Source organism: Bacillus rossius, chromosome 1, assembly GCF_032445375.1.
Source record: "Bacillus rossius redtenbacheri isolate Brsri chromosome 1, Brsri_v3, whole genome shotgun sequence".
Lineage (NCBI taxonomy): Eukaryota > Metazoa > Arthropoda > Insecta > Phasmatodea > Bacillidae > Bacillus > Bacillus rossius.
The window spans coordinates 279,650,798-279,786,465 of NC_086330.1; the positions used below are offsets into that span (position 1 = coordinate 279,650,798).

Consider the following 135,668-nt stretch of genomic DNA (forward strand, 5'->3'; position numbering starts at 1 on the left):
CTAATAGTCTCTTAGACTCGAAGAATTCTAGCCAAATATATTTTGAGCCAAAAGACTTTTGGAACCAAAAGACTGTTGGTGTCAATGACTGATGGAGCCAATGAATATTGGAGCCTATGAATATTGGAGCCGATGAATATTGAAGTCAATGTAATATTGGAGCGAGCGAATTAATGGAGCCAATGAATATTCGAGCCAATGAATATTGGAGTCAATGACAAATGTGATGCATTTTCGTTGATGGTGCTGCCTTTTCGTTGTCGGTGCTTCCAAATGTGCTGCTTTTTCGTTGTCGGTGCTTCCAAATGTGCTGCCTTTTCGTTGTCGGTGCTTCCAAATGTGCTGCCTTTTCGTTGTCGGTGCTTCCACATGTGCTGCCTTTTGGTTGGCGGTGCTTCCAAATGTGCTGCCTTTTCGATGACGGTGCTTCCAAATGTGCTGCCTTTTCGTTGTCGGTGCTTCCAAATGTGCTGCCTTTTCGTTGTCGGTGCTTCCAAATGTGCTGCCTTTACGTTGTCGGTGCTTCCAAATGTGCTGCCTTTTCGTTGTCGGTGCTTCCACATGTGCTGCCTTTTCGTTGTCGGTGCTTCCACATGTGCTGCCTTTTCGTTGGCAGTGCTTCCAAATGTGCTGCCTTTTCGATGACGGTGCTTCCAAATGTGCTGCCTTTTCGTTGTCGGTGCTTCCAAATGTGCTGCCTTTTCGTATTCGGTGCTTCCAAATGTGCTGCCTTTTCGTTGTCGGTGCCGCCAAATGTGCTGCCTTTTCGTAGTCGGTGCTTCCACATGTGCTGCCTTTTCGTTGGCGGTGCTTCCTATTGTTTTTCCTTTTTTTGATGGTGCTTCCAAATGTGCTTCCTTTTTTGTTGATGGTGCTTCTATTTTTTAAATGTTGTTTTGACTCTAGTATTATTGTAAATGGTTCTTGATTTGACTAGCGTATTATTCCATACGGTGCATGTATATAAACGAGTCCTAGACAACAGGACGCTCAGTTTGTTACTGCCCTCGTCGGTGTAAGGATCACCTAGTTTGTTTCTTCTGGTGCATAAGTCGTGTAATTGCCTGTTCTTGAGACTTCGATGGCATCTTTACCGACTTTAACGACGAACTCGATGGAGGATGTACCATCGACTGCGGGAACCATGACGTCAGCGTTGACGATGGTGGAGCAGATCCCGTTGGCAACGTCGATGTCAACACTGGAGGAGACTTCAACAGACCTGGTACCGCCAGCAGAAGAGACTTTAATGCCGCTAGTGCTGGCTGCACAGGGAAACTCGGCGAACGCTGGTTCGCCATCAATGGAGACTTCAATGGATGCCGAATCGACAACAACTAACGAACATCGGTGCTGTTACTGCGACAAGATTTTCTCAAACAACAGCAATGCTCGACGACATGAGAATAGAGAATGTGCCAAGAACCTATATCGTAAAATGTTTGTTTGTGAGAAATGTCATAAGCAGTTTGCCAGAAAAGATAATATGAAAACGCACATGAAGGCATGCAAAGGTCCTGCTGTTCGACAGAAAGTAAAGGTTTCGGCGCAACAACGATGCATTGATGTTCATAAGAGTATGCCTGGAGATGGTGCAACTGCGGCAACGTCAGTATCTGGATCGGGTCTGAAAGGTTCGTCTTCATCACCACGGTATCCTTGCAGCTACTGTGATACGTCGTTCGCATTTGCGCATGATGCACGAAGACATGAGCGGAGCAAATGCACGAAGAATCCATCTCGCATGAAGTTTCGATGTGATGAGTGTCATGAATGGTTTACTCGAATTGATAATTTGCGACGACATGCGAAAAACTGTAAAGGTGAAGTCCGTGTGCCTACTGCTGAACTACCTGCAGAAATTTCGACTCCTCGGTTTAGGTTGAAGGCTCGTGAGCGTACAAGCAAGAAAACCGATGTGCAGCAACCGATTGGTATGACGTCTGAACAGGAAAATAAACCTAAGACTGTGTTCGGCGCATTACAAGTGAACGATAATGGCTTCTACTTGGCGCAGTCTGCATTTCGTGGAACATTGAAGGACTACTATTATTTAAATACGTTAGGTGAGTCGAAAGACATTTGTAATTTTCTTGATGATATCAGAGAGGACATAATCAATCAGCTTACTGATGATGTAGCAACAAACGGACCTTTGAAATATAACTTGTGGTTGGACTGTATATATGGAAAGCCATATCCGTTCGATGACAAAGTGAAGAAGTGTGCATTCAAGACATCGGCTGCAGTAATTTACAGTTCTAACGATGTGAAGCAAACTGTTAAAAACGGTATCCAGAAACTCTGTCAAGAAGAGGTGGACTATGTCTGTAAAGGTTCTGGTTGGACTCTGTCTAGTATAAACCGATTGGAGCTAAGAATTAGTCATTTCACACCGCTGCGGAACTAAATGATTATAAGATTGCTGGCTTTCGCAAATGATCCTGTAGTAGAATATAAATTATGTAATAAATATTATGTTTGTAAAAGAACTTGTGGTGTTTAATTCCTCGAACCTGTTACTATTATGTTAAATTGATGTTATATTTTTTTTGCATCGTCCTAGATCGTACCAAGGACCTTAGTCGACCTAATCAATCAGTATATAGATTATAAATTTATTTAATGAATTTTGGAATTTTTCCCGAATTTCTAGCTAAATAATTACGGTTTTTCAAGATGGCGGCCAAATGACAAGATGTCGGGTGTCACAGCAATAATAAATGATTACTGCACTCTAGCGGATAAGAATTAAACTAACATGGCGTCAGCGCACTCTCGTCGACGATACACTGATGATGGCTTCCAGCAGACGAGGACAAGATGGCGGACATGACGTCATACTACCTGACGATATATATGCTTTGAAAAAAACGTGGTGGGAGTCAGTATGCCTGCAGCCACCGCGGGGGAAGGATCGGTCGCCATTTTTATTTTTTTGCACTCGTCGGGTTTGAACCGAGGACTCCGAGCTCCGTGTCGTAAATGTTTGTTTTTTAAATATTTTATTAAAAATTTTATTATTTAATTTTTTATAATTTTAATTTTTTTTCATTAAAATCGGATAATAAATTTAAAGATGGCGGCCGTAACGGAAATTGCAACGATGACGTCATAATTCAAAAATGGCGGATAACACAATGCCGGAATGTTCGAGAAAACAAAATTACGTCATCCAAGATGACGGATCCAAAATGGCCGTCGGGTTCAAGGTCAAGGTCAAAGGTCACATCCTGATAGAGGCTTAACTGAGGCTTGAGTTAAGGATGCATAAGCCTCTATCAGGACATTTCTAGCCGCTGGGATTTTTGAGGAATAAAACGGGAAATTTTCCCTCGAAACGGGAATTTTTCCCTCGAAAACGGGAAATTTTTTCTTAAAACGGGAAATTTTGAGTCATTTTGAGTCATTTTTGAGGAATTTTGAGGAATTTTTGCCGCCGTGACGTCACAAATCCAAGATGGCGGTCGGCACCACAGGCACCACACCCAGGACCCAGTGCCAGTTCCGTCATTTACATACTACTTATCATCTTTACCGCCATCACCAAGTGTAGCTCTAGCTGTGTCGAACCGATGGCAAAGCATGAATAATTGGCCATGAAATGCGTAGATATATTTGGTATTTTGCAACCACTCTTATCTGACCGTTGTACCAGTGAATCTGATATAGATGGAAATAGCGGCAATTTATAGTACCAAATTTTAACAGTAAACAGTTTGATTTAATATGTTTTGGCATTAAATAAAATAATCAAGAAGGGACATGTTAAAACAAACACAATCAGTTTGAATCACCGATACATAGACTATAGCATATAGTTAAAACAAAAATGAATTTTTAATGTAAATCAAGCAGAAATACGTAGGCCTATAGCACCACTCTATTAACATCACGATGAATCATTTATAGAGCATAAATATTTACTTGATTTAAATTAGTTTTCTTTAATACAAATTATTTAACTGATTTTTTATATGACAAATATTAAACTTCTAAGCTAAAAATAAACTGCAAACATTAAAAATATGAAAATTTGGTTCTACCGATTTTACCTTACTCTATGCCATAAACCATAGATTGGTAGGTATTCAAATGAAAAAAAAAATTACATAGCAAAATCTACAATTATAATTAACACCTTTAAAAAGTTAATTATTTAATCTATGCTCACATTGAAGGAATAATTATTTGCTCGTCTTGCTGTCTACCCAGTTTTATTGCAAAACAAGTACGTTGTGAATTTATTTACAAGAAGAATTTTTCGGTCTTACGTAGACAAACATGTAAGTACACCTATTTGTGATAAAATGTTTTAAAGATACGAAAATGCCATTGGCGGTTAGGAGCCTACTGATTGAATGTAAATTCCAACAACCATGGCCAGTTTTTTTTTCTAAAACATGCAGTTATGCTTGTATACATGTTACTTAAGAATCTTTGCATGATTTAGATTATTGCACTTTCAGATGGGATGCCCGTAAGGACTTCATCGCCAACACATCTTGTTAATGTGCAGAGAGTCGCTTGTTGAATCCCAAAATGTTGCATTTTTAGTTGCCACTCGCAAACCAAGTGGTTCGTAGTCCACTTTACTCTTGGAAAAGCTCTACGTCCCGACATGAGCATCAGGGCACAGCCGTGTGACACAAACTTCTTCACAGTTCCAGATACAAATACGAAAGATGATGGGGAAGACTGAGGTGCAGGAAAAGTCAATAATTTGCCACCATATTGGATTTTAGTGTCAAATATTCCCAATTTTCCTCAAAAATTACTCTAAAAACACCGAAAAGAATAAATATTTCCCAATATTAATTTAAAAATGCATATTTTCAGGGAAATTTTTTCGTTTTGGTCCCCAAAAATGTCTGAGACTTTAAATGTGCCCAAAGTAGCTTAAATATCACCACCACCACCCCAAAAAAAATGTAGTTAAGCCGCTGAACCTGGTTCGTGACCTTTAAAACTTATGAGATTAAAATATGGTACCTAGAGTGAAAATCGATACATCATTCTCGTTTTTACATAAAAGCGAAAAAATATCATTAAAATTATAAATAAATTAATATATCTAAATAAAAACGAACTTACGCCATGCAGTTTGGAGTTCAACCACGAAAAATATCAATGTAATAAAATATAATCTTTTAAATTCAGAATTAGAAAATTATACATTAAAGAAATATGAAACATTTAAATAAAAATCGCACCTAAGTCATACATTACAGAGATACTGGGTTCGATTCACGGTGAATTTACTTGTAAAAAAAATAGCAACTTTACAAACAATTCCACTAAACAGACTGACAACTGCCTAGATATAATAATATTCTCAACCAATGGATCGTCGTCGCAACCATATTGGTCGTTATTTTGGATTCCATTCTTAGTCAGCTAGAGTGCAGAACTACCATACTACTTAAGTGGTTATCCACTAGATCGCAGTAGTTTCGATAGTCAGATCATCAACTATCGTAGCGTTCACCAACTGTTTTCCATCTAGGCTGCTATCATTAAATCATAAAAAAATTTAACAAAAATCTAAAAAATCTTTAAAAAATTAAAACAAATTGTATATTAATATATTAATTACTCGATCGATTGCATTCTTGGTTCGATTGCTAATTCAGTACAAATCATAAAAGTATAGGTTTCGGGCTCAAGAAATAAACTACACCTTTTTACAAATAATATTTATTATGTAAATTATACTCTACTACAAGTACAAACAAGTATGGGCCCTTTAGTTTCTCGATAACGTCAGACTCCGTGCAGTCTTAAGTGGGTCTCTTACATTTCATAGCATGTCTTTTGAGGGCAGTTCCACATAATAGTTGTTGACCACATCTCTCACACAACTATTGGTGTGCCCTTCTGCCTGTAAGAAACGGGTGACTCCACGCAGCTCGCATTTCGCCGTACAGTTTATCGTTGCAGTCATGTTGACATTCCCATAACCAAGCTTCAACTGAGGTGTGAGTTGGCCGCTCCTAGAGGTGGGTCGAAAAGTATCAACCCTATACTTTGGCACTGATACGCGCCTGTATCAGGAACGGCAAACGAGTACACTTGAAAAGTATCAGGTACTTTAGTATCAGTTCAGAATTCGCCTGGAACAACACCACGGCCAATGTGCGCAGAACCCGATCGCAGATGACGGTCACTTGGGCGGAGCTTGTGAAAGGGGAGGGAGCAGGAACGACGAATAAGGGATAAAGAAGGGAAATAATGTAGGGGAGGAAGCGCAGGGGAAGGCGTTGAAGGAGAGGCGCAAAGCGAAATTGTTATGAGTCGTTTGGTTATTGTCCCACATCAAAGTACGCTCAGAGCGCAGTGCGTGCACAGACTCGTTCAATAATAAAACTAATGAAATTTTAATATTTAAAAGTACATTAAAACAAGATATATTTATATTTGTGTACCTAACAGCTACGAAAATGCAAATAAATTCTCAGTTGACACTAATAACAGATGTAATCAACATTAGGACTTTTTTTTCCGAAAACAATTAGTAACTAGTGTTTTCATACATTAAAAGATTACGATTTTATAAAAAATTAAAAATTAAAAAAAAACAGATACGTACATTAGTGAGCATACTATATCAATGTTTACGTTTCAAATGTTTCTTCAGATTAGTCGATGATGATTTATAACTCAGTTTTTGTTTACACAAATTACAATTAGCAAACTCATTATTTTCCGTAAAAAAATTCCACACAAATGAAGTCTTTTTCGTGCACTTATCCATTCCTTATTTCACTATAAAGATACTAACTACAAAGCATGACAGCCCGCAACAATGTACATGGTGATACACGGCCAGGACGAACTGCAGTGAATGTTGAACTGATTGATACTGGCTGTATCAGGCGGGCATGAGAGTAACAGAGGTAGAGAATTACCGGGCGTGATAAATAATGTATCAGATTCTCCTTCCGGTCGCACGGTCTGCGTACGCGGAGCTTTGTTGCTTCCTGGGACCGTCTGATACAGAAGTATCAGAAACTTGTAACTAGGTACATTACTGTATCAGTATCAGGTTGGAACAGATACCGAAAATTGCTGTAACAACCCACCTCTAGCTAGGGATGCAAACGATACATCGATGTTTTGAAAACATCGATGTATCGTTCATGAAACATCGATGTTAGCATCGATGTTTTGAAGAGCGATACATCGCCGATGCATCGACGTAAAAGTCCAAAAATATCGACATCGTTCATCATTAAAATTGCCTTAGTTTTTTATAATATTTTGGCTCTCATTTCATGAATATTTATTGAATATATAAAAAAAACATTACGACACGACATTTAGTTTTTAAGATACAATTTTTTAAACTTTCTATACTTACTATAAAAACCTACATTTTTAAGTAGGTAGGTATCATAAATGTTGTAAATACTGAACTATTTGGTTGATTTCAGTATAAATTTTTCCCAGTACTTTAAGATGTGTAAAATCATTTGGAAAAAATGAATACGGTTAAAAAAATTTGTTTACATAAGAATTTTCTTTAAAAGTTTGAGAAATATAGGGAAAAAGCAGCGAGACTTTATGGACAATTTCATAGCTTGTTGTAAATACAAGCTATTGATTGGTACTGATCAGGGGCATAGCCAGGGGGGGGGGGGGGGGGGTTAGGGGTTCAAACCTCTCCCCCCCCCCCCTAGCAACAAATCTTTAATTAATTTCTTATCCATCACTCAAACAAATTTCATATTAAAATTAATAAAATTTTTACCATTACAATATTCAAATTTAAGAACCGAAAACTGTTAAAATAGCACTATTTTACACCTTAAATTCCAAATTTTCTCGGGGGAGGATCCCCGGACCACCCGTTTTAATACGGGGGGGGGGGGGGGGGGGGCGCATGCTTCTTAACACCCCCCATACACAAATCCTGGCTACGCCACTGGTACTGATACGGTCTCACTAGCTCTATCGAGAAAATTAATGTTACATTTTAAACCTGCACATACACTTCATGCTTTTTCCCTATTTTTTTTAATTAAAAATAAATTGTGTAGAAAAATATTTATTTTTAAAATGATTTTGGACTTCTTAAAATACTGGGAAAAAATGATAAGGATACCAACCAAAATGGTTTAGCATTTACCTACTTTTATTTATACTTAAAAATGTAAGTTTTATAAGTATCGAAAGTTAAAAAAAAAAGTTTCTTGAAAACTAAATGTCGTATTGCAATGGTTTTTGGATAAATAGATATCTCATGATCTGTACTATTTACAATATATTCAAGAAATGATAACTAAAAACATAAATAAACTAGGGTAATTTTATTTTAAGTAAGCCTGTGTCTTAAGGCTGCAGTCTGCCCGGGGACACACACGGTGAACAGAGCTTCAGGAAAAACCAACGTGATTTGAAAACTACTCAAGATATAGGAGTGGGGTCTGTTTACAAAAAGCATTTAAGTGTTCGCTGAATGCCGAAAGGTACTTTTGAATTCGGATTAAGTTTTTAAAATGTGTTTTTAGTAGAGTGAAAATGGCTAAAAGGCGTGTTTTCGGAGTAATTTTTAGGGATAAAACAACCGATACAGAATCTTGAAAGCACTTAAGGGCAGTGCAGTACACTTTTATCTTCATTTCTCGGCCATATAATGTCACGGTCACCGCTCAGTTCTCTCAGTTATCCTGTGACGACGAGAAGACTGCGCGCCAGTCCAGAGGAGACACCGCGCTAGAAGCACCAGCGAGCGTCGCGCTTATCATCCCGCCTCACTGACACACATAAACCCCGAACAGACGGCCAGCTTTACATACATTTACATTATGGACATGCCCTTTAATGTTTACCTTTACTTCTGCTAATGTTGTGAAGTTGTAGTCATTTAAATTTGTCCACAACTCTGAAGTTTACTGAGAGCTGGTCAAGTAGTTCATGCGGATTTTTAAGTTTTTGGTAGCAGAATTTGCTTTTAATACATGTTTTTGTTCTGCACGAGACTCGACTGTAATTAGGTTGTGGATATTGTGGTCATGAATCTGTAGTAGGTATGGTTTTTGGCTACATACTATAGTTTAAATCATTTTGGCATGTTTTTCCTGATATTTAAAAACATCGGTTAAAACATCGATGTATCGGTTGTCAGAACGATGTTTTTTGACATCGATGCTTTTTCGTTTGAACATCGATGTTCGTGATATCGATGTTTTTAAGAGCGATGTTGCATCCCTACCTCTAGCCGCTCCACATGTTTGGTGGAAGGGGGTAAACACTACGAGACGTGTCGATTCGTGTACGAGCGATTAGGGTATCGATTAATGGGCATGCCATGGAGAAATGAAACTGTAATCACACTGCAGGGCACTGTTAAAACGTGGCTGAATAGGCAGGAGGCATCATTTTATGCAGAGGGTATTGGAAAGCTGGTGCATCGGTACGACAAATGCCTCAATCTGCACGGTGATTATGTGGAAAAATAGAGTAAAGATGTACGTTTCTTTTGACATTAAAATAATTTCCCAATTCATTCCCGTTTTTTTATTACAGCCGATCGGAGGTTGAAAAAATAATAACCCTCGTATGCACACGCGTATATTATAATGCCTTACATTATTTATGTGTACAAATATTTTGACATATAATATATAGTTCGGCCCTGATACATGTGAATCCAGTCCTTCGCAAAATCTTTCGAGCCTTTTTAAGATTCTGTAGTGTATAAACTGGCTACAACATCTAGTGCAATAACATCTAACACATACAATCGTGTATTACAAACTCAATAAGAATCAAGTTTACAATGTATACACTGACATGAATTTTCAAGCCCTCTATTGTTTTTCTCCGCGTGCTCCTGATTTGTTGTTTTGGCATAACTTCTATTGGTTTTGTCTTCTGATCACTTCTGAGAAAACAATAGCTGCATGATTTTTTTTCTCGTAATGAGATATTCAATTGTATTCAGAGTTTCGTTTACTTGGTGAATTCCTGTTATCAAATCAGCTCTGAAAATATTGTTTATCACGTGTAATTCAAACAAAAAAAAATTCATTAATGAGTTTATTACGATAATTTAAAACAGCTGAGAAACATTACCATGCAAGACGACTTCACTTCCCCTTGAGATCTAGCGAAGCCATCCTTTTGCGACCACGAGTGAGCATCCTACTTCTCACATAAAAAAATAATAATATTTACCTTAACATAACATGTGGCAACATCTGTTGGCAAGAATAGGAACTACTTGCAAAACGTTTTTTGTATGAGATAAATTAACTCTCGCTGACAAAATATTAAAAATTATATTTAAGTAATTGATCCAACATAAAACTTCCAGTAAGCATCTGGTATTAGTCACATAAGCAAATATGTATTCCGGTTCGATGACTATAGCATTATCGAAAGGACACCGCTGTAGGAACTGAAGCAAGGAGCTTACCTAAAGAAAAAATGCCAAACATCATAAGAGGACCGAGTGTATCTTGCCAAAAAACATTTAGTTTTAATCAGTGTAAGAAATCCTTTGGTCGAAGATATTTCTTGAATAAACATCGTAAGATCTATACAACTAAATTGACTATAAATAGCATGGGCGGGTCTACAACATCAAGGAGGTGGAATGACGGCAACATATTATACGACTATAATGATCACGAAGAATGTGAGAATGCTAATTCTTACAATACCATCTCATACCTCACATATGATTTAAAATTTAAAACTAACGAAAAAAGTAGCTTCTTCATGGGAAATAAAATAAAAAAATACTTACACCAAATTCTAGTCACCTACATACATTTTTGAACATTAGAGAACGAACTGAAGCTGACACGATCGAAGACTGCGATGAAGTGCCTGAAGCTCAAAAGATCAAAGACTGTGATGAAGCACCAAGATCAAAACGATGTGGTGCACTTGGAGCAATTGAATTAATAGTATCATTTAGCTCTTGGGGAGTTGGGGCACTTGTAACCATTCGCGCCATACACCAGTCGCTGCGAGCATTTATGTAATGTCCAGACGATGGTGCCCTCAGTCCTTCTCTGACTGCAGTGCGGTTCGGATCGACTCTCTTCAGTAGGTTACCTGAAATTTAGTTGTGTTCCAATGTCGAGCTTGATGGCCAGTTTCCCATCAGCAGCAGAGAGCTCGATGGTAGCGATGATGACGGCGGCTCAGATCCCGGTGGCTTTGTCGAAGACAACCACGAAGACTGTGTCCGTAATTTTGAAATATTTGGCACAAATTTATTTTTCACCTAAATTCTCTAACATAAACTTTGTTAGACCAGTGTGCATCCTGATCAAATCTTTCCCCCTAGAGTCCCGAGACTCTTTCCCAATGCTTCGATCTATCTATACCATGATATAATTTCGACAAGCTAGTTTCAGCCATCATTTTTCTCCCTGCCTCGGGTCACGAAAGCGACCAGTAACTGTGTCCGACTTCGTGACAGGGAGTGCTTTTCTCAGCTGCCTCCCACAGCAGCCAACTTCCTAGAGCTCAGCTTAGGTTGGCAGCTCCAGTCATGCCCCAATCTAATGTACCAGTGCCGCCGGGTATGTATCGGCGTCCGGCATAAGAGATTTCTCACGAGCTAGCATACCCCACCCCTCCATCATCTCCAGGAACATTGCCCAGAGGACATTGCGCTCGCTGGTGAAAGGACTGCTTCCGTCATCTAGCGGTGAAAAAGACAACTACTTAACTTTAGTTCCCTGAACTCTATCGGCCATCACCTCTCCTCTTCCTAGTTTATTTTTAGCCCGACAGAGCGCTCACCAGTTGGTCTCATAAGGACCAGGGTTACACTAGATCCCCCGCGCGGGACTCCTGCGTACTAACACGGAGTCAGTTCCGCCTGTTCCCCGGCAGAGCGCACTGTTTTTAGAGCACGATTAACCTTCGTTTTTTATTTCTTTTTGTAGGCGGAGCGAGCCCTCCGCGCACTATGTCCAGCCAATCAGAGGCCAGTTTCCCCACTCCCTAAGCCCCCAGGCCTCTGGCCCAACTTTTATCTACATTCAGCCCTATAGATCGAGAGATTCGTCCTCCTGTCGCCCTGTCGCTACCATCGAGCTCTCCGCTGCTGATGGTAACCTGTCCATCAAGCTCAACATTGGAACACAACATCTCGCCGGAGCTTACCGCCCACGACTTTATTCGCAATCTATCTCGCCGCGACTAAATTAAGGTATGTGATTCCTTAAGTTCGGGAGTGTTCCCTAACTTTTTATTTTTTTTTATTATATTATAGTTGGCTAGATGACATTAGTTCAGACTAGTAACTAATCTCGTACCATGTCTTGCGCTGGGCTACCGCGAACACTCGTGCAGCCTCTTTCGAGGGAGTGATCCTTTTCATTCCAACCGCAGACTGGTAAGTGGAAAATTCAATGTCCTTTTGGCTATAGTTGCCTCCCCATTTAACCTTTTGCCATAACTTGTCTATTTATTTTCTATTCTTGACCAATGGATCTTTTTTTTTGGTTCCAGTGGGGTTCAAGATTTGATACAAGATTTGGCCCAGCATTTAATCCAAAATTTAATGCAAGAATTAATCGAAGAGTTGGTGCTAGAGCGCAGGCTTTTCTCCGGCTCAAGCCCATCTGTGAATTCTACTAAATTTACGCATGTCCTTCTGGAGTGAATGCTGCGAGTACCTCCCACTTCTAGTCACCGCCAGTGAACAGTCAACGATTAAATATTGTGAAATAAAATTATATATAGTCCCGCATTGTTTGGACTAATAAATGTTTCAACTTATTAATTAAATTTATTAATGTTATTTCTTTTTGTGAAAACATGATTGTTCAATTTGTAAAATTGATACTATACCTACTTGTAATTATATCCTCTAAACGGCCCGACCCGCCCCCCCCCCCCCCTTCCCAAATCATTAATTCTGACCATTGTAATTTTGTAATTTCTAAGAATATCAAAGAAAATAATGAAAATCTTTATTAACAATAAACAGGGTAAGCTTTAAGCAAAATTATTTTTTTTATTTATTAATTTCAAATACGATCCACTTTCCTATTTCCTATTGCGAGAACTAAATCTTTCTTTTAATGTTCTCCCATGTGTACCTCTGTGTGTACAGTTTTTACTGTTTCTCCCATTTAAAGCAGCTTCCAGAACTTTGATATCAAAATTTATATAAAGTTTTTCTTTAACCACACAAGAGTAGTAACAAGACCTTGATGTAAGTTGTACGATTAACAGCGGAAATCTCGACAGCGACGACGCAGATCCTGATGGAATTTGTATCATCGTCACCAACACTAGAGGAGATTTAAACAGGCGAGGTTCCACCAGCAGAATAGATTTTAATGCCTACAGTCCAGACTGCAGAGGAAACCTTAATGAATGACGTTTCGCCATCAAAGGAGACTTCAATGGTTGCAGTACCATTAGCATCAGCATCTTCCCAGCATCGTTACCGTGACAAGATTTTCTCGAATGGCAGTAATGCTCGTCTACACAAGAAGAGAGAATGTGCTGATAATCCTTATCGTTCAAAATTTAACTGTGAGAAATGTCGCAAGGAGGTTGTGAAAAACGATAATTTAAAATAGTCCATTGAAAAGTTACATTTGGGGTTGCGATTTTTAGAGGACGCAATTTTATTTTTTTGATGTGTAGGGGGGGTCAGTGTAAAGCTAAAACCAAGTTAGTGGGGTCGCCACCCTTGTCCCACGGCCTCCATCTTGAAAATAGGGGTTGAAATGGTTTTTACGATATATCTGTTAAACTATTTATTTGATAAAATATATTTGTTAACATTGTTTGTTGAAAATTAAATTCTCTACAACTTTGGTCCAGTAACTTTTTGTCGTAGAACTATAAATAAAAAAGTTATAAGAGAAAATCTTCAGACATTCGAGAAAAAATTTATATTTTTCGATATAACTTTTTTTTTTATCATTTTACGAAAAAATGATATCTGACCATTTTTGTAGATAGTTATTTGAGGAACAACCTTTATTCGCATCATTTTTTCAATAAGTCAATAGCTAAGGTTTTACAGCGCTTCGAAGTGAGTACTATTTTTCAGTACTCTTAAATATACCTATATTATACGTGTGTACTAATAATATGTCATCAGTTATTGTATTATTTTTTATTTTTTTTATTTTGTTATAATAACTTTTTTAATTACAAATTGTGCTATATTATTAATAATTAATTATTGACTCTTTTCCCCACCACCCACGAGGTAGAGTCTAGAGGCGCGTTTTTTTTACGTGGTATCCCCAATAGGCATAATCCACGGTGATTTTCTAAATTAGAACTACTCCGTCCTCAGTCGTTTCGATGGACCAGGCTGCGGCTCAGCATCTGATCGGCTTTCTGAATTAAATACCAGTGGGAGAACTGGAGAAGGAAGGGGTGTTAATGTCGGCGGTTCATCATCAAAGTCATTTTCATTTATTAATTCTGAGAGTTCCATTAAGTTGCTGCAAGTCTCTCCAGAACAATGGAAGCACACTGCAGAACATTTCAGCCCTGCTTTTCGACATCCACACATCGCTTCACAGTTTCCTTTGCATTTGCAAAAGATCAATTTTAGAAGCTCAGGGGGTGCTGGAGGTTTAGAGTTCTGCACTGGCATCAATAATTTTCCACATTTTTTCCAGCCCCAGTCTTCAGGATCATTATAATTACCAAGCCACGACTGGACCTGATGGTAGACTCGGAAAGTATGAAAGCGAGCTGTGTCTTGTGTTGGAGGAAGTGAAGATAAGTTAAATGTACTTTTTGTCACTGCCTTGGCGAATTGTTTGTATCTTAGCCTGTCAAGAGAATTATCATCTTTATTACCACCGTATAAAGAGATAAAAAAACGTTCACCAATTACAGTGAGCAAAGCAGGGTCAACTCTCTTGTTGAGAAACAAAGCCGTTCCACTTGCAAACTCTAAATGTTTTTCCAGGTTTTTCACAAATTTCATTTTACCGATATTGTAAGGAGCTGAAGTTGTGTCACATCCGGAAAAAGCATGAAGAAACAGCAAGTTATGCGCAATGACATTTCCGTACATAAAACCTGACGCACAATATAATTGTTCTGCTGTTCGTCCTTTTGATGGTTTTAAAAAAAAATACATTTGCTTGTTCTCTGCCAAGTGCTGTGAGCAATATCAGTATGTCAATATCTTCAGCTACAATAGTAACGGTATTAAATAATGGAGATGCAGCAAGAGCAGTGCGAACGATAAGAGCGTCTGCGTCTGATTCTGTTCGGTCAACAGTGAAACCCATTTCCGAGAATACAGTTTTAAGAAGTATAATAAAGTTAGATTTGTTCTTCTCATTACCAAGAAATTTCTCTTGTGATAATGTCGGTATGGTGTTCTTGTCAAATTTTACTTCTGTCGACTGGTGTTTTTTCGTGCGGCGCAAACGTTCCCAAGACTTTGTTCCTGCGACATCAGGGTCGTCTGAGTAACCGTCAAACACAATGCTTGCAGAAAGCCCGAAGTGTTCTTGTACATATTTGACGTATTCTGTAGTTATATCCTTGGTCACTTGGGTATTTTCTACCTGAACAGTATTCTCGGTAACGGCCATCAGATTTAAAATTATTTTAAAAATCAATAATTGTTAAATCCTGTTATGGAGTGAAAAAGAGTCAATAATTAATGATTAATAATATTGCAAAATTTGTAATTTAAAAAGTTATAATAACAAAATAAAAAAAACAATAACTGATGACATATTATCAGTACACACGTATAATATAGGTATAGTTAAGAGTACTGAAAAGTAGTACTCACTTCGGAGCGCTGTAAAACCTTAGCTATTGACTTAATGAAAAAATGATGCGAATAAAAGTTGTTCCTTAAAAAACCATCTACAAAAATGGTCAGGTATCATTTTTTCGTAAAATTATAAAAAAAAGTTATATCGAAAAATATAATTTTTTTTCTCGGATTTCTGAAGATTTTCGCTTATAACTTTTTATTTATAGTTCTACGACCAAAGGTTACTGGACCAAAGTGTTAGAGAATTTAATTTTAAACAAAAAATGTTAGCAAATTTTTTTTATCAAATTAATAGTTTAAGAGATATATCGTAAAAACCATTTCAACCCCTAATTTCAAGATGGCGGCCGTGGGACAAGGGTGGCGACCCCACTAACTTGGTTTTAGCTTTACACTGACCCCCCTACACATCAAAAAAATAAAATTGCGTCCTCTAAAAACCCCGCGAGGTAAGGCCTAAAAAATGTAACATTTCAATGACATGCCATAAGCTGTAAACAAAGAACTTCTCCCGTCAAATGGTTGAGACTGTCATTGCAAAAGACCTGTGTTGGCGCATTACTGAGTAAGGATACATCGAGGAATACAGTCAATAAATAGATATCCTTGTAACTTATGTGTAGAGACATTTTCATTATTTTAGGATGCACAAAGGCATGAAAAAAGAGAATTTGAGAAGAACCCATTTCTCTTGACATTTCGCTGTGATAAGTGTCATGTTTGGTTCACACGTATTGACAGTTTGAAACGACATGCGAAAAACTGTAAAGGTGAAGTCATTCACTTACTGCAGACCAGTGTTGCAGTCTGCTCCGCAAGTTAAGTTTGAGACTAGCACGCGCAATGCCTCTAACAGTAAAACCGATCCACAGCAAGAAGCTTTGATATCAACCCAACATGCAACACAACCTACGACTGTTAGCGGTGTGTTCAGACCTAATGAAAATGGATTCTACCTAGCAAATTCAGCATTCCTTGAAATGTGTAAATACTATTATTACCTTAACGGTTCCCTTGCGCCAAGATATGTTTGTACCTTTCTAACTGATGCCAAGGAGGATATTGTTAATCATCTTGAAGAAGTATTGGAACATGATCGGTCAATGAAGTATTATTTATGGCTGGAATGTACTTAGAGTAAACCTGAGCCATTTCAATACAAGACTAGCAAAAGAGCATCCAAGACTATGAATAATGTTCTTCACCTATCACACGATGTAGAAAAGTCTGTAAATGATGCTACTGATAAAATCTGTCGTGATGAACAAGGATACAAGGGAAAATGTAGCGGATGGATATTTTGTTATGTGGATCGATTGCAACTTGGAAAAAAACAGCCTATGCTCACTGAAACAAAATAAATTTATTATTTTCTCATATTTGTGTACTTGTACTAGAGTAGAATTTATGTAATCAATTTTTATTTGTGAAAATCGTGTCCCCAAACCTGATGAATTTTTAGCAAAGTGATGTTATATTTAATTAAATTACATTTTTGTATTGACCGAAGATCGATCGAGTCAATCATTAAATTAAAAGGCACATTTTTGTTGATTATTGGAATTTTCCCCAAATTTCTAGCTAAATAATTATAAAATCTCAAGATAGCGGCCAAGATGGCCGACAATATGGTGGATGTAAAGGACCATTTTGGATCCGTCATCTTGTTTTTGTCTGCTAGAGGGCGCTGTCACCATATTGGTTTAATTTTTACCCGGTAGAGCGCAGTATTATTTATTACCCGCCATAATGCCATACTGGCTGATGTTATATATTCCTTGACATTAGTGTTGCCGGTCAGTCTGCTGGTGGCTTCCGTTGAGGGAGGATCCGTCGCCATTATTTCCCCTCACCAGGTTCGAACCATAGACTCCAAAATATTATAGTAAACATTTTTATAAATGTTAAAATTGTTTCCGATTTTCTAGCTTAAAAATTTTGGCTTTTCAAGCTGGTAGAAGGTTCTAGAATCCAAGATGGCAGTAGTGTCATAAGCAAGATTTTTATTAAAATATTATTTAAATTATAATTAAGTATTTTTTAAAAAATGTTATTTAATTACATGTTTACTCTTGCCGGGAGTACAAAAGAGAACTGAAAAGTATTAAGTAACTAAACAGTTGAAACAAACAGTTTTTTTTTTGGAACATTTTGGTCAAAAATTAAAGTTTTTCAACTTTACAGGCAAGGCCAAGGTTATAACCTATGCTGGGGCTTTTGTGGGAAGATGGCCTCTCCAAATGTTTTGAGAAAAAATGGGAAAATTTCCCTAAAAACCTGATTATTTCCTCGAAATAGGGAAATTTCTAGGAATATTGAGGAAATTTGACACAAATATGGCCGCCACGAAGTCGCAATCCAAGATGGCGGTCGTCTTAACGGCTTCACACCCTGAACCCTGTCCAGGAGCCACATTCCTATACTACTTTGCTTTTAATACAAAAATTAAAAATTAATAATCGGCTGTAATGGTTTCATAATCAAAATATTTTTCGTGCTTGAATTATATTTGTGGGATTTTATCATTATTGAAATATTAACATATTTAAAATTATTGTTTTCTTTACAATAATCAAACGGATCAATATGTATGGATATGCGAAGGGTTACTTTCACTTGAATTAAAGTGGACATTTCATTCTATTGATTTAATTTATTCTAAATTTATTTTATTAAACAAGTCATATTTTATCTCTAAGCATGTATGTTTGCACGAATGCACCAAAGATATATCTTATATATATACACACACATGAATGGTGAATTTGCAAAACTATGTAAGTCCAAACTAAATAGTTTTGAGAATATCACAAAAAACTGTGTAATGTGATGTTGGCACGTATTGTGCCACTTTTTAATGGCGTAAAGCAAACAGATCAGTATTGCGAATATTTTTCAACTTCTGAAAGAAGGTTTAATGTTGATATGTTTTTAGAAGAAAAAAAAATTAAAAATGCTGGACTTAATACGTTTTGCAAATTCACAAATATTCAATACAAAATATAATATATTTTGTAATAATTATTATTAAAATTAAATTAATTTCTTAACGTTTTTATTAAGAAACGAGGTGAAGTTACGAAGTAATTATTGTTGTATGATAGGCAACATAATTTTTAGCAGATGGCACTGAGAAACTTCATATCCTATAAGATGAATGTCGATTTATTTCAACAATACATTCACATGTTACAAACAATTTGTAGAGATAAAAGGATTATTTTTCTCAATTTACAAGGATACTTCAAACAATGAGAATAACAGTTCAGTCAACATAATAAGATTGTGTCAACAAATCACTCTGCATCAGACACAACCTACATGTGGTAAATGTTCAATGGTCTATTACTGCCCATTGTACAATGCCAAGGCAGAATGCCTGCACGACTTCTTCTTCTGGAATGTATTTGAGCATCTTTCGTACATCTTGTAATTCGTCTGCATTAATTGGGATAAAACCATTGGGATAAGCTTTCTGAGTTGGAAGACCTGGGTTGTGGGGATATGTTGGGCCAAGGGCAAATGTGTGAGCAACTAGGCTAACAATAAATGGCTTGGCTACGACAATGCCGAAGTGGTCTGCAGAAAATTGGAACTCCATGAAGGAGGAAATGCTGAACGAGACTTTCTGACTTCGTGGTACATTGCAGGTTGATGATTCCAGGGAATTTACATTCTTTTTGTATATAGTTGGCCACCAACTATGAAAGTTGTACACATTTTCACTTTCGACAATGTACACTGTAAATTTTTTCTTTGCACTAGGGTGCACAATTAGCTCACACACATCCTTCAGTGTGTAGAATCTGTCCAAACGACGCAAACACCTTTTCGCCACAGCAAAATCTCTGTCCGAAGGTAAAAATGAATGGCCTCTGATGGTAAACAGAAGTCTGATCTTGAGGAACCGTTTTTGTGCAGTTAATGCCATTAAAAATCTTATGACAGTGTTGTTTTTGTTCTAGCTTGGACATCCGTCACAAAACAACCATATCTCAATTGCTGAGTCAGGAATAAAGTTGTTCATGCAGTCAAGTAGGAAACTACATACCTCGTTCGGCCCCGTTTTGGCCTGTCCTTCGTGGTATATGTAAAATACGGCATCACTGGTTTGAAGGTTGTGCACTGAAAATACAGGAACAGTCATCTGACGAAGATAATACATATCCTGCACTGGAATCTTTGGCAACGATATGTTTTGCATGTAGTCAAATGACAATGCAACAAAATAATTTCTTTCGATGCACAATTGAGATGCACGTTTCAATGTTAAATAGAATTTCTTGCTCCTGCGTTTATGCACAAGGAGTTCGGCCGATGCGACGCGTTTGGCGGTGTGATTTAGACAGCTTTTCAGTTTAATACTTTTTTCTTCACAAATTACACAAGTATCAACACTAGGTCTACCAAACTTCAAACTAAAATGGCTCTTGAAATACTTGTGGTAGTAATGATATGATACATTCCTGTCTGCATACTTGTCAACAAACATTTCATGCATTTTCTTGACTGTTAGTTCTCCACTTAAAAATAATAAATATCAACATCACCATAATGAGTTTGATGAACTGGATAAGAGGACATATGACTGTGAGTATCCGCAAGAATAGTAGCGTCTTTTGCACTTGATGGTTTGTGTTTTCCCCTCTCATCACTTGGCGATTTTCCAAGTAGTATCAGCTGGCACAAACGCTTGACACTAGATTCACTAACACAATAAATACTCAAAAATGCTTTCTTACACACAGCAACCAGTTTACCAGAGTCCCTTACATGGTACACAAACATAGCTTCTCGTCTGCCAGGTTCGTCTATCCTGCCCCTTCTTCTTTGAACATCTTTACGCATTATTAGTCCTTGCAAAAACACATCCTGCTCATTCTTGTTATTAAACCCATTCATTTGGTTTACTGCCTCAATGAAGGTATTATCTGAAACTAGCCTGAAGCAATTTTTCTTGCAACCGAAATCAAAGAACAGTACATACTTATTATTACCTCTTGTAATTTGTTTCGTCACTCTTCAATATCTGTTAATGTTAGTAATTGGTATCTAGTACAAAATGCAATAATAAACCAAACAGTCTACGCCCTACTATTTCTAAGCATTCGGAAATCTGGGAAACATACTGTGATTGAGTTCGAGGTACATAACTGAACACATCCATTTAATTTTATTGTTTAGCTTAATTATGTTATTTATTCGAAAATAAAATATGACAGTTTGTTTTGTAAAGCACTCTAAGATTTTTATATGCCATAGAAGTTACTAGTTTAGTAACCTGTAACCTGATTCGAACTACTTTATAGTAATAAGTTGTGCATTTTCTGCAACGTCTACATATAACAACTATGTATAGTAAATGCCGTAAAAGGGGAAGACTGGATAGCTCTATATAAATAACATTCATGAGAATGTGACAAATTACCTATTGGCTGGAGAACTTTTATTTTTTATTTTTGGAATAAATGTTAACTTATATTGTATTATTATCAAGTATCACCATTTTTTAACACATTTAACACACAAGGGGTTTGTGTTGTTAACTATATTTTCAGGACATCTATTAATAAATTATTCTGAAGGTAAAAAATTTATTTTCTCTTCATCTATATTCACAGAGAAACATTTTACTGATTTAAATGTAATGTTCTGCAGTTAGTTTTCCTAAGATAGCAACACCAGTAACATTTCTCACTAATTGTAAGACCGCGAGTGTTCTGGTATTCTTATTTTACTGTATTATTTAGTATCGTTCTTACAACTTATTAGCCCTATATACTTACCCACATTCTTGTCCAGTGCATCTAGCTGGCACAAGCTTGTTTACATGGTTTTTGTGTTCCAAACCTTTTACCTTAGCCTTTTTTTTATAATGTTTCTTTTGTATTCAGCAGCAGGGGCGCCCGCAGGTTTTTTTCCCAGGGGGGGGGGGGGGGGGCAAAGTCAGATGTTTCATAATTTTATACGCTAAATATAGGGATGGAAAAAATAATACATACAATTTTCAAGGAAATCTAACTGTCTGTTTATTACTATTCTTCACACAATCACACATTTTTCATTTTAACTGGAATTGAACGCGTCTGGAGTCAACGGCAAATGCGCCAACAACTTTTTCAAGGAAATTGTCCTTGTCTTCTTTAATTTGGCCTCTGTGGGCAGAGAGAAGACACAGTCCACTCAGGCGACTATTTGATATCGTGCTTCTTATCCACGTCTTTACTCGTTTGAGAGTAATCTAAGATTAGTTATTGCCAAGAGATAATAGAGCAATAAAAAGTAAACATATGAATTTAAAGTACATTCATAATGTGGGCATATGTAGGCCTATTTGCTTTTACTAGTTACTACCAAAAGTAAAAGTGCATAAAAATGTAAAAATTATAACTATATAATTATTTACTAGCTGCAGTACCCAGCGTTGCCCGGGATGAACACAGGGTGAAGGGGAGCTGTTTAGAGATCAGATGTAGTTAGTAATTGTCTTCTTAATTTGAATGTCAAGCGTGCAAAATAATTTATATCACTTTCAGATCCCGACAGACGTTGTTCTGCCAGTTTATAGTTATTTACCTGGTCTGTATGTAATCTAGAATCTATAAAGCAATATAGAAAAAAACTGAAAAATAAGGGATTACTAATATTGAAAAGATTCTATTATCTAGCTAATGCTCGGTATGCATTGCAATGCCTCATTCAGTTTTGTTTTGTGATATGTTTGAAGTAGTTACACATATACAAATAGTCTATCCATGTCTCTAAATATATATTTATCTCTATCTACATCTATAGTCCTATATATCTATGTATCTCTCTATCTGTATTTATCTCTTTATATCTACATATATACCTCACACTATCTCTATGTATTCTATATGAGGGTACTGATTGCTTCGTTGTTAATATCATACGAGTGTTTTTTTTTTTTACTTGTATGGGAAAATTAAGAATGATAAGGCATCTAGTGCGTGGCAACAATGTTAATAGGCAACAGGAAATAAACTTCTAGCGCCTGCGGCATTGTCAACACACACTTCGTACGTGTACTGCATGTTGTATCTAACCCCCTCCAACGCATTTGATTCTAAATTGGACTTTTAGTAAGGATCCCTAATGTTATTGATAATATAATATAGCATATAGCCTTCCTCGATAAATGTACTATCCAAAACTGAAAGAATTTTTCAAATCGGACCAGTGGTTCCTGAGATTAGCGCGTTCAAACAAACAAACAAACAAACTCTTCAGCTTTATAATATTAGTATAGATTTGTAGAACTAATTTTTAAGGGTACAAGCTGAACTGTTTAAAAGATGAGATGGTTTTTAGAATATTAAAAAAATTGTTTTATAACCTTAATAGTTCTGCCGCAACATTACTTGTTAACACTATTACTTCGACGCTTAATTTATATCTAAAGTTTTATTTTGATTAATTGTGTTTGAAATAGATCCATTTTAATTCACCTCAATGTTTAAATAGTTTCGTTCATTCATACATATATCTATTCTGCGTTCACTCTTAGCTGAGTTCTGAAATAAACAAACACCGCCGTATCACTGCGCCGCGTCAGCAAGTGATAGGCTGAATTAATCTGGCGCGCCAAGCACTAGTTGCAACACACACACTTCAGTACAGCCGGTGCTAATAAAATAACGGAGACGTAGGAAGCACCGTGTTCAGCGTAGGTGGTTCATTTGCGAAGAAAAAACTATGCACTTAACGCCTAATAACCGTCTTCACAAAATCATCACAAGTTTTTATAACAGGATATTCAAGTTTCCTTTTCTTCCCGGAAGATGTTAATGTCCCGGTGTCCTGTAATTCTTTCCTTGCACGAAGCACACTGCTCTTCGAAACACGCCTAAATTCCGCAGTTAAACTCGCGAAATCGTTCACACGACAATCCGGATATTTGTCTGAAAATGTTTTAAAAACATTCAACACAATAGTTTTCTGTACACTTTTCAAAGGATTTCCCGTTCTGTGTTTTACAAAACTCGGTCCGACGTCAGCCATAACAAACCGTGCGCGCGCGAATCCGAAATGCAACTGTTGCGCCGGGCATCAACTGTACACTGTACAGTACCTTTTGTCTATGCCACCGTACACACGGCGTCTGCTAACATAATTGTAAGTAAATACTTGCTGACACATTAAACTGTATTGGAAATTAATGATGAAACGCTATAATGCTATATATCAACAATTGTTATAAAAAAGGCAGTGTAAAAATACTTACAAATGGTACGTAACCAAGGGACTATTTCTTGCGCACGAATAATATGCGCGGCGGCCGGCAGCCAATGAAAATGTTTGTTTACAAGAGGCTTTGTTTATTCCAAAACTCAGGTAAGAGTGAACGAAGAATATTAAATATTATTTTGTTGACTTACCTGAACGACCTTTCGACCGTGCAGGTTGTTGGTGGTAGGCATAATGCAATCTGAAGACATTTTGCCACTGCAGGCAAAAAAATAGGTGTGCTCATGTTGTAGTATGTCTATAAAATGCATATTTTTCAAGTCTTCATCATTGGTTTGAGAATTTTTCGAGAGAGTGTACCATACAGTGACCTCGTTCTGGAAATTGTCCAATAGCTTGGAATATATTTTACCAACTTTTCCCATGGATATTTTATATTCTTCCTTTGATATTCTTTTTATTTCTCTTGGGTGCAACTTGAAAATTTCAAGTGCAGCCCGATGACGGATGGAGAATCTGTCTTTCAACGTTGTATCAAGCAGTCCAAGTAGGGAAGATATATTGATAATCTGTAGTACTCATTGATTGTTTCGGCAGGCTGATTTGCACGATGTGTTTGCTTTTGTACTACTCGAGGTTTTGAAAGACTAATGCTTAGATCTTCAGCATTTTTTTCAACTATCTTCATTATTTTGTCAAGCTGTTTGACACTTTCTTCTCAGTAAGTTTCGAAGGTGGAAATTAACTGTTATATATGGTTTGATACTCTCAACAAATCAACTGTCGGACTTTGAAGCAAATTACTCACAACCTCAAGTATGCCAGAATACTGGGCTATGATCTGCAAGCAGATTAGAGATGTTGATGCTGTAAATGCACAGTGAAGCTGGAAAGCCTTCTGCCTTGTATCTTTGTTTCCATCTGTGGACATGGTTTCAAGTGCTTGCATAATGTCCACAAACTTGTTATTGAACTTTCTAATAGACTTATATTTTTCTGTCCACCTGGTCTCACAGAGCGTCTGAAGTATGCCAACAATTTCTCTTCTCTGCCCATTTTCTCGAAAAAACCTAATTGTCTCTTTTATTGTCCCTACAGTATTCCTAATCTGTGGCAAGGTGTTTGAACCGTGGACAGCTAAATTGAGACTATGGCTTGAACAATGGCAAAATAAAGCCATAGGATACTCGTCATTTATTCTTTTTTGTACCCCTGTAACATGTCCTGCCATTGTACTGCATCCATCATATCCCTGGCCAACAGCATTATTCAAGTTTAAGCCCCATGTTTTTAAGGTAGAAGTAATCGCGTTTGCCACGTTTTCGGCATCTAAACCACCTTTTAAGGGTGTGAAACCCAGAAAATCTTCCTTAATACAATTTTCAGTCTTGTCTAAATAGCTTACTCCCAGTGACAACTGTTCTGTTCCTGAAGTGTCCGTAGTCTCATCAGCCAAAATTGAGAATATTTCATTTTTCTTTACTTTTTAAATAAGATCATGTCTTAAAAACTGTTGCGCTGATTTCAATTAGTTCATTTTGAACTCTGTGTGAGATGTAGATGGCATTTTTTGGTGCATTCTTCAAGTGGTCTGCCAAAATAACGCCACCTGACTCTTCCCGAAAACTCAGCAAGTCGTGAATCAGCATGCTTGTCTGTTTTTCCTCTTAACGGAAGATCATGGAGAGCACCAAAAAGGATAGATGACAGTATTGGTTTGATCTTTTTTCTCCGCCTCTAGGCCTGTCGCGCATGCGCAGAAAGATTCTGGCGCATAGTGCGAGCCTGTCTTTAGGCGCTAGTACTCTACGGCGGGCATCGGGGTGGGAGCGATGTCCGGCATGGTGTAGGGGTGGGAGCGGGCGGGAAGAGACCGTGGAGGTGGGAGAGTCTCAGACTAGAGTGGCAGCCGGCAGCTGAGTTGACACATCATCCAGCTATGATCGTCAATCATCCAATTATTTTTCACAATAATTAATTACCGTTGCAGTTGTTATTAAGTTATGTGTAATTTTCTTCAAATTATATGTTAAACGTATTTTTCACTCAAAATATCAGGGGGGGGGGGGGTAACTGCCCCTACTGACCCCCCCCCCCTCTTTGCGGGCGCCCCTGTTCAGCAGTCCTTTTGACACCCTTTTTTCGTATATCATTGTGGCCAATAGCTTCTTCAAGATAACTCTTCAAACTACTGCTAGAACACATCATTTTCCTGCAAACTTACTTTTGTTTTATTTCACAACACGCACGGTTGCAACAACATTTTCGTTCACACTGAGATGAACATATTTGTAAACAGATAGCATAAAAGTGTAATACCCCAAGTGTCTTAAAGAATAATTAAATAATAAGGTTAAAAGATTTGGAAGCTTTGATAACTGGGGCACTCAATTAATAACCATAAAAGTCAACAACAGAGGCGACACTAGGAGTAAACAAAGAAAATTTAGAGACTCCCTACGAATACTTGGGAGTAAAAGGATCGTTATTATATATTAAATAAATAAAAACAACTGTTACGTCTATAGACTTCCTTATTTTATTAATCATTGTTCTTTCTTTTTTTTATAGATTAAATTTTCCTTAGTAAAGTCTGTTTTTCATTGATAAGTGATCTTATTTACATAACTCACAATTACACTTATTATATGATATTCCTTAACGTTATATACGATAGGGCCGGCCCTGAATGTATAACATAAATTAAAATATTTAAAAACAAGAATGAAATTAACATTGGTAACTTTAAAGGTTGTACATATAGTCCTTCCAAAACATAATATAAATTTCTTCTCCTCGAACTGCTTTTTACTGTCCGCTGTCTTAACTGGGTTACACTATTTCTGAGTTCGTGAATAAAAAGATAGAATTATGCGGGTATCACCCGGGGCTGTAGGTAGACGGTGATCGAGGTAGTAGGCCTAATGATGTTGGATTCTGCGCAGGAACCGACTCCAGAGGTTCTGACAGAGGATTTTGGTTGCCCCAAACTTGGAACCCTGTCTGAAACAAAGGTCCAAATTCCAAAGAATTAGACCTGTTTCCAGACAGTATACTTAAATGGCGCAAAAGGCCAATAGAGGGAAATTAAAGGGGGGAATGACGTCAAGACTTACCAAAACAGGGTGTTGGTCCTGGCGCTCAGGATAGGGCGTCTCGTCTCCGCAAACTCGAACCACGATTCGCGGTAGCCACGGAAGTCATCACGAATAATGAGAAAATAATTTATATAAAAATACTAAGTTTCTCTACTTTCAAATAAATTACTGGCTGGTTAATAATTTTAGCTAGGGACTCCATCCCTCTAGTCTGAGAAGACTACATAATATACGATGTCGATGATTCGCCGAAGATCGCAGATACAAACGGTACCAGTCAGTCAGGAGGCGCGCACCGAAGTAAGTTCAGCGCGGGATATCACCAGAATATCATAAGCGCGGGGTCTCTAGAGAATGGGAGGGGGGGGTTAGGCTCTGAGCCGAAAATTACCGAGTCCACCCGAAGGTGTCCGGCATAAAAAAATTGGATCTTACTGGAGTGACTGCGCGACTGAGGCGCTATCTTTTGGTGGCGAGCAGAAGTACTAATAAATCGACTCGTGGCCGACGAGTGTGTCAAGCTAGGGGGTTAATGGAGTAACCAGTGGTGCCACCTAGCGGCCTGAGACTTAAGGAGGGGAGAGAGGTTGTCGTTACCTCCGCGCGAGCGCTGGTGTCGGCGCTGCCGACGCCTCACAAGTGGCATTAGTTACCACAGCCGTCGCTAGGTGTCGCTAAAGTCCAGAATCGTAACTGCGGCTGTCAAGCCTGAGATGGCCTTGACTTCGGTTAACGTACTCGTGCGGTCGTCGCCCCTAGCCACACTTCTGAGAAGAAAGTGGTGGGTGAGCAGGAGGAGGAGGATGGCTTCAAAAAATGCATGGTCTGTGGGACACAAGGCCCACGGGATCCTCCTGTCGTGTCTTGCTGCTAGTGAACCTTATACCGATTCGTGACAGAGTTAGCAGGGCTCAGCACTGCTTCACAAGCTGCTGTAGGCAAAAGGTAGTCACGCGAAGAAATAAAGTTACCGGCCCCGACGTGCCTGGAGGCGGGAGAAATATTAGCCAGAATGCTAGCCTAGCATGAGGCTGGGAAAGAGAATCAGCTCGCCTCTGAGAACATAGGCTGAGGGCCTGGCCGTAAAGAAAATAAGATGAGAGAAAAAGAAAAGAAAAAAAAATATATTTTCAAAAAATATTTAAGATTACAAAATTTTAAATAAAACGTGCCTAAATCCCTAATACACGGCACAAAAGTGTCAGCACATTTAGTTCCAGTTATTTAAGGTAGATGGCATACGTGTCTTCCCAACCACGCTTACTCTCACATCAAAAAAATTGTCACAATTAGAACGACTTAAGTCCGGGACTTAGGTTGTTTTTTCTATAAACATAAAAATGCAGAAGCAGATAAGAATGCAACAAAGACGTGGACTAAAGTCATTTTACTAGTAAACTGTAGCCCTTTGCAATTGCTTCACGATTAGGCAATAATCTCAAAACACCAAAAATGTGATTTAAGTTGTTTTGCAAATTCACCATTCACACACACACACACACACACATATATATATATATATATATATATATATATATATATATATAGGTGTGTGTGTGCAAATGTATGTATGCATGCATGTGATCATTAAAGTGGCTTTTGGTTTACACCTTAAAAATCCCTGACACACTGTCAAATTTGCTTCAGTAGCCAACAAATCTGGATCTCAAACCTATTTTAAAACCTTTCACACAATGTAAGAAATTTACTGGATTATTGTTCTGAGCTCGCTAAAACATTTACATATTGATTTTTTAAGATTAAAGTAATGCATTACAGTATGAAACATCAGTACTGGTTTTAAATGTTATACCTTTCTTAACTTTTAAGTATCTATAATTTTAAATAACATTAATAATAGTTGCGAAAAATAAATGAAAGTTCTGTGAACTTTAAAACTTATATACACATATATCAGTTTTTTTTTCAAATACATTTCTCTACATACGACCTTCATATTAGCACCATTTTATTTATTTTACCTTTCTGACCTCTATTATATTCGATTTGTACTCCGAAATAGCTGGCTGGTTCCATAAAAAATTCTAAATATTTTTGAAACTAGTCCCATCATATATATATATATATATATATATATATATATATATATATATATATATAAGATGGAAACTCAAATCATCAAACTTGTCAAACAAACACGGCTGCGCTAGTGATGTTTTTTGTTGTCGTGATATCCTTCCAACATTATTGGACCGACTTTGCTGGAAGGTGCAGAAGAGAATGCTTGGCAGTGGCAGTGGCAGAGGCCCTAGAGAAGCTGGCAACTCCACAGGGCCTGCGCGGAGCTGTCGTACGGGGAAGCACACACGGAGCAGCGGGGGGCGAGCCGCGGCGCCGCGGGCGACGATACGTCCTCCTCGTCGTCCGAGGGCTCGCAGGAGGAGGACTGGCTGCTGCCGCGCACCGTCGAGGCCGACCCCTCGCTCGAGTACTGGGACCTGCAGAAGATCATCCTCTTCATCAAGGTACAGTTACAACACCCCGGAGAGCAATGCCAGGTCAGAGCCGACAAGATTGTAGCTAGCGTGGAGGCTTTGAAACGATAAGTAGTCCATGACTTTATGTTATGGTCCATGACTTGGACCTGCAAAAAATAATTCTGTTCATCATGGTACAGTTATAACTGCGACCAGAAACCTTGAGAGAGCAACGCTGTGGCAACCTGATAAGCTTGCAGGAAGCGTAAATGTCTTGATACGATGGTCTATGACTTTACATTAATGTCCATGACTTTGACATGGAGAAAATAATCCTCTTCATCGATTTACAGTTACACCTGTGTTCAAAAACATCCCAGATAGTAGAGGATCCGCACTAGAAACGACCTTCACCCATCTATTTAATGGATGAAAAGTATTTTATATCAAATATCATATATTAGAAAATATATATCGAGTGGATTGTCTAAAAATTTCCAGGCCAGACCATGATTAATTAAAAATTGAAAAAGGACTTTTTATTAAATATTGCACTGATAAGTTTAACGAATAAATTTAATACCAACCGAAAGTATGAAGCCTATAGAAAATACAAACGTTGGGTTGTCTATTTTTTTCCTGGCCTAACTACTGGGTTGGCAGGTATAAACAGGTAAATCGATAATTGTAGTTATTTTCACCAATCTGTTAAATAAATAAATCTTATATCAAAATGAGCGCTATTTAATTGCGAATACAATGATATAGGGTTGTCTGTAAAAAGTCTGGCCTGAATGACGGTTGTCGATTTTTGAAAGGTGAAAATTGTATGCGTGTGGAAACTTGTGACAAAGAGGTCCGAGACAAATATCCCGTGCGATAGAAGAGGACACTACATTACAGCTGCGTGCTACGAGACCGCTGAATGAAAGAGAGCGCATATGCTATTTATTCGTGCAACAGAGAAGGATAACGATAAATTAGTAAATACTGAGCATTATTTTGGAGTAGTTAATAACCTAAAATATAACCTAAAATATTGTGAACAATTAATACAAAAATTTTATTATTGAAAAAAGTTACAATCAATAATTATTATTCCGTATAAGTATGATTTATCAGAAGTCAAAATCCGTAGAAGTGTGAGAAATGACATTGACATTAATTTCTTCACCCTTATCAATAACTGTTGTGCGGGAACGGATACTAGAATCTAGAAATTTTTTTCCTTCATCAGCGACAGAAGTTTTGACGTGCTCCTAGAAGTAATTTTTTATTATGAATTAAACATGCTTAAGACATAATTTTTATGAGATGTTTCATTTACATCGTTAAATGAAAATATTGGTGTTTAATACTGTTCCAGAAAGTAGCAAAAATTATAATTTCTTTGGCTTATTTGCTAACCAAAAATTCTTTGAAGAAATTATAAAAAAAAAAAATCTGGAAATTTAAACAAACCGAAGGTGCAAAACAAATTATTTTGGTAATAATTACTTTGATTGAAAGTAATTTAATCGGCGTAAGAATATTACATTATCCATTGTTCTATTATTTCATTATAAAGTAAATATAAAAGAAATTTTTAATATTATCTATATAATAATTTTGAAGAATCATATATACTTACTGTATTCTCCGTGCTAAAAATTCTAAATTCTTCATTACATTTATTTCCCAAAACAGTCACCTTCTTATAACACGTGGTAAGGTAACCAACAAAACATAACATAACATAAAAACAAGTCAGATAAAACTGTTTCCACAATGCAAACACTACACGTCAACCAATGTTTTGGTCGTCTAACCAACATGGCGCAACATTTGGCGCAATATTTGGAGAATAAAAACGGCATCACTCACTTACCGTGTAATCATGCAGAAGTGGCCACCCCCTGATTTTTTTAACAGTTATGGTGGCACATCGTCCACCAATGTGGAGTCGCGTGCAGAAGGCAAGCAGTGGTTGTCCTATAGCCTTCTTTGGACCCCAGGCCATTTACCTTTGCAGGGCCCTAATATTCTGAAGAGAGGCCTCCGCGTGTAGGGGAGTAGAAGAGAGACATAAGGGGCCTCCCTCGGTAAATTTGAAAAATATACCTTTTAATAAAAGTTTTTAGGTCAATTTGGATCTTGAATTTCGGCAATGGTTGTTATAATTTTGTCAGTAAATGACGTTCATACCAAATAACGAACAGGGGCCTACAGTTTAATGACAAACACTCGACACGGCAGGAGCGTCGGTAGTGAGAGGCAGGGGCGCAACAACAGGGGGGGAGGGTATTTTGCCCCCCCCCCCTTCTGAAACCTTGAAGTGGGGGCAAACGGGGGCAAAGAAAGAGCTGTGTAATCAATTTTTAGATAATAAAACTGCTTAAATAGCACCATTTTCCACCTTGAAATACAAATTTTCCCGAGGGAGGATCCCCGGGCCTCCCCGCTTCAATAGGGGGGGATCGATGATACTTTATAAAAAGGTATATTGCCCCCCCCCCTTTGGAAATATAGTAGTTGCGCCCCTGGTGAGAGGGCTGGCCATCGTGAACTCGCGGTCTGCCGGCAGGCGGGCGACCAAACAGCGACGCTGACGGGGCTGTGCTGCATGCTGGACCACGACCTCACCTCCGACTCCAGCCAGCTGGCCATGAAGGACACGTCCTGCCTGGAGACGCTCGTCAACCTGCTCAGCACCGACCACGAGGAGTGCATGGTCAGTCCGCGCGCCGCGCCTCGTGAACCACGCGAGCTGCGCCCTGTCACACTGTCGAATATCTGTCTCCAATAGGTATATTTGATAATGGAGTGGGCGGGGTTGTACTGGACGGGAAATATCTTCCATTTTTTCTCCATCAAATATATTTTAAATCATGTCACACTATCAAAGTTTGTTTTTTCGTCTGAGCGATCTCAAACTTTTCAGTTTTAATCTCAATTTTGAAATTTGATAATTCATCACAAAGCTGAATGTAATTTTTGAACATTTTAAAGTTTTTTGAACATGTAGTTATAAATTTTAATCACATAATAAAATAAAAAGTTCAGTGATTGTTTAAAGTCATAAAAACATAATTTAATATTTACACAAAAAAGTTTTAACTTTTATAACCTCTTTAAACGCCCATGTGCTCTTTGTCAATTTAAAGAATCCTTGTGACGGATTGTTCGCTTGACACGATTTTGATCGGCCGATTGCATTCAACATTCAACATATTTTAGAACCCGTCCTATATGTACAATTTTCGATAGCAACTCAAGTCATCCAACTTGTCAAACAAAAACGGCTGCTCTATTGATGATTTAGGTAACGTCATAACCCTCCAACTTTATTTGACACAACATGTTGGAAGGCGTTTGAAGCGGAAATTTGACAGTGTGACAGCTATTTTAAAGCACGAAAGTCTCAAGACCCCACCAACCCTACAATATGAAAAATGAAAACAGTAGAACACAATTTTTCCCTAGCGTCTTATGATAATTAATGTTTATATATATAATTATCAGACCTTTTCTTTAAAAGTTTAAACATAAAACATTATTTTCGACATACACCATGCTAATTTGCAGTGTATATCTTACAGAAACCCGGAAAACTGACAAAAATGAATACACAAAACACCAAAAACAAGCCGCATTCAGCCTATTTAAAATACAGCACAGAGGATTTCGTGGAAGGAATAAGAATAATATCACAGCACAGACAAACACAGTGTTCTGACAATGAGAATACACACAGAGGCAGATCCGGCCCATGAGGGGAGGGGGGGGGGTTGCGGGTACACGTAGCACCTCACCCCACAAATGGTATAATATGCACTAGATAATATAATTTTGGAATTAATAAACAGGTATTATAATAGGGCCAGACTACTGGTGCCCTCTTCCCCCTTCCGAGAAGTCAAACCTGGATCCGATGCTGAATACACACAAACAATTCAAATAACAAAGTTGTAACTTTCTCGTCGTTGTCAGCCTACTTTTTTCGTCTGTGCTGTGATATTGTTCTAACTAAGACCTTCCAAGGAATTCTCTAAGCTGTCATTGCCTTATAATATTTGAAATCGACTGTTTTTGGCTTGTTTTCTGAGTGTTTGAATACTTATTCATCTTTCTTTGTCCGTTCTTCGGGTTTTCTGTATGACATACAGTGTATTAAAGCACTGACGTATGTCTTAAATAATGTTTTTAATCAATCCTCCTAATTGCAAGAATCATTTGAAGAACAATACAAGGTTTTTATAAACTATAAAACTCACTAGTTCCATCCATAATGATTTCTGAAAGCGGAATTACAATAGCTCGTCGCCTCAGTCCGTCATTAGTCCGTCCGTCGCTTGCTCGTCCGTCAGCGTCACGCAGCAGACAACATGACCTCATTCGCCCGTCAAAATATTTTCCCAATAAAGTGCTACCAATCATCAGTGTTTTTCTCTCAGACACCTTTTTCGACTTTTTTTTATAACTATTTATGTTGTGTTTTTTTAATATTGTATTAGCATGTCCTCGGAAAAATTCAGATCCGTAATAGAATTTTTTTAGACATGCGTTTTTAAGAACCACTATGTTATTAAACAAAACGTCTGAACGACCTAATGCTATATAACTGCAAGCTTGTATTCTGTTCACAATTGACTGCCGCAGGTAAAACCATAGATAGAGACCGGAAAAATTCGCGAATTCATTTCGCGATAGGCTAAAATATAAACAGTTATACCTCAGTGCTGCCTCTGCTATTGGCTCACAACTCACCTGCATGACTCTGGGCCAATGAGAAACACCCGACCAAAGCTTTATACGAATCACAGGCTGCTACGTTGGGACGTCTCACAAGACAGCAGCCAATGAGTGCAGTAGCGGATCCAGAGGGGGGGTTAAGGGGCTCAAGCCCCCTCCAAAAGCATCTGGGTCCACTATTGTTTAAGTGTTTGCCTTGATAAAGCCTAGCCTCAGCTGGGTTAAGCCCCTCCCAAACCAAAATCCTGGATCCGCCACTGAATGAGTGGGTGACATTTGACCGGGTGTACGTAGAACTATGGAGATCATCCTAGAGGTCATTGAACCCGCGAATTTTTCCTGTCCCTAACCATAGATAAAGTCCACCCGTCCGCCCGCTAAAAGTATGAGTTCGATGGGCCGACGGATGCGATGTCGCGCGTGACCCGGCGGTGTTTGCCGCAGCTGGGGTCGCTGAAGGTGCTGAGCCGCATCTCGGCGCTGCCGCAGATCCAGATCAGCATCTCTGACATGGGCGGCGTGCAGCTGCTGGTGAAGCTGCTGCGCTGCCAGGAGGTGGGCATCCGCGCGCTGGCGGCCGACACGCTGGCCCACGTGGCGGACGTGCGCCAGGCCAGCAAGGACATCCGCCGCTTCGGCGGCATCCCCGTCCTGGTGAGCCCCGCCGCTGCTGCCGCACCACACTGACAGCTCCGAGCTGGCTTACATTGTAGTTTCCTAGTTTACATCGACGGTATTTGTACAGTTGGCGTGGTAATGCCCAGGCCAGTAAGCCAGTACCATCCACCGCTGTTAGAGTGCACACTGCGACGTCATGTCCAGACACCGCCAGTGTTGTTTTTTTTTAAAGATTATTTTTTTTAAACCTATAATCAGCAAGACGAATGGTATTATTAATTCGAATGTAATTATTTATCTGTCCTTTAGCAGCAACCCAGATACAGCCTGGCAGCGTCTCAGATGTAAATTAGCAACGTTGTTGATGCGGCCTCCGCTCTGCGGAGCAGAAATCGCGTCCTTGTAACCCTCACTCCAGTCCTGCGCGACCCGGTGGCGTTTCAAACATTTGCTTGCTTTAACTATTCAGTAAATGCCACATTTCTTTAAGTATTATTTTAACTTTTCTTTTTCCGCATTTCTGGAACTCCGTGTGCATCTCGCGATGTGACATTTTGAGCGGAGGGCCTAACCATAGAAAACAGAGGGAGATATAGAATGGCCACTCTCTGTATGGCTGCTGATACACAGTTAGCAGCGCCGGGAGGCCGACTGCAGAACTAGACACGGCGGGCGGGAATTTTAAATCCTTAGTAGTGTAAGAGTGACTCAAGTCACATTATATTTCATAATTACTATTCAGTTACATTTTAGATATTATATGTGCATATATACTTTTAATATATAAGAATAAATTAAATCTATATTTATATACTACAGCATATATGTATGTAAAGTTATAAAAATACATATTTGTGAAAAGTGCCAGGAAAGTGGACTAAGAATGTCATGGCATCATTAAAGCATTGAGATATATCAGGAGCCATGGCACCAGAGGGCTGTTGTATTTGCTGCTACCCATTCTGAATTTTTTTTTGAGAATAAGGATCTGCATTTAAATAATGGGAGTAAATACATTTAATTGTAACAATATACATCAAAATGTAATATATTTATTTTCATTACACACTTAAATATTTAACATATATAAATTTATAGTAACAACATTCCCATCATAAATTATCAACTTTGAAACAATTATTACAAAAAACTTAAAATATGTTCAGTACATAATAACCTCTCCAATAGTATTACATACTACACTACTACCCTAAATACATGCATCATAGACGAAAGCAAGCCCTCTGTTTTCAAGGCCAAATTAATCTCACACAATGTATGATGTTAAGATGTTACAAAAAAATGTATCCAAATCACTGGTTGGAAGCAAATAAACTTGTACTAAATGCATCTAAAACAAATTGTATAAATTTTAGGAACAGACATAATCTAGTAGAAGAAAAGTTTGAATTAAAGTTTAACAGTAATATAACTAGAACATCAAATGTTAAATTCCTTGGTGTGAAATTAGATGAACAGCTATAGTATAAAGACCATATTAACTCTGTCGCTAACAGGCTTAGTGTATCCTGCTATGTACTAAGACTGGCAGAAGTAGTTAATATTAAAACATTAAAAACTGTCTACTATGGTCACTTACACTCTATAATGACATATAATATATCAATCTGGGGAACATCAGTGGAAATTGAAACAATTCTAAAATGACAAAAAAGAGCTATTCGTATAATAACACATGACAAAATGTCAGCTCACTGTAAAAAAAATTCAGAAAACTTAAAATCTTAACAGTCATAAACAAATATATACTAAGAATACTCTTATTCATAAATAAGGAGAAACACTATTTAAAAAAAATCTAGATATTCATTTACATAACACAAGAAACTCCAAAACATTACGGATAACAATTCATAATACCAGTCAGTTTGAAAAGAGCACAAATTACATAGGCATAAAAATTTACAACTTATTGCCACAAAATGTCACAAATATAACCGATTTATCTATATTCAAAAGAACAATCAAACAAGTTATGTTAGAACATCCTTCCTAATCTCTGATAGAATTCTTTGACCTAATAACAGATAAGAAAACTAAACTCTGGTAAATCTTACTTAAATCCATCACATAACGAGGAGAAAAATATTGTTTTTGTATTCTAACACTTTGCTCTGAGCCTTAGACTTGAGTTTATACCATTTCTTATGTACCCATGTTTTTTTCTTCTTTTTTTTCTCTTCTCTCTATTCTTACTTTTGAAATGTAAAAGTGCCCTGTAATGTTTAGTGGAAATTGTGCTTGTACAGTATGAATTTATATATGTATATATTTGTATTAATTGACTTGTTCTATATCCCGGAGTTCTATAATTCCATATGGGATCTACAGAATCAAAACTGAATGAATAAATAAATACAGGGATTACACCATGAATAATCGAGAACACATTGGCCCGATTTGAAATTAAAGATGGATTTACAAAAGGAGTCCATCATGTTACACAAAATTTAAACACAAATAATTGATTAATTTTGTATATAATCTGCATGGCAATTAGTGTGTTATTAAATTATACATAAATTACAAACCTGGAACCCCCTCTAAGATATTGCCCCTGGGGGATCACATCTGCCACCCCACCTTAATTTCCTACACCACTGAAGTCATAATTATATGCATGAATAACACCTGCTACCACAAGAAAGCCTCACAATTAGGAGAGCTAATCAGCCATATCAGATGATGACTAGCTATCTCAGGGTTGGTGCATATGGTGAGCAGATGTACCTAATTTATGCCATAACTTATTATGAGGAGAAGGATTAATCAGGCAATATTATCGTGTCTTCGCAGATGTGCCTTCTGTACCAAAATAAGGCATCATAGCAAGATGATGTGAAGCTAACGCCTGCTATTCCAGAAATGTTTCACATGGTCAGCAAGAGTGCCTTCAAAGTTGGAGGAAAGTTCATCAGGCAGTAAATTATAGTTCATATGAGAACGAAGGTGCACCTGGTGTACCAAACTATAGCATCTCAAATATACAATGTGTGGCCAGCCCCTGCATGTTGTCAGCTGAATATGATGTGTGGTTAGCCTTGCTTTAACAGAGTGAATGGTTCTGGCAAGTGTTTCGATGTTGGGCCAGCATTAAAATAAAGGATATTCATCAGGCAGTGAATAAATATGTATTATTGCACAGAACGACCTACATTACCAAGAAATGGCATCACAACAAAATTATGTGGGGCTATCCCCTGCTATTTCGAGAAAAGTAAACATGATCAGCAACTTTGCTGAAGTAAGGCAAACCAATTACATAAAGGAAGAAGGATCATTGGGCAGTGATAATCTCTATATATGCATAGATGGACCAGCTGTTCCAACAACTTAAAGCATCACATGAATGCGGCCAGCCTCTAATATAACAGGAACAGTCCGTGCGATCAGCAAGTGTCCCAGGTTGGACCAGAGCCACAATAAAGATAGTCCACCGGGAAGTTGGTGTATGGGGATGGAACTGCTTCACCTATACACAAGTGTCACAAGAAGATGGCGTGCGAGCAGCCCCTTATATTCCAGGAACGGTGCATGAGGCCAGCAAGGGTCCCCAGGTTGGGCCTGGTTTACAATGGAGATGGTCCCCCAAGCAGTGTGTAACATGTTCTTGTGCTCGCAGATGGACCTGCTGGACGAGCACCTCATGGCAGAGGACGATGTGGGGCCGGCCATCTCCGTCGCGGGGGCGCTGCGTGCGGTCGGTCGGTCAGCACACAGCCGCTTGGCCATGCGGCGCGGAGGACTCATACGGCTGCTGGGCCGCGCCATTAAGACCAGCAACACTGAGGTCCTGCTGCCGCTGCTGGGGATCATCGACCAGTGCGCCTCGGAGGTCACTGCAAATTATGGTTTATTGTTATTTTTTTACACAGATGTACACTGGTCAAAATTTTGGGAAACAACATTATCAGGGTATTCGACACATATAATTATATGATCAGATAAAACGAAAAAATATTTTTCCATCAGAAATATGACCTTACAAGCAGCGTCCACTGACAACTCGTCAGAACAGGGGACAGATTTATTTCAGCACTTCTACAATGTAGCTAGCAAACAGCTACAGGACTCGGGGTGTCATCTCAAGCTGTCCGTAATCGTCTTCGATCAGGTGGCCTCTATGCATGTAAACCCAAGGTGTGCGTCCCATTAACAAGAGAGCACCGTGCATAATGTAGAAACTGGGCGGAGGAAAAACGTAGCTGGGGACACGCCTAATGGAGATCCGTTCTTTTATCTGATGAGTCACGATTGCGTGTGAAACCTGATATAATCAATGTGTTCGCACAAGGAGAGAACGTGTAATACGAAACAACCCAGAAAGGTCCTGGTATCAGTCCTCTTATTATTTTTGTCTGTTCCCCTCATAATCTTGACCAGTTTATTTTACATCTTATCTAATACTTATAAAACTCAATTATTATTATTAAATTTACTGTTTGACAATTTATGACATAGTCACTTACTAAATGTTAATCTTCTGCATTTTCACAATGGGAAAATCCACGCATATATATTTTTGTAGTCCGCATTGGTCGGGAGAGACGTTGAGAAACCATGTTAAACCTAAATCAGGATGGCTTTACGAGGATTCGAACCCGGGCCCAACGTTTTACTGACGTGATATCCAGCCTCTTCCTGATCAGCACAGCACTTATCATAGAGGTCATATCATCATGGATCATTGATAGAAATATGAATATTATTTATATATAACTGGCTTAACATATTTAAGTAAATGCATTTCAAAAAGTTTCATGTAAATAATAATAATAAATAATAGAATTATTGAGTTCAGAACCCTGAGTTTGGAAAACTATTCTCTTTTAGCAAGGAACTCGATTTTTTAAAAAACATTTTTGTAGTATTTTTTTATTTTGTTTGCAGAGCGATTTCCAGCTTGGTTTCCGAATAGAGGGCATCTTGCCCGACTTAGTACAATTTCTTTCTTCTGAAGATATTGAGCTGCAGAAACTTAGCGCCTCAGCATTAGCCAAGGTAAATCACTACATAAGTTCTTAGTTACCGTTTACTGTGTTACTTATCACCTTATAAAAAACTTTTTTTTGCTTTACTAAACATTTAAGTTCAATATGTAATTTTTAATGATAACTGGGGCAAAAGAAAATAATTTAAGAAATTCCTTAATTATGAATGTGACCGAAAATTGTTTTGGCAATTTTATTTCTTTGAAACATGACCAGTAGTAGGTTTTAGTCACTTCTGGGTCAGGGTTCAAGGTGTGGTTTGTGGTCAACGACTAACCGCCATCTTGGATGATGGTGACCTTAGACTTTCAAACGTTCCCAAAAAGACTCAAAATCCCCCATAATGACTCAAAAAACAAATATATATACATATACTCCCATTTTTGAAGGAAACAAATTCAATTTTTAGGAATCATAACACATTAAACCCCTCAAAATATCAGAGGCTTGAAATTTTCTAAAAGGACTTAACGCACTTCAACAACAGTAGTATTTTTTACATTCCGCGAAATTCAGATCTCGCTAAGTAGAATCCATTATTATTTTACCTGTACTGCAACGAGCACAGTTTTAGGTTTCGGTTCATGACCAGACGGCGATGTGATCGGTTGCTGCACATCTGCTTTACTACAAGAGCCTGTGCATTTGCTAGTCTTCAGCGTAAACTGAGGAGACGTCATGTTCACAGGATGTCCGATAGTAGGCACTCTTTTCATTTCTTCACATGTAATCTCGAACTTTTTTTTTAATTTCGAAACACATATAGTACTTATCACAGTGAAACTATATACTAGAGGGATTCTCCGCACATTTGCTCCGCTATAAACTTCAGGCATAATATACAAATGCAAATGTGTCAAATCGATGACAACGAACCTTCAAGGTTGAGACAGATGATGATGTTGTTGATATTGAACTAATTCTTTGTGTAATCGATGCAACGCTGCTGTGTTGAATTGCTTCACGAAGTTAAACATGTAACAGTCCACATATCATTTATTAACACTTGTAACTCACTTGTACTGCCATGGGGAGCATAAATAAAGGTTCCTGATGAAGGGAGAGCAATCAGTGTTACTGACGAAAGGAGAGAAGCAATCAGGTGTCTATTGCGCTATATTGAAACATAATTTTTTTTACATACGAAAGCATTGAGTGGATATAATGACCACCATATAGGAAAGAGAAATATATAGTTTGTTTAGCTTAATTTTAATTGCAATTTTTTTTTTGTACTCTTAAAATATCTTTGTTTGTACTTGACACGCCATGACACCAACTGACAAAATTAACAAAATGGAAACCATTAACTACGCTACATAAATTTCCCTTTTGTGTCTAAACTCTGCACTAAAGCATTTATGCCAAGAATGAAATATTCTTTGGTCAATTCCTTGGACTTTCATGGCCGCTGGTGTAGAATTTTCTATGGATGTTTCAGTATTTTTCTGACAGTTGTATTGCAAGATTGGACTTTTAGTTGTGCGAAATTATCTGTGCAAGTTTTCCTGCAATGTGCAATTTTTGGCCAATTAGATGACTATTTAGCAAAGAGGTAAAATGTCCCCTAATAATCTATTGCAAGTGTCAGATACTCACAACATATAATAAACCTTAGATAGCAGCAGGGTTTTGAGACTTAGGTGAGACAATATTTGTCTCCAAAACTACATAATTTATGATATTAAAATGAAAATATTGGCACATTTATAACGTCGTGAAATCTTTTTTTCACTTTGAATTCCATTATTAGTGAATTTAAATAATTTATATGGTTTATCAAATATAATACATAATTAACAAGGTTTAACAAAACTGTGTGTTACAGTATATGTTAAAACAAACGTACTTGTACTTGTTTACATCACATGTATTAGATAGTTATGTTAGTGAATGTTTGCTAGGTGGCTCTGCCAATATCGGTTTATCCATTATTAGTCTATAATATCTGACTTTAATCATCCTTATTCGATAGTCTGCACTCATATAGGTTTATAACTTTCATTAGTTTATGGCCTGTGCCAAAATTTGCCTATATTCATCATTAGTCTATGAACCGAGCGTCGAACCAAGGGTCCGCGAAGAATAGTTCCAGGCCGCGGAGTGCCGCCCACTAGCACTCATGTGTGGATGTCTGAGGTGTTGCTTGGCGGGAGGGACTGCTGAGGACTATGCTGAGTGGCTTGGGCAGTGCGCGGCGGACGAGAAGTGTCGGCGCGCGGTGCTCGCGGCGGGCGGGCTCGACGACCTGGCGGCGCTGCTGGCGGCCGAGGCCTCGCGCGCGGACCCGGGGCTGCTGGCCGCCGTGGCAGCGGCCGTGTGGGGCTGCGTGCCGGGCTGCGAGGAAGCCGCCCGCCTCGGCAGCCTGCGCGTCGTGCAGTCGCTGGTGGAGCTGGTGCAGCAGCTGGCCGCGGCCGAGCTCGTGCTGCAGACCGACGGCGACGAGCAGGTAGTCTCGACCTCTGGGCTTGGCTTCACGTCGGTAATAACAGGCGTCCGTCACTCTTGGAGGCGTGCCGAACGCGAGCACACCACAGTTTTCATGGATGTGGTCCGAACATCCATGCAAAGAAGTAGTTCGAGACTCTGTTCACAAAAGTCTACGATATAGCTTAACAATGTATTTTTTTAACTACTGTTGAATCCAAGATAAATTTTTTCGCCTTCCATCTAGCTCCCTTTGTCCAATTCTACTTGGATTTTTTTTTTTAGCTGATTTTTACTGTAACATAAATTTTAAGTACGCTATCCAAATTTTTGAATTGGAAAGGAAAAATATAATACTTATTTATTTTGGGCCAAGTTAGGTATAAATCCACACAATGTAAAGTGGGATCTCTGCTAAGAAGTTAGAAGTGTCCGCCCACTGCCGTGATGCGAAGAGGCGCGAGGGCTACAATTTGGTTAATTAACGACTTATACAGCAGGAATTGCAATCGTGCACGCTTTATTTTTTATTATTACATACATTTAAAAATTTGTACGCATTTCACCATTAGTACTGCAGTGGATATACAAAAAGTAGACTTACCACAATGCGACGTTTTACCCGCAACTTCGGGTAAAACGAGGCATTTATTCGGGCAATATGACGCACTACAAAAAGAATTGTGAGATAGCCTAATTAAGGAAACATTATGTTTAAAATGATCAAAAATATTTACCAGAATAAAGTATGCACGCATAACAGTTAAAATAAAAATAATTAGTAAAGTTACGATTATTTAATACTATATAAACTATTTAAATAGGTATAGGTATTGTAAAAGATTTCTGCCCTTTAAATAAATATATTATTTTTGGCATTGTTTTAATAATTTGTAATGCAGGCCAATTGTGATTAAAAATAATCAGGGTCATTAATGCAGGCCGTGCAGTTGAGGAACGTAAAAAATGGTATTTAAGAATAAAACGACATATCAAGTGCACTATTGCAAAATAATAACATAATGTAGTTGCGGAACGTGGTAGATTCAGAAGCATTAGTGGCGGACTACGATGCCCCTGGCGATGAGCGTGTCGTGATAGTCGCGCGTCGCGCAGTTGCGGAACGTGGTAGACTCAGAGGCATTAGTGCCCCTGGCGGTGAGCGTGTCGTGATTGTCGCGCGTCGCGCAGTTGCGGAACATGGTAGACTCAGAGGCATTAGTGCCCCTGGAGGTGAGCGTGTCGTGATTGTCGCGCGTCGCGCAGTTGCGGAACATGGTAGACTCAGAGGCATTAGAGCCCCTGGAGGCGAGCGTGTCGTGATTGTCGCGGGTCGCGCAGTTGCGGAACATGGTAGACTCAGAGGCATTAGTGCCCCTGGAGGTGAGCGTGTCGTGATTGTCGCGCGTCGCGCAGTTGCGGAACATGGTAGACTCAGAGGCATTAGAGCCCCTGGAGGTGAGCGTGTCGTGATTGTCGCGGGTCGCGCAGTTGCGGAACGTGGTAGACTCAGAGCAGTGGCGAAGGGCGAATTTAAAAGTGGGAGAACCAAGTTTGTTCACTGTCACCCCCTATTAAGGTGGGGGGGTGGGGGGGTCCTACCCCGGAAAAATTTGATTTTAAGGTGCAAATTGGTGCTATTTAAGCGGTTTAATGTATCTCTTTTGTAGGAAATTTTATGCTCTTTAATTTTGTATCAAAATGGTTTTTTTTTTGTTAAAACCCATAGTTTGGAAAATACTTAAGCAAAAGCTATGAATTGTACCTTTAAACAGCCCTCCCACCTCCCGTTCACCACCGACCAATGGGTCTATTAGTATGTTTTCATCTATTTTTCTTTTGTTGCCTCGACTAATAAGGCGGCTTCCGCAGCAAAACAATTTTAAGTGTCGATGAAAGCTAGGCCTAAGAGTTTCTCTTCAAAATGTTAAGTCAACATTTCCTACATTATAATAAAATTAAAAAGCTGGTATGACTAAAACTTGAGCAATCGTCGTTACACGAAGCAAGATATTTTAATCAGTGAAACAGTGAAAGATACGCTCGGAAACACATTACCAGCATACCTATATCAAAATTCACGAAATTATGATTTTGGTAGTCACTTTCAAGCATGAGCATGTATGGTCATTTTGTTAGGCTATTTCGCTTATTAGATTTGAAGTGTCTTTTGCAATGCACACCGCTTGATTTAGCATTTGTTACCATACACAATATGTCTGTGGGTCTACCTTGCAAAATTAAAACTCGTTTTTGTTCGAAACTTTTAGCACCAAAAGATGAAACAAGTAAATTTTCTAGAGCTGTAGCATACTGTATGTACTCGGTACTGAGTAACGGGTGCGCCATCTAGTACCGAGTAACGAAACATTACATACGACTGCATCTCGTTACTCGCAGTTTTCGTATGTTTTACGCATGCGCGCGCATATTCGATGAATTTACGTTACAAAGAACGATGTTTGTTTATTAAGTAAAGTTTAATTTGGAAATTCGTCGTTCAAGTTTTTTTTACTGTTTATTAAAGGTATTGTGTGTGTAGACAAATTTTGAGATTGGAACAAAAACCATCGTAAAAAAGTATTTTTTACAAATGAGAAATATGTACGTTTTTGTTTTTTAGTATCGCGTATTTTCACGTTTTTTTTTGTTCTTATCTTAAAAGAGATAATATAATAAAGCCGCTCTAATGAGATTTAATTGTTTCTTGGTTAACAAAAACTGTATATTATCAAATATTGTTAATTGTATATAATCTATTTATTATTATTTACGCGACGTCATACTGTACGTGTACGCAATATGACTCGATTCGTTGCTGCAACATAACATAGCATGTTATGCGGTATCAGAAGTAACGAGTAACGTAACGATACGATAGTAACGAGTACTAATTGCTATAGTAACGAATACATACGGATACGCTTTTTTCGTTACTTTTACACCTCTAAAATTTTCTACCACGCAGTCACAAGCGCGTCTGTTTCCTGCCGCTCCCTCCCCTCCTGCGACAGCCTCGTCCCTCCGCACTCCCCTTAAAATCCCCTCCATGGCCAGGGCTCGCAAAATAGACTAATGGTTCCCTTGGCCAAGCCTACCGCAATGAGCAAGTTCAACAATGCTGTAGCTATGTGGCCACTTTTGAATTTGACGAAACTCTTCACCAAAAACTTGGGACATAATTAAGTATTATAAAGTACGTATTCTTAATGTAGTAAATCTGCTTTCAGGCTGTCAGGCGAGTTGTTTTACGCAACGCGAAGCACACAATTTCTCTAGAGAATACGCCATGCGTCACGCGATGGAACCAGCCCTCTGGCTTGGTTCCCCAGGTCGGAAGCCGAAGCCGAGTGCTCACGGAAACACCCGAAGGCGAAGGCGGAGAGGAGTCGGCCACCAATGAAGGCGCAGAAAGAATTGTATCCCTGGGGGGGGGGGGGATGTGGGAGCAGGGAAAGCAGAGAGAGAAAGAGAGGCGTGAGAGAGATGAAGCGATAGCTGAAGGGGTTCAACGTGCGAACGCGCCTACACAAAATGTGAGGGCGAGCAGTTCAAAAAATACGAGTTGAATTATTTACGACAGTAGACAGCAAGTAATATATTTATTATATTTATTTGTCAGCAGTAGGGAACCAATGGTTCCCTTTGTTTCATGGAATATTCGCCCCTGACTCAGAGACATTAGTGCTCCTGGAGGCGAGCGTGTCGTGATTGTCGCGCGTAGAGCAGTTGCGGAACGTGGTAGACTCAGAGGCATTAGTGCCCCTGGAGGCGAGCGTGTCGTGATTGTCGCGCGTCGCGTAGTTGCGGAACGTGGTAGACTCAGAGGCATTAGTGCCCCTGGAGGCGAGCGTGTCGTGATTGTCGCGCGTAGCGCAGTTGCGGAACGTGGTAGACTCAGAGGCATTAGTGCCCCTGGAGGCGAGCGTGTCGTGATTGTCGCGCGTCGCGTAGTTGCGGAACGTGGTAGACTCAGAGACATTAGTGCCCCTGGAGGCGAGCGTGTCGTGATTGTCGCGCGTCGCGCAGTTGCGGAACGTGGTAGACTCAGAGGCATTAGTGCCACTGGAGGCGAGCGTGTCGTGATCGTCGCGGGTCCCGCAGCTGCGGAACGTGGTGGGCGCGCTGGCCGAGTGCTGCCGGTTGGAGGAGCTGCGGCCCGAGGTGCGGCAGCTGCGCGGCCTGGCGCCCCTGGTGCTGCTGCTCACGGCCATCGACGACTCCGTGCTGCGCGAGGTGGCGGCCGTGCTGGGGCGCTGCTCCAAGGAGCGCGAGACGGCGCTCGCCGTCGACGCCCTGGACGGAGTGCGGCTCTTGTGGTCCCTGGTGCGCAGCGTGCAGCCGGCCACCCAGAGGAACGCCGCGCAGGCGCTGTGCCCCTTCATCGTGCACGTCAAGGTGTGCACCTCGCGCCCTGGTTAGAGTTGTAGTGATCAGCTTTCCCATTACCAGGATGCATGTGCCATACCTTGGTTAACACACACACACACACACATATATATATATATATCTTCCCTTATTTTATGTGGGCTGTGTCACAAGTTTTTAGATACTTAATTGCACAGACTCGCCCTTGCTATACTCAGGGGCACAACAACTAAATTTCCAAAGGGGGGGCAAAATACATATTTATAAAGAATCATCGATCTCCCCTATTGAAGCGGGGGTCCAGGGGTTCTCCCCCGGGAAAATTTGTATTTCAAGGTGGAAAATGGTGCTATTTAAGCAGTTTTATTATCTTAAAATTGATTACACAGCACTTTCTTTGCCCCCGTTTGCCCCCACTTCAAGGTTTCAGAGGGGGGGAGGGGCATAATACCCTTGCCCCCCCCTGTTATTGCGCCCCTGGCTATACTTGTATATTCACTATTCTTGTATATTAGTTCAACCTGTAAGACCTAATGAGTGGTCATGTGCAGATATTTTTCAATAATTTTATTCGTGTCAATATTAGTTCTAATAAATTATGGCGATATTTTCAAGCATTTAATATTCATGCATGTTACATTCTATAATATGAAACCAATGGGAGTAAATGATTGAATATTAACAAGGGCAGCTAAAAACTGTAGTAATCATCGCCCCAGTCCACTGATGCTGCGATCAATTCCTGCAACAAATAATAAATTACCCATGAGAAATTATTGGGGCTTTACAATTGGATTCATAACGAAGAATAATAATAACAACTGTAGGAATTCCATTACTGGACAACTTTTTGTTTTTATAGTTTCAGAAAATCTTTCAATTTGCATTATCTGCATAATGTATATTATCTATAGTGAACAGTGTATGAGAATAATCAGTATACAGAAAACAGTAAAATAAGGAAAAAAATAAATTGTATTACAATTGTCATGATTTTAATCCTACAAATGTATAATTTTCTGAGTAAGATTGAATTATATGGTAAATACAGATATTCTCTGACATGATCAAATTTACTCATTGTCGTATATAAGTTGGGTTTCCTAGGTTGGCCACAGTGAACTAGCGCAATAATGGACTGGCAGAAAGGTATGTGCAGGAAGCAAAGAATCTTCTTGCAAAATGTGCTGAGGATGCATCAGACATATGGCTAGCATTGTTACATCATCGAAATACACCAAGAGGAAAACTCGGCTCCCCTGTGCAAAGACTTATGGGACGCAGGACAAAAACGACTTTACCATCCTCCGAAGAACTTTTGCAGCCGGAATTAGTGGAAAAAGTTCAAGAGCATCTGACGGCGATAAGAAAAGCCCAAACGGATCAATTCAATAAAAACAAACGCTTGCCGCACCAACTCAAGGCAACTGATGAGGTCCTTTACCGTGAGGCGCACAAACATTGGGTACCCGCAAAAGTATTGACACACGTACCCAACGCGAGATCGTATATAATTGACACGCCCAGGGGACAATATCGCAGGAATTCTTGGTTCCTCAAGCCCAAGAAGCCTCCGGTAACACAGCCCGAGCGACCCCACACCCCGCACCAGCCAGAGCCTGTCTCGCCAACAGCTAAGCACCAAGAGGACCTACAGTCAATACTTTCCACACCAGCGTCGGCGACCACCCATCAAAGCGACGGATCACCAGAGTTTCGGGGATTCGACAATGAGGACTTTCCAACAGTGACAGGAAAACACCCAACCACACCAGTGACAACCAAAACACGCAGTGGGAGAAGAGTACTTCCACCTGAGAAACTTAATTTGTGAATTAGTTAAGTCAGGTCAGGTTAAACTCCTGACCATTACATTTGAAACCTAGGCCCAAGAAGCAGAAAAAGGGAGATGTCGTGGATAAGTTGGGTTTCCTAGGTTGGCCACAGTGAACTAGCGCAATAATGGACGACAGACACGAGGCAGTAGTGTATAATGTTTTATCTGTAACTAAGCAGTGTTTCTAATTATCCGTCTATGTAGTCGTGTATTGTTGACAACTACCTTAGTAGTTATTAAAGGACTTTATGTGAAACTACACTCATTGTCAATGTTTGAATGGTTCTAATACACAAAGCGTTATTTTTTTTAAATTATTTTCTGTTACCTTCTATTTGTGTACCTACTTTGTGTTTTGAACTTTGAAAATGAACTATTTTAAAACTGAATTTCCATAAAATTTTATTTTTAACATTTAATTTAATCTCATCAAGCTTCTAGTTTGTGGAGTTTAAAGAATTCACCTCCAACATTGAAGGGTCTTCACGCCTTAAATTAACAATTTTGGTGAGAGCCAGGTATCATGCACCAATATATAGAGATAATAATCCTCAACGCCATTAGCAACTGGCGATGCTGGTGCAGTGCATGGTCGGGCATGGAATGCACAGAACTCGGACCACTTGGTGCGCAGCATCGTCGGCGGACTGGACTCCATCATGGAGCTGCTGGATTCGCCGCACACCGAAGTGGTGGAGGCCGCTTGCGAGGTCATAGCGCTCATCGCCATGAGCGCCACCAACCTGAACATCCTCACCGACTACGGCGTGATTCCCATGCTGGCGCGGTTTGTCGACACTGTGAGTGCCCCATTTCCTGACAGGAGTTCGCCCCGAACTGACATATCGTGGTTTTTTTTTTCAGTTTTAGTAATTATTTAAAATTTTTAATCCTAAACAAATAACTCATATTTGCAATGTAATCGACAACCTAACTAAATAATATGGAATTTAGTTGATTGTACAGATTTTTTAAAAATTAATGGAACGATTACATTCTTACCGTTCAGTTACATTTCATTTCTTGTTATTCTCTTTAGTTCACGTTTAGTTTATTTAGGCATTCAGGATCATGAACTCCAGGGACATTATCCTCTTTGTAATCCAAGCCGGAAAAATAATGTAATGCGACCGATTTTCCTTATGCATTAGCTTAAAAGTTCCATCGGCCATACCTACAAAATTTCATTAAATCCAATCAATGGTTCGATGGTTATCGTTGGAGAAATTCACATAAAACATACGTACAAACGCCAAAAGCTCTAGTTGTATGGAAGACTTCGCTTCGCTCGGTCAAATACCATTTTTGAAAATAGATGCTTAGTTTATTTCGTGTATTCTTCCTTAACCATATGTAAACCTAAATATGGCTGCTTTACTAGACGTATTTTTTTTATTGTTTTATGGCTATAATTGTAGCAATGCTAAGGGCAGAAGCTGATCGAGAACGAATGGCACTTGGCTTGACCTCGCTGCCACTAAATACTTTGATGGACATGCGCTTATGTAGAAGTTCGTTTACAAATTATATAATTTATGTGTTATTAGTTAATTTTTAATTATTAAAATTTGTATGAGAATAACATACTATTCATATACATGCCTACCCCTACGATATAAACATTGTCTCAACCTTATTCCTGCCTTTTCTCACAAATGGCTGGAACCACCATTGGCTGAGAGCAACAGTTTTATACATCAACAGTTACCTATTTTACACCATGGTAGGGTTTATAGAAGAAATGCCTTGGCAAGTCACTGATCAAACTGCAGTGATATAGTAACATGTGCATGTGCTGTTATGCTCTGTGTGTGTGTGTGTGTGTGGGTGGGTGTATGCTGTAGAGTGTATTCATAATATTCGGAATGGGTATGGGTATGGAGTGGGTTTTGGTGTTAATTATTCCGATGCCATGTGCGAGGAATTGTGTGCTCAGGGATGTAAGGCCGCTATTGAGCCGAACCCCGAGCAACTGCACTGAGATGGAGGAGGCTAGGAGGCTGGTGTCGTCTGCATACTGGACCAGGCATGTGCCAGGGGGAGGGGTGAGGTCGGCAATGTGGAGGGTGAAGAGGAGAGAGCTGAGGATGGCTCCTGGGGGACACCGACGAGGATGGGTTGTGGGTTGGATAGTTCATTCCACACTCGGACCTGGAAGGAATGATCCTCCAGGAATGAATAGAGGATGAGGATCAGGTGGGAAGGAATCTTGTGGTGGTGATGCATCGGATTAGTTGAGCATGGGGTACAGAGTTGAAAGCACAGGCTAGGTCCAGAAGCACCATGTCTGTGTGCTGCCATCTGGATAATCCCTGGATCACCATGAGCTCCACACGAGCAATGATATGGGAGATGGAGTGGTGGGGTCGGAAACAAAACTGGTGGTTTGGGAGGAGGTTGTGTGTGTTGATGATGGGAAGTAGTTGTTGGAGGATTGCCTTCTCCGCTACTTTGACCAGTATGGGTAGCAGGGAAATGGGGCGATAGGAGGAAGGGAGAGTTGGTGGTTTGGCAGGTTCGGGGATGGGGCAGATGATAACAGTTTTCTAGGATGAGGGGAACTGGTATTCGAGGAACATGGCATTGAGGATTTCGGTGAGAAAGATTTTGGTTTTATGGGGCAGGTGATGGAGGAGTGGTGTCGGGATGGAGTCCGAGCCAGGTGTGGCACTGAGGCAAAAGTGGGAGATAATGGTTTGGAGTTCTTTGGGCATGACCAGAGGAAAGGGTGTAGTCTCTGGGAGAATGGGGAGTGTAGTGTGATGATAGAAGTGGGAAGAGGGAGTCTCATCTTCCGAAGAGTCAGAGGACCGGGATGTGTTTGTGGCTGGGGTGAAGGTGGTTATAAGGTAGGCGGTCACTGCTTCGGATCTCTCTTTGGCAGTTTCCGCCACTCCTGTGGAAGTCGCTATGGGTGGAATTGTGGTGAGGGCAGCCTTCAGACATCGGAGGTATGTCCAGAGGCAGCCTGTGGTTTTGGAGAGGGATATGAGTCGCCGTGTTTCCTGCTGGGCTTTCCACTCCGCCATCACCCGGTGACACTAGCCTCGCAGCAGGAGGTAGACTCTTCTGCTGAATGTGGATCTGTTTGCTTGCCAGCGAGCACGGAAGTGGTTCTGCAGGGACAGGGCGTCACGTAGGGCTTGTGGGAAGGGGGTGATGAGGGTGCAGGGTGGGTTCAGGGAAATGTGGGAGTGAGCTGCTGCCGATATTGCTTGGGTGAGAGTGGTGGTGTGGGTGTCGCTGTCGGCGGGAGTTTTTAAGGAGATGGTGAGGTCGAGGGAGTCAGATAGGGTGGTCTGTAAGGCATGCCAGTCCACCTTGGGGAAGTTGAAGTGAGGGAGATGGGAGTTGGTGTGGGAAGGTAGTGGAGAGAGCCGATGACAGGGATGTGGTCTGAGGTGTCAGAGGTGATGGTTTGGAGGTCAGTGATGAGGAGAAGGTGCTAGGAGAGAGCAAAGTCGATGATACTGGGGTGATGGTTATGTTGGGTAGGGTAAAGGGTTGGTGTGGGGTGGAGCATGGAGGGAGAGGTGGGTGTTTTTGAGGAGTTGACGAAGGGAGCTGCCCCTCCGGTTGGTTGTCATGCAACCCCAGAAGGCATGCATGGCATTGAAGTCCTTGGCCAGTAGGACATGTGTGGGAAAGAGGGGTTTTGGAGGAAGGTAGAGGGATACCATTGTAAGGGCATACGGACCTCCGTGGAGCCTTGCTGCAACAGCTTCAGTCGCAGGGAAAGTTTGGAGGTGGTGGCGATGGTGGGCGATGTGGGCACAGAGCAGCAGTAATACTCCACCACCCGACTGCCACTGTCGGTGTGGTGGACAGCATAGCCAGGGATATGGAGCTGGTTTGTTGGTGTTAGCCAAGTCTCCGAGAGGAACACAGCATCGGGGTATGGTTTTTGAGCAGGTATAGGAGGTTAGGGAGTTTTGGGATGAGGAAGAAGTTCCAGATGAGAATTTTAAGGGAAAGGGGAATATCCATCAAAGAAGGACAGCATCACTTGGTGGAGGACTTCAAATTTTTCTGTATTGGAGCAGGCTTGAGATAGTGCTGTCATGATGCGGCGAATGACGAGTAGGTAGGTTTTGTAAGATTCATGATCTCATTAAGTATGTCAGTGAGGGAGGCATATTCCAGGTCGGAGGTGGGTGTGATTTGGGTCAGTGGGAGGATGGGTGGGGTGGCAATGGAGGGGGGCTTGGTCCAGGCATTGGTTGTCTTGAGTGCGGGGAATGTATGAGCTGAGGTGGTATCTAGAGGTGGTGGTTAATGGGTTGATGGAGTGTCTTCAGTCTGGCATGGGGGTGTTGTTTACTGTATGCCACGAGGTTTGGGCAGTTAGGTGATGTGGCAATGTGTGGGCCGCTACAGAGGCAGCACTTTCTGGTGTCGGGGCTGGTGGTGTAGTCATGGGACCAGTGCTGCCCAATGCACTTGAAGCACTGGAGGGCACGGTCACATCGTGTTGGGGTTGGGGATGGGGTGGCCATGTGTCTGGCAGCAGTAGCACTGCGGGACTCGGCCAGACCCATGGTACTGCTCCACCTTGACTTGAGGACCCAGTCGCCGAGGTTCTTCATTTTGAGGAGCTGAGGGCTTCCCCCTGGTGATTGGGGGAGACTAAGAATGGTTTGGTGTCAGCATCGGGTGCCATGCATAGGGGTATTACAGACGACACTGAGTAGCCTTTATTGAGAAGCTCTTCCTTCAGCTCATCGGGTGTGGTGGAGAGGGGAGGCATTTAATTACCACCCTGTGGACGGAGGGAGGTGAAGGGCTGGTACCCGGCTTTGGGCAGTTTTTGGTACAGGTATTCATGGCCTCTTATATTGTCTTTGAAGCTGGAAATAGAGAGAGGACCGGTGAGTTATTTCTGGAGTTTGGCGTCTGTCAGGAAAGGTTGGACATTTGTGGAGACTATGCAAGAGATGGGTGGCATTCGGGATGAGGTGGGATTGTTGGATGGAGCTGGAGTCTGTTTGGATGTGGTTGGCTGTTGGTAGTCGTGTGGTACAGTCTGTTTTCTGGTTTTTGGTTCTGACTGGAGGAGAGGGGGAGGCAGCATCATGATTGTGTGGTTATGTCCAATAAAGAGGGAGGTGAACTGGTAGTGCTAGTGATAGGCACACTGCTGGGAGATGAGGTGGTGGTCGTGGCTGTGGTGATAGTTGTCTTCGTGAAGATGAAAGCTGAGTGTGAAACAAAGTCTTTGAGCAGTCACGGGTTGGATATTTTTACACACGCAGTCTGAATTATAAGTCCCTGGAGCTCGCCGACCACGAGTGGTGACAAAGGTGGAGGTAAGCTATCCCCTATCGCCGCGTGAGGTGGGAACACTTGCAGGTGCACTGAGTTGTATTTTATAATCTGGAACAGTCACATTTCCGGTTTGCTACGGCTATATGTCCTTTTTGGCGGTGTAAAGGTTAGGTCGGGAAGTGATGGGAATTCTTCCCAGCTTGCATTGCCTTCTGCCATGTCTTTATCAAAGGAATTATGAAAACGCGATAGTGTATGTTGTGTCTAGGCGGCAACCCTGCTATTTAGTTGGTCGGTCCAAAACTACTTTAAAAATTTTGTGCGTGGAATCCACGCACGACAGAAGTGAAACTTCTTGCTTATTATATTATTATGTATAGGAAACATAATTCTATTTGGCCGAGGTCGCAGATAAAAACATATATATGAAAGTATGCAAGAGCTGAATTATGCTATTGCGCAAGTGAGCAAGTGAGCAAGTATGCAAGTGTATAAGTGTGCAAATATGCATGTCAACAAATGTACAAATATGTAAGTGTGCAAGTATGCAATTATGCAAGTGTACAACTGTGCAAGTATTCAAGTGTGAAAGTGTGCAAGCATGCAAGTGTGCAAGTATGCTGCGTCATTTCTACCTCTCCATTGCCATCTACTCCTCTACCTATTCCCTCACCACGTGCCTAACTATTACCCTCATTCGAGCAGAATTTTCGTAAAGCTCGAAAATTGTAGCACTCTCAGCAAAGAAGTTTCACGTCAAAACCTAGGTCTCAGTCCAGGCCAGGGGTAGGCAGACCGCGGCTCGTGAGCCTCACGCGACTTTTTTCATAGGATTTTACGGCTCTACTCAATGCACTGCCAAAGCACAAAAAAAAAAACTGAAAAAAAAAAACCAAACGGCACAATCACAGCGCATGTCCTAGACTTGCACTCTCGCAGGCTACCACCGCACTCGCCCAGGTGTTTTTATTTTATTTTAATAATTAATTAATATAATTATGTTTTCTTGTTTATCAGTAGACCTCTACTAATGACTACCACGTTTTTTTTATTTACGTGGTTTTATTTCCTTAAGTAGCTTTTATTTTAAAGACTTTATGTTGAGTTTGTGAATAAAACATTTTTATTTCATCTCGTCTTTTTTTTTATCGTCTTTAAACTCCACGTAGATACAGAGCAAATACACGTTGTATGATCTGTTGCCCTGGCATTCGGCCGACCCCTCGTCCAGGCAACCAGAGCTGTGTGGTGGGTCCGCAGGAAGACAGGGGCCTGCGCCGGCGGCTGGCGGACGCCATCGGCAGCTGCTGTCACTACAAGGACAACTGCCTGGAGCTGGGGCGGCTGGGGGTGATCCCGCCGCTCGTCGGCTACCTGCGCGAGGGCGACGTGGACACGAAGCGCGCCGCGGCCGGGGCGCTGCGCCACCTGTCCACCGACGCCTTCAACTGCATCACCATGCACCACCACGGCGTCGTGCCGGTCAGCGACACGCCTCGCCACGTATCCATGTTCTTACCCGGGCCTCCCAGTACCTCCAGGGGCGTAGGAACCGGGGGGGACAGGGGGGACGTGTCCCCCTGAACTTTTTGGTGGAGGGGACTGTCCCCCCCCCCCAACTTTCTAGACCGTGATATTTTTATTTTATAATATTATTCTGCCCAAATTTATTTGTAATTTCTTCACTCATCAAATTTTATCTTAAGGAAACAATAATAATTTTAACATCGATGTATCCAATGGTTAGATACAAAAACTGCTTAAAAAGTGCTATTTTGCACTTTTAAAATCAAAATTTTCCGGTGGAGGACCCCCGGACCCCCCGTCTTAGTAAGAGGGGAATGGGTTTACATGACATCAAAATCATTATTTGTCCCCCCCCCCCCCAACTTTATGAACACAGCTACGCCAATGAGTACCTCCAATAGTTAAAGTCATTTGTAAAACGTTCCCTGAATAGCTTTCCATTATTGAAAAAAACAAATATGATTGGATGAAACATCAATTATATTAAATTATGCGTCAATTTTTGTAAGGAATACTCAGTGTTTTCTCGAGAAAAAAAACGCATTTCATAATTGCAAAAATAACCATAGCCATGTTTTGCACGAAACGACAATATCTTTTTTGTATTAACCTTTCTGGTTTACAAAATCATATTTTGTAAAATTACAAATATTTTTTTCTCTGTAATGGTGGTAAACTGATTGTTGGATGCCGCGAGTATTTTACTGATAATCTTGGGATTCTCACAACCATTGTCTTTTGGCGTGTCCCATTGTAACGCTGGGTCAATGATTCAAGTTTTACAGATGTTTGTAAGGGCAGCGTGTTATTCAAGTTTACTGAGAAGTGGTGGATATGGATAGCATGAACCAACGAAACTGTTAAAAATTTTCGGCTCCACCACTAAACTGCCTGTTTGTCAATAGAAAGTTAAAAAAAAAAAAAAAGTTTCTGTGGTCTCAGCTAGTGCGTTGTGGATGTTCTAAAATCTCATAGCATTTTTGTATCTGAGTTTTTAAATGCGGTAAATGTTTGACATTTCATTGAGTGCTAGGGCATCAACATTTGCGCTCTGCCTCAAATTTATAAATTAATAACATTACATTTTATGACAAAAAAGATACTTCTGTGTTGGAGTTCCAATCGTAAGGAACTGCAGAAGGCATCTTTTTTTTTTACATAATTTTCAATTGGTCAGTTTGTTTGGCAAATCATAAGCTAATGGCGGTCCTTTGCGCAGAAGACAACAATAGGTCTATGTCCAGCATTTCTCTATGCACGAGATAGATGCCCAATAAATAATTGAGTGATGTATCTCCTGTGGCGGTAAATCCCGGGCCCCGCTACGTCAGTAGCAGTAGCAGCCCCCACTGGAAGAACGTATCCACTCGTAAACCAAATAAGCCACCAAATATTCCGGTGAACACGTAATTAAATCAATCTGAAACCAGTCTTGCCCACTATGGATTGTGCGACAAAGGACACGCGTGTTGGCCCCTTAAAGTGGGGTCTCACACACCATGTTGATTTTTTTTAAATGTGTAAACATACATCCTGTACACGAATGAACCTCGCGGGTCCGCCGTCTTTTCGAGGTTTCTGAAACTTCTGCGCAGGCGCAGCACCGTAGTTACTCTTTCCCGTTTCGTATTCACGAAATCACCCCTACCAAATGCCAAGATGTTTGCTGTACGCGCGCGGTGTGTTCTCTGCGCAGCTGCTGCTGCACACCATCGGCTCGCCGGACCGCCCGCTGCAGGAGGCCTCGGCCGGCTGCCTCAGGAACATCCGCAAGCTGGCGCTGTCCGCCGACAAGCGGAGGAGGGCGCGGAGGCACTGACGCCCTTCCGACCCTCGCGCTCTCGGCCGTTGCACGTGCAGTCATTTTCAAAAAAATATATTAAACAATTATTTGTTATATTATATTATTATATAGCTTATCTAATTATATAAAATAGGATGTTGGCATGAATGTATAACGTCGATAAACTCCGACACAGTTTAACCGATCACCATGAAAAATTGGCACATCGAAGTGTTTTTTTTTTTCATGGAGGTTTTTATGCTATCCTTTTTTTTTATGCAATTCACCACTAGATGGCGCTGCAGCGCATCAACACCCTTAAACCGATCGCCATGGGTAAAGAGAAAAACGTAGGTCACAGACATACAAACATGTCCACCACACTGTTACCGCGCTATCCATTTTCCTTTCAATCGTGGACAATAGATCACCCTGTGTTCAACCCGGGCAACGCAGGGTGCTGTAGCTAGTCTATTATATAGAACTAGCTGGAGTATCCGTGCGTCGCTACGGCAGTCTAAAGCCATAACAGAATCGCAATTTTTTTTTTACTATTAATCTGACCCACAAGTTAAGACTCAAGTATTTGTTCTCACGTTAGTCTATAATACAGAGCAGGGCTTTGGATAAATATTTAATAATTTATTTTAACAAAATTTAGGTTTCTATATTTGATAGTTTGTTGTAATTACCATCATTTCTGTAGTTGCCATCGTTGGTTTAATTAAATAAAAATTAATAATTTCCGCCTCGAGTGTCTATATCATTCAGCCGAGATTTTATTTCAAGCGCGTTCTACTGGTATTAATGTTTAATTCTTAGTATGTAATTTTTTTTTCAGTTGAGAAAGAGCTAAAACAATTTATTCTTATATGTTGTCAGTTGAAACAGGTAACTAAAGGATACGTTCGAGCATACATTCAAGCTGTTGTTGACAGCAATAACTGTCAGAAACCGATAAATGGAGTGTGGTATTTGCGAGCTCTCCTCGTGCCTACTAACATGCTCTCACGTCTGGCGTTCCCCTGACTTATCCAGGTCTCTTATAATATGTTGCTGAAATTATATGCAAATTAATATAAAAACATTAAATAAAAAATGTTTGCGCTACTTCCAAATGCATTGAGAGACAGCAAAGGCCGAGGAGCAAAAACTTTAATCGTGCCTCCGCCCTTTTATTTAATGTAGACTACAACTTTTCAATATAGAAAAATAAAAATATGTGCACATTGTCACGAGTGGGAAAACAGGTTCGGAAAGGACATCACATTTAATTAAATACAGTTTTATTTGCTGCTAATATTTACACTGTTGATTAATAAAAAAAACTTAAAATGTCTGTTGACAAATTAATCACTCCTTCGTCCAGTTCACAGTTCACTCTTCCCACTGTATCTCGGCTCTGCAGTCTACCTCGCTCCGCGCCGCGACACAGTCTCTACTCTCGGAGTCCATAGCTTGTCCGGTTATCGCTCGCCCGCTTCACTTCACTCTCCACTCCACTGTCTCGGAGGCTGACGTCACCGCTTCTGTAATGGTTCCGCACACCTCCCACGTGTCGCGTCACCAGCGGCGACCCGATGTGAACAGAACAGTGGAGTCCTATTCGCGCCACTCCACGCGGTGGCCTCCGGCAGCAACAATGGAAACCATACACGTTAGGCGATATGCACGTGTCATATAACTTGTAATGTTTCCTATGAATTCTATTAACAATCTCAACCCCTGGAGCCCAGCTCACCCCTCCCCTTGCCACTCCCTCTAGATAGCCCTGTTTACTTCCCAGCACTGCTCTGGTTACAACGTACTTACGGGTTCTTCAATGCCGTGGATATAAATGGCAGAAAGCCTGGAAACTTAAAGTCCCATCCCTCAAAAAAAAAAAAAAAGGAGTACGAAGTATTTTTTTTTTTTTTTTTTTTTTGTAATACAAACTCTTTCATATTGTAGTTACGTTTCCCTCTTCAGATCAATACTAATGCTTCCATAGGATGACGCAGTGTCTCTTTTTCGTAATTAGTTTCTTTGAATTTTTTTTTCAAACCATCAACAAACAAGTTTAATAATTCCAGAAATTTCTTGTATTTAGGTGTGTGTATGTGTGTGTGAGTGTATATATATATCCTGATACTTTTTTTTTTAATTTTTGAAAGGGGGTGGGGGCAGCTGCCAACTTACCTGGTTACGCCCTTGCAGAAAACTATGCACGAAATTATATTTCTTACGTCACGTCACAGATGGACTTCGACCTCAAGTGCCGAAAGATAATAGCTCTTGCCCAACGATTTAGTTTAAATTCCTTGAACATAGTTACATTTCTTCAACTATTCCCTGATATTTATATACAAGTAATTTCAAAATGTCATGATAATTCCATGAACTCGCTGCTTTTTCCGGACCTGGATACACTGTTTATGTCTTAGTATTATGCCTATGATAGATATTCAAAAACATTTGCTGAACTTAAGCTATGTATTTACTAGGCAACATGTTGCTCAACATGAAGCCCAAAATGTTAAGTGACGACATGGAACTATTGCTTTGCAACGTTGTCTGTCCACTCATGATCAGTCGCTGCCAACATGTCGCAGCGTGACATGACAACTTGACAAAGCGCACGTTAAACCACGCTACTGACATCGTCGCTGGAACATCTATACTTTCCAACATTTGATGAGAAACTGCAAGTGCACAGAGATAAACATGACGCGCGTCATGTTCTGCATCATCTGGCAACGTCGCGTGCTGTTGTGCAACGTTGACAAACAATTTGAGCGTTACGTGTTGTGCCTCAATTGTTACCTAGTGAATATATGCTTTTTAAGAACACAAATTCAATAAATTCTTCAAAACGTACTGAATATGTATCATGAAGTTAAGTCCAATATCAAATTGTTGAAAACATTAACAAAGTTATTGTGCAATACGAATTTGGAATCTCTCAACGACCTGGAGCTGATAAAAGAATGGAAGTAGGTGGCATCTTCAAGGTTTCTTTCTTAAATAAACTGAGGCCACCAGCTCACCGTATGGAACTCGTTAGACAGCAGTAGCAGCAAATCGAATCATGGGAAGGCTTTCTTTGGTAGCCTATCGATGTGAGTAGAGGCCTGTAAGATTAACGTGGTTTCCTGGTACTAGGCTAAAATCCATAAACCTGTACCGTCATCGTTTTTGAGTTGGTCATTAATTGGATGCTTACACATATTTATACTATGCTGTTTGCCCATAATTTGGTGATGTGGGTTTATTTTAAGTGTTTTATGTTTGCTTCGAATATTTCTGACCGTGTTGAACAAGCCACGAAACATTTTTTTTAAGTCAGTCGAATTAATAAGAGTTTGTAATCTAGCCAGTCGCTACATCATTGTATGATATTTTCACGTCTCTACAAATGACTTTTAATAGAGAAAGCTTCTTTCATATTTACAAGGAAGGTCGTCAGGTCACCAAGCCTTCTTGCGAACAAGTTCTTCCTCAGTGAAGTGCTTGAGGGGGTAGTTTCTTGTTAACTACAGTTAATTGTTTGTGAATGGTGTTGTCAGTTCAATATGTTTATTTAGTGGTTTCAAGAATTTTAAAAATGCCAATTTATTTTCAACCTTTGCGTTAACTAAAACATGTAGTTATGTTGTATATAGTTTTATATTACCAGTTTTTATTTAGTCTTTTCGTAAAACACTTAAGCTTTACCATGTCACTAATCAATTTGAAAAAAACTATTCTCACCGAAATCGTGAAAAGTGAAATTTTTAAGAGTTTAGGAAAAGTCAAATTTTGATATATCTACGACTGATACTACCTTAAAACGTTTTTTGACGAAGGTTGTGTACAAAATGGTTAGATCAAAAATTGTTATTATATGGTTGCACTTAAAACTAAAGCTAACTTATAAAAATATATTAATTGTTCCCAAAACCAATTGAATCAACAAACCAATTACTTCTCTATGATTACGATTGCCTGTCACTGTTACTGTTATATGACTATATTTAGCTGAGACTGTTACTGCTGTATGACTACGATTGCCTGAGACTACTATTGCTCTACGACTCCAAGGACCTGTGTCTTTATGAAGGCTAGCCTACAGTTCACAGGGATGAAAGCTACAAACACAATCCTAACAGATCCAAATTTTACCTAAATAAAAGGTTAGGCAAGGTTCGGTTTGGTCAGTGTGATAAACATTAGTTATTAATTATTTTTTTAGTTTTTAATTTTTTTTAGTTTATCGTATATAAAATGAAAGGTTGTTTAGGTTATGTAAGTGTTTTTTTTTAGTTACTTTATGACCGTCAAATATATAAATCCTTGCAATACGGTGTTTTTTCACGAGCCATTGGAAAACTTCGGAGAACTACGGAATTGTTCGGTTGTGTCTCTCATCACTGTGAATAGTAGGCTTCCCCTCTATGAATCAGATAGCCCGCGACTGTACCTTCTATATTAATAATATGATATGTGTCTAATACTGCTCTATGTCTATGATTGCCTGTGACTGCTACATTTCTCTGTGTCGGCTCTTGATGTCCAATTTCCGAGAAGTTTTATCATGATCCAAAACTACTGAATGGGCAGAATCTATTTTAAAAATTCGATGCACCAACTCTTGCTCTGTAATTGAGATATATTTTTAAAAGGAAACATATTCGATTATTACCTCTTCCCTATTATAAAATTAAATAATTTTATTCTTTATATTCACCAGCTACTTAAATTCGTTGCATTATTTAAAATGCCAAACCAAGCCCAAAGTACACGAAAAGAAGTCCCATGTGGAGCCATGCTCTCTTTAAAAGTTGGACTCACACCGAGAACTAACTTAGTTTGACTTGGATTTATATATATATTAAATTAAAAACAGTTTCTATACATTTTGGTAACAAAAATTTCAATTGCAGAACCGCAGAGTTGGGTGTTACAATGAGCTTAACGTATCGGCTGACACAAATGTGTTATTCATTAGTATCTGCCGAAATGAAATAAAAAATACTGTTTAGGTATTTCTAAACTCTCCGTTGACTAAGAAACAATAAAAAATCAATAATTCAAATTTATCTACCACGAAATTAATGATATTATATTGAATATATATATATATATAGATATATATATATAATTATTATTATTTATTATTATTTGAGTGCCTACCAACAGTCAAAGCCTTTAACAGGTAGGCACTTAACAAATATTACATAAAGAAACAACAATAACATACACAAAACACAATGATAAACACAACAATAAAAATGGGACAACACAAACATAAACACATGACAAAGGACCCTTATAAGATTAAGTAGATAAATTTGTCAAATTTAAATTAATTCTTATCAATGAAATAAAAATAAAACATTATTTACATCAGAAGTTATCTTAACTGCAAGAAAATTAAGAATTCAAAATATCTTTCATAGAGAATTTTTCCCTTTGGAAAGGGTCTGAATCTTTCAAAATATCATTACAATTATCAGTACACCGTTTTGATAGCTCATTTTTTATGTGATACGTTCGAAAGGGTCGTATTGTTCTATGATTGAATGAAGGAACTCGAAGACCAATTTTGTTTAATATTTCAGTGCTGTGGTAAACATTTATAAAACAATTAATTACAAAAACAGTATCAGAAACTTTCCTTCTAAACTGCAGTGTATGCGTGTTCAGGGTTTCAAGGGTTAGATCGTAGTTAAAATTCTCTGAATTATCATCTATTAAATGTTTGTATAAATGTATCTGAACAATTTCTTTTGTATATTTTCAAGTCTATTTGAGTCAGTGGTAGTTATAGAGTTCCAGATGACAGAGCCATACTCTAATCTCGATCTTACTAAGGTAAAATAAAGACTAATTACAGAATCAAGAGAGCTAGCCAAATAAGTTAAATATTTTATAAGCCCAATTATTTTGTTTGCACTTGCAATTAAATTATCCACGTGGTGATGAAAGTAAAATTTTGAATCTAAGAGAATACCTAGATCACGCATACAATAAGTTCTCTGTATCATGTTGTTGTTTATTACATAGTTAAAATTTTCTGTATATGTTTTCCTAGAATATGATATTATTTTAATCTTCTTAAGATTTAATTTCATTCCGTTAGTTTGACACCACTTAGTTACATTATTTATATCTTCTTGCAGCAATAAACAATCACTTGGTGTTCTAATGGTACTATATATTTTTAGATCATCCGCATAGAGCAAAGCTCTCGAATGCTGAATAACATTAACTATGTCGTTTATAAAAATTACAAATAAGTAAGGTGATAAGGTTCCACCCTGAGGAACACCAGACGGTGCATTAAAAGATGAAGATAAAGTGCTACAAATACGAACAGCAAAGGATCTTTCATTTAGATAGTTACAGAACAAATTAGTGTAGGAGGCATTCAAACCAAAACTAGTTAATTTATCTACAATTAGAGAGTGCTTGCATGTATCAAATGCTTTACTTAAATCGAAATATATAGCATCCACTTGTTTGCGGGATAAAATTTCGCCGTACGTATAATTAACAAACGCAAATAAATTTGTGATCGTAGTTTTACCAGGTACAAAACCGTGTTGACTATCCGCTATTAAATGGGATGTATGAAAAGAAATATGTTTATGTATAATTTTTTCAAAAACTTTAGAAAAGCCACATAAAAGTGATATCGGTCTATAATTAGTAACTAATTGTCTATCACCTTTTTTTAATACTGGGACAACAATAGCTTGTTTCCATAATTTTGGATAGATTCCAGAAGTCAGACTTTTATTGAAAATGTGAGCTAATATAGGTGCTAATATCTCCTTGCAGCCTTTAATAATAAAGTTGGGAATACCATCTACTCCTGCTGATTTGGTTGATTTTAGACATTTAATAGCCCAAAGAACGCGGCTGATTGTATATATATAAATATATATATATAACACGTTCTTTGAATACACGTGGTACGAACATGTATCATTTATTAATATGAACAGGCAATTATAAAATTCTGTTTAGTATCAGGATCTGTATCTGTATAAAAAAATTCAACGTAGCTGCCCAGTTCCTATAACGATCAGCTCATTTTAGTTTACGCAAGACGAAAATTAACTTTGAAAAAGTAAGTTTAATGATTCAGCTTGTGTGTAACACAAATGTATCACATATTCAGCCAGCAGCGGGCTGAATCAGTAGGGGGTGAGATAAGAGTGCAGACATCACAGTTGGAGCTGGAGGTGGAAAGTCTCACGAGGAGCACAGCACACAGCCGGCCGGCCGCTGGAATGTTGGCGCTGTGCTCTCCAGTGGGCAGACGAGTCTCTGCATGCAGAGTGCGGTGGTGCAGGGTTGACAATCCATCGACTCCGCGAACCTGCAAACACATCGACATCCCCGGTCATTAATATTGTTCTCTCGGAAACATCGTGCAATGTGTCTGCAACTGTTTACGCTTTCAATGCCATGAACTGTTGTGTGATCATTTAGTATTGGTCTTTTCCTATGCAAGGGCGCATCAAGAAAGGGGGGAAAATATTGTTCAACCGTTTGTTATTGTTAAAAAAAAACTGCAAAAATTCGCCAGTCCAGTGCTTACTCGGGCAAATGTCACCTGTTCATTGGCTACAGAATTGTAAGACTTCTGGACTGGGTAGCCTCGTGATTAGCTGTTTCTGAGTTCTCCAGATAAAACTGCGAGCCAATAGCAGATCAATCCAAACGTACAAGTATTTGAAATTTATCCTATCGTGATATGAATTCGCGAATTGTTTAGGTCTCTAATTATCGTGTATTAAAACATGTATAAGACGCTATAATGGTAAAGATATATTTTTTTTAAAATAAATTTTTGTATTTTTTTGTAATTATTTACAATTATATGGTCTCATAGACCCTCCTCTTCCATGAAAGAGGTTGGCTGGATAATTATTCATTCCTTATTCTGTTTCGAGCGGGATGCGCTCTTAGTCCCATGGATGTCACACGTGAAACATAGTTTACAGCTAACTTACAACATTATTGTACAGTAGACAGGGCTATAGCAATCTCCAATACTACATTGTGTGTTAAAATATATGTATTTTTGCGTTATGTTCTTGCGTGATAACACTGCGATGTACATATGTAATTCTACTGTGATGTGCATGTTGCATTCCCACGGAAAGAGTCGTCAACATCTGCATAAATCTGATAGTATGACATCTAGCGGCTAGCCCCCAGAGAATATTGTTGTAATATTTCCACTATAGAACACAGGTATATCTCGGTGCCCACTTGAAGGCAGTGTTGTATTAGGTCAAATAAGATGCATCCTAACAATTGCAAACAAAATCCGACAGTGGAAACCAGGCAAAGTTCAACTAAGACTCCTAGACCACATTCAACTGTAAACGTCTGGCTACATACCAATGCAAAGTACCATGACAACATTCCACGTGTCGCTACACAACCCATCTCATACATTCTGCACATATCTGGCCACGATAATTATTTATTTTGGATCGAGTAAGGGTTCGCGAACTATGGTATAGCGCTGAACTTGTAATTCGGTATTGCCAGTTTATATTTCAAGGTGCCAGTTTATATTTCAAGGTTGCCTGATATTCTTATAAAATCTTTCCAGGCAATTGCGGACTGGGTCCTAAACAACGGCTAAAAACCATCACTTCATCGATCCCCTTAAAATTTGGCACTGAATGTCTCTGTTTATAACTATCTCACTGTTAAAGAGAAATCAAGCCATATAAATAAATCTTTTCCCTCGGTATGCAGCTTCTTCACCTAGTGGCGGAATTAAATCCACTCCCGCCTTTAAGAGTGAGAACGCACTGAAAGCACGTTTTTCGCTCACACTTACTTACAGTTACACTGCAAGAAAATTGTTATCTTTAAATGGTTTCTAGTAACTTATTACAAAATATTTTAACTCACAGCGAGATGCCATATTATGATTTAAGTAATCGTAAATTATACTTCTACACAAATCTTGCTTTTATAAAATGGGAATTTGTGTAAATAATTATTTAATGCTATAATTATTAAGCTGTGTATAAATACAATATAAGTATTCTCCCTTGTTTTATATGATTGTTAATATGTACTAATTGTGTTCAAAAAGTAACGGAAATTTTTTACTTTCGCTGTTTTTTTTCGTTTTGTTGGTAAACATGTCCGAAAAATATCTGCACATTGTTAGCCATATTGGATGTTTAGTTTGTTGTCAGCTGTCAAAAAGGTTGAATGTGTTTTGGTACAATCGGTGATTTGTTAATTGAATTATTTATTTTAAGAAAGTGGATCTCATAATTAGCATTATAAATTGTTATACGAATGGAGTAAAGTGTAGAAAAGTTTAAGAAATGTTAAATATTGTTTTTGCAAAGTTAGAGCCAGCTTCAGACGAGGGCTCAGCAAGTCCGAGAAGCAAACGTAGTTCACCCACCAGCAACTGCTGCTGCCTGCAGAATGCCAGCGTGCGGCGGGAAGTCACCAACCAGGAGTCCGGCCTCAAACTCCAATGTGGCTAACATTGTACTGATACTTTTCAGACACGTTTATCAACACAACAACGAAAATAATTGCGTGAATAGAACTAATGCAAGCTGCGGAATTATTAAATTCTTGTATGTGAGTTAGAAATTCAGTCGTGAAATACAGTCCTTTCAAACTGTTTCCTCAACGCTTTAACACTTTACCCGACTGGGTATGCTACAGATATAGTGCAGACCATAAGCTGGACAGTATTCCTGTAGTAAAGCATGCACGACAACTTGCTGAGCGCTTCATACAGGATACAAGATGGCGGGAAGTGACGTGTCGAAGCAGCCAGCGGCGCGCACCTCAGAAGGACTGGCAGGTGCGGTAGAGACCCGTGTAGCCGCAGAGGCGTGCCCTCATGGCCGGCAGCAAGATGGCCGCCGCAGAGAGGTTGTCGAGGAAGTTGGAGCACTCGCACAGCAGCAGGTACATCTTGTCTCCGCCCGACACGGACTTGTGCAGCGTGATCCTCCGCAGCCCCACGCTCTTGGGCAGGTAGCGGTACAGCATGCGCGCCCCTGAGAACCAGCAAACAACCGGTCAGACGGGTTTTATATTATTACTACCTCTGTATATAAGTCGCGAGTGGATAGGATTTACTCTACGTTTTTCAGAAGCGTAGGATGAGCATCTTGGGAACTTCACCGCTGCAGTGCGCTGCCGTAACGCCCTGTATCGTCTTAGTTATTTACACGCTAGAGCGCAGCACTGTCACCCGCTCACATTCCCCGCACCCCCCGCCCATCATTCACTGCAGCTCAAGGTCGTTCAACGGGAGGGGGAAGGGGTGTTTGAAGAGTTCGACACTTGTCCGCTAGGGACCACCACAAGTCGATGCCCTAGAGATGGTGGCGATTGCGGCGGTTAATTAACCAACTACCTCAAAACCGTATTAGAAATTTTAACCTGGGCTAGCGACTTCTATACAGTATATATATATATATATATTCAAAGATAATACAAGGAACATCACCACCGAGCTTCAAGTCTGTAGGACAGGCACTAGAAAAAAGGGAAGTTTTGATTTTCAAGTCCCACTGATTACACAATCTCGGTGCATCAAGGCTATGCATCGGTAAAACTGGGACGCCTATCTTCAGCTTCATTTTATGGGAAGGCATTCAAACCTATAGGCCAGTCAACAAGAGGCAAAGTAAGCACTTTTTACCAGCAGACCTGAAAACTTGATATAAGGGTAATTCGAAGACGCGGAATCTAAAGGTGTTAAAGTTTTTGAAATCGGACGTGAAGTTTTTGGAGAAAAGGGCTAAACATTGGTTTGACTCAGTTTTTCTCAGAATCTAGGCGTTTAAGCGAAAAACGTTTCAAACAAAAGTTGTGGAACATTAAAAAATACATAAAAAGGGTTCTCGGGTACATCTTCGTATTTGCAAAAATGAGCGAGAAATATTGGAGAGAATGTAGTAAAGCGTAATTGTAAAAGTGGGGCTAGTGTGCATGCGAGCGTACGTGTGAACTAAACACAAACGAAGGGTCTTAGGCTAATCTCGGGCCTCTGGGGCATGAAGCGTATAAGCCAGCCTCAGGGTATTTTATCAGTCTTTCTAGGAAAATAATTAGCCAAATTACGTGATCGTCCATTTAAATCACTACAAGTATTTTATTCAACTAAACCCCGCAACCATCTTCGTGTTCACCCAGTAGCAGCCGGAGAAAACGACAGCAACAGGTGGAGTTCGTCGTTAAGGGCGGGTTACAGTAGGTATGACGTCAAACCTTATCAAACAATGGTTATTGTTTTATTTTCTCGAACTATTAATATTTTTATAAACCCCACCGACCGGATGAAACCGATTAATTAAGCCCCATTACATATTTAATTGAATCACAGGAAACTTAAATCAATACCATTCAAGGTCGGAGATAACAGCGTTACCGCTATCGCGGGTGGTCGCTCTAATGGTGTACCAATTTGCTGATATCGATGTTGATACCTACAACCAATGTGCACTCACAGGCTAGCAGTAAAGAGTTTTTGCGCTCGCATTCACAGAGACCTAAGGTTAGGAGCTTGAATCTAGGACTCATTTTCACATAGGCAAACCTAGAATTCCTTCACCATCAAACTTTTCCCGAGTCCACTATATATCAGAGCCGCTTTTTCACTGCATATCACCCTCCCCTTCCCGTGGTCCACCATTTATTATTTTCGCCCCGTACGCTCTTGTGTTCCCGACTGTATATAAATATTATATCAATTAATTTTATGTCGACACAAAATTAACGCTCGACACTCGACGGCCAAAGACGAAAATTACTCGCTAAAGCATGAGAAAATAGAAAGAGAGAACAAATGGTTTCTTCTTACTCGCACTCCCTAGTCTTGACGGAGAGGCCCGAGATTAGCCGAAGGCCCTTCGTTTGTGTTTAGTTCACACGTACGCTCGCATGCACACTAGCCACACTTTTACAATTACGCTTTACTACTTTCTCTCCAATATTTCTCGCTCATGTTTGTAAATACTAAGATGGAGCTGAGACCCTTTTTAATGTATTTTTTAATTCTCCACATTTGATTGAAACGTTTTTCTCTTAAACGCCTAACTTCTGAGAAAAACTGAGTAAAACCAATTTTTAGCCCTTTTCTCCAAAAACTTCACGTCTGATTTCAAAAAAATTAATACCATTCGATTCAGCGTCCTCGAAATACACTTATATCAAGTTTTCAGGTCTGCTGGTAAAAAGTGCTTACTTTGCCTCTTGTTGACTGGCCTACTAGGCAATATGTGACGGGCGCTCCAGACTGTAGCGCATTACAATTTCAAGACGATATCTATTGATGAAGTTTTCAACTTAACTGTTATTATTAGCGTCTTTAGTTCGCTATCAACCGCGAGCTTCACTACGCAGATGGGTTTCGCCAAGGAGAAGGATAGGAAGTGGCCAGACCTTACTATATGACCATGTGGCGGACATAGAGAGATGACACAAACTCCCTGTTTTGTGACTTTGACCTACCACCTATGATTTACTATTATATAACTGAACTTATCACTTTTTAACTCCCTTAGGTGTGGAATTTCAATATTATATGTAGTCTATGTCACTCTCCAGCCCACAAACTAACTACTAATATGCAAAAATATCATGTCGATCCGTCGCTCCATTGCTGCGTGAAAGAAGGGCAAACCCAATTTCACATTTATAATATTAGCAGTGATGATAATTGGCCCAAATTTAGTGCATCACATGCCACTGGAACTGTTGTCAACATCATCTGAAAAAATCAATGATACACTGTTTTGTTTATAATTGGTATGCAAACTGACTGTGCTTTTCCTAAAATTATTAAATCAAAACAATTTTATCTTTTGTTGTATTTTAATAAACTAGTAAATTAAAATATTTTCTTTAATGAAATTTAGTGCTAACAGTTTTAATAAACCCAACAATATGGTAAATAAGAGCCACATGAGAAAATGTTTTGACAGTTATGCTATTAGCAAATGAGTTTATTTATATTGGGGCCATTAATTTGACACCGTGCTGCTTGGATTAGATATGTTCATTGCCCTCAAAATATAATGACCTCATCTTTTAGTTTATTACTCACTGTCGTTTTTTGTTTCCTTTGTGTTTACTCATTACACAGATAACTAAGAGAAAAGCGCTGCTCGTGGTTTAACATGCCGGATGTTATGGCAACGACTCCCGTTAAGGGCCAGACTACACCACCGACGCGGGCCTATAGAGTCACGAGGAAATTGAATGAGCTACGATAAGGGCTGAGGCAACTCATCCCGGCATCAGTGCCACCCGCTCCCTCTTAACCCATTCAACTAACCTGCGATTGACTCAGAGTAAACTCCATCCTGAGAGTATCACGATACACTCATCCAAGTCCATCACATCTCATTGGACTCCTCAGAAAGCCCAGAGAGGCTGTGATTTGGTCGAAGCACATCCAGCTTTACACTAGGCTTATCCGGGCTAGTACCGGAGCTGTTTCGCCGCACACTGCGTCCGCCCATCAACGGAGTAGAGCCTCCTCTAGACATGCTCTGGTAGATCAGAGCCAACTTTTTGCCAGTACATTTCCTGGACATGCGTACCCAGGCGCAGCATGGGAAACCTCAGCGCATCTACAGGGGTCGTCCCGCACCCTTGCCTGGCAGGAATTGTGTGGTCTGTCGGACCGTCAACTGACATGGTAACTGGCCGCATTCAGGAGCAGTGAAAGTAGAGCTCATGAGACCTGCGTGCCACGAGGCTGGCGCTCACCGGTCCAGTAGAGCCAGTTCCTCTCGAGCGCCTCGCGGTCGTCGCCCTGGAAGACCCGGTACACGGACACGATGTAGCCGGTGGCGGGCGGCGGGGGCCGCTCCCGGCGCGGGTCGAGGGGCGGGCGCGCGATGGTCGCCACCTCGTCGAACAGCTCGAGCGTGTGCTCGACCGTGTGGCGCGTGAGGCGCGGGTGGAAGCGGCGCAGCGCGGCGGCGCGCAGGTCGCGGTACAGCTCCTCCGGGTCGGCGCGCCGCTTGTCCACCACGTAGTACGAGATGAACGGGAACTCGGCTGTGCGAACACGCGCACCGCGCACCGCGCAACAGTCCACAAACAAGCATCTTTACTATCATGTGTCTGAAGTAGCTTGGCTTCTGGGTCACCTGCTCAGGTAGCTGCTCCCTGACGATGGCGACTGCAATGGCGACCGAAACGTCAGTGAACTATCCGCCAAGGACACGGCTACAACCCAGAAGCCAAGCTACTTCACAAAGTTACTATATTAGAACACTGTAATGTTTCTGCTATGTTACAAATACGCAATAATATTTTTTTTTGCAATATTGCAGGAACGTGTATTAATTTTTTGTTGTTGTATAGCATGGCGTAATTATCATTGAGTAATAATCTAACTTTATTTGCGAGGAATACTAACTGTCATGTAATTAAAAAAAAATCTCAGTTATTTAATTTTATTTATAATTTTAAAGGTAGTTGCCCAGTATTTTAACGACTGCGACTTTGACACATGAAAATGAAAATTAATTTGATTAATTTTAAGACATTTAATTAAATTACATAAATATAAAATAATGATGTAAAAAATAGCAAACACTATTGATAAAAAATAATTGTAACCATTATGGTTTTAAAGAATTTTTAAGCGACGATTTATACTTTGAGCTAGTTATTAAATTATCAGCATGGTAGAAATAAGTGATATTATTACAAACATATTTTTAACTTTTTACAAAGGAAAAGATGGAATATTTCAACACAGCGACCGAAACTAATGTAAAAGTGGTTTTAGGCTACGAATGTTAAAACATATAAGTTATTATGGGTCATGGTATAGTTGCATTTTCCACCAAGGTAATCCACGCTTGATATAAAGTGAAATCTAACTACGAATTCCTCCTCTATTAAGAAACACGACGGATGTTGTTGTGATTTGGTGGGTTTTCTCAGTATGCACCCATTTTCTCTACAAAATGTATTCTGTAAATCCTATATCATTATCACTTCATTCCACTTCTGTCTCTAAATACCAGGATTTGACGAGATGTGAAAGCCACGTTTTGATATATGCAAAAAAAATATGAAATATTATATTCTAAAAGTGAATTTGTAAATAAACATATTTTAAATGATCCTAAATGATTCATAATAGATCAATTTTCACGATTTATGAGTGAAATATGACTGACTTGTAGCAGTTTTCATAATCTCACGTTTATATATTTCAGAAAAGGTTCGTCATTGCATAAAACCGTACCGCAATACAATTGGAAAGTGGTAAGTCTCATTTAGCGAAGGCTGTTACATATATCATTCAAAAACATTATCATCATGTTTCACTCAAATTTTAAAGTGTTGCAACAACATGTATCGACCATCCAAATATGCACATTCTGAAATAATTTTAGGCAACATTGCATCAATGTTACTAATGTAAGGTAGTGACCCCTGCCTGTAAAGGTCCGAGGTTCTGACTCCGCCACAGTAAACTCTGTAAGGAGGGGGCTGGGGAAGGAGAGGATATTAGGTAGGGGGTATAATCAAGATCGTTTTTGCAGGGATTCTGGATCTCTGGATCTTCGTAATTATCGGTTAAGTATTCATTTCCTTAGTCTAGAGAGTCATGAGATGAAGTCAGATGCTACTCTCATTCCTGTTCGGTTCCTTAAACACTCACAGCTTCAGTAGCTGGATGCTTATACTATCTCTAACTTCGAACCGGAGACCCCCATTGTATACGCAAACCGAGTGCAGTACATCCTGACTAATCGGGTATGCAACCCAATGTACTCGTTATACCTGACACTACCATTAAAGCACGTCTCTAATGCACCTCTGCAACTATCGCTTCTCTACTATATGATAGCTTCTAACATAGATAGCACTGCTCTTTTCGATTGCTTCAGCACGAGTTCCAGTGACCTCTTGTCCCCAGCGCACACTCCCATTCAGCGCGAGTCCTTCACAAAGAGAGGGACTGATGAACAGCAGCGGCGGCTGTCAGAGGGGTGACGAATTGAGAGCTGACGATGCGAATACACACACACACAAACACACGTGCCCAGAATACTATAAAACACAATATTAGGTTCCCTTACGTTAAACACTATTTTTGTCATCTGCAAGTATGTATCAGTGTCCCACAATTCAGACAACTGCAACCATGCAGGTTGTAACAACCGAGAGCGATGCGTGCGTGATGCGCGGCCGTACCGTTCTTCTCGAGGTTGGCCAGCAGCATGCCCTGCGCAGCTGCCTTGGCTGCGCCCACCTCGTTCAGCAGCTCGATCGCATTGCTGCGCTGCTGGGTCGCCGGGCAGTCCAGCGGCGACTCCAGCACCGGGTCGATGGGCTCCAGCGAGGTCATCAGGTGCATCAGCATGCACAGCTTGGGGTCGTCCACCTCGAGCATGCTCAGCCGCCCGGGGGACTTCCTCAGCAGCGGCATCTGCGGAGATGGAGGGGGCCTGTGGTCGGGATTGTGCTGGGACACACCTTTATGATTTATCTATCTTGGGTTTGAAGCTCGTCCAAAGTGAGGGCAATAGAGACAGTTGTACGCCACACAAAGTCAGTGACTTCTGGAGGGAACCGGCCATGGACTACAACAAGGAATTATCCAAGCATTTGCACCGAGTTATTTTGGGGATCCATGGGAAACAGAAATCCGGATGGCTTTACCTGGATTAAAATCCTGATCATAAATGCCAGACCAGATTTAAATCTCTGCACTGCATCGCTCTGTCGGAGGGGGGACTCAAGATTCTGACGAGTCCCTGCATCCAGCCGGGACAGCCAGGAGAGGGCGGTATAGTAGGGGAAGGAGTAGTCCACGGACCCGAAGGTTGCTAACAGTGGGGAAGGGTTGTCCAAAGTGGATTGACACACTACTTTCGTTTGCACATGTAACAGCAGGGAGGAGTTTAACACAGGTGTATGTGTAAATACCAAAGGTCTTTGGTATTTACACATATAAGTTCTATGGCTGACATATTATATGTAGATATTGGATCATTGGGTTAGGTAGGTGACAAGTACAATTCATTACACTCCAATGGTCTTGATCTCACTTAACCTTAAGTGCGATATATCGGCGTGATCGTAACCTTCCCGAGTACATGGAGACTGCAACTTTGTGTGTGTCTTTGGTGCCTAGGGCAACATGGCATCTTCATTGTGGTGATAGCCAAGGCCTAATGGTCGACGTGTGATGTCTGAAGTCCCCTCTTCACCTACACTCAAAATTCTTATCAAAATTTCATTGGAAAATATTACTATTTTCTTTCTTCAAAACTTGAGAGAACAATAAATGTAATGTTGACATTAAAAAAAGAAACAAGCTTTTATTTAAATGTACTAAAAAAGTAAAATAGGTAACTTTAAATAAACATTAAGTTAAGTTATTTTTGTATGTAGCCTCGTAGACTAGAAGCCTCGTATACCTGTGGCCTAGTAGCCTTGTAGCCTCGTAGCCAGTTGAAGCCTTGCAGTCTTGTAGTTCTGTAGTCTAGTCGCTTCGTAGCCTCCTAGACTCGTAGCCAAGACGACTGGAGTCATATACGGCTGGAGCTATAGACTGTTCGAGCCAAAGAATTATGGAGCCAATGACTGTTTGAGGTATTGTATCCTATAGTAAATTGGCGATCAAATCCTACTGAATTGAATGTTCGTGAAAATGTTCGTCATTTTCGTTAAATGTACGTAGTCAAGCATGTATTATCGTATCCTACTGAGGATCACGTATCAAAACAAGTTGAATTTTCGAACAAATTTGTTTCCTTTTAGTGTAATGCGTGTCCTGTGTGTGTGTTGTGTAATCATTGTATGTACTGTGTATCCATTGCATGTTCATTGCATGTCATGTGTGTATAATGTGTGTCTATTGTGTGTACTGTGTGTCTATTAGGATTACGTGTTGTGTGTCTATTATGCACGTGTTGTGTGTCTATTACATGTTGTGTGTGAATTGCGTGTCCATTTCTTTTGTTCAATTTGCTATCAAATGTGCTTCCTTTTTTGAATGTTGTTTTGGCTCGTGTATTATAGTAAATGGATCTTGTTTTTGACTAGTATATTATTTTCAGGTATATAAGCGAGTCCCAGACGAAATGACTTTCAGTTTGTTACTGACTACGACGGTGTAAAGATCACCTAATTTGACTCATATGATACATAGGTCATGTAATTACACATTTTTTTGGGATCTTGATGGCATCTTTACCATATTTAACAGCGAACTCGATTAATGTTTTACCATCGTCTACAGGAATCCTGACAGCAGCGACGACGAAGGTGAAGCAGATCCCGTTGGCATCGACGACGACAACCACGAAGACCTTGATGGAAGCTGTACCATAGACTGTGGAGATCCAGTAAGCGTGGATGCAGATCCCGATGGAATGTTCATCATCGTCACCAACAACAATAGAGGAGAGTAGTATAGAATAGGGCATACTGGGACATGGCGTTGGCGCGTGGTGCTGGTCCGCCATCTTAGATTGTGACGTCACGGTGGCCATCTTGGAAAACCTTGACCTTTGACCTTAACCTTGAACTTTGAACTTCAAAATTAGCCAAAATTTAGCCAAAATCACCGTAATTAGCCAAAAATCGCCAAAAATTCCAATTTTTTTGGGAAAAATCCCGCTAAAAAATTACAAAAAATTTCACAATTCAAAAATTAGGATTTCGAAAACCTCAAAATACTTTTTGCCTTAGAAAGCACAATGTCCTAAAAGAGGATTAAGCATCCATGTCTAAAGCCTCTGACAAGCCTCTTATGTTATCTAGGATTATGACGCCATCTTTGATTATGAATCACCGTTTCAATTTCCGTAACGGTCGCCATTTGGAAAATCCGTAATTTGTATGTTAGAAAATCGGTAAAATTTATCAATTAAAAAAAATTAAATAATCGAGTTAGTAATACAAATTCAATAAAAAATTATATTAAAAAATTAAATATACCTACACTTACGTCATGGAGCTCGGAGTCCTCGGTTCAAACCCTGTGAGGTCAAAAATTAAAAAAGTTACGACCGATCCTTCCTTCATGGAAGCCGCTGGCAGACTAACCTCCCACCACTTATGTCAAGGTATATATATTGTCAGCGAGTATGACGCCATGTCCGCCATCTTGGAAATATTTATTTATTATCCGATTTTATGATTTTTTTAAATTTATAAAATAAATAAATATATTTTAATAAAAAAATCATTAAAAATAACTGTTCATGTTTCGTTAAGACCACCATCGACGTCATTTTAATTGTTTTGCCCTCACCAGGTTCGAACCGAGGACTCCGAGTTCCATGACGTAAATGTACATTTTTAAAAAAAATTAGAAATAATTTTTATTAAATATTTTTATTATTAAATTTTATTGATTATTTTTTATTAATTTTATAATTTCCCCGATTTTCTAAAATAAAAATTACGGTTTTTCAAGATGGATGACCGTAACGGAATTTGCAACGATGACGTCATACTCCAAGATGGCGGTCATAATACTATATGACGTCAGAGGCTTATCGGAGGCTTTAGACATGGATGCGTAAGTCTCTTTTAGGAATTTGTGTTCTTTCTAAGGCAAAAAGTATTTTGAGGTTTTCGAAATCCTAATTTTTTGTATTGAGGAATTTTTTGAGATTTTTTTAGCGGGATTGTTTAAAAAAAATGGAATTTTTGGCGATTTTTGGCAAATTTTAAGTAATTTTGGCAAATTTTGAGGAATTTTTTGCAAAATTTGGAAAATGTTGAGGGTCAACGTCAAAGTTAAAGGTCATCCAAGATGGCTGCCGTGACGTCAAAATCCAAGATGGTGGGAGTACACACAGCACACGCGCCAGCGCCAGCGCCAGCGCCATGTCCAAGTATACTACTACTGTAAAGGTGAAATCCATGTGCCTACTGTGGAACTATCTGCAGACATTTCAACTCCTCGGTTTAGGTTGAAGGCTCATATACTAACAAGCACACAAACATTTTGAAAGACTACTATTTTTTAATTATGTTTAGTGAGTCGAAATACATTTGTACTTTTCTTGACGATATCAAGCAGAACATTATAAATGATCTTACTGATGAAGTATCAACGTACGGATCTTTAAAACATAAATTGTGGCTGAACTGTGTGTATGGTAAACCGTATCCGTTCGAAGACCAAGTGAAGAAGTGCGCATTCAAGACAGTGAATACTCCCATTTACAATTCCGACGATGTGAAGCGCCAATGCAGAACTAAATGTTTATTAGATTGCTACATTTAGCTAGTGTTCCTGTAATAGTGTAATATTTATGGTATGTATATATATAGTAAATTTGTTGTTTTAAAGGCCTTTCCAATGAAGGCATATCCTAACCGAGAGGTAGGGCCAAATTCTAGTATTTGGAATAACTGGGTGCTATATGTGTTCCACAAAAAAGCCAGAGAGATACCAGTTTAACAGGTAGTCAATTCCTTTTTTGTTTAATAATTATCAAAAAATAATACTTTACGTATACCTCAACTTTACAAATAATATCAGTACTTTATATAATGCTGATAACATGATTAACAACGTAGTAATGAATGTTTCACGTTATTAAGTTTCAAACGCACCAAGCTAACACAAAATAAATAACAGAACATTTATAACAAACTATCGCCGCAGCGATTCAGTAATTTATGAGCACATTCATATAGTTAATCTGCAAGGGGAAATTGTTCCCGATAAAAAAGAACACGAGACAACAAATGCTAGCAAGCGTTACGATATCATTATAAGAACTAGAAGTATTATGAGTTATATGGACCCCTCGCGACCAAAGTAGGGACACGTTACATAAGACACAATGAAAGACTAAGACATCATTCACTTATGTGTTAGACAAAACACGTGAATTATAATATACGTGTTATACATAACTTTCGAAATTACAAAGTTACTGCGTTTTTTAACATCTCGGGGAGACCCAGAATTAACAAATATACGAGGTTAAGCAAGCCCACAAACAAAAAAGGGTAAAACATAATTTAACTCAAAGGAATTTTCAATAGGTGACATCCGAAAGAGAATCTATACTATTATTATAAAGCTGAAGAGTTTGTTTGTTTGAACGCGCTAATCTCAGGAACTTTTGGTCCGATTTGAAAAATTCTTTCAGTGTTGGATAGTAAATTTATCGAGGAAGTCTATAGGCTATATTATATTATCAATAAAATTAGGGATCCTTACTAAAAGTCCAATTTAGAATCAAATGCGTTGGAGGGGGTTAGATACAACATACAGTACACGTACGAAGTGTGTGTTGACGATACCGCAGGCGCTAGAAGTTAACGACTATTTCATTGTTAGTGCAGTCCTCATCACCGTTGAAATTTTGCGGGTACTTTAAATATCAAAAATTGCCCTTTTTTTTCCAAGTATATATATATATTACAGACTTGAAACTTCACAGTAATTTTCCTTATGTTACGCAGGATGACATTTTCCGAAAATTAGATCCCATGGGTGGTTAAAACCAGGCAACAGTGGGTACTTTGTCTGCATGAGAACAGGATTTTGCATTGTTCATGCCTTCTGCGTCTCCATGGCAACGGGCATCGCGCGGCAGTGGCTTACCCACAAGGAGGGGCATGTATAATGAGCGGCGCAAGTGTGATCTGCCTGTAGACTGCCGTAGCGAAGTACGGGTACATCAGTTGTACGTTGCGTGCACGAGTCGGGAAACCATCGGTGCTATTCATTTTCTCTCCGGTACATTATACAGCATTGTAATAAATTTTCACTGAATTTTTTTTATTTACCATTACTGTAAATGGGTGATGTGGCTTAATTTTTTTCCATTAGTATAGCCGAGCGAAGCCGGGTCGGGCAGCTATTTAGCATACGGTAAGGGTCACCGCCCTACTTAATTTCCGTCTCCTCGAAGAAGCTCTCACTACTAAATTACAGAAAGTTGACTACATGATACCTATTTGGTTCTAGCTCTCAGATGAGCTCTGCCCAGACTACCTATAAGAATAAGGTCGAAAAATGGCTAACCAAGCCTTATAAATGATCGGCATGATGCAGCGCGCATGCGCCTAACCCCAGGAGGGGAGGCCAAGACCGACAATATACTAATCAAAGAGGAGGGGAAAGGGAGGAAGGAAGCGCCAACGCCCGCCGCGGCGCGCGAAGTTCAAAAGCAGCAGACCCGACTGCTTCAGTTTTATTTCTTAAACCTGTCACATTAGTGGTATTATTAATTACATAAACATTTTTTTAATTTACCAAGGATTGAAGCAAGGGCACGAATCTTTCGATTTAATCAGTAAATTAATGAGTGATTTTTTGTATGATTGGAATTTTTCCCGAATTTCTAGGTTAATTATTAAGAATTTCCAAGACGGCGGTCAATGTGTCATTTCCGACTTACTAGAGGCTGGTAGTAGAGGAATTTAAGCTGCTTTTAGAACCTTTCGCCATATTTATTGAAAAAATATTTTTTTTTTCATAAAATTAAATGCTTGTATAGGTCAAGTATCGAACCAAGATCATGAATCAATAGAATCAATCTGAATATTAATGAGTAGATTTTTATATGGATTTTGGAATTTTTCCCGAATTTCTAGCTAAATAATTACGAATTTCCAAGATTATTCCCAAATATCAAGATATTGTGCATCCTGGCAATAAATAATTACTGCATTCTAGTGGGTAAAGATTAAACTAACATGGCGGCAGTGCACTCTAGCAGACGTAAACAAAATGGCGGTCTCCAGCAGACGAAAACAATATGGTATACATGATGTCATACTAGCTGGCGATATATCTACCTTGGCATTAGTGGTGGGAAGTCATATTGTCGGTGGCTTCCGTGGAGGAAGTATCCTTTGTCATTTTATTTTTGCCATAACCGGGTTCGAACCTAGGACGTAAGTGCGTTTTAAAATTAAAATTTGGTTAGTAAGATTGTTTTATTAAATTTAAAATCTTCCCCGATTTTCTAGTTTAATAATTTCTAAGTTCCAAGATGGCAGACGTGACATCATAATCCATGATTCTGGAATGTTATTTTTAAAATTATTATTTTTTAATATTTTTAAATTTTTTCCCAATTTCTAGCATAAAAATTGCTTTTCAAGTTGGTGGTCTAAACAACATTGCAACGTTTTAGACTCCAAGATGGTGGGCCGTAAGTAAACGTGCAATGATGACATCATACACATCCAAGATGGCGGGCGTAACGAATCGTGCAACGTTTCTAGTATCCGAGATGGAGACCATAAAGAAATGTGCAGCGGTGATGACTTTATTCAATATGGCGTAATTTTTTATTAAAATTTTATTAATACAGGATGTATCAAAATTCATGTTACAACTCTTGAGGGTAGAAAGCTCTTATTATTTGCAAACATTTTTTCCAATAAACATGTTGCCGGAAACGCGTAGTTAAACCCCTGTAGCCCCAGAAAGAGTCAGCGTAGGCAACCCGTTGGGCTTTGTGCAATGCAGACGATGCTGTGGTGAATTACGTGTTTACGACGCCGGGCAGCGCTCGGGAGGACTGTACGATGTCGAATGCTGATCCCCGCCCCTTTTTACTTCCGTTGGTAGCGCCCTCGCCTCTTTTCTTCCGTTCGTGCTGTGCCATAGCACTGCGCAGCGTGACATCGCAGTGTCGCAGTGTGTTTTGATATCACTGGTGGTCTGTCGTTGACTGTTCTGTCGTACAAGCAAACTCGTGGTGTCATTTCTTTCGCTGTGGTTCTGAAAAGGGCGACGTTTTAGTGGAGCTCAATGGAGTAAACGGACATGCTACTTTTTTACGGGGAAGCTAGACAAAATGGACGAGCCGCCCGTCGTCTGTACGAAGATCGATATCCGGGTCGGAGGATTCCAGCTCACACCATGTTTGCAAGACTTACTCAGCGAATGCGTGATACTGGTACATGTGCCATCACAAGACCAAATGCTGGTGCTCCACGCAGGGTTCTTACTCCCAGTTTTGAAGAAGATGTACTTCAGAGATTTGAGGAGAGTCCGGATACGAGCACAAGGGCAGAAGGTTCCGATATGGACGCTGAAAAAATGGCTTTTTGGCGAGTTCTTCATGAGCAACTCTTGTACCACCTTCAAAAAGTGCAACGCATGGGTCCGGCGGACTATCCTCTTCGCATGACCTTTTCTCGTTGGTACATTCGAAGAATATTGAGGAACCCCGAGTTGGCGGTTTTATTCAGCGATGAAGCCAAGTTCACTCAAGACGCTATTCTCAATTCGCACAACAGTCATGTTTGGAATGATGTCAATCCGCATGCAACGTGTGTTACAGCTCGCCAGGAACGTTTTTCAGTTAATGTGTGGGCCGGTATTGTTGACGGCGTACTCATCGGGCATTTTTTTCTTCCGCCACGACTTACCGGCGCCGGATACCTCCTCTTCCTTCAGAACGAACTACCAGGTCTTCTTGAAGAGGTTCCATTGCATGTCCGACGTGTGATGTGGTACCAACATGACGGGGCACCACCTCATTTTTCCCTGCAAGTGCGAGAGTATTTAAACCAAACATTTCCAAACCGATGGATTGGACGAGCGGGCCCTGTCGCATGGCCGCCAAGGTCACCGGACCTAACCCCGTTAGATTTCTTTCTGTGGGGTTACGTAAAAGGACTTATCTACGCTACGCCAGTAGAAACGGTAGAAGAGCTTACACAGCGAATCATTGAAGCGTTCGAAATCATAAGGTCGACTCCACACATGCTCCAGCGTATCGGTGAAAACATGATTCGCCGTAGCCACCTCTGTGTCGCTCAAGGTGGGCGTGTTTTTGAGCCGTTGCTTTAGGCTGTCACGTGGTTAAAACGTATGCAAGAATTTCAATGTTGTGAAACAAAGCCGAAGCTGTGATTGATTTCAGAGTGAAATTAAAATCTGTGCCACTATTAAAAAGGTTATTTCTCTACTCGAACGCCCACACATCCACAACATAACACTCTACAACGGGTTGCCTACGCTGACTCTTTCTGGGGCTACAGGGGCTTAACTACGCGTTTCCGTCAACATGTTTATTGGCAAAAATAGTTGCAAATAATAAGAGCTTTCTACCATCAAGCGTTGTAACATGAATTTTGATACATCCTGTATAATTTTTTAAAGAATTGTTTAATTTTTCCTGATTTTCTAGCATAAAAAAATACTGATTTTCAAGATAGCAGCCGTAATTTAAATTGTATCGGTTACATAAAAATTTAAGATGGCGGGTGTGATATAAACAATTGTTATTATTTTTTAAATTGGTAATCAATTTATAAATATTTATTAATAAATACATGTTTACTTTCTGCGGGAATCGAAAAAAGGACAAAAATCGATTGAGAATCTAAACTTTTGAAGTAGAACATGTTTTTATATTTTTGGAATTTTTTCGAATTTTTTGGTCAAAAATTAAAGAAATTAAATTTTACGGTCAAGGTCAAGGTCGTGACCTCGGTGGCTTAGGGTGGCTTGCTCTTAGGAATCTTAAGCAGTTTTTAGGAATTTTAGGTTTTTCGAATTTCGAATTTTTGAGGAATAAAACGGAAAATTTCCCTTGAAATAGAATTTTTCCCTCGAAGTAGGGAATTTGGTTTTATAGGAATTTTGAGTCATTTTTGAGGAATTTTGAGTCCAATATGGCTGCTGTGACTTCACAATCCAAGAGGCGGACATCTGCACTACCACCACAGCCTGAAGCTTGGGCCAGCTCCGGCCTATATATACTAACTATGCTCCAATATTCATTCATGTAAAATGTTTTTTTTTTTCAGTTATGGTATTTGAACAAAATCAGAAAAACATTTATATTAAGTTGATCACACATTGAGACTACGCTACAGAAGCACACATAAATTAAAAGGAGATTATGAGTAAATAATGAAAAAAAATTGGTTGTCTGTAAAGTCGGTTTACGGACGATAGTTTAACGTGACAACGTCATAACAAAACATTGATGAAATGATTGCATACTTTTATGAATAAATTTGAATCATTTTTATTTTAATAATAAAAGTATAAATACTTGAAATTATACTAATAATCAGATTTTTAAAATGCAAGAATAATTAACCTTTATTGCCGAAATTGTTGTAATAAGCAATGAAAACTACATTAACTTTTCATTTCACTTTATAAACAGTCGACGAAACAGTTCACGTGTAGATGACTTGTAATTAATTTTAAAAACTGGCGTTTAGCTATAAAGTTTAAATATAATTATGAACAAGTTTTCATATAAATAAACTGTAATCAAATATCTATTATCAAATATATGAAACACCATAATTTTTTAGTCAATTATAACATAACCTATTATTACTACAATCGCCGACAGCGTAACGGAACACAGCGTAACGGAACAATAAGCGTAACGGGACACAGCGTAACGGAACAATGTGCGTAACGGGACACTTTTTCGTGCGTGCAGCCGGCGTTCATCGATTTATTAGACGTTGTCACGTCAAAATTCCTAATTTCAAACAGATTTAAAAAGTTGTGATTACTCCTTGCTATGACTACTCAAGTTTACTGTATGTATTCGAGGATAGTTTTGATACTATAAATATTCATTTGTTACACCAATACGATCCGTGAATCCCCCAATGTTTAGGAATTGGAATATTTATACATAGGTTTATTCTTCAACATTTAGGTCCGTCATGTTGACGACTTCGTTTCGGCGGCAGCGATGATGGGTTCTCCGCCTGTGGGCCTCACTGTGGTATTCTCAATACTAACTACAAGCCACAGGCGGGAGTTCGACTGCACCTCATCGCTCATGACAAAATATCGTCAATTTCCAAAGTTCTATGTACGAGGCTGCGATCACTGGCCAAATGAACTGGTCAAATAGAACCCTCCGCAGGAACTATCATTAATGGGCATAGCCTCGCTACTGGGGAGCTTGTAAAATGACTCTCTGATTGTAGAGAGCGCCCGTGGCTAGTAGTAAGTATTTTAAAACCATGATACGCCCTGCAGAAACCCGACAACACTTTCGCCTACCGCCTACTCGCAGTGCGCGTTTGGAGATCGTATCCCAGATCATTAAGGTGGTCAGGTTGGATTAGAGATGGGTCGTGGAAGCAGTGGCGGATCCAGAAGGTCACCTCGGAGGGGGCACTCTAGGATTTCTGAGTATCTAGAGAATATATGTAAAAAAAATACTAAAAATGTTTAATCTACAGACACTACACATAACATCCAATCAACAGATTTCATAATTATACAAGAAATTCATTATATTAATATGTTTTATTAGTTTCAGTTTCAATGACAAGTTATTTTCATTATGTTAAAAAAAGTTAATTTTACAGAATAGTACATTTACACATTTTAAAGCACATTAAACAATCTAATATGTACATAATACATCACTTTCAGTCACTGAGTCACTACTAGTAACATAAATATAAATACAAAAAACAATTTTATTGAATACTGATTAGGAATCTGTTTGGTAACCATTCTAGGCAAAATGCATGCCTATTACAAAATAAAATCCAAAGCGATCCTTCGTTTACCCACTTTAGAGAAACGTTCTAGAACTCTATCAACGTCAACATTTATATCACGATGAACAAATAACATACACAAGCCATTCAACCTTTCCTCTGTCATTCGCGTTCGTAGCCATGATTTAACAAGTTGTAGGCTGCTGAAAGATCTCTCTGCACTTGCAACACTAACAGGCAAAGTGAGAAGTATTTCCAAGAAGCGTCGAATAGTTGGAAATAAATCAATGTCACAAGAGTCAATCACATCAAGCACAGTTTCTGGAAATGGGTGGCCTTGTTTGCTCTCTCTCTTCCACTTTTCCTTCCAAATACACATGTCACCATCTAGAACAGTAGCAACAGTTCTGCCATCTCGGACACCTTCTTGAAGAAGAGGGCTGTAAAAATCAACAAGAGCTCCTATTCTTGACTCGAAGTCACGGTCACCATCCTTCAATATGAAAATAGGCAAAAAAAGGCGCAAATCATAACATTGTAATGATTTCTGTGAGAATCGTTGCTCCAGGTCAGTTATAACACTGTCCAACAGTGGAATGTAAATGGATTTCCTGTAGAATTCCTCGGTGCTGTTGGTGTCGTAGTTTGCTCTGTGCATTTGTCTTGCAGCAAGGCGTGGCATTGTGAGGTCAACTCCTAGCTGAGTAGCTGTACATGTGGCATCTTTGTGCACTACTGAAAAACATTTCTCACTATCATGTCTCAGTGTACGCAGTGTAGCCAGTGTATCCTGTACAGCAGCAGAGGCTCCTCTCAAATCAAGCGAAGGTGACTGTAAGTGACGACTAAGTGGCAGAGTACGCTTAAGTACATCAATCAAGCTAATTAATGAAAAAATGAATTCTGTGCTGGATACAGAGTTGGCATAGAGCACAGCTTTTTTTGCAGACTCAGATTCGGACCACTCGCTGATTTCTGCCAAGGCTTCTACAATTTTTGGCAAGGCATTAAAAAAAAAGGATAACAGCATCATGCCTTTCAACCCAGCGAGTTTCACACAAGCGTATAAGTTGGGAGCCTACATGAGCTTTCAAGACAGCATTTTTCTTAGCAGACTGACTGAAGAAAGCAATAACTTCTTTCATAACAGCTGTAGCATTCCTTACACTCTGAATCTTTGATGATTTTGAGATAGAATTATTTAATGCATGATTGTAGCACGATACATGCTTGGCATTCGTAGCAACCCGGAGAAGTTCTGACACAGCACCACATTTCTCGGAAGTCATAAATGCACATCCGTCTGTACCAACACCAACACAGTAGTTGAGATCAAGACCAAGGTCCTTTGTGTAGTCAATAACTATCCGGGCTAAAGCATTTGCTGTTAACCTTACTTCTTTTCGTACTACATCTGGACCTTGATTATCTACATGTGGATTTTGCAATGATTTAAATGCATCTACAAAGAATAGGAAATCTTCCCTTACAGTGCTGTTATATACATATCTAACTATAAGCGTCATTTGCTCGGCGTGTGCTCTGTCTGTTGTTTCGTCAAAAATGATTGACCAGTACTTAGCATTCTTGATTCTTTCAATAATCACATTAGAAATTTCTTCTGCACAGTACTTGATTATGACATTTTGGGTAGTCTTACTGATGTAAGTAGCACGAGAAGAAGCATTCTCTAAATGTTCCCTTAGTTTTGTATCCCCAGCCTGAATTCGAAAGTTAAGCAATGCCCTAAAATTACCTTCGTTGGTGACAGACCTTGATTCGGAATCTAAACACAGTTCCCCATCGTCCCTGTGACCTCTAAAAGATATATTTTGACGCCCCATAAATATTACCGTCTCTATTATTGGGCGTAGCCTGGCACGATTTTCTTCAACTAAAAGTAGTCGCTGAGAACTAATTTGATTTAGAATTTCTTTTTCAGGAGCTTTGTATGTCCTGAGGAAATCCTTGCCTGATGCAACACAAGCTCGGTGGTAGTTACTTCTTTCGTGCGTTTCTAAGTAGCCATCATTTGCTGTGAGGTCTTTGAAAGTTGTAAGAGCCTCCATTACAAGTCTGTTAACTTTTACACCTTTGTTGTGTCCTACTTTTTCTTGTGCAAAAAGAGCACAGTATTTACAAAATAAACCTTTACTGACATCAGAGTATACCAGCCAATGGTATTTATCAATGTGCGATTTAGAAAGATACCGTCTAACAGTTTTCCCCTCACCTTTTGAGTGTACTGAGTACGGGTAGCAATAGTCATCTGTAGGATGCCATGGCTTTTCAAGGAGCAGACACTTGGTGAAATCATCTACTTTTTTCCCAGCATGGAGTCCTATATCAGCTATATCATTCAGGTTCTTTGGTGCTGACTCTGTAAGAACATCCTTTGGATATGCTTCGAAGGTTGTGGACTCACTGTGTGCACTGCTGTCTGTCGTGAACATCTTAGATGTAGAAGGCTCACAGATGACTGTTTCACTCGTAACTGGTCCTAAAACAATAAATTAATATTTATATAGATTATTATGTACAAATTTGTTGATCTTTTCTTTAGAAATGAGTGTAATTAGGCCACATTGGAATGTTAATTTAAATTCTTACAGCATCCCAGCATTATTAATTATTAATTTAATATATGCCCATTTTGTCAAACTGTCAAAGAAAAATAATAACTATAAGAAGTAAGTTATGGTGGTGTAACAATTACAGTTCACTGGCTTTATCAATGCAGAGTTTTATAATGTTAATTTTACACTCTCGTATGAGAACCATGAGTGACAAGATAGAATTAAACAAACTTGTATTTTCGTTATTACCGTGTTTAGTGACAGCATGAAGGCATTCATCATGATGATGCTGAGAGTTGTCCTCTTGTGACTGATGTCGTCTACTCTTTTTTTGAATCAGTTGAAAGTACGAGTCGATCTTATTTATGTTCGTCCGCTTGTTTTTTGGTAAATCCTGTAAAAAAATAATTTCGTGTCACATAATACAGTAATACATAATGCACATTATGGGTAAAGTATAAAAATGGCTACAGGTCAATCCATGCACTAGCACTATCATCAACATATAACTTAATTTTCATTTACTTTACATGTACTAACTAGTAATACTTGGCTCTGAACGTTTTTATTAAATGACAAACTAATTAAGCATAAACAAAAAAAATACATATAAATTCTAATTACGTACCATAATCTCTCCATAAAGAATTTCAATAACCACAGAATAAATACATCATAAATTGTCTAAACGAAGCACAGGTGTAGAACACTCTCACAAGGCTGCAAGTCCGTCTGCTTCAACAATGTCGTACCGTCGCGGTGTGTTGTCGAGACGTGTAAGCAGGTAGCCTGGTGCGTGGTGGAAGGGATAAACTTCCGCTCCAGTGACATAGGTGGTGTACCCCTTCTTCCCCTTAACACATTGCGTCACTTATACCATTTTTGAGCGAACCTCACCCACCTGTAGATGTGAAGCATGTGACAACTGACGAGTTGACAGCCAGGTGATTAGCCAGGGGAGGTAGTCGGGCGCTACTCGATTTATTTTCTTCTTTCTCTCACGCTGCAAGGCTTACGGTTGCTATGCGTCACGCGCCAGGAATGTTAGAATATGGAGGGAGTGGAAAGGAGAGGCTGTAAAATAAATATTTTTACAGCCCTGCTAGATTTTTTCGTCTAAGAAATTTCGAAAATGTAGTAGATATGTGATTAAAGTATAACTAGTCATTGTTTTTGTAAATTGTATATTTTGCCATAACTTATAAAGTTTTAATAACGATAAATAGACATCGTGTAGGGCTTAAACATATTCATTTACTGTACCCTACCACGTGGTTTCGGGTGGAGGAGTATGTTGACACTTTCTCATGCTGAAGGTTGCACAAGAGGAGGGAAGGATAGACTTTTAAAAGGTTGTGTAGAATGGAAAGAGGGGAGGAAGAGGACAGCCATACGACGTCTCGCTCCCGCCCGCCAGCCTGATGGGTGCCGGCGCCAGACGGGGTTTCCCGTGCGCTCTTACGACGCAGACTACCGCCGCCGCTTTTTTAAACGGAATGTATTTTTGGTTTCTGTTATAGGAACATAATTCTACAGTAAAGACTTTACTTGCAGTGCAGTTTGCAGAAACATTCATTTTTATCGGCAATATCAATATAGCAGACTACTGGATTTTCGGGGGGGGGGGGGGAGCACGTGCCCCTGGTGCCCCCCCCCCCCCCTGGATCCACCACTGCGTGAAAGTGGTCAGGTTGAGTAAGTGTCTGGGTCGTAAAAGTGGTTAGGCTGAGTAAGTGACCAGGTCATGGAAGTGATAAGGTTGAGTAAGTGTCAGGTCGGAGATGTGGTCAGGTTAAGGAAGTGATCAAGTCGTGGAAAAAGTCAGGTTGAGTAAGTGTCAAGTAGGGAAGTGGTGATGTTGGGGAAGTTACCAGGTCGTGGAAGTGGTTAAGTTGGGTAAGTGACTAAGTTGTTAAGTGTTCAGATTTAGTAAGTTTTCAGGTCATATAAGAGGTCAGTTTGGAAATGTTCAGGATGGAAAAGTGATTGAAAAATGGATTGAAGTGGTCAGGCTGGGTAAGTTACCAGGTAGTGGAAGTGGTTAGGTTGAGTAAGCGACTGGGTCGTTGAAGTGGTCAGGCTGGGTAAGTTATCAGGTAATGTAAGTGGTCATATTGAGCAGCAAGTGACTGAGTCGGGAAAGAGGCCAGGCGGGTAAGTGACCAGGTAATGGAAGTGGTCGGTTTGGGGTGATACTCGTTGCGAGGGTCGGTGCCAGTACCGGAGCTGGCGCTGCCGCCGAGCTATTTATTGCCCTCCTCGATACTGCGGGTCACACTCTTGGTCTATATTTACTTAACTGTCCCCGCGGTCTCGTGCGCCAGTAACACACACCACTGCCTCAACCACGCCGACACCCCTTGGCGTGTGTGCAGATAAGCGTGTCTCAAATTTAAAGAAATTATGTGTTGGTTAATTTACCAATAGATGAAAAAAAAAAATATTAGAATGAATAAGTGGAATCATGTGGAAAGATGTCATTTGGGATAAGATCATATCTAGAAAAAAAAGGTGTTCTACATTAATGCTATATGTAGATGTCCTCCTGAAATAACATACCATCCCTTAAATGGATATTAAAAATTAATACAAACCGCAATTCCTGACACAAATAATTTAATTCATTTAAAATGTATGATTAACGTTTAGATGCTATTTAAATATAAAATGATTGCTGGAACGATTAGGTGTAGTATCGAAAGAGAGCACCACTCCTGGAGTAAATGTAAAATGAGGTTCCGTGGTGTTTCAAGTAGTTGGATGAATCTTCTTCAGCCAAAGTGATCCGAGTTCGATTCCTAACTGGGTCAAATCTAAATCTCAAACTATAGCAAAAAAACATGCAGATGTTTCCATGAGCCAGTGGTTTTTCACGGAATACTTCCGTTTGCTTCAAGCCTTTTATTCCATAAATTTGGCATTTTAATCTCATAACAACTTGTCATCTCTAATAACACCGATAAACTAATAAATTAAACAGGCAGTGAAATGTTGCTAGTGCACAGCGCACTCACAGGCACTCCGGCGGGCAGGAAGCGGTCGAGCCTCGCCACGGGGATGATGAAGCAGTCGCGGTCCAGCGTGGCGAGCGAGACGGGGGCGGCCGCCGCCGAGGGGCAGTCCGCCGTGCTGAAGCTCACGTGGCGGGACTCGGTGGGGGTGGGGGTGTCGGGGGCGAGGCTGTCCCCGCCCCCGCGGCAGCTGGGCTTGCGCCGGCCGCCCATCGCCCACTTGAGGAACGCCCCGGTGCCCCGCCCCTCCTGCCGCAATGCTCCCTCGTGCTCGAACAGGTTCTGACCTGCACATGTTACGAACACACGACACCTAACAGGTTCTGACCTGCACAGGACTCCTCATACACATGTTACAAACACACGACACCTAACAGGTTCTGACCTGCACAGGACTCCTCATACACATGTTACAAACACACGCTACATAACAGGTTTGAACATGCTTGGTATAAGCACTTACGACACTAACTCACATACTTCGAAATTATTATATAGAACGGTTCCTTCCTTCAGAACTGTCACACTCGATGTTGAAAACATTGTGAAACATAAGTTTACGATTTACATTTAATTAATTTGTTAAAATTATTGATTTTTAATTATTAGTTTGACACAGAATATATTTAAAGGCAATCGCATTAAAATATCAAGCCCTATCTGCATTTAAATTGGAAAAATAGTGCAATACCGGATTTCGTAGAACAAAAGAAGTAGAATCAGCATGTGTGGTCAGCAATAACAATGTTATTAGTAAACTAAGTGTTGAATTTTTTAAAAAATAATATGTGCATTTTTCAATTAAAAGAGAACAAATTTACCACAAAACACTTACAAACCAACAACCCTCGCAGGAAGATACCAGCCAATATTCTTAGACAGTTTTTTAATCCGACAACAGTGCTACAGAGTGTGCCACAACTCTACTGTCATCATAGCAATTGCGGGCCTTGTAATCTGAATGTCAGAACTAGGGAATCAACAACACGAGGCAGGCCTCTGGGAATGTCGTCTACAACCTCCAGTGTTGAAACTAATTTATTAGGTTCTGAAAAATGTTAACTGAAAGGATATTATTTTATTTAAAGATACGTAGAAGTGATATCAGGCTTTGGGTTGAAGTTTGAGCCTGGGGGTGCAATGGAATGTTAAAATAGTTGAAATAATTAAGAATATTTTTGTAGGTAATTTGAAATTTTGTTAAATAAGTAATTCTGCTACATTTCCTATCTGTAAATCTAAGGATTTTTAAAGTAAAACTTCTTTACAACTGGTAAAGTAAGTCATCAACAGATAAAGTAGATAAACGCTTGGACGATTCGTTGCAAGTTTTTCATCTTTATCAACCCAGTATGTACTTCATCAGCTATTGAAACAGAAACTTAATATTTTGTGTGTTCACCTATGGAAAACTTGTTGCGACTTTTACTTCCTCAAAGTGATTGTTTGGTCATCTTCCCAGCAACATCAGCGGCTCGCGAGGTGCGATTTCCTCACTGAACCATTCACTCGGTTGTAGTGACGGGCTGCGTGCGCGGAGGCCAGGGACGTAACGTGCGAGCTTATGACTCGCACTTGCTGGGAACTCCTCGTTCATGGGGAACAAGTACAAGCTCCGATCACTAGCGTCCTTTCGGGTCAGCAGGACACGCTGATTCCTTCAGCGTAGCGCGCGCGTGCGACCCAGAACATCTGAGGGTATCACAGACCTGTTATTGCTCAATCCCGTGCGGCTTAGAAGCCACCTGTCTGTCCCTCTAAGAAGATCATTTGTCGCCGGTAGCGCAAAGGAATACCGGCAGCGACTAGATAGCAGGCCAGTCGTAATCGTTATCGTAATTAACCAGACCGATCGCTCCACTGACTAAGAACGGCCATGCGCCACCACTGAAACGGCCAAGCACATCGCTGAAAACACAGACGACAACAGCAGCGCTCGATGGCATGTCTGCTTTATAGCACATTTGCATACATTGTGCACTTGGTAAACTTGCGCACTTTTGTACTTGTTAACTTGCATACTTGTTCGCAAATACTTCAGCACTTGGATTCTTACACTATTTCGTATACACTCTTATACCTGTATGCTCGCCTGTAGGCTTGTATATTTGCACATTTGTGCATTTGTTTAAAAATTTTGTCAATCTTGCAGATATCCCATCCCTCCATCTGCGAAGTTTCACTTCCATCATCGCACGTGGTGGCCCACCACCCATTTTGTTTTGTGATCGTAAAGTTAGTTCTGTGTGTTACATAAATCTCCAAACCAGCTATGTGGCTTTTGTACTTCAGTATCGAAGGAGGAGGAGGAGGAGATGATACATAATTTCGGTCATCTCTACAACTACATATTTTTCTCAGTGCACAAAATTTACAAACACCAACACCCTAAAAATTGTTGATCAGGGGAGTTACTATTTAACTAATTCATTGGGAAGCAAAGTGGACTTTAATAGCATATACATCTGCTTCAGACTGATTGTTGATCACCGTCATTTTTATCAAGGTATGGCCTAAACAAAGAGAGTAAAAGTTGTTACCAGGGACTGAAAATATTTACGGGTTCAATGACCTCCAGGATGGACTCCACTATCCTCTGCATACTTGAGTAAACGCTGATTGTCCATTGGCTGTTGACTTGTGGGGCGTCTCAACTGGGTAGCTTGACATTCAATACGTTTTAGATTCAAGGTCCCTAATTGGCCAAGATTCCTCTTTATTAATAGTAAACCAATAGCAGAAGATACACAAAGGTATAATTATTTGAATTTTATAATATCACGAAATGAATCCGGAAATTTTTCTGTTCTCTAGTGTTTACCCAATCACGTATAACCTACCCAAGAATGAGACCAAGTTATCTTCTAATAAAAAAGGTCCATTACACACACACAATTTGATTCTAGCCTAGGTTTGAATAAATCTTCGAAATAATCGTGGCTCTGCTGATCAGTACCGGTCGCTCGCACCTATTCAGGCGGATAGCTCTGGCTGTCAAAAATATGAAGCAGCACTTTGTTTTATTTTTAGATATTTTCATTAAATTTTTCAGCCTAAACAGAAGTCCTTGTTTGCGTACATATAATCAGATTCATGCAATTTCGCCAAAAGATTTCGAGTCCAGCTGTACTTTATTAAAACTCTGTAGCATCCATCCTCTATGTTTCGTGATTGTTTGAGTTTCTTTCAGGTTCACGCCCACGTTCGGAACACGAATCACTACAAGTTTGTGTGGAAGCAAACGCTTTCTGAATGGCCTGGCCAAATTACAAGGTAGAATCTGCAGTCTAACGAGAAGTCGAATTTTTTTTCTTCGCGAAATATACCTTCCCCTTCGCTACAGTATAGGAAAACTTACACAAACATCCTGACCTATTAGCAAGCTCACACATAATGGCAACTTATTTGGAAAGTGACCGAAAGAAAAGACGTTAACAAAAGTCCATAAGTACCCGGGTCAGCTGGAAGGCACAGTGTCTACCTTCCACCGTCTCGCCACGAACTGCTGTTCTCCCGGAGAGCGCCACCCGACGAGACCTGAAGCAATTAGCGACTGACTCCACCGGCCCCTGCCGGCACTGGGCGAGGTCCAGTCCGAGAACACGCCTGTGAAGTCACCTGCGCGTCCCTGATCGGGACAATCGAGCTCTTGGGCCAACTGCCGAGTGGCAATTAAGCTGCCGGTGTAGAAGACAACCACGTAGTTCTTGGTCTAGCACGCCACATTGCCATTAAAGTTCATTTTATTTCACCTCACAATATATTGCGTTTACTCTTCTATTCTCCGTGGTTTAGACCAGCGGTTCCTAATAGGTGTTCCCCTAAAGCCTGGGGTCCCGTGGCAGGGTCACAAGAGTTCCAAGAGTCCATTGTGCAAGTACGAGCGCGTACGGAGCCCGTAAACACACAAGACGATTCTGATCGAACGGCTGTATCCACCAACGATTAGTAAACGTATTTTTTATATTTGATCCTTAATGCACATTTCGTATGCTTACATTACTTTTCCAGAGTCATCTGGAAGGAAATATCCTTCGATAACGAATATTGTACCAAATGAAATGCCAAACCTTAAAAATACTGTGTGACGTATTATTTTCGAACATTACAACATGCAAACAATTAGGTATCAGGAATCTTTAACAATAAGGTGTTAATAAAATTATTTTGTTTTGAATGTTCACAATCGAGGTGGCATTCGGAAAAAGGGCACATAGGCCTTTGAGCCCTTTTTCCGGCCATCGTTTTTTTTTCTAACATGCTATATTGGTGAGATAACTCTTTGAAAATTTCAGAGTTCAGTAGCACAGTTTTTGTAAACGCATGTTTCATAGTTGTGAGCATGTTGAAACATAACATAACCTAGTGATGCAGTGTTCTTGTAGTCTGTGCTTTAAATTTTCATTATCGATTAACTACAGTGATGAATATAGCTGAGCCAGTTGAAAAAAAGAGACGATTGATACATAGCTATGTAAATAAGATACGAGAAAGTTCAAAAATTAGTAAAGTTCGAGATGAAGATTGTGTTACACACAAAGGTGAAGTAGTTCCATCTAAAGAGTGAGTGTTGTAAAAATAGATGTTATGAACATTTTCCACTTCAAGATCAGTGTAACTTGATTGACTCATTCTACAATGGGCAAAACAAGGCACTTCAATATGGCTACCTATCAGCTTGTATGACCCTGTATTCTAATATCAGCATTGGTAACAACCAAAAGAAACCTCGTCTCAAAACTTGGTCTTACTCCATGAAGCAGAATGACACTCAAGTTATGATTCGTCAAACGTTTTTTTGCTCACTATTTTTCAGATATCTGTTAAAAGGCTTCGTGTTATTCTTTATAAGTCTTTAAGTGGAGCTGATTTTCAATAAAGGCGTGGTTCTCACGATAGCCATTCACATAAATTACATGGTGATGTTGTAGACTTAATGAAGGCTCATTTATAACTAATACCTAGTGATTTTAGCCACTATTGTGCTCTTTAAACAAATCTGAAGTACTTTGAAAATACATTTTTAAGATCTATTATCACGAAACGACCAACAGGCCTCTCAAACTTTTATATGAACACTATCGTAAGCTGTTTAAAAGCCATTTTAAATACGGGTTTACACGTCTTAAACAGATAAATGTGATTTGTTTTGTGTGTTCCCAAAAGCTGTTAAGAGATGCAAACGATCCTTTCAAAGTGAATCTGGAAATCCACAAAAGGAAATACAAAACATCACTCTCTAAGGGCATATTTTATTTCCAAGGCCAAAGATGACAGTGCGTTTTACTTAGTTGTAGAGTTATATTATGGCTAAAACTCCCCTTTTCCCAAGCTTAGTGTGAACATCCAGTTTTACTGAAGAGACCTTTGATTATATGTCTTTAATGTTTATGTGTTTAAAGACGAATCGTCGTACTTACATTGCCACATGGAAACACAGGCAAGTAATAACAGCAATTCGGTAGTATCCTTTGTATATGACACACTAAACAAAAATCTGCAGAATTTCCCAGACACCAAAAAATCGTTTTAATGTCTGATGCAACGGGAAAACAGAACCGGAATGCTAATATAACTAAATTTTTTACCTGGTTTGCAAAAACTCATGAAATAGGAGTGGTTCATTTATATCCAGTACGTGGTCACTCATTCAGCCAGTGTGACCGTAACTTTGGTCTTGTTCTCTCAAAAATAAATAAGAGTGAAGTGACTGGAAGTGACTGGTAGTACAAGTCCTTGGATAGGAGCTATTGTACTAGTAGAGAAAATCCTTCAAGATTTGAAAACGATGGATCGAGCCTTTATCAAAGATTGTGTAACGGCACTATACAACTTTTTTCTTCCAGCACCAAAATATATTTTAAGGAAATTCACTATAATGAAGTTTGTGATGATGAATTACACTAAAAGGGGTAGTGTATTGTGTTTAGAAAACTACTTCTCAATGTACACACCATTCACCTACTTGGCAACATTCAATTTAGAACTGTGAAGAATGTTAACATAACAACTGTTCCCTTTCCCACTGTTAGTGCTTGTAAAATAAAAATATGTAAGAATTTCGTATACACTCTTACTCCAAAGAGACTGTAATTATATTGAACTAAAAATTGAATTAGCCTAATCATTAACATATAACACCTAACTTTTATGTTGTCAGCAGATTTGATTTTGTAGGCCTCTTTAACCACCTATAGTTATTTTTCTTTCACATACTTATTTATAAAAACAAGATAATTTAAATTTTTTAAGTGTACAATAAATTAATATTACGATTTTTAGATCTTAGATTACACATTATTTTAAACCTAGCCCCTGGTTGGAAAAGGTCACATAACACATTTATTTAATTTAAATGTGTAATTAAAACTATAATTTTTAAGATCAAACACACAATACTGATAAAACGTAAGTAGTTATAAAACACTTATGAAAAATATATAATAAATCATTTATATCTTAAGAGTTATCTTAAGTGTTTAAAAACTTTAAGGCTCAATATCTCAAAAGAAACTTTTGACTTATGTGTCCCTTTTCCGGATGCCGCCTCAATTATTGTCAAATAACTTTCTTTGAAGGAGTTGGGGTTCCGCCAAAATAAAGTCGATCATAGGGTTCCCTAGCCGAAAAAAAAATGGGCGCTGCTCCTCTAGAGACTCGGCAATATCACTTTGCGAGTTGAATTTACACAACTAAAACTTTGAAATGTTTTCATAGTGCTTGGATTTTTTTTCCATAAAATTCAATTGCAGGTTATTTACTAACAATTCAAAATTGCTTTCGTAGTTAATCCATTATTTCCCGATAACAACCATTTTAGTCTATCTGTGGTTCAGAATTAAACGAGCCTAAGTCACAATTAAGAAACTTTACAGGGAGTAAAAAAAGCTCTTCAACTCTAATGATACTGTGTTTTCCATCAATCTCCATATACGTGTGACCGACAAGAAGAAACTTTCTATTAATTTATGTATTCCAAATGGGGGACTTTTTCCAACAGCCACAGGTACAGAGCTGGACTCACTTTTTTTTCTGGCTCAGCTATAGTCTTGGACGTAGGCTGTCATAAATCTCGAAATTTTAAGAGTTACATTGTTCTAAATCGACAGAAAACTTAATTTTAAGACATAAACTGCAATTAAACAAAATTGTCTAAACTTTTACTGACACTATAAAAAATTGTTGTAAATGTAATTTTTAGGTTGTGTCTAAATTCCCTAAATAAACTTAAATTCTCCAGGAAGTAAAATCACGAGGGTCCGACTGCAGGCTTGCAAGAAAACCAATCAGCGTACTTTTTTCGTACTTCGAGGCAAAGAAACGTTGCCATTTTGAAAAGCGTTTTATTAGTAATATTTTGATTGAGTACTTAAGAAAAATAAACTCATTGAATAAATTTCACTCTACATTTTTACCAAGATTAAATTATTAAAACACCAAATTAAATAAAGATAGCCAACCTAGACATTGAAGTAAATTGCAATAAATTCGTGTGTTTACAATTAAATCAAAAAGAATTCATATTTTCCGGTAAATATTATTCTGATATTTATATTATTTAAAAGAATAAATGTTTACAACCTGTTTAGTTGCCTAAAAAAATATGTAGAGGCCAACGATTATGTCCGCGTGAATGCTCCATCACACCCCGATGGTAAATGCATAGCTATAGATGCAGAAAACAATTTTATTTACGTTTACAAAATATTACTTTGGAAAATAGGTGCCAAGAAATAGTTTGTAATAATACAACGAAGATGTTGTAACATCGTGCAAAACATGGCTATGGTTATTTTTGCTTACATGAAATACGTTTTTCGAGATAACACAGAGTACCTATTTCTCACGAAAATTAACGAATAATTTTATATTTAACTGATGTTTCATTCAAACATATTTTTTTAACCATGGAAATGATATTATACAATTAAAAGCGAGCACTATTTTGTAGTGATACGGTTGTTTTCATGTAAATGTACAAATTTACAAAGATTTGTAATTTATTATTTTTTTAAATAAATTAAAACTGTGTACGTTGAGTCCACGGGTGACAGAAGTAAAACTTCTTGCTTATTAGGTATAGATAGTGATAAAATATTAGTATTTTTTTAACAAGAGATAATAATTGAGAATAGTAATCATGCGGGTATGATCTCAAATGAAGGGGAAAAAAATGAGTAGACAAACTAAAGCAGCGTTACGAGAATTCCGTGGCATCACTGCTGCGTCATTTCTACCTCTCCCTTGTAGGTATGTCTCCGCTTCCAACCGTTACAACTAGCATGTAGCTATCTCCCCCATTTATCATCTTCCCATTCTACCGCTAGTGCATGCGTTGGAATGGCGTCGCCGCTGACGCACTCTCCTCTACCGGTTCCCCCACCACGTACCTAACATTTTCCCCAAATGCGATCGGAATTTTCATAACGCTGGAAAATTGTCGTCCCCTCAGCAAAGAAGTTTCACTTCAGAAAGGTACTGTGTGACGCGGCCTCGACGCTAGTCCTTAGAGCCGGGTCGTAAACCCGCCTTAAGGGTCTATAAAAAGGCGGGCTGGCGGCTAAAAACTGCTCACGACACCGCGACGACGCGGCGAGAGCCAGCCAGCTGTCACGTGGTCGGCCCGGCGATGCGCGGCGCACGCAGGCAGCGAGCACGGAGCTCAGCGGGCGCGACGTGTGTCCAACACAACAGATAGCGCTGCTGTAGCCAGCTAGTTCTTTTGTAAATGCATAGAGAGCGTTAACACTTATGATGAAATTATATGTATGAATTAAATAGTAAATAGTGGTAAAAATAAATTATTATTTAATATAATTGTTTGTCAAATGTGGTTTTCTTACGGTAATGTGTTACTACCTGATCCGCTGCTATTATAACGGAAGAAAATGAAATTAGTAGGTATAATATGGTCATAATGTAATGAAGAACTGTTTCCTTAACAAAAAAAATCCCTTTAGCATTTTTAAATTGTATCGAGCGTCCTGACAATAAATAAGAATTGAGGCGTCACCCACCACTCGATACCTCGGTGTCACCCTCGACTCCAACTTCACATTCCTCCCCCACCGCGCCTCTGTGATATCCAAAACCCGTGCTGTGATTGGGCAACTGGCTCCTGTCCTCCGTCCCACCTCAGGCACTTCACTACCAAACAGGATCACCATCTACCGCAACAATGTAATTTCGCACCTCACATATGCCTGCCCTGTCTGGGCGCACTCCTCCCTTTACAACCTCCGACCTATCACGCGCACCTTCTTCCTAGGCACACGCCTACTCCTGGGACTACTCCTGGGACTGGGTGCTACCCGCAACCCGGATCCAGTCACCGACAGATGATGGTGCCCACCCCCGCCTCCAGCACCGATCCTCTGAACCGCAACCCCCGTGGCATCTCACGGAATTATTAACTTCCAAGGACTCTATGAGTTGGAAGGAGTTATACCATTTTATGAATGAAAATTGTTGTAATTGCCATGTATTCACTAACCTGTACCAAATGTTACCTTCCATGTATTATTCTACCCAATAAAGGCCATCTTTTTGGAAGGGGGACCCCCTGGGAGGGGGGCAATTTAAAATAAAAATTACTATTAACACTTTACTATGCGAGACTAATAGTTATTTAGTGTCTCCACTCAAGCTTCAAGCTTTTTATAAAAAAAACAGTTTACCAATCCATTTTATTCATTACATTCTACCGTCTCGCTCTTTCGATGATGTTACTTCATGTGTAGATTCATAGATGGGAGTGTAGTCGGTGAATGTATGCGGATTCAAATAAACAACGTTGGGTTTCCAGTCTTGCAGACGTGTGGTCGTTGATGGAGCTCTCAGTGCAGACCGATGATACGACACCGTGCGGACTGTTTACTCAGTTATTTCGCATCTAAAGTTTTATTTTTTTTGCCTGTGGTTTCAGTTGAATCAATAATTTTACTGTAACTGATAGTTTATAAATAATTTTATCACTTAGATTGATGATATTTCATGGTTTCCAAAACCTTAAAAGCCAATTTATATTTATATCCTAGCATGAACTGAGAACACGAAAAGAGAACAAGACGAGACAAACGTTTTTTTTTCCGCTATGTTGCACAAGTTTATTATTTTCCTGTATTTACTGTTCTTGTCTCACTGTCTCGCCTGTGTCAGCCCAGTTTTTTCGTCTGTGCTGTGATAGTGTTGTAATATTCCTCCCACGGAATTCTCTGTGCTGTAGATGTATTTACAATTTAAGATCGGCTGATTTAGGTTTGGTTTTCTGTGTGTATACGTGTATCGTTTGTTTATCCGCCCTAAGTACAAGTTTTCTTTGTGGCTTACAGTGCAAACTAGCAATGACGTATGTCCAACATAATGTTTTAATTCACTCACGTATGCAAAAATCATTCAAAGAACGTAAGTTAAGTTTTCAGTGATCGTAAACATACATCACGTAATGCTTTGAAAGTGACAAGGAAGTTTGGTACAAACGGTACTACTTATGAGAACTGTCACATTTGAAACTAGTTAAACGACTACGATTATACACCACTGTGATGAAGTACACTGAGAAAAATTAGCAGAGAAAATACACACTGTATAACTACTTTATTTATAACAAAGGGAAAATTACATCTAAGGAATTATTTAATAAATTCATATTACATTTAATACATTATTATACTAAATAATTGTATAATAATACTAAATAATTGTATTATTAATGCTAGTGAAACTTTATTTTGAAACGTATGGTTTATTTAAACTTTAATACTTATTTAAAGCTACAATAATTTGACTTGTATTTGTAGCAGTTTATTGTAATTAAGATAGTCTTATTGATTTAACAATACGATCTTGCTTTACTGTAAATACAAATGCAAAACATAATTTTGTTCATAATTAAACAAATATATTTATTTTTCTACGTCAAAACATTTATTTTGGAAAGTAGAGCTGTTTTCTAACGTAATAATACGATTTTGTAATAGGTTAGCAAGGTAACAGTAATCAAAATTGAGAACAGTATAAGACGCCCCACAAGACAGCAGCCAATGAACACGTGACGATGGCCCAAGTATGCAGAGGGTCGTGGAGTCTATCCTGCAGGTCATTGAACCCGTGAACTTTGGCAGTCCCTTCTTATGGTTTGTCCGCCCACGTGGTCCAGGGGCTAGAGTGTCTGGTGGTGGGGCGATGGGCCCGGGTTCGATTCCCGGCCGGGGAGGGGATTGTTCAAGACTCCTCCCTTGGTTCGGAACTGGGAGTTTGTGATGCCCCTCTCACCCCCGTCCCGCGCGAGGCAATGGTAAACCCCCGCAGGATCATCCTGCCTCGGCAAGCATAGGGACGTCACGGCAGATATCCCCGAGCCTGTGCGCGTGACTCAAAGTTATGGGTCGAACGACTCATCTTCACTACAGACCGGAATAATTCGCGGATTAATTTCGTGGTATGTTGAAATACAAATAATTATAAATGTCTGTTTCTTCTGTTACTCTGGAGGAACCTTGGCCAGTTAGAAACTCTCAATCAAAGAAGTGTCGAATCACAAGTCACCCAGTTGAGACGCCTCACAAGCCAGCAGCCAATGGACAGGCGACGTTCGCCCGAGTATGCAGAGGATATTGGAGTTCATCGTGGAGGTCATCGACCCCCGCGGATTTTTCCAGTCGCCAGTCATCACTTACGGCAAAAGCGCTTCCCGAGGCTGGCGTACGCATTTGCAGTTGGATCAGAACAACTGGTACAATAAAAGTAATAAACGGTCTGGCTAATGTTCAATTAGAAAAAAAATATATTTTTTTTTGTGTTATTAACTTTAACTTTTCGGGCGATGCCAGTATCAAATTTAGAACGAAATATCTGCAACGCCTGGAGGGTATGCCGTATGCGTGACACTCGGGTTTCAAGAGCTGCTGCATGATCTGATTGTTGATTGATATATACGCGTATGAAGGTTCTGAAGAACACATTTCATTTATGATACATTTAGTTTTGCTACTCAGATAAGGAAATAACACGCCTTTAAAATATTCACTATACTTCTGCGTCACAAAGGGTTATTGGATATAAGTAACTCGCTCGCTAGGAAGGATAATAATTAAGTAGTATTTTTAAAACAAAGATGTAACAACACATCAGCCAGTAATTAGCGTTTAACTTCATTATAACCAACTGTTTTTACTTTGAATACGGGAAAGAGTGAGGGGGAAGGGTCGTTCTCATATTGATTTCAATTATTAACATGGCAAATATCGCACGTACAACTCCCTGACTTCTTACATCCACGGTGGAATTATCTAAACATTTCTCTGAAAGAAGAGATCCCTACGTATACGAGTCGGTAGACATGCTAAAAGTACATTGTCTGGCAATGCTTTTCAACGTATTAGTTCTTTGATCTGTAAAGGCATTGTGACAAAGCTCGCCAGATGTTGTTTTTGTGTATCCAGGCACTGCTCATTACTTTGGGCAGTGAATGGGTGCCAAAGGATTGTGAAAATAAAATAACTTTCTTCCGTTAACTAAGGATATTTCTGTACTCTGCAAGAATTGTATAACTCAACATAGTTTTTGAAACACTGTAGCGGCTATTCACTTCATTAATTTGTAGTATATGTTTCAAAGTAGTGAAAATATTTTCAAGAGAATCACAGACCGGATTTTTATTGGCCTAATCAAGTATGTGCTGGTGTATATATTTTGGTGCATGATCTTATGCAAGCGCGCTCATAAGTTATACTTCTTTTTGGATAATACAATTAACTATTTTGAAAATAATAGTTACAAAAATCATCTAAATTCGATTAAATGTTTTTTAACAGAAAATAATATATATATATATACACACACACATAAGCTGAAGTACTCGGTATTGTCCGGGCTGTACACACTGTTAGAGGATTTTTCTAGAGAGAATTATTCAAATGAAAAATAAAATGTTTTATTTCAGAAGTTCAATCACAGGTTTGTGTGTGTGTTGGTGTGTGTGTTGGAGGGGATACATATATTTTTTTTTAAATCACATGTAAACAAATAAAATAAAATGTGCAATAACTAGTTAAGAATTACTAAAATTCTTATTTAAGGGATCGGAATGTGCGATAGGGTGGTTTTCAAAAATCTTACGTAGAAAATGTAGTTTTTTCAAGTGTGCAAATTTTTATCAATAAGTACCCTGGTCAAATATGGCAATGGCTTCTCTTGCATACGATCGTCAGTTACAAAGTACAAAAAGCTGGCGCGGACTTACCTTACTGCGGGCTAATAATTTTTTCTTGAAACAAACCTGCCCCTTATCACGGGATTTCGCGAGATAATTCTTGCCCAATAAGTACTTAAGGCTCGGTTTCAGTTCTCATGACGTGTTATCCCTCTTTCATGCCATAATTTTTTTTATCCGAGCCAATTTTCCAAATGTTCCATTTTGTAAACATATCATTTTGTTTTCTTTATCGCAAATATGTTTTAGGTACCTATGTGCTACTTGTTTTCTGCCATTTGTAAAAAAACAAACAAATATTTATAATTATAAATTTTGTTCAACTAATTGTATCGCAGTTACGCACCAGAAGTTATTTTCTTGAATGTTCACAGCTGGATAGCAAATAATAAATTGCTTCTATAATATAAATTTCGAATAATTTTTTATGGATATCTGCAATGAGCGATAAAAATATTAACATGTAAGTTGAAGCTGCACCTAAAGTCACATTCGACCTTCGTAAAAAAGTTGTTTTAAGCCCTAACTTGCGGTTAGAGACGTTCTGGATTTTAATCCCAGTGAAACGTGGATGTGTATAGCATTGTTAAGTGTAAGATTAGATTTAGTTTGGTATTTAGCTGCTCCCCATTAGCTTAATGACATAGAAGCGGGTGGGTTGATAAACCTAATAAAAATGTGCAGTTAACGAAGTTAATGATTACAAACCTGGGTAAGTTATTCAAGTATGTTTAGGTAAGCTCATTCACAATGCTCTGTTCATCAGAATTTTTGGAACAGCCGTCAATCTACCCCACCAAATACTTTGGACTAACAAAAAAATTTTGTAGTGCTCTCAAAGTAGCTCACTGGTAACAACAACACTTTTCTGTCGCTAATAAATGGTTTTGTCAAAACTACAATATTACGATTTTGTCATTAAAATTATTTTGGTATATTCTATATTAACAAAAATATTTTTTGGGTGCAACAATATTTTAGTGTAGATTATAGGCTCAAAAGTAACATTTGTTTTGAAATTATTCCTTGAGAATTGTGTTAAGTGACGTGCAAGAAGAACTCCATAGTTATCAAAAGACAGAGACCGGAAAGTTTTGTGAATTCAATCCGTGATAGGTTAAACTCTAAATGCTTATATATTTGTGCTGCTACTGTTATTGGCTCACAGTTTACCTGCATAACTCTGGGACAATAAGAAAGATTCAACCAAAGAAGTGTCGAATCAAAAGCAACCCAATTGAGACGTCTCACAGATCAGTAGCCAATCAACAGGCGACGTTCGTCCGAGTGTGCAGATGATCTTGGAGTCCACCCTGAAGGTCATAGAACCCGCGAATTTTTCCTGTCCCTAGCAAAAGAAGAATCAGCTCAAAAGTAAAAATATTTGCATTTTATCTTAGCACGAAATGAATCCGCAACATGTGTCATGTCTCCAGTCATCGCCATGTCTGACCCAAGGACCGGATACCAGAACAGGTCATCGGTGAACCTCAAGTAGACCAGGAGAGCCACGTGGAGCACTGCCGCCCACAACCTCCAGTGCTGAATCTGGATTAGAGGAGGCTTATTATTAGAGGATACTAGGAGGCTTTATGGTCTGTTCAAATTGTTGTAATGATAGGCCATATTTGGAAAGTTAATGCGTAAGTAATCGTTTTAAATTTAAAAGTTTGTGATTGGTAGGAACTGGAAAAATTCGCGGTTTCAAAAATCTCTACGACAGACTCCACAGTCCTGTGCACACTTGGGCAAAACTCACCTGCTCATTGGTTGCTCACTTGAGAGATTTCGAACCTTGAGTTGCCTGTTATTGGATAGTTTTTTTTCTGATAATGATTTCTAATTGGCTCAGTCTTTTTCAAACAAACGGTGGGCCAAATCCCTAGAAGCAGGTCGGAGTTTAAAATGTTTGAATCCTAGCCGACCGCGAACTCGTCTGTTCTGTGACCCCGGGGGCCAGCCCTGCCTGGGGGGGGGGGGGGGAGGGGGGCAGCCCATAGCCGCGAGGCCGCGCGCCCGTCGCGAGACGCTGTCAGCAATCACAGTAACTTCACGGGTTTCCAACCTAAGAGTTCGTCTCACATGAACGAAGAGTTCTTTACAATTTCAAATACCTAAATCTTCGCAGAAACTACTCCGTATTTCGACTTCCGAGTTGTATGATTCCTTCTAAACAAAGACAAATCCACACGTGGACAAAATAAGTGTGTTCTTGCTGTAGACGTCCACAGTTTTTGAATGTTTTTGTTGATACACCGAGAATATTCTGTTGGATTCATTTCCAGATTAAGTGAAATTAGGGTTTGCAAATCAACGAAGATCCCAGGATAATTTGTAACTAGCGTTATTGGTAAATTGAAGGTGAAAATTTTTAATAGTGGAGATGAGATATCACTAACGAAATATAATTTTGGAGGGATGGGGCGCTAGCTCATTTCCAGGAAAACCACACAGATCCACGCCACGTCCGGGCTTGCCGCCGCCTGTAATAGACCCAGGGCCCACAAGGTGGTTTTTTTAAACTATTTAAAGAGTCATATGAAGATGAGTTAAAAAAACTATTCAGATCGGCCCCGCAGGTTAGATCTCGAAGTTCACTTTTCTGTACGGTGGAACAAAAAAGGGCCAAAGTCCATCCAATGCAAATGTCACCCCTTGCAGAAAGGTAAGTCGTATCAAAAATTTGTTAGAATAAAGTTTCAGATAATGCTTTAAAAGTTTACATCAACTTTTAACCGTTTTTATACTATGTCAAGTAATTGAGTTAAGTACACTTTTTATTCCTACTTCAGCTCCTGTGTTTTCCACTCCTTGAGCTAATAATTGTTTCTTTGATATAATAATTATTGATATAATAATAAGTTATTTTTCTTTTACAAACTACCTAAAATAATTTCAAAAGAATGCAATTTTTATCAATTACAAAGGAGTTACAGTGATTTTTTAATTTTTTGTTATAAACCTACCTTATTTACCTGTACCCCTTGCTTCGATTTTAACAATTAAAAAACTCGACTGAGATTTATCATTGTTTAATTTTTTCAATTTTACCTATCAGTTATCGTGTATGTTCGTGTGTTGTCTCGATTTGACCGACAAACTTTGGCTGCAGGTTCTTTACTACCAAATAAGTTGAAAACATCTACACAGCTTTTGGTCTAAAGTGCTTCCCAAGGCTGGTACACGTCTTTGAAGATGGGGCTTAACAATATTTCTATTGAAAGTATTAAAGAGAGAATACTTAACGTCAAAATTATGTTTCAATGAACAAAATTCTACAACTACCGCGAATTCTATGACTGTATCAAAGTTATTTCATTGAAATATTTGAAGTTGTAACATGCCACAAAAAAAATGTGGAAAATAATGGTGTTACCCCCAAATATTTCAATGGAATAATTTTTCTACAGAGACAAAATTCGCTGTGGTTGTTGAAATTCGTTTAGTTAAACATGATCCAGACGCTCAGTGTTTTATCTTAAATAATTTATAGATTTTTTACTGCAAAATTTTTTGATCAGTCCCAACTTCAAGGACATGTGCCAGCCTTGGGAAGCACTGTAGACCAGTCGTATGGATGTTTTCAAATTATTCTGTCGTGATGAACCTGCAGCTGAAGTGTGTTGATCGACTTCAGACTCACTTTGTGCAGTCTTTCATTGACATACACCTAAAGCAGCATTAACCATGAAATCTGAACGACATTATACCCTCATGTATTACGTGTAGGAATGAACGCTTTGAGCCCTATCATCACAGATTTGTCTGTAATTGTTTTCTGTAAATAGAAATAAATATTTAGGCTATTTTACATTACAGATATTTGTAAATTTGTACATTTACATGAAAACAACTGTGTCGCTACAATATATTTTCGCAGTAATACTGGGTTCGGTTCATATATGGTCATTATGCTTTGTGTTTTCTCAGTACCTCCAATAGTTAGAATTATTTGTAAACCGTTCCTTGGATACCTTTCCAGTATTAACTGCATACATTAATAACCATAATAAATCAAAAATAAAGTAAAATTATTGAATATTTGATTATCTTTTCCTTGGTTGAAAAATACATGCTTAATAAAACATTAATTAAAATATAAAACTGTTCACCAATTTTTGTAAGAAATACTCAGTATTATCTTGAGGGAAAAAAACGTATTTCATATATGCAAAAAAAAAACCATAGTCATGTGTTGTTCCAAGTTGCAACATCTTTCTTGTAGTGGGCTTTTAAAAACTATTTCCTGGCAACAGGACTTAAAAGGAACCTTCATTATAAGTACAGAACTATTTTACTGTGTATCGCTCGGGGGAAGCTCGCAGTGAACCTCATCATCTTCCACGGTTCAAGGACTCAACCACACGAGACCTCCCTTCTCCTCCAGGAGTCCGGAATTACAGTCCATTCCAAACCAACTAAAGCACAGAAAAAACACATAAATATTGTAAGAAATAAAAATGTCGTGTTCAGTGTAGCGTTGTCTGTGTTCCGTGGTTGGATGGGTTTATTTCAGCTACATGTACACTGTCGGCACACCAATCACAGCCATCGAGTGCGGAAGCAAACGCGCCCTGAATGGCCATAATGGCCCAAAAAATTTTCGGATTCGTCAGGTCTCAGAGTGGAATTCAAAGTCGTAGGTGTGATCAACCCGTTGTTTTGCTTTCCCACTGGTTGACTTCTTTTCGAGAAATTTTTTGTACTTGTTAATTGCCATACCTGATTCGCTTACTTCTCTCCTAGCTGGGATCATTGGCTCACGGTCGTAGAGGGGAGTGTCCAAACAACTGCGGTCCAATCATGGACACAGTGCGAGAGTGTGAAGGTTTGCGTTATAACTGGCGGCTTAGTTAATGCTCGAAATTCCCGTATCCCTACAAACAGGACAGTGACTTCTCTTGCAGACGGTCGCCAATTACAAGGAATCAATACCTTACTGAAGTCTAATGAGCGATCAGATTATTTCGCGAAAAAATACATCACCCCTACCCATTGCTCGCTTACAAGGTCTCGTCCTTTGGCGTGTCACACGTGGTTGAGTAACCACTTCTTCTCCTTGTTCATGACTGGCTCAGGGTTGACAAAGGTGTGCCAGGAGCACCGTAGTCCAATTGTGCTGACCAATCACCAACGTGAAGCAGATGTATTTGTGATTTAAGTTTTTTTTTTTTTGCTACCCAATGAAAACGCGATATTATCGTGACTCTATCAATAATTAGGGACAGGAATAATTCGTGGGTTCATTGACCTCCAAGATCCTCTGCACACCCAGGCGAATGTCGAAAGGTTGTGCGGACTTGTTACATATCTTAACTAGGTAACTTGTGATTTGACACTTTCTGTTCGAGAGTTTCCAATTGACTCCTCCAGATGAACAGTGAACCCCTGCCTGTGTCGGTGCTGAGAAGTGAGTCACCTGAGGGGCTGAGGAAGATGTGCGTGCGGAAGTGGTGCTCCTCGCGGGGTCGCTTGCCGCGCGGCCGGTCCTGCCGCCGCTTCTCCCCGCGGCCCGTGCTCTCCGTGCGGAAGTTGCGTCGGAACAGGATGTTCATGCTCGCGCCTCGCCGCCGCGCGACTGCCGCCCGCGCACCGCCCGCCGCCTCACCCGTCCCCGCGCGGCCCCGTAACTACCGCGCGCGCGACAACACCGGCACGCCTGTGCGGCGGCAAGCCGGTTACATTTTGTATTATAGCCGGTCATTCAAATTGAATCAATCCTATTCAAAGAAAGCATGAAATCGCGTGTTATACTTATTTTTTAATTGACACTTTGTATGTATCATTTGTTGTAAAACTCCATTTTTAAGATACAATTCTTAATAATTTTTTAAAAAATCAGTTTTACCCAAACCCATAAAATCTCAGGGTTATAGCATTTTCTTTGAAAACCAAACTTTTTATGATTTACGATTTATAACTTGAAAAAAATATATATGTGTATATTTAAGACAATCCCACACCCGTACGCTTGATTCAAAAACATGATTTCACTCTCTTTGTTCGTGCCAGGATTGAGATATAAATTATTGTTTCTTTGAGTTAATCAAAACTGTTGAATAAACACTTTTTTAACTGTTGATTTTTGTCTGGAGTATTGTACGATAATTATTGTACGAGTACGAGAATTATCGCGACGGCTTCACCAAGCTCGCGTGACCTATTTCTTCCCTAGTTCCCTCGACTGGTTGGTGTTCGACTCTGATACAGTGTCGACGAGACGCCAAGTAGACGATAAGTTAAAAATTACAATGTTAATAAAATAAAGTCTATTATTTACTAACATATTAAAGTTAATAATATCTTTCTCAGGAATAAGAGGTTCCTTCCCCCTCCCTTTTTCTTTCACTGTTCCGTAAACATGAAATGAAATTCCACTGTAGGGTCTTAAAAATAAATACTGGACAAAGTTACGACATGTTTCCGCACGGAAAGATTAAAAAAATGTTTAACCCACGGGAGGTGTCTACTTTTTGAAATATTTTACATCAGGTCCTTGGGTTTGGCAAAATTAACGCAAGTCGTAAGTCATCACCAACACTACAGTTTGAAAGAATAACACTAAAGAAAAATAATTTCTCCTACGGGCGTCTGTTATATTTCCATAATTGATGTGTTTTTTCTTTATGAAAACGTATGAAATACTTAATAATTTGATTCAAATATTTGCTCAAAATGTGATGCGTGTGAAGAAAATTAACTCCTAATATTCTATAGGTACACCTAACCTAACAAGTTTTCATCTTTAAAAGTTTCCGGAACACTTCGAATGTAGACGGCGGAAGCGCTAGTCGAAACGCAAGAATTTGAAAGTTCCCCGATACTTGCGTTGCGTTTTTGTGAATTGTGTAATTTATAAATGGGTATTATCTTTGAAAGATTTGTGCAATGGGAGTGCATGACTTGATGTAAGCTTTTGGACATACGCCATTGCTAAGCAATAAATAAATAAATGGGTATTTGACAGTGTCATTACCTAATTTTTTGCCTCTTCCATTTCTCTGGTGCTTGTGTTTCTTGCGCAGTTCATACACCTGGCCCTGAAGCCTAGTGGTGCTCACCCCCCCCCCCCCCCTTTTTTTTTTCCACCCACAATAAATTATGGCAATTATCTCCCCCTTATACCTTGAAACAACAATCGTCCCCCTCCCCAAAAAATAAAATAAAAATATGCTAACCTAAGACTTTGAATTTGATAGTGTCAACCAAGTGGTCCGAGGTCCTAACCCAGAACATTTTTGAAAATGCGTTTATCAAAATTGTGTTTTAATGCAAATATAACATTTAAATCTTAAAATATATTGCACTATAGGGGAAATTAATGTTAACTGTTGAAATTTTTTAAATTTTGTGTTTATTAATTTTATTTCTTTCCCCCCCCCCCTCCCCCCCCCCCCAAGCATAGTGTTGAATTCCAATCCAAAATTGTTTCCACTGGAGCAGTTCGCGCCATGCCTCCCCGTGGGAAAATCCGTTACAGCCAAACAAATGAAGGAAGTTAGTACCTTGTCTCGTCGCCGTGGCTCGCAGTGCGGATGAATACCTCGCAGCTGGCAAGTCACTCCAAGCTGGCCGTCTTCACACACACTCACACACACACACACACACACGAGGCACTGCAACATGCACGAGACGCGCACCGACCGCCAGCGAGGGCTGAGAATCCACTTCCGGTCACGGAAGATATCGATTCTTGGCCGCGTCCGGTCGAGTCACGCTCTTCCCAAGTCACGGAACATAGCAGCCGCTCGCTCGTTACGTCGACGTAGTACAAGGTCTATTTACAGACTGTTTGGAAATTCGTGGCACACAGAAAAACATTTTCTGTTCTTTTACAAAATATTCCTTTGCAAACCGTTGCCAAGAAATAATTTGTAATACTGCAAGAAATTTAATGTAGCTTTGTACAACACATAGCGATGGATATCATTGCATATATTAAAAACATTTTTCGAGATTATATTGAGTATTTATTATGAAATTTGGCGCCTAATTTTATCTTTTAATTGAGGTTTCATTCAAGAATGTTTTTTTAGACCATAGAAAAGTTAAGCGAATGTTTAAACTTTTAAATTTATTTTGTTTTATTATGCTTATTAATGTGCGAAGTTAATACTGGAAAGCTATTCAGGAAACAGTTTACAAATAACTATAACTGTTGGAGGTACTGGGACAACACAAAGAATCCGATCCCAGTATTACTGCAAACACTATTTTGTAGTGATACAGTTGTTTTCATGTAAATGTACAAATTTACAAATATTTGGAATTATACAAGAATATTTATTTCTATTTACAAAAAAAAATACAGTGTACATATGTATACTTCAGGGAGTGACGGAACACAAATAGACAAACGCAAATCACGATACAGTATATACTTTGAATTAAACCGATGAAGAGCTAGAGGGCGGTGTGATAAGCAAGACAGGAAGATACGGAATGACAGCACATCAAAAAAAGAAATAGTCGCAACTGTTAAAATACGCAATAATAATACTGAGATCACATCACTGATAACTCAATGTTTTGTATGGTTTTGGTATTTGATGTATTTAGTCTTGCGGCTGCCCATTAGAGGTTTTAAGAATCGAATTATGCTACTAGCAATTTCACCTTTACATTTTCTTATATAACTTAGTACTGCTTTTAAACAATAGCCTATTGTTTGAGAAAATCATATTATTACTTCGTATCTGTTTAAGCACTTAAAGTGTTTTAATAACATTTAACACATATTTCAAACTGTTAGTTTGGTTATTGTGCACTAAGTAGTAATAAAAGATGTATTTTTTACTTATTAATAAATTCGTATTCTATTCACATAAACATATTTTCAAATTGTATGCTATGTAAAAATAAAATTATGACATGAAACAGAAACGTTGTTTATTTTTTTATATAGGCCCTATTATACTTTTAAAAGAAAAGCTCTTTTACTGGCGTACTCGAAAACCCGTTTTACCGATTTCGTTTAAATTTCAGAACTGTTTTCGTGGTCTAGAACCCGATATAGCTAGGTTCCTAATATATAAAAAATCATTTTTCCATAATTTTGTTCATATTAATATATGTAAACACAACAGCAAGGATATGTGTATAACATAGAGATTGTATGTATATCATTAAAAACAAATTTTGCGTCGTTCTGAGTTACTTATCACCCAAGACTGCGCAATCTATGTTCACAGTAGACATTCACACCAAAAGAATTAAAGTTAAAGCAGAAGAGAGTTATTTTGTGTGCAATGGGAAAACAATTATGAATGATAAATTCTTGCTGTTTTTAATTTAATCTAAAATTAAGCATATAGTAAACATAGACGTAAAAACGTGCGTTGTCAACAAATACTTGCAAACATAAGGAGAAAAACTATTAAATCTATCTTGCCAATCAAGGATTTTAATGATATATGTATGTTTAACTTTAAATGCTCGGTTACATGGGACAATAATTAAAATTTCAACACACAAAATGTATACAGTGATCAAGGATACAACTCTCAGGTATCAGTTGCATTAGACCAGAGCACGACAAGGCTCTACATGAAAATTGTAAAGAACAAATATTGAGACAAGCTCAGAAATTAAATTTAAGCAAATTAACGAGCAGTGAAGGACTAAGTCTCGTTTAGGTCTGGTTAAAAAGCTTTCTTAATCCCCTACCAAGGGCCGTACCAGGCTCGTCATGGCAAATAGAATTAAAGCCTCTAAGGCACAAAAACAAATAAGACAAAACATAAATTTAGAAAGTGGACGACCGAAATTACAAATTTAGACTTACAACAAATGGATGTCCACGACATGCAAAAGAACAAACATTACTGCGAATCATGGGTTGCCATGGCTTATCTGAAGCACGACTTAGGAGACTCCACCCCATAACTAAAATGTATGGCAAATTCTTAAGGCCTAATGCGCATGCCCCACGCCGGACAAGGAGATGGGGAAGATGAGGAGGGAGGGAAGAGTGGTCAACTCACTGGGGAAGGGGAAGAGGGAAGTGTAGGGTGGCTGACGACGACTCAAGGGTCGAACTCAGGGGGACGGGGGTTTATGGGAGGATATCTCACCCCCCCCCCCCCCCTTACCGGCCACGAAAACCTAAACAATCTATAAACATCCAGCATCCAACCAAATAAAAGAATTTGAAAGAAAAAAACAGCAAAGTAGTGGGGGTCTGCCGTCTGGCAAATATCGCGGAAGAAAGAAATATTTTTTTTATTTATTTAAAGAACCTCATTGAACTCCGGGCTAGATGACGTAAGACCTTTTTTCATTTTTATATTTATATAAAATAATTTTTAACAAATAATTTTAGAGTAGGCCTATTTAGGTAAAAATGGATTCGAGGTGTGACACTCAACGTGACACATTTCAAGGACGTGTTTGAAGGTCTGACCAAGATTATCGTCATGACCTCAGAGGCGTGAATTTAAATTTTTAAGGATTGTTGGGCTATTTTTTAGGACTTTTTATGCCTATGAGGTTGCTGTGGAATATAACGGGATATTTTCCCTCAAAACAGTTATTGTTTATTGAAATAGGGAATTTTCGTGAGTTTTTTTTTTTTTAGGATTTTAAAATCATTTTTGAGGAATTTTGTGGAAATTATTCACCAAAATTCCATATTGGCGGCCGGTCATTGCACCTATGGACCCTGTGCCAAAAGCGACATAAGTAAACTACCTACTTGCAACTTCCTTAAACATTTATAACTGACTAGTTGCCCGACCCGACTTCGCACGGCTATACTAATGGAAAAATATTAAGCCACATCTCCCATTTACAGTAATGGTAAAAAAAAAAGAAATTCAGTGAAAATTTATTACAATGCTGTATAATGTACCGGAGAGAAAATGAATAGCACCGATGGTTTCCCGACTCGTGCACGCAACGTAAAACTGATGTACCCGTACTTCGCTACGGCAGTCTACAGGCAGATCACTCTTACGCCGCTCATTATACATGCCCCTCCTTGTGGGTACGCCACTGCCGCGCGGTGCCCGTTGCCATGGAGATGCAGAAGGCATGAACGATGCAAAATCCTGTTCTCATGCAGACAAAGTACCCACTGTTGCCTGGATTTAACCACCCATGGGATCTAATTTTCGGAAAATGTCATCCTGCGTAACATAAGGTACATTACTGTGAAGTTTCAAGTCTGTAAAATATATATACTTGATAAAAAGGGCAATTTTTGATATTTAAAGTACCCGCAAAATTTCAACGGTGATGAGGACTGCACTAACAATGAAATAGTGGTTGCCATAGAGACGAATGAAGCATCAACAAAGCAACAGCCGTTGCCATGGTGATTTCCTACCAAAAACTGGAAATTTTGATATATTACGCCCCCGAAACTCCCCTTGGGATAGGATTTCCGCAGAATCCGTTCTTAGTGAGCGTCTACATCACAAAATGAGTAACTATGCTAAATTTCAAGTCAATCGGGTGTATAGTTTTAGAGATCTCGTGATGAGTGAGTCAGTGAGTGGAATTTTATCCCCTTGGGGGTAGAATTAATCAAAATCCTTTCTTAGCGGATGCCTACGTCATAACATCTACCTGCATGCCAAATTTCATCCCGATCCGTCCAGTGGTTTGGGCTGTGCGTTGATAGATCACTATGTCAGTCAGTCACCTTTGAGTTATATATATATAGATTTCAAGCAATATATATAATATATAAACAAACAAAGAGATAATATTTATTTAACATGCCATACAACCAGGTGAGGACATCGTGGCAGGCTTCGTTTCTGACTCCCAAATAAACATAACAAAAGAAGGATGACTATTAAGAGACAACAATCAAACCAAGATAGGAAATACTAGCGGGAAACCATATTCTACTATCTTGATAAAAATGTGCCATGGAGGTAAAGAAAACACATGAACCATTACTGCTAACACTCAGAAGCCGTTAGCAATTCTAGTGACGCTTGTCCTGCATTTTTACTCGTAACTCCAGATCAGCGTGCTTGCAGCGAGCTGTGCCCACGAGGAGTGGCGGTCAGCAGGACGAGTGTAGCCAGGACACAGGTCCTGTCGCGGTCAGCACATCTTTCCTCGCCTCGATGAGTCGCCACAGCTGTCACAACATTGTGACATGACTAGAAGAGGCACAACTCTCCACGTATTCATTCGCAGCTACGTAGTTTTCAAACACACGTGCAAGCTATACTAAACAGCGCCTAAAGTAGATGGATCATTTGTAGAACAGTGGAGTATAAGTCTTGTCTCTAGTCATGTATCTAAAGAAAAATTCTAAGATAATTGTTTCACTTTTGACCAGATGAGGGAATAAAAATATTTATATCATCAAATTCTGTACTTAAAAATATTCTAACCCATTATTCAAAACTTAAATATTATTTATAACTTTTAACATTTTCACTTCTCTGATTTCCTGGAAAAAGTGATCATTGTTCTCGCTGTGATACAAACATACTGTATTTCAGGTTTGCTATGTAGGTATTGACGATCCTACCTCAGCATTATACGAAAAAGTTTGTAAATTTAATGATGATAGTATTAGAACGTCTTTGTTTTAATGTCTGTGGAAACAGTAACTAGTTTCTACGATTTGAAACCAAATTTAAAGCATTAATTTTCAGGTTTTCCCTTGATGTTTTTGATTAATACGACTAGTTTTAAAATATTGCGTATATTCAATTTATTTTTATTTTGCAAATGTCAAGTTTACAACTGGCTTTATAGAAATAAGTTTGAGTAAACATTATTTTATTTTTAAATGCATAACTATGCGTCTTCAGGTATGATAACTGAATAATAATAATAATAAAGTATAAACGTTAGTTGGCCTAAGAAACTGCAAAAAAAAATGTTTAACATATTGTGGGTGTGAACATAAATGAGTAATTGCCAACCATGTGTAAAACAAATTTGTAGAGCAAAGAAGTGCGTAGAAGTTTAAAATGTTCTTTTAAACTGCATGTTGTGATCGTAATTGAGTAACGTTATTCACGTGCTTATTAACCATTAGTAAATCGCTATATCTTGATAATGGCGATTTTGAATCATTTAAATTCAAACAAAAACATGTGGCTTGTTTAAAATAAATTATAATTAAATAAAACTATTGTATTCAGTTAGCCTCTCCTGCATGTAGAGAGCACTAGTGCCGCCCTCATCGCTGCAATACTCATGTGCGCATGAGCTACACTCAGCTATGACAGGTTCGTCCTCGCATGCCAGCTGGGTTACGGGATTCCCATGTTATTTAATAAGCTCTAGGCCATTACTGAGGATTTTGCGCTTTGAAAGAATTTTAATGTTAGTTTTTGTTTTCAAACTTTGTCAACACATAGAGCAAGCCAAATCCGGCCCGCAAATAAATTTCTGCTAACCCGCCATGAGTTTGATAAGTGAGAATAATATCGTGCCAAAACGTTAGCGCAGACTTATTTACGTAATTTGTTTACAAAGTAAATTTGTTACTGTTGAATAATATTAATATTTATATTAATTTACAATGGTGTGTTCTATAAATTATAAACAGCAACTCAACGCAAACCCAACTCTATATCATCTATTGACAGTTTAAAACTCACTTGCTGAGACCCCTCTAGTAAGTATAACATTTTAAAACGTATAAATGTTATGAAGTTTTGTTATTAACAAAAACTATGCTGAGAATTTTTAATTTGAAAAAAAATTTGCGGATTCATCTGAACTTCATTGTTAATATGTGTTTGTGTGGTTGTGTGTCCACTGCATCTGGTGACGTTACGTCAGCGTAGCAGCACGCCAATAGACATGGACCATTTGAACACCATTAAATATTTAACTGTTTTAGTATTAAAACGGTCTTCTTGAACAAAACACCATGATATTACGAAGCAAATTTGAAGCACTTCTTTAATCTGGGTGTTTTAGCTGGACATACATAGTTATTTATCTAGATTGTGATGCATAGAGATTGTTTAGGTGTCTAAATAGCTATTTATATACGGCAGTGTACATAACTATGCTGCAATTATGTGTGGATCACCATCGTATGCTACTTTCGTAAGTCCATATCCCTGCCATATCAATACACACCACGGAAAACAGTTACAGGACGCTTGTACATTTATTCAAAAACTAACTATTAATTTGAAGTGATTTTAACACACTAACAAACTTGAAAGCTATCCTAAGACTAAACATTAATCGTTTTTGTAACGAGATTATTCTTTTATCTTTAAAATTACGAATATATGTAAGACTGACATGCTCTAATTCAGTGGTCCTGGAGCGAGAACTTAAGCTCGCCACTGATCTAACTAGCCGGAGCAAATACTATTGGAGTCAGTGATTAACCTAAATGCAGTAAATAACCAAGAGGAGTAGTATAGGAATGGGGCGCCGAGGACAGGCTTCAGGCTGAGGTGCGAGGTGCCGAGCCACATATCTGACGTCACGTCCATCTCTGACGTCACGGCGGCCATCTTGGATGGTTGCGACCTTGTCCTTTGACCTTGACCTGACCCCGACGGCCATTCTGGATCCGCCATCTTGGATCCGCCATCTTGGATCCGCCATTTTGGATGACGTAATTGTGTTCTCGAAAATTCCGGCATTGTGTTTTCCGCCATATTGGGTGATGACGTCACCGTTGCAACTTCCGTTACGGCCGCCATCTTTAACTTTTTTATTTATTATCCGATTTTAATGAAATTTTTTTTAAAATTTATTAAAAAATCCATTTAATAAAATTTTAATAAAATACTTATAAAAAATATACTTTTAGTACACGGAGTTTGGAGTCCTCGGTTCGAACCCGACGAGTGCAAAAAAAATAAAAATGGCGACCGATCCTTCCTCAATGGTGGTTGCAGGCAGACTGACTCCCACCACTTTTTCAAAGCATATATATCGTCACCTAGTATGATGTCATGTCCGCCATCTTGAAATTCGGCCGCCATCTTGAAATCATGTAATAATGTAGCTAGAAAAGCGGGAAAAAATCCAAAATTCATAAAAAAAATCACTCATTAACTTACATATCGATTCGATCCGCTCCAGTCCTTGGTTCGATCCGCGATCGATGCAATAATGTTTAATTTTATGTAAAAAAAATAATAATTTCCATAAACCATGTTCAAAATTCATTAAATAAATTTGTAATCCATATAATGATTGATTGGATCGACTTAGGTCCTTGGTTCGATCCCTGGCCGATACAAAACAACTTTAATTTTAAAAAAAATACTAAAAAAGTGCTAGGTGTGAGAAAATAAAAACACCACAAGTTCTTTTAAAAAAATTTTATTACATAAATTCAATACACTACTACAAGTACAAAAAAAACACTGACAAATTAACAAAGCCTTTTGGATTCCTCGATTCAAACAGTCTTCTTATTGTACGGACTAAGCCTTTTACATGACTTTAAATGTCTATCCGATCCGGTCATCACCGCAGCCAGAGACGGACTGAAGTTCAAATCACTTATATAGTCTCATTAGCCGGTACAACACATGAGTCAAATTAATAACCATGTTCATTATACGTCTCGGAGCATTTTTTATAATGACGATGTAAGCTATCGATACGTGAAATTAGTTTATTGCACTTATTGCACTGAAATTGTATTCTTTGAACATTATTAGAACAACCGCTTCTTTCATGTCTGCGAGCATTTGAGGTGATAGTAAATGATGCACCACAGTATTTGCACTGATGCGAAGTACGCTCTTCATTAATTGAAGTATACAATGTTGATGAAACTTCAGCTGATGGTGGAACAGCACATATCGAAGTCTCCTCCAGTGTTGTCAGAGGCGTTGCCAACGGGATCTGCTCCAACATCGTCGGCGCTGACGTCATGGTTCCCGTAGTCGATGATACATCCTCCATCGAGTACGACGTTAAAGTCGGTAAAGATGCCATCGAAGTCTCAAGAACAGGCAATTACACGACTTATGCACCAGAAGAAACAAACTAGGTGATCCCTACACCACCGTCGCCAGTAACAAACTGAGCGTCCTGCTGTCTAGGACTCGCTTATATACATGCACCGTATGGAATAATACGCTAGTCAAATCAAGAACCATCTACAATAATACTAGAGTCAAAACAACGTTAAAAATAGAAGCACCGACTACGAAAAGGCAGCACATTTGGAAGCACCGACTACGAAAAGGCAGCACATTTGGAAGCACCGACAACGAAAATGGCAGCACATTTGGAAGCACCGACAACGAAAAGGCAGCACATTTTGGAAGCACCGACAACGAAAAGGCAGCACATTCGGAAGCACCGACAACGAAAAGGCAGCACATTCGGAAGCACCGACAACGAAAAGGCAGCACATTTGGAAGCACCGACAACGAAAAGGCAGCACATTTGGAAGCACCGACAACGAAAAGGCAGCACATTCGGAAGCACCGACAACGAAAAGGCAGCACATTTGGAAGCACCGACAACGAAAAGGCAGCACATTTGGAAGCACCGACAACGAAAAGGCAGCACATTCGGAAGCACCGACAACGAAAAGGCAGCACATTTGGAAGCACCGACAACGAAAAGGCAGCACATTCGGAAGCACCGACAACGAAAAGGCAGCACATTTGGAAGCACCGCCAACGAAAAGGCAATGCATTTTGGATGCACCATCATAAAGACAGCGCATTTTGGAAGCACCATCGAATAAGGAAGCACATTTTGGAAGCACCATCGAATAAGGAATCACACTTGGAAGCTCCATCGAATAAGGAAGCACACTTGGAAGCTCCATCAACAAAAAAAAAGGCAAAAAGGAAGCACAAGTTACGAGATCTAAGTCTTAGTTAGAAATCAGAATACACGAAATAAAAACCTTAAATTTTTATAATTTAAATTATTTATTTCTTTACATTATACAAATGCAAGTAAAACAAGCCATTATTGTATGTAGCCAGCTTTCCTCAGTTCCTTGAGTATGAAGGATATTTCTTTGATGCACAAATAGTTTCCTGCACAAAGCGAACCATGTAGAAGTCTTAGCCGGTCAACCAATATGTTTGGATCTTTCCATGATGTGTAATCATTCTCTTCTACCACCATCTTCCTTGCACCTTTATAATAAATATTATGAACTCTGGTGTCTTCCGTTTTACCACCAACCTCAGGGTAACTTTCATGTTTGAGACAGTGATCATCACAAGCTTGATCAGATTTATTTAATATATCACGACGTTTCCACCGTTTCGGTCTCAGGACACCTCCACATTCTTCGATCTTGGCAGCTTTAGGTGTTTCATCATAGTCTATGTCTTTGTCAACAGCCTCAGAGTCACTGTAACAATCACTGTAGAAGGAATCGTCTTCACCCAATTTACCGTAATAATTCGATGTTGATGATGTCGAAGTGTCTTCATCGTCTTCATGCTTCCTTTTTAGGAGTCCATCATTTTTACAAAGTAGGAAAGATCTACTTGAATTCGGCTGGAATATATTCTCACTTTTCACGTTAAGGATTCTTCCATTGTCTTCATTCTTCCGTAAATCATCAACCTCCTTCAATTTAAGTTCTTTGTCGAGATCGGAAGAGCCAAGAAGATTATTGTGATAATGCAGATCACTCTTCCTTAGGCTAGTAGATTCATCGTTGTCCCCTTGCTTGTACGCAGGCTTGGCGCTACAAGTTCTGCCATGTCTTTTTAGGCTCTCTCTCCGCGTAAACGACTTGCTACATCGTACACAACTTATCATATTGCGCAGAGGATTTTTAACACAGTCATTCTTCTCGTGTTGTCTTTTATTCTTTCTCAAGATAAACTCTTTACTGCAAAACTTACACCTATGTTCTTTCGATACAGAGTCAGATCCCAAATCGGAATTCATATTAGTTACTGAGACTAATGCCAGATACCAATTGAGTGTTTTAAATTAAATCCAATACTTAAATAGAAATTTTTTCATATTTCATCAGCGAGAATTAATATATCTCATGCAAAAGTACTTTATGCATGTAGTTCTGCTTTTCAACAACAGATGTCGCCACATGTTGCTTGCAGGTAAATAATATTTAGTTCTTTTATGCGGGATGCGGGATGCTCACTAACGATCGCAAAAGAAGGATGGCTTCGCTAGACTCAAAGGAAAAGGAAGTTCGTCTTGCATGTTGGTGCTCCACAGATGTCTCATGGTGTAATATTAATTTGACTGAGTAATGATATTTTTTTTAATTCCACCTGATAAAAATATTGCAAGTTTTGATTTAGTAGCAGAAATTATCGAATTAAATGTAACTCCAAATAAAATGACATGTCTCATTAGACAAAAAAAATCCATGCAGAGATAGATCTCTCACAAATAATCAGGAGCACTCGGTGAAAACCATCAGATGTATAGTCAGGAATAATCAGAAAAACTTGGAGAAAGCCATCAATATAATAACAAGAATAATCAGGAGCACACGAAGAAAACTACCATAATATTGTCAAGAATAATCAGGAGCACACGGATAAATCCACCATAATACTGTCAAGAATAAACGGGAGCACACGGAGAAAACCACCATAATATTGACAAGAATAATCAGGAGCACACGGAGAAAACCGCCACAAGTTTTCTTTGATATCATAAAATTTCAGAAAAAAATAAATAATAAAAATAAATAAATAAAAAATTTAAAAAAATGAAATAAAAAAATACATAAATAGATTCTGCTAGCTTGTGAACTTCTCATTGTTGAGCAAAGATATAGTTCTAGTACAAGCCAGAATTTTATGTATTTTTTTATTTCATTTTTTTAAATTTTTTATTTATGTATTTTTATTATTTATTTTTTTCTGAAATTTTATGATATCAAAGAAAACTTGTGGCGGTTTTCTCCGTGTGCTCCTGATTATTCTTGTCAATATTAGGTGGTTTTCTCCGTGTGCTCCCGTTTATTCTTGACAGTATTATGGTGGATTTATCCGTGTGCTCCTGATTATTCTTGACAATATTATGGTAGTTTTCTCCGTGTGCTCCTGATTATTCTTGTTATTATATTGATGGCTTTCTCCAAGTTTTTCTGATTATTCCTGACTATACATCTGATGGTTTTCACCGAGTGCTCCTGATTATTTGTGAGAGATCTATCTCTGCATGGATTTTTTTTGTCTAATGAGACATGTCATTTTATTTGGAGTTACATTTAATTCGATAATTTCTGCTACTAAATCAAAACTTGCAATATTTTTATCAGGTGGAATTAAAAAAAATATCATTACTCAGTCAAATTAATATTACACCATGAGACATCTGTGGAGCACCAACATGCAAGACGAACTTCCTTTTCCTTTGAGTCTAGCGAAGCCATCCTTCTTTTGCGATCGTTAGTGAGCATCCCGCATCCCGCATAAAAGAACTAAATATTATTTACCTGCAAGCAACATGTGGCGACATCTGTTGTTGAAAAGCAGAACTACATGCATAAAGTACTTTTGCATGAGATATATTAATTCTCGCTGATGAAATATGAAAAAATTTCTATTTAAGTATTGGATTTAATTTAAAACACTCAATTGGTATCTGGCATTAGTCTCAGTAACTAATATGAATTCCGATTTGGGATCTGACGCTGTATCGAAAGAACATAGGTGTAAGTTTTGCAGTAAAGAGTTTATCTTGAGAAAGAATAAAAGACAACACGAGAAGAATGACTGTGTTAAAAATCCTCTGCGCAATATGATAAGTTGTGTTCGATGTAGCAAGTCGTTTACGCGGAGAGAGAGCCTAAAAAGACATGGCAGAACTTGTAGCGCCAAGCCTGCGTACAAGCAAGAGGACAACGATGAATCTACTAGCCTAAGGAAGAGTGATCTGCATTATCACAATAATCTTCTTGGCTCTTCCGATCTCGACAAAGAACTTAAATTGAAGGAGGTTGATGATTTACGGAAGAATGAAGACAATGGAAGAATCCTTAACGTGAAAAGTGAGAATATATTCCAGCCGAATTCAAGTAGATCTTTCCTACTTTGTAAAAATGATGGACTCCTAAAAAGGAAGCATGAAGACGATGAAGACACTTCGACATCATCAACATCGAATTATTACGGTAAATTGGGTGAAGACGATTCCTTCTACAGTGATTGTTACAGTGACTCTGAGGCTGTTGACAAAGACATAGACTATGATGAAACACCTAAAGCTGCCAAGATCGAAGAATGTGGAGGTGTCCTGAGACCGAAACGGTGGAAACGTCGTGATATATTAAATAAATCTGATCAAGCTTGTGATGATCACTGTCTCAAACATGAAAGTTACCCTGAGGTTGGTGGTAAAACGGAAGACACCAGAGATCATAATATTTATTATAAAGGTGCAAGGAAGATGGTGGTAGAAGAGAATGATTACACATCATGGAAAGATCCAAACATATTGGTTGACCGGCTAAGACTTCTACATGGTTCGCTTTGTGCAGGAAACTATTTGTGCATCAAAGAAATATCCTTCATACTCAAGGAACTGAGGAAAGCTGGCTACATACAATAATGGCTTGTTTTACTTGCATTTGTATAATGTAAAGAAATAAATAATTTAAATTATAAAAATTTAAGGTTTTTATTTCGTGTATTCTGATTTCTAACTAAGACTTAGATCTCGTAACTTGTGCTTCCTTTTTGCCTTTTTTTTTGTTGATGGAGCTTCCAAGTGTGCTTCCTTATTCGATGGAGCTTCCAAGTGTGATTCCTTATTCGATGGTGCTTCCAAAATGTGCTTCCTTATTCGATGGTGCTTCCAAAATGCGCTGTCTTTATGATGGTGCATCCAAAATGCATTGCCTTTTCGTTGGCGGTGCTTCCAAATGTGCTGCCTTTTCGTTGTCGGTGCTTCCGAATGTGCTGCCTTTTCGTTGTCGGTGCTTCCAAATGTGCTGCCTTTTCGTTGTCGGTGCTTCCGAATGTGCTGCCTTTTCGTTGTCGGTGCTTCCAAATGTGCTGCCTTTTCGTTGTCGGTGCTTCCAAATGTGCTGCCTTTTCGTTGTCGGTGCTTCCGAATGTGCTGCCTTTTCGTTGTCGGTGCTTCCAAATGTGCTGCCTTTTCGTTGTCGGTGCTTCCAAATGTGCTGCCTTTTCGTTGTCGGTGCTTCCGAATGTGCTGCCTTTTCGTTGTCGGTGCTTCCGAATGTGCTGCCTTTTCGTTGTCGGTGCTTCCAAAATGTGCTGCCTTTTCGTTGTCGGTGCTTCCAAATGTGCTGCCATTTTCGTTGTCGGTGCTTCCAAATGTGCTGCCTTTTCGTAGTTGGTGCTTCCAAATGTGCTGCCTTTTCGTAGTCGGTGCTTCTATTTTTAACGTTGTTTTGACTCTAGTATTATTGTAGATGGTTCTTGATTTGACTAGCGTATTATTCCATACGGTGCATGTATATAAGCGAGTCCTAGACAGCAGGACGCTCAGTTTGTTACTGGCGACGGTGGTGTAGGGATCACCTAGTTTGTTTCTTCTGGTGCATAAGTCGTGTAATTGCCTGTTCTTGAGACTTCGATGGCATCTTTACCGACTTTAACGTCGTACTCGATGGAGGATGTATCATCGACTACGGGAACCATGACGTCAGCGCCGACGATGTTGGAGCAGATCCCGTTGGCAACGCCTCTGACAACACTGGAGGAGACTTCGATATGTGCTGTTCCACCATCAGCTGAAGTTTCATCAACATTGTATACTTCAATTAATGAAGAGCGTACTTCGCATCAGTGCAAATACTGTGGTGCATCATTTACTATCACCTCAAATGCTCGCAGACATGAAAGAAGCGGTTGTTCTAATAATGTTCAAAGAATACAATTTCAGTGCAATAAGTGCAATAAACTAATTTCACGTATCGATAGCTTACATCGTCATTATAAAAAATGCTCCGAGACGTATAATGAACATGGTTATTGATTTGACTCATGTGTTGTACCGGCTAATGAGACTATATAAGTGATTTGAACTTCAGTCCGTCTCTGGCTGCGGTGATGACCGGATCGGATAGACATTTAAAGTCATGTAAAAGGCTTAGTCCGTACAATAAGAAGACTGTTTGAATCGAGGAATCCAAAAGGCTTTGTTAATTTGTCAGTGTTTTTTTTGTACTTGTAGTAGTGTATTGAATTTATGTAATAAAATTTTTTTAAAAGAACTTGTGGTGTTTTTATTTTCTCACACCTAGCACTTTTTTAGTATTTTTTTTTAAATTAAAGTTGTTTTGTATCGGCCAGGGATCGAACCAAGGACCTAAGTCGATCCAATCAATCATTATATGGATTACAAATTTATTTAATGAATTTTGAACATGGTTTATGGAAATTATTATTTTTTTTACATAAAATTAAACATTATTGCATCGATCGCGGATCGAACCAAGGACTGGAGCGGATCGAATCGATATGTAAGTTAATGAGTGATTTTTTTATGAATTTTGGATTTTTTCCCGCTTTTCTAGCTACATTATTACATGATTTCAAGATGGCGGCCGAATTTCAAGATGGCGGACATGACATCATACTAGGTGACGATATATATGCTTTGAAAAAGTGGTGGGAGTCAGTCTGCCTGCAACCACCATTGAGGAAGGATCGGTCGCCATTTTTATTTTTTTTGCACTCGTCGGGTTCGAACCGAGGACTCCAAACTCCGTGTACTAAAAGTATATTTTTTATAAGTATTTTATTAAAATTTTATTAAATGGATTTTTTAATAAATTTTAAAAAAAATTTCATTAAAATCGGATAATAAATAAAAAAGTTAAAGATGGCGGCCGTAACGGAAGTTGCAACGGTGACGTCATCACCCAATATGGCGGAAAACACAATGCCGGAATTTTCGAGAACACAATTACGTCATCCAAAATGGCGGATCCAAGATGGCGGATCCAAGATGGCGGATCCAGAATGGCCGTCGGGGTCAGGTCAAGGTCAAAGGACAAGGTCGCAACCATCCAAGATGGCCGCCGTGACGTCAGAGATGGACGTGACGTCAGATATGTGGCTCGGCACCTCGCACCTCAGCCTGAAGCCTGTCCTCGGCGCCCCATTCCTATACTACTAAGAGGAAGTATGCAAAATTTGTTGTGATAGACATTTGATTTCTTATGTGTCCAACGTAACATCCTGCACAGTACCTAGCAAGGGTAGTCTGGTAATAACATTGTGTAAGAAAGGACTATACAATAACTCTGAGCACGTCATTTGTCTAAAGGTGGCGTCGTACCTCCGGGGGCAGCGAAGCCGGGTGCCCACCCCGACCATACCACCCCCACTGGCGGAACGCACCCCTAAGCCATCCCAACACTCACGTAACTGTCAGTGAGTGCCGTGTGTGTGAGTTAGCGAGTAATACTTATTTTGTATTTCTTAGAGTAGCTCTTACTGCCAAGTGTACTGCTTAAATCAAAATAGTTTTTCATTAGTAAATGCAGTAGAAACATAGAATAAACGAGCTGTCGCCATTTTAATTCATACTCTTTGAAAAGTTATTGAAGTATAATAATTAACAGCAACCTTTCAAAACATTCTGCCGTTTGGGTTCATGAAATAAGTTTAATCAGGAGAATTGCTGTATGTTTATTGTTTAAGTTTTACATAAAAAGGTTTATGGTGTCCTTGTGGGTTTGGCGCGAGGCAGCATTGTCTCACCTCCTAGTGCCACCCCTCCCCCGGCAGTCTTCAACAGGCCGCGGTCCATGGGGGAGTCATCATCTTTGTCGTCCTGGTACAAGTAATTCTGGTAACTATTATTTCTTCAACCTAAACCTTCTTTCTTAGTACTCCCCACGTGTCCCTGGGCCGTTTGCGGTGCAGGGCGTAACCCGGCCGTCACTAACTGCGCCGCCGCGTAACCCTTCCGCCACCTGGTTCCTGCTTACGCCCCTGGCCGACTCCAGACCCCAGAGTTTCTGCAGCCAGCTTAAAGTAGTGTCACTGCGTACGTTGCAGAACCAGACCTACACGTGTGAGCTAAAAAGCTTACCGGGGTGGCTGCACCCACTCCACATCACTCTTTCGTACAGAGACTGCCGCTGGAGCTAATTTAGAGTTTTCACCACCGGTGTAGCATGCAACGTGTTGTATCCTTTCGAGGGTTCTCGTTTTCTGTCCACGCACTATTCATACATGTCTAACCAGGGCCTCGTGTGAAGTAAAAGCGTCTTTCTCCTCAAGACGTTCTACCATTATTTACTGATCTCCTTGAAAGCATGCTAGCTAGGCTACAGCGCACTATGCTGAGCAGGGCGTGCGCAACAGTGTATCAGCTAGTAAGGCAACAGCTTAGTGGCCACACTGGGGCCGACGACCCACCCCACAGCAGGCTGGCCTGGCGCCCAGTGGGCCACACTGGCACAAGCCACCGCTACTCTATCAGCATACACACACACGTACAAAACAAGGCAACACAGCCACATCCTCTCACAAGGACCAGAAACACTCCAATAAAACAGCCAAAACAAAACTACCAACCACATTTCAAGAGGTAAGGGGCGGCAGCACGCGGCCTGGGACTCAGCGAGCCCCTGGTTCGATGCCAATCAGGGTGTCCACAAGGAAAAAAATATTTCGTACCAATTTAGGCGAGAAAAAAGTACTAGATTTGAAAAAAAAGTACTAAATTATAATTTGTTATGGTTTTAACCATTTAGGAAGTTATTATGACATTGCAATGTTCTAACTTAAATATCACACCACACACACACATACATTCCATAGTTTTTAAAAATAATTACGCTTAATAATAAAACTTATTGGAGTTACTGTAATATTATGATATTAAAGAAAAAAGTACTAGATCTGAGCGTAAATGTACTAGACCACTAAAAAGCTTATAAAAGTACTAGATCTGGTACGAAAGAACTAACTGTGGACACCCGGATGCCAATGACAGGCATTCGGACCGGGCGGCTCGCCACGGGCAATGATGCACATGTCGCTGACTGCGCTGTCATCAGCATTAGCAACTGATCTGGGCCCACACTGGGGCGACGACCCGACCCACAGCCTGGCCTGGCGCCTCCCGGACAAAACACAGCTTGAACTCTCCCCAACAACCACTAAGCTCCCCCGGTTTCGAACCCGAGACCGCCGCGCCGGTGACGGCAAAGGATAGCGCACGAATTGAGTTTGACAGTGTTTAAAATTTTTGCGTGTACAAATAGTGCTGAACTCTGTAGGCAAAACTCAAGTAATTTCGTAAAATGTTTTATGATTTAAACTGTTGATAAAATATTTTTATTGTTTTTGTTTACCCTACAATGTCCATTAAATACTAATACTGCACAATTAAAGTTTATTGTTTGCTACCTCCCATCTGTTAGCATATATTTGCATAACTTATTGTATATGTTTCAACTTCTCTCATATCATACAACTACACAGCTCAAATTTAGTTTTAGTAGTGCAAGTAAGTACACACACAAGTGTAAAACGAACCGTAGGGTAAAGGCAGGTAAGAGTGCGCAGTCCCTAAGAGCGCGCAGTATAAATATATAGAAGTTGGTAGCACTGGCGAGAGAAGTCGATAGGTGGTTCCTTGAAGCTTGTGTGTGTGTGCTTTACTGCGCTAAGAAAATTTGTAGAATCGGTTTATTTCGTATGTAAGAGGTAAGAATAACATTTGCTTTCTCCTGATGTAAATATGAATAAGAGTATAATAGTCTTTGTAAGTAATACATCAACGAGGTACCCCGAATCATATTATGGTAATCCGAAGCTTAGAGTCTATTGTTTACGATAACGTGGTAACGGGTGGCCAAAGTGAAGGCTGCTGCTATATGTTGTACAAACTCTGCACTTGTGTGGGTGCCTCTAAGAGTGCGCAGCAATGCGTTCTCTTAGAGGCCGAATTGTCTACTGCGTACTCTTGGAGGCCGTTTCTGCATGGCAAAATATTACTTTTACAATTCAACTGTTTCTTGTTGCAGAATTTATTTCACTGACGAAAATGGCCTCCAAAAAGTATACTAGAAAATTAGGTTCGTGCCTTCTGCAAAAGGCAAGGTTTGGCACTACGTACTTCGGAGAAATGAAGTTTAGGGAGAGCCATTGGATTTAACAGGGTTTAGCGCAGGAGATTTTTTTGATAACTTGGCCAGTGTTTGTGCTAAAAATAATATTTTCCGGCTCATCGAAAATTCAATATGGACGAGTCTGGTATCCACTGCACCCAATCACATTCCAAAAGTAATTTCTCCTAAAGGGTAAAAGGTAGTTTGTAAAGTTTCTTCAGCTGAAAGAGGTCAAACAGTTACTGTCGTGTGCTGCATGAGCTCCACTTGTACGTTTGTTCCTCCAGCCATGATCTTTGCCAGGAAGACGATGAAACCTTAACTGTACACAAATGCAGCAGAAGGAACATTGCATATGATTTCTGATACTGGGTAGGTACATAACACGGAACTTCTTGTAGAGTGGCTGAAACATTTCTATGATTTCGTGAAGCCAACAGAGAAATATCCAGTGCTACTGATATTGGATAACCACGTATCACACTGCAGTATTGAAGCCGTAAATTTCTGCAGAGAACACTTCATAACACTGCTGTCACTACCACTACATGCTAGCCACAGACTGCAGCCACTAGACGTTGGTTTCTTTGGGCCTTTAAAGAAAGCCTTTGCTCAAGAAGCAGAAAAGTGGTTGGTGGTTCATCCAGGGAGGGCAATCACCCAGCATGACATTGCAAAAATCTTCACATGTGCTTTCACGAGGATAGCAACGATGGAAAAGGCAATAAATGCTTTTAGATCAACAGGTATACATCCTTTAAATCCCGATAACTTCACTGATGAAGACTTTGCACCTTCTGAAGTGACAGACCATCCTTAAGAGCAACTGGACGTCACTGAAGAAGACCCAAACGCACCAGAAAATTCAAAAATTCTTGAAACTGATGAACCCCACACTCAAACTGATGATCTGGCAGAACACGATTCCGTTGCGGAACTACAGCGAGTTCCACCCTCAATGATAACACCACTACCAATGTGTGTCATTTCAAGGAAACGAAAAGTGGCAGGTAAGAAGTCTGAAATAATGTCTTCATCGCCATTTAAAAACTCTCTTCTGGTAAGCAAGACGTCTAAGAAAATTCAAACAAGAAAACAAGTAAAGAAGGCAGTACAGTTCGACAATCCCGCTGTACCATCAACTTCAGTGTTAGATCTACATGCACTTGAAGAAGAAATTGAAGACAATGTTTTTTCGTCCAGGTTGCGATGAACGCTATCAAGAACCGATTTTAGAGGATTGGGTACAGTGCGGCAAATGTAAACAGTGGTGGCACGAAAATTTCTCAAGCTATGAAGGGTCTGGACACTTTAAATGTGATGGGTGCTTATGCGTACTCTTGGAGGACACTGTGCGCACTCTTAAGACACCAGTCCTCCAAGAGTTCGCAATTTCAATTTATGCAAAACTTATGTTTTTCAGTTGCAAAGGATTTCATAGCTGCTTGTCTAATATGTGTTTCGTAAACTTCAAGTAATAGTGTTTCATTTATTATAATCACTTTTTGTGTAATACTTAATATCTTAAGTTTACAATTAAAAACAACTTAAGTGCGTACTCTTGAGTGCCTTTACCCTACTGTATATAAGGTATATTATATGGTATACATATAGGTACATAGTGTTCTGGCGCATATTTACGCTACAATAGTTCACAGAAAATTACTTAAATGTCAATCCAATCATCTCGTGGATCCAAAATACTTTATTTTTAGCATATCCTCCTTAGCCAAATAGCTGTCACTGTAAGGGTGAGGAAGGGGTCAAAGTGACATCTTATGTCAACACGAGGGGCAACATCTAGCGTTCCGCCACAGAATATGTGCTCGTGAATGATGCTGTAGCGTCTCTGAGGTCGTGTGCGAATTATTTAATTCATTACGTTTATGTTTACAATTTTAAGTTTTTTTTTCAGAACTAATTTATCATTTAATTGTTTTATCTTCATAGTAAATTTCGTTAAATGTAATACTCTACATTTTATTTAATGAGTGTATAATCTATTAACAATAAACATTTTTAGGTCTTAAATTTTATTACAATTGTTAAATTTCCGTGATGATTTTTCTTCACACAGTCAAAAAAAAATTATTTAAGACTTGCGTCGTCGCTTACTGCAATTTATAATATTTTCTTCAATCAGCACAAATTTAACAAATTCAGTATTAGTAAAATAAAAAATACATTAATATTTCAAAGGTTAGATTGTAATCCGTAATTATGTTTCTTCCTCTGTGATTGTGCATCAATAATAATTGCCTTCAGGGTCGTAATTTATAACTCTTTAAGTTTTCAAGTTACAAGCTATAAGTTACAAGTATTTTTTTTAATGAATAATTTAACTGTTTCATAAAGGAATATTTTTGAATTGTATTCAGTTTTGAAAAAAAGTTCTATAATTATTATAGATTTTATTTTCTGACTCATAACCTAACGACATTCACTGACTTTTAGACTTGTTATTTAGTTTTATATATAAGTCAAACAGTTGCCATTGTAAAAATTTAAGTTACACTCTGTTAAAATTGTATGGTAAGTTATGATAGCTCTTATATGTATTAGTCAGTGTCTTTAAGACACGACCCCTAAAAGAAAATATGTACGTTTATTATGAATGTTATTTGACAAAACTGAATAAAAAAATACATAGTAAAATCATAGCAGATTCAAAACTATGTATATTTTAACTTAGGCCTGTTGTAGAGGTATTTGTTTTTTTATTTAATGCCTTTAAGTTATTGATGTTATCATAAAATTTGAATTATTGAGTTTAGATGTCTTCACACCTGGTAGCTTTAGTCAAGACGATGACTCATCAGAGCTCAGCGATAAAAGCAATGCTCAGGAGCTAGACGCTCGCTGGAGGAGCTGGTAAGGGAGAGTCGGGCACTCACTGGAAAAATGGGTAAGGCAGTGTTGGAAACTTCTGAAAGAGTGGGTAAGAGATTTAAACACTAGCTGGAGGAGTGGGTAAGGCAGAGTCGGACACTCGCTGCAGAAGTGGGTAAGCGAGTGTCGGACACTCGCTGAAGGAGTGGGTAACTGATTCTGCTAGCTTGTGAACTTCTCATTGATCAGCAAAGATAGAGTTCTAGTACAAGCCAGAATGTTTTGTATTTTTTGTAATTTTTTATTATTTTAATTTTTTTTTGTAATTTTATGTTAACAAAGAATATGTGTGGCGGTTTTCTCCGTGTGCTCCCGATTATCCATGTCAATATTATGATGGTTTTCTCCGTGTGCTCCTGATTATTCTTGCCAATATTATGATGGTTTTCTCCGTGTGCTCCTGAATATTCTTGTCAATATTATGATGGTTTTCTCCGTGTGCTCCTGATTATTCTTGTCAATATTTTGATGTTTTTTTTCCGTGTGCTTGCGATCATTCCTGTGGTTTCTTCAAGTGCTTCTGTCTATTCTGAGAAACTGCTCTCTGCATGAAGGATTTTTTTTTGCCTAATGAGTCATGACATTTTATTTTGAGTTACATTTAATTCGATAATATCTGCTACTAAATCAACACTTGCAATATTTTTATCAAGTAGAATTTAAAAAATATCATTACTCAGTCAAATAATATGCTCTGAGAAATCTGTGAAACACTGACTGGAAGAACAAACTTCCTTCTCCTTGGAATCTAGCGAAGCCATCCTTCTATTGCGATCGTTAGTGAGCATCCCGCATCCCGCATAAAATAAATAAATAATATTTACCTGTAAGCAACATGTGGTGTCATCTGTTGACAATAATCGACACTACTATAAACAGGTTATTTTGCATGAGATAAATTAACTCTCACCAGCCAGGGTTGTAGTGCTCTTGAGGCAGGAGCGGAAGCTCCGCCACTGTTTTGGTGGGGGGAAAATAATTATATATATAATTATATATATGCGATAAACGTTCCAAACAAATGATTGTTGATGTGCGCGCGTGTCCTTTTTTTATCTCTTGTCCCGTAATTTACTGTGCTCTTTACTGAATATCTCTATAGATTTGTTGATTGCTGTGTTACGATTCGTAACTTACGAATATGTAAAGCTGGCATTGTGCGTGCGCGGTTGCACTAAAACATCGAGTTAAAACTTTCTATTATTTTACCGCATTATATACCGAGGCTTCGCTTGCAACGTGCAGCTGGTCGTGGTATTAAAAGAGAAAAACAATATTACAAGCAAAATATACCACGATCTTTTATTTTGTGCGTGACTTTTCCCCCCCTCCATTTTTAAGGAGGAGGCAGGAGGTTGGTAGGCACACCATGCGCGTGCGCACTGCGCAGTGAAATGAGTTGACGTAGCTCTGTGTTATTCAGTTACAAGGCAGCTGCAAAACTAAACACCGCATCTGTGCGACACCGACACTGGCTACATTCCTGGTTAAGTTTTGTTTTCTATTCCGTTAATTTGCGCGTATTTGTAGACTGTGGTTAAGTGCTGTGCGTTATAGTTTTTTATTGCCATGTTACTAACAAATAATTTATTGTTTTTAGTCAGTGAACTACCTACACAGCATGAGGAAGACAGTTGTTTTGAAAATTGAACATTATTAGCAATTTATCTACAGTAATAATGGAACAAAAACCGAAACAAAAAACGTTGACCTCTTTCTTTTCTCGGGTCGCCCCTGTTACTAGTTGTGTTGGTGCTTCAAATATCTCCACTGCTGATGTTGGTACGTGTATCTCAGGCACCTCGGTTCAGTATAATCAACTCAATGACTCGCCTAGAGACGATAATGAACTCGTAAAGAAAGATGAAGATAGTTCTTGTGCGGCTGCAACTGCAAGTAATGTTGAAAGTGTGGAACTGCTACACTGGCCAGATGTTTGGAATGAAGAAATGTGGTCAAGGAAAAAAGAAGCTTTCCCATGGATTTATTGCAGGCAAGGTAAGCTAGGCTGCAAAGTATGTTCCGAGGTAACTCAATTAGGCGCATTCAAAAAAGAGCGAATTTCTATTGCTAATGAATGGCGTTAATATTCAGTTAATTATTACGGATCTAACAGATCAGATCAGCTTAAATCACTACGTAAAAAAATAATCGAACACAAGCAATCTAATGCTCACCGTATAGCACAGACAATTGTTGAAACATCTCACAAACAATCAATTGAAAATGTTTGTGAATCTATGAGTAAAGCTCAGCATGATTCAACAAAAGCAACATTTAGATCAGCTTATTACATTGCGCAAAATGACCGACCTTACAGTGACCATTTCGGTTTAATTGAACTTGAGAAGCTAAATGGGGTAAATGTTGGTGTTGGTTTACAGTCTCGATATAGTGCTGTTGAAATTATAGAGCATATTTCAATAGAAATAAAGGAACGGATTACTAGACAAATTAAGGGTGTGTCTGGGAAAATATCAATTATAATTGATGAGTCGACCAGCCTAAGTTCAAAATCTGTGTTAATAGTTTATTTGAGATGTGAAATAAGCAAAGAACAACCACCCTCTTGTTTATTTTTAGATCTAGTAGAACTTTCTAATCAAAAGTCTGAGACAATTTTTCAAAGTTTATTATGCTGTCTTGATAAACACGGGTTTAATAGTGAATACCTCAAACAACATTTGGTAGGATTTACAAGTGACGGTGCTAGTGTTATGCTTGGGAAACACTCTGGACTAGCTCAGAAATTTCTATCCCAGTAGTATCCAAATATTATAATTTGGCATTGTATGAATCACCGACTTGAGTTAGCATTAGCCGATTTTGTTGATGAAGTAGCAGGTGTGAATCATTTTCACATATTTATGGACAAATTATATACTTTGTACAGTAGGTCCCCAATGAATCAACGCCAATTAGCTGAGTGCGCTGCAGAGCTCGGCCAAGTAATTAATAAAATCGGCCGTATTTTGTCAACCAGGTGGGTGGCCAGTTCGTTCCGAACAGTTTCAGCGGTATGGTTTGGATACAGCTCTTTATTCAGCCATTTTTCAAAAGCCAAAGTAGATATGAGTAAATCTTTCCACTGAAAGAAGCATGGGCAATGGCTTATTGAAGCGATTTTCATCCAAGCAGTTTTTACTTGATTTGGCCATAATGTATGACATTTTAGCAGAACTAGCCATTCTTTCTGAGAATCTACAAAATATAAATGCTTCTATTGTCTATGCAGACAAACTAATTAAGCGATGCATTCGCTTCATCGAATCTCTCAAAGAGAAGCCTGGCACTCGAATTTTAGAGGCCCAAATTGCGATCAAGAAAGGACAGTTTTGTTCCATACCATTAACCGATAACACGAAAATGACATCCAATAACCAGCAACAACTATTGTCTAGTGTAGCAAATAACCTGAAAAAGAGGCTGTTTACAACCATGTCTAGCCATGAGTCAACGTCAGCGTAATCCGAGACTGTTACAAAGAACGTTCAATATGAAAT

General features: G+C 39.2%; 4 protein-coding genes across 6 annotated transcripts; 2 read left to right on the forward strand and 2 right to left on the reverse strand.

Moving 5' to 3' along the window:
• Positions 1-31,426: 31,426 nt before the first annotated feature.
• LOC134527519 (outer dynein arm-docking complex subunit 2-like) lies at positions 31,427-43,339 on the forward strand. The gene is made up of 6 exons (XM_063360258.1): positions 31,427-31,447; positions 32,056-32,202; positions 34,668-34,877; positions 38,485-38,697; positions 42,045-42,302; positions 43,325-43,339. Exons 1-6 carry the CDS (start codon positions 31,427-31,429, stop codon positions 43,337-43,339), a joined length of 864 nt encoding a protein of 287 aa, XP_063216328.1.
• A 366-nt stretch (positions 43,340-43,705) lies between these two features.
• On the forward strand, positions 43,706-57,174 carry LOC134527524 (outer dynein arm-docking complex subunit 2-like). The gene is made up of 5 exons (XM_063360272.1): positions 43,706-43,738; positions 46,385-46,678; positions 49,097-49,285; positions 55,011-55,232; positions 56,974-57,174. Exons 1-5 carry the CDS (start codon positions 43,706-43,708, stop codon positions 57,094-57,096), a joined length of 861 nt encoding a protein of 286 aa, XP_063216342.1. The 3' UTR covers positions 57,097-57,174.
• A 1,155-nt stretch (positions 57,175-58,329) lies between these two features.
• Positions 58,330-110,895, reverse strand: LOC134527640 (uncharacterized). Of its 3 annotated transcripts, XR_010074233.1 has the most exons (7): positions 108,727-108,894; positions 90,098-90,381; positions 73,264-73,498; positions 70,810-71,103; positions 66,870-67,085; positions 64,283-64,405; positions 58,330-58,688 (listed from the first exon to the last, which is right to left on the reverse strand). XR_010074233.1 is itself a non-coding variant. In XM_063360501.1 (6 exons), the coding sequence occupies exons 2-5, from the start codon at positions 90,305-90,307 to the stop codon at positions 66,871-66,873; spliced, it is 954 nt and encodes a 317-aa protein (XP_063216571.1). In that variant the 5' UTR covers positions 90,308-90,381; positions 110,813-110,895; the 3' UTR covers positions 62,611-64,405; position 66,870. The 3 variants fall into 3 exon arrangements, 2 of the variants coding, with proteins under 2 accessions (XP_063216571.1, XP_063216570.1); XM_063360501.1 differs by lacking the exons at positions 58,330-58,688; positions 108,727-108,894 and adding an exon at positions 110,813-110,895 and having other exon boundaries at positions 62,611-64,405; XM_063360500.1 differs by lacking the exon at positions 58,330-58,688 and having other exon boundaries at positions 62,611-64,405.
• LOC134527639 (uncharacterized) lies at positions 83,131-87,631 on the reverse strand. The gene is made up of 2 exons (XM_063360499.1): positions 87,333-87,631; positions 83,131-87,007 (listed from the first exon to the last, which is right to left on the reverse strand). Exon 2 carries the CDS (start codon positions 86,958-86,960, stop codon positions 85,515-85,517), a length of 1,446 nt encoding a protein of 481 aa, XP_063216569.1. The 5' UTR covers positions 86,961-87,007; positions 87,333-87,631; the 3' UTR covers positions 83,131-85,514.
• Positions 110,896-135,668: the final 24,773 nt, after the last annotated feature.

Excerpts from the sequence above, each read along its gene's own strand:
- LOC134527519 (XM_063360258.1), top strand. The coding sequence starts at position 31,427 with ATGTGGAGTCGCGTGCAGAAG. Across the intron at positions 32,203-34,667 it reads CCGACCACGAGGAGTGCATG|CTGGGGTCGCTGAAGGTGCT; the intron begins GTCAGTCCGCGC and ends TGTTTGCCGCAG. Across the intron at positions 38,698-42,044 it reads TCGACCAGTGCGCCTCGGAG|TGCGCGGCGGACGAGAAGTG; the intron begins GTCACTGCAAAT and ends TGGCTTGGGCAG.
- LOC134527524 (XM_063360272.1), top strand. The coding sequence starts at position 43,706 with ATGGTAGACTCAGAGGCATTAGAGCCCCTGGAG. Across the intron at positions 43,739-46,384 it reads AGGCATTAGAGCCCCTGGAG|CTGCGGAACGTGGTGGGCGC; the intron begins GTGAGCGTGTCG and ends CGGGTCCCGCAG. Across the intron at positions 55,233-56,973 it reads ACCACCACGGCGTCGTGCCG|CTGCTGCTGCACACCATCGG; the intron begins GTCAGCGACACG and ends TTCTCTGCGCAG.
- LOC134527639 (XM_063360499.1), bottom strand. The coding sequence starts at position 86,960 with ATGTTCACGACAGACAGCAGTGCACACAGTGAGTCCACAACCTTCGAA.
- LOC134527640 (XM_063360500.1), bottom strand. The coding sequence starts at position 108,862 with ATGAACATCCTGTTCCGACGCAACTTCCGCACGGAGAGCACGGGCCGC. Across the intron at positions 90,382-108,726 it reads CATCTTCCTCAGCCCCTCAG|GTCAGAACCTGTTCGAGCAC; the intron begins GTGACTCACTTC and ends TAACATGTGCAG. Across the intron at positions 73,499-90,097 it reads TCCTGCCCGCCGGAGTGCCT|ATGCCGCTGCTGAGGAAGTC; the intron begins GTGAGTGCGCTG and ends CCATCTCCGCAG.